General features: G+C 32.4%; 2 protein-coding genes and 2 long non-coding RNA genes across 5 annotated transcripts; 2 read left to right on the top strand and 2 right to left on the bottom strand.

Annotated features, from left to right (window-relative positions):
* Positions 1 to 24700: 24700 nt before the first annotated feature.
* LOC143054950 (uncharacterized) lies at positions 24701 to 31246 on the bottom strand. Its single transcript, XR_012971894.1, has 3 exons — positions 31069 to 31246; positions 28153 to 28490; positions 24701 to 26760 (listed from the first exon to the last, which is right to left on the bottom strand). It is a non-coding gene; the product is annotated as an uncharacterized LOC143054950 (long non-coding RNA).
* A 20855-nt stretch (positions 31247 to 52101) lies between these two features.
* On the top strand, positions 52102 to 99869 carry LOC143053585 (VWFA and cache domain-containing protein 1-like). Of its 2 annotated transcripts, XM_076226380.1 has the most exons (24): positions 52102 to 52221; positions 58203 to 58386; positions 59461 to 59523; positions 60390 to 60551; positions 60850 to 61058; positions 63189 to 63348; positions 63997 to 64219; positions 66415 to 66540; positions 70258 to 70337; positions 71136 to 71271; positions 73977 to 74253; positions 75784 to 75895; positions 76808 to 76973; positions 78283 to 78422; positions 79730 to 79902; positions 84662 to 84772; positions 86074 to 86193; positions 90365 to 90467; positions 91779 to 91874; positions 92296 to 92421; positions 93965 to 94074; positions 94918 to 95043; positions 95914 to 96056; positions 96804 to 99869. In XM_076226380.1, the coding sequence occupies exons 2-24, from the start codon at positions 58234 to 58236 to the stop codon at positions 97214 to 97216; spliced, it is 3528 nt and encodes a 1175-aa protein (XP_076082495.1). In that variant the 5' UTR covers positions 52102 to 52221; positions 58203 to 58233; the 3' UTR covers positions 97217 to 99869. The 2 variants fall into 2 exon arrangements, with proteins under 2 accessions (XP_076082495.1, XP_076082496.1); XM_076226381.1 differs by lacking the exon at positions 92296 to 92421.
* A 12296-nt stretch (positions 99870 to 112165) lies between these two features.
* LOC143053626 (putative methyltransferase-like protein 24) lies at positions 112166 to 113826 on the top strand. Its single transcript, XM_076226413.1, has 3 exons — positions 112166 to 112325; positions 112840 to 113020; positions 113488 to 113826. Exons 1-3 carry the CDS (start codon positions 112285 to 112287, stop codon positions 113566 to 113568), a joined length of 303 nt encoding a protein of 100 aa, XP_076082528.1. The 5' UTR covers positions 112166 to 112284; the 3' UTR covers positions 113569 to 113826.
* Positions 113827 to 136485: 22659 nt separating this feature from the next.
* Positions 136486 to 141043, bottom strand: LOC143054398 (uncharacterized). The gene is made up of 3 exons (XR_012971658.1): positions 140843 to 141043; positions 137642 to 137734; positions 136486 to 136625 (listed from the first exon to the last, which is right to left on the bottom strand). It is a non-coding gene; the product is annotated as an uncharacterized LOC143054398 (long non-coding RNA).
* Positions 141044 to 144179: the final 3136 nt, after the last annotated feature.

Genomic DNA, 144179 nt, shown 5'->3' with positions numbered 1-144179 from the left:
TAGACCTATATGCACGTGTAGTAAATTTGAAAAAAAAACTGTTATGAAACAGACACACATCTATCTATGATACTAGATATGAAATAAATATATAAAGGTCGACCTCTGATGAGGGTTTACCTGGGATTATTCTCCCGAAAAAACCCGAAACATTGCATATTAAATTCTAAAGAATTAAGCAATAAAAAGTACGTAGTGTCAGGTCAGAAATATTGATACCATACCATGAATAAGTGGGTTTATGGTCAATTTATAAAACTATATGAAACTAAAACTAAAAATCATACAAGACTAACAAAGACCAGAGGCTCCTGACAGGGGAAGGTCGCAAAATTGCGGCGGGGTTCACTTGTTATCGAGCAGTTATCAATAATTTATAAAGCAGGTTCAGTGTACGTCTGACAAGACAAACCGCACAGTTTGATTGAATAATTGATGTATTTATTTAGTCTATTTCTGTCTGCTTTATATAAATATGTATAATGGTTTACTTTTATAAATTGTTATTTGGATGGAGAGTTGTCTCATTGGCACTCACACCACATCTTCCTATATCTATGTTATTTTCACTTGTTATGATTTTAGACCTTACAGTAACGGATAAAATAGATCCAACGACAGACAAATCAACACTATCTGGTATGAATTGTACTAATGATTTATGTTTGGCTCACATTTATTATATTTTGAAAAAAAGGTCAACGTTATTCTAAACTGAATAATCATATCTAAATGCAATTTACACTTTATAAAAACTGTTCAGTTCCATATTTGTATGTCCTTTTACGATTAACTATTCACACTGGACTACCACCTTAAAATTACATGATATTTTGAGTTTATATAAATTGCGTTTATTAACAGGTTTATAGAAATTTTCTTTGCATTTCGGGACTCTATATAAGATGTTTAACTGGAACATACTTGACTTCCATAAAACATTTGATATACATCTATTAGACACATTTTCGTTGTGTTTTTTGTTATTTGGAACTCAAAGTATAGAGGATATTAATAATACTATATAAGAGTATGACGAATGGTTTACAGAATAGGTATTAATATATAAAGAAGGAATACAAATGGTCGAATATAAAGAATAGAGAATAATGGGCAAAATGTTAAAAAAAAAGAGAAATATCTGAAAATATAAAACAAATACAGAAATGAAGAACATTCATCAAGACTATCATTAAGAAAAAAGTAAAATAAAAAAGGGCCGAACTTCGAAGAAAATTCAAAATGGAAAGTCCAAAATCAAATGATAATACACATAAAACAACTGGACAACAATAGTCATATTCCTGCCTTGGTACAGGCATTCTCAAATGAAGAATATGGCGGATTGAATATGGTTTGGTAGCAGTAAAGTATGAGATACAATTGAAATATTTTCTGTTTTCCTTGAACATGTTGAACACAGATGATAAGATTTAGAAACTATATACATTCAAAATGAATATTATTTTTTTTTATATTGTATTCACAGACCAATATGTTTTTGGTGTATCAAGTAAGCCTATTATTTTCGTCGAGACTATACATTTTAAGGTGGTACCTAACACTACTTGGAGATACCGCTGTAAAATCAGCTGGACGTGTTAAATACGTTGTGTTGTAAAGGGAATATTCAGCTTCTCAATGATCAAAATTAGTGTTTGTCAAACTGCTATAATAATAGTGTAATTTTTCTGATAAATTGGTTAGTTCAAATTTTTTTATATTTTTGTCAAAGGTTCAAAGTAAATATTTTTATGAAAATTAAACGAGCCAAATTAATTTAAGTCAATGTGTTTGATAGACTTTAAAATATTTATTTTATCTAGTCCTCACAAATGAAGCGCCGGATGACGCAACAGATGTTATATCATCAATATCAGGTATAAGTAAATTAACATATTGTAATATTTACATATTTTTGAAACATATAGACAAAATTTTATATATTTAAGGGTATGTGTATCCATGCAGCTCTTCGTGTCTTATTCGTCTTGCTTCCCATGTAAATACGAACCACTACATTCGATGTCCCTTTGTTCTAATTATGTGACCAAAGAATGGAAACCATCGACTTTATGAACTACGTTTTTTTATCATCATTTCTTGTTTGCAAGCTATGCATTATATCCTTTATTCCAATTGAAAACCTAACATGTTCTTTCACATTTAGTTTTGTACTTATTAAAGATTAAGATATGTTTTATCTAAACATAACAACGAATAGAAAACAATCTTAAATTAAAAAAAAAGACCTACTGTTCAATGTAGAAATATATCGAGGTGACCTATCATTCAGTTTTCCATAGCATTTATCCAAATGAACTTGACGTTAAATATATTGTCCTAATTAAAAGGTGTGTCGAGAAAATGACATTATTATGTAAAACATTAACTTCGTTACCTATAACAATGTATAAGGGAGGGACCTGCAGTTCACTTTTATCATCACTGCTCTTCAACTTTATATTTGTTTGGTTTTCTAACTATTTTGAGTGCCACTGATTAGTCTTATGTGGACGAAACGCGCGTCTGGTGTATCAAATTATACGCCTGGTGCCTTTGATAACTATTATCAAATAGTTGTTTTCAATTTGTAATTTTCATATTTAGATGTTATGTATAGCTGATCAAAGGGAATGCTTGTTCCTAATAGCTAATTCTTTATGTAAAAAGACTCAGCCAATATACTTCCGGAGCTTGTTATTTAGTGGTCGTCATTTGTTTCTGTATTTTAACTTTGTATTTTGGTCATTGTGGCTATTTTAATCAGTCAGGCCTTTAGTTTTCTCGTTTGAATTGATTTACTATTTTCATTTAGTGGTCGTCTTTTATAGCTCAATTTGCGTTTAAGGTTTTGCTTATTGTTCAATGCCTTACGTTGACAAATAGTTGTAAACTTCTATGCCATTTTGTCTTTGGTGGAGAGTTGTCTTATTTACAATTTTACCACTTCCCAGTTCTTTGTTTTATATCTGGTAGTTGTATAATTATACATAATAGAAAAAAAGTAAAATCACAAAAATACTGAACTCCGAGGAAAATTAAAGAAGAGGAAGTTCCTAATCAAATGGCAAAATCAAAAGCCCAAACACATCAAACGCAAGGATAACAACTGTCATATTCCTGACTTGGTGCAGGCTATGTCTTATGTAGAAAATGGGGATTTCACCTGGTTTTATAGGTCGAACTTGTCATGCGTAAATGACAGTTGAATTCAATTCCATCACTTTGACAATGATGTGTGAATAAAATTAACATACACAATAGGTATAAATGTCAAAAAAAGGTACAGCAGTAAACATTGTGTTATCATCTTAGTCTCTATAAACACAAACATATAAATAAATAAACATTTATCATTGCACAATAAAGAGAAACTGAAAAATATCATAATTTCTATATTTAAAGGAATCATAGTAACTGTAATTCAAGCAGTAATCGGAGCCTTAAGTGGAGTAGTAGCTATAACCATAATTACGGTGAAAATGTTCAAAGTGTTTCAAATCAGTAGTAGAAAAAAAGAGATTGATTGTAACGACGTAGAAAACTTTTACGATACCGCCCAGGTAGGAAAAAAGCAATAACAGTATTTTCAATTGCAACCTAATTGGTTTTCACATGATATTCTATAGTGTTATTAACTGGCAGTTTCTGTATTTGCCCTTATATAGATTCAAGGTTTGTTGTATAGGCCTCGAGACAGCTGACCAAAAATCTATACCAGTGCTAAAACAGAAACAGCCAATTTATTAAAACTTTTATTAAATAATCCAACTTTTTCAATACAGATGTCTTCTGAATGCTGTACATGTATTAAATACATCAAATTTGAACAAAGGGCCAATATTTCCAATACAGACTAACAATGGATCCTGAATTATATATATGTCTACGTGTAATTCAGGATTCATTGCCAGTCCGTATTGGAAATATTGGCCCGGGCCGAAAAGCAATATAGATCACATGAGTTATATGACCAGGACGACGTCACCAGGATGACACATAACGTTTTGGTAGTATTAGGACTGTTTTAATCGTATTATTCAATAATATTATTTCGAAAGACTTGAGTAATGAAATAACAAATGTTGTCAGATTGGTTTATCCGTTCCTTTTTTATAATCTATTTAGTTTTGTCATGAATGAAATGAATAACTTTCTACGTCGATGCTATGGTTGAACGTCATATTTTATTGTTCTAAATAACATATATAATACTGCATTATTTTATATAGCCTTCCATTAAATAGCTTTCATTTTGTCCAGGCGTTTCTACCAAAATACCTGCTGTTCTGTCTTAAATCAGTTTTTACAGGAACTCACTTGTACCGTATAAATTCAGTCATGACGGTAAACTTAGACCTACAGTAACATTCTTCTGATATGATTTATGTAGGTTCAACAGACCCTCTGGCTACAATGTCACATCTCAAAATTTACTCTGAGTGTAACTACATGTATAGACAAAACTGTGCATTTTAAAACATTTTTAGGTTTATTATGCCCGAGATATATAAAATTCAGATAAAATTGATGCTTCAGAAATTAAAATCGTAACTAGATGTTGTTGTCCACTTTTTCTATGTAATTCTGAAGATGATGATATAAACAAACACCAGAGTGTAAAATTGGGAAAGGAAATGGGGAATGTGTCAAAGCGACAACAACCCGACTATAGAGCAGACAACATTGTATACGATCTACTAAGTTACAATTGTAAACTAAAGTTTTTCCTATATCTATAACCCCTTTAGTATCCATGTCAATGAATAAAGTTTGCCTTTATATGTACACAAGGGGGATTTCTCAAACATAAAATTTTGTTTATGATGGCACCTTTTGAGGGAATGAAGAAAAAAGTGCACAGCACTATTTCTTCAACTAATTTGTGAAATTTCTGAATTATAAAATTAGTTTCATATATAGGTCATGTTAAAGGAAAACTCCGCAAAAAAATCAAAAATTGATATTATGTCCATTCTGTATAAAAAAAAAAGTCAAATTCATAGTTAAACAGATTTTATTTTTTCCCAGAATTCAACACATCGGGCTTAAACGTCACAACCCACTCGAGAAATCAACTAACAAAATTACAAATACTTGATTATCTCCGTTATTAGAAGTAATATAAATTTAAAACTTTGCAAATGGGGTTTTTTTTTAAGTTTATGTGTTTAGTGTGACGTCTTTTTTCACTGAACTAGAACACAATTTAATTTAGGGGCATGGTGAGTACCACTTCAGAGTGCGTGATTTTTTTCGCTGCATGTATGGTGGCCTCATCCTATCTGCTCTATGGTCGGGTTGTTGTCTCTTTGACATACTAGTATTTCTCATTTCCATTTTCAATTGTATGTGTTACACGTACCTAAATATGTTCCAACGCTTAACTTAATAACAAAGATTTTCACAGAATTAGTAGTGAGCATTGGATGTATTTTTTATGATATTCTTTTGTAGGAAATAAGAGACGAAATGAAGTTCGGTGATGATGATGACGATGAAAATTTCCAGATCAATCTAATAGCAAACAATATCCCCCCATTGGATCATAAAATGTATTACATTCATTAATTGATATGTTAAAAACAATCAGTTATAGGAACAACATTTCATCTATGAAAATGTAAAAACAATCAGTTATATGAACATTTATCTGTTCAGCTTACAAAATCTTACAATCGTTCGATGTATATCATTTGATTTTGCCATTTGATTATGGACTTTTAGTCTTGAATTTCCTTTGAAGTTCAGTATTTTTGTGATTTTACTTTTTAAAAGATATGTATCGCCGCAAATGGTTAAACTGAAAGGCCTCTTGTGAAGTTGTTTAGCTTCACTTATATAAATATTGAAGCTGTTTTGAAATCCATTACAAACATTCCAATGTTAGCTTTTGCATGTTACATGTCTTTTACGTTTGTTAACATTAGATAAAAATGCTAAAAAAAGGTTATGCATCATGCAAATATATTATCTTCAACATCGAAACAAATAGACGACCTAAACTGAAATCAAAGACAAACATGATGCTTTAAACTTGAATTTAAACATAAGACATCTCAACAGTTACATACCCTATTCTCCATTGTAGGGTTTTTTTATACACTACGGTCGTGCATGATCATACACACACATTTACAGTAAACGGCAGAATGACTAACATCGACCCTGAAAAATATGTTGACCAATACCATGTGTCAGACATATTGCACAAGCGACACTAATTTTATATATCAGAACAAAAGCATAAGCAAAATACCGAATTTTATGGAAAATCTTAAAAAAAGGAAAGTCCATAAAATTGACAATTAATTTGTTCGATATTTCAACCAATGAGGTGAACGGAAAGTTAATGTCATACTTCTGACCTAATACTTGTATTTCCTGAAGGTTAAATGTCGTTGCATTATGTCGTGTACTACCTCAGATTGTAATTTGTTGTATGATTTCAAATGTTGGTGATATGTGCCTAGCTGGAGTTACTTTTCTAGTCAAAAGATGCAATCTCGATCCTTTTGACGTTAAAGCGATTCTCGTAGATTGTTTTATAAATAGTCTTGTTTTAATTGATTTATGATAATTAAACATCGATAAACTACTTTTGCCTTAATTTATATACGTGTGTCTATCTTCTTTATACATCAGTTTGAATTGCAGTTTCAATATTTTCATAATTTCTCCATATTTGTTGACAAGGTTAATTAATGTATTGTTAACGTGTCGGTAATTACGACGTCTTAATTTGTGTTCTACTTATCCATTTTTAAACATTCGTGGTATACTCAACCTCTTTATTTATCAATTGTATGTGATTTTTGATTTCCGATGTACGAGAACTATTAGTTAGTCAAAAAGCCATGACAAAACTTTTAAATGTTAACTAAATTTATCAGCCTTACCATGCCATCTGTACATGTCACATAAGGGCATGTTAACATACGGTTGCTCATGTTTACACTTAACGAACATTTCTAGTAGAGATGAGTTCTTAAAACAAAATTACTTCAACAAATTTTTTTTAAAAGAATGACAGAAATGAGACTACATTAACTTAAAAATAAACATTATGAATTCATTGACCGATACGACATTTCTGTTTTTACTTAGTATTTGGCTATCGTAGATCGTTAGATACAACAAAAAATTGTTCTGTAAAAGTAAAATAACAAAAAAAAAAAACTCAGAGGAAAAGTATAGAAAGGAAAGTCCTTATCACTAATTAAATGGCAAAATTAAAAGCCAAAACAAATCAAACAAATGGATAACAATTGTAATATTCCTGACTTGGAACAGGCATTTTGTGATGTAGAAAATGGTGGATTGAACCTGGTTTATAGCTAGCTAGACCTCTTACTTGTATGAAGGTCGCAACCAATACCATTATATTGACAACGGTGCTTATTTCGACTGGTTTTAGCAAACCACGTTTTGACGCAGTGCAGTTTAGCATAACCGTTGTTCTAATAATAGCAGGAGACAACTACCGTATCTCTTTATTTGTTCACAAAGTTTTACTCCTTTTGGAGTTCATTCAGATCATCTGGTTTTGATTTGTTACCTTGTTGTATCCCTTTTGGGAACCATTTACAATAGTTGCACCTCGGTAAAATACTGCTGGTTTGATTTATATATTTTATTCGCCGGATCAAAGTTTATTTTTAACAATTGACTGCAAGAATAATTAGTAAATTAGAAAGAATAAGCATCCGAGCATGCCCCTTGTTTATGACAAAAGACAACCAAAATACAAATCGCAACATCAGGTGCAAAGAATTTCCCGAATCTGCATACATAATTTACTGCGTTTAGTAAAACAAAACAATGTTTTATGCACGACAACCTAGATAAAAGGAAACATTTAAGTAGATAAAATGGGTCTACACCAACAATTAAAAACTGCATGCTGTATAAGTTGTGACGTAGACACTGGTTATTCATCAATTAAGACTTGTTACTTAACGATGAACACTTCGAGAAAAAGAACGAGATGCTTTTTTTTTGTTTCATGTTTTCTGACAAAACACTAACCATTTAATTACTCTGACATATACATTTGTGTATAACATTTAATAAAGTATGAGCAAGCTCTCAAATATTGGATGGGTTTTGAAGGTATACTCAAACGAGGGTAATTTTGAAAAATGCTGCTTAGGTGGGAAAATTTATAAAAACGCAATGGAAATCGTCTCGTTTGTCATAGATTATAGTACTGATATACGGCTGTAGTCAAATACAATGTTTAAAAAATGTATCTGTGGTTTTAAAAAATCTCTTATGAATTGTTATGAAAATCAAAACCTTTCCTTTGTCAAGAAAATCAATTAAAAGCTTTTAAAATACTTCAGTACTCTGTTCAAAAGTTTTGTTTTCAACCAACAGTTAAAATCAATTCACCATGGAATTTGGTATATCTTGGTATTTTCTAATAAGTAGAAATACGAGGCAATCTTGGTTTCCTTGTCACTGTTGTTTTATAGATAAATGAGTTACTGTTACAATTTTTACTCATTTTGTCATTGCGGATTTTGTATAGAAACATTGTCACGATGTGTTTACTCATTTGATTTTGCTGTTTGAGTACTTTCCGTTTTTGATTTTCAGTATTTTTGGGATTTAACTTTTTTCAATAGTATATTCATATAGTATGTTTGTTTTCCTTTGTTTTGTTATTAACATATTGCATAAATTATATTATAAGCTGACTACAATGTGAAAACGTACACATCATGTATGAAGAACTTAATGTGACTCAAATTGTATTTCTTCAAGATTTATTTTTATTTATTTATTGGAACAATCGTTTCAAAGTAAATTCCATTGACTTTAGACAGTACAAAGATGAAGCGCATGTTAGACGTCAAAAAGTTGAGAAAAGACATATCATATAATCACATTGTAATGCCTCTTGAAAACACTTATACGCTGAATTCTTATCTCCTTAAAAGTCCACACATACTCCAAGTATTGTTAAATCATCAGATGATCTGTAAAATTCATTATGGCAATCTTCTCTCACTCGCAAATGCAAAGCACGTAAAGCTTGTTGTCTATTGATGATGTCACCATGATGATTATAGCATAAAAATCGAAGGCAGTGACACATTGTGATAGGCAGAATACCAATATCACTATATTCAACCTCCAGTTGCAATTCACCTGGGATTAATGAGGAGTGTTTCGAGTAAAAAACACTATCTACAACAGTTATTTTCATCCTTTCAAGAAATGTCATTTTAGAATGAATATTTTGTGTAACTATTGATACGTTCTTCACAATAGATATATTCCATGTTCACCAAATCAGGTGAACATCTTGATAAAACATAATCTATCAGTGTGAGTGTTACGTTGTACTGTCCTATCACATAATAAAGCGACGCATAAAACAACCAAACGGACACGGCAGCTGTTTATATAGTCTTGTAAATGTCTATGATAAAAATTGAGTATGTTGAACTCTTTATAAATTACGGTTGGTGGTAGCAGTAGTTGTACTGCATATTTACTTATTCTGTTGTATTCATATTTACATACATCACTAATGAACGTGGAGATTTCTGACTTCCGTAAGGATTCAGTAAGTGTCTGTACATTTTAACACTCTGATGTGGCGTACAACCCTATTCACACTTATTCTGTAAAATAGAAGGTCTAGTTTAATGAACGAACATTCACTCTTCAAAATATTATGTCTGTTGGTGAGCGGAAATAAACTGCTAATCAATCTATCAACTCCGTCAACCAATAAGGTGTTCAATACACATAGTAGCATTGTATTGTTATCTGGTGTGATCTTTCGAGGAACATGTTATGTTCAGGTATGAAATAATTTGGACAGTAACATTTTTCCACCCATGATATCAATTTATTCAAACAGAGAAAAAAACAACGAAACAATTTAGGCAATTGAAATGTGTCAATATCTATTTCCTCTGAGACCCAGAATAAAGCCGTCTTCAGAAAATAGGAACACAATAAATCTTTGAGATCATCATGTGTGTTTATGATACGCTTTAATGTTAACTTGAGAAGACCGTAACACAAGAGTTGAGTAAAATTAAACGAATGTACAAGTTGTTTTTCCGCCATAGAGAAAGACACTCTCCATAATATATTAGAATCTGACTTATTCTTAGGTCCTATGGGTACTATCAAACATCCGTATTGTTCAATCTTGTCAATCACGAAATTAGAAGGCCATTGCCTTCGATAACGCATTGGCCATGAAGCTGCATTATAAGGTAAATATGTGCATCGGAAACAGAATGCAAAATCACGAACTTGATCTAAATATGTTAAACAAGGGCCGTGTGGTATTAGGTGCACGTGTTGAATTTGTTCCTTCGTACCCTTAAGAAAGCCATTTACTGATAAATATAAACCTTTCGTAGTCATTTCAATACTTTCGTGAGTTGCATCAACAGCATCTCCGGCGGCTGATAATCGCAGTTGTATAAATCCTGGATAATCATTATCTCTTTCCATAACAAGTATAGTTTGTTGCTTCTGTTGTTTATACTGCTTTACATATTTAGTATCCTGTATATTTCGTTTGACAACTATTTCATCGCATACTGACATTATATCTATGTCACTTCCAGGTAAATCTAGTCCCTCTGCCAAACTTCCACTCGATATTTGTGTATCACTATTTGTCGAATTGACGATCATATTCTGTACGATAAATAATCTCTGTCTAATACGTATATCTATTACAGTACCGACTGTCTTTACCAAAAGTTTGAATAAGTCTTTTTCTTTAAGTTCATTTTCAGACCAAGGAGTGATCTACAATGTATATAATGTATATGTGAGAGTGTTCTACATGTCTGCTCTATGGTCGGGTTGTTGTCTCTTTGACACATTCCCCATTTCCATTCTCAACTCTATATAAGAAAATATGTTTATGTCTTGATGTATCATAACACAGTTAACTAACGTCCGTTTATATATATATATATAATATCCAAAAAAATGATTCAAGTAGACGAACATTACGGTTAGAGTATAGTTAGAAACACTGTACATCGGCCTTACGTTCGTACTCAATGTAGATTACGTTCGTACTCAATGTTGATAAAAAAAAGTATCAGCCGGTCATTGTTTGTATATACCAAGTATATATTGGTTACCTTAGCAAGATATTGCAAAACGTTTTAGAATAGTAGATTTATATTGTAATTCAATTATACAAGTTTGTACACATGGGAACTATATTGATTCAAACTACTTAATAGATGTTTATTGATTTATATAGATTTGAGCGTTGTTTTACTCGTATGAATGGTTTTACACTAGTAATTGATGGGGTCCTTTATATCTTACTGTCCGTTGTAAGCATATGCTCCGTGTTGAAGACCGTACCTTGACCTTGGATAGAGCGTTGTCTCTTTGGCAGTTATACTTTATCTTCCTATATATATATACTCTCGTTTTTAATCTCATAAGTTTAGTGTCTTTGACGAAGTTTTGTATAAAATTGAGAAAGGAAATGGGGATTCAAAGCAACCCGAACAAAGATCAGACAACAGCCGAAGGCCACCAATGGGTCTTCAATGTAGCGAGAAACTCCCGTACCCGTAAGCGTCCTTCAGCTGGCCCCTTAAAAATTTGTATACTATTACAATGATAATGGACGTCATACTAAACTCCGAAGTATCCTTGCTGGTGATACGGTTGATCTTAATAATCATGAGTGTGGCAATTATGATTCTAAAGATTGGTGATAAATGTATACAAACGATAGTTGAATATACATTTTATGAATTAAACGACATTCGATTTGTCATTTCGTTCTCTCTGAAATGATATAGCTATGACAATAATGATCAATTTTAAAATACTATTCATAAAATTTGCTTTATGTTGTCATTTAGAAGATATGATATGAGGGTAAATTAGACAACCTCTCCGTTGCAGTTGCAATGTGTAAAAAGTAAACAATTATAGGTCAAAATAAGGCCTTCAACACTATGGATTTATATACTATTAATGAAAAAAAATAGTAACATGAAAATTGCATTAGAATTTTTTTGTTGTTGTGCTATGCTACAGTTTAGTACACAAATGTCGTGTGCAATTGTCTAATTGGTTGATCAAAGTATAACCTTAATTGATGTCTGAACAATTCTGTAAGTATTCCAGATATTCATTTGAGGATTTGTCAGGATATCTAAGGTTTAGTATCCATTGCTCGTGTGTTTTCCTTTTATGTAGACAATCTTTATACATTCGTTCAAATTGCTTGATTGTCAATTCAAAAATATCGTTTGAGATAACCATCCTTCCGTCTACTGACCGGTAAATTGATGGTGCGTATTTTCGCTTTCCACGGTAGGGAAAATGTTAAACACCATATTTTTCCAAGTATGTAATTTTTCTCATACCATACACATTTTCATCGTCGAAATTTTCTTGGTTTCTGTTAGTATTGTCCATGATGAATCTAGATACAGAAATAGTAAAATACAATGAATTTCAATTTTAAGTTATAAATCAATCTTTTTACGGAATAGTTCATTGAAATCATATCTGTGTTGGAAATTTAATATGGCCAGGACCGTGATTTTCGAATTTTATCCGGAGCGTTTTGTTAGGTTTTCTACTAAAAGATAATACATCCAGGTCGCTATAAGTATTGATTTCCGACACTTTGTCATTAATCTAGTTAAACATAATGGGAAACGGAAGCTGCAACAGAGAGAGTATACAAGGATTTTAAAGTACTTGTTCTGAGAAAATATTATTTTATTTGTATTATAGCAAAACAACGAGAGTAACTTATCATACGTTATAGAAAATTGTGTAATGCACTTAAACAGGTCGAGAACTCTAGATTTCCTGACTTCAGAATAAATTTGCATAGTAATTTTCAAAACACAAGGCCAAAAATGTCCTTGAAAAACTGACCAATCGACTCAATGAACTACAATGCATTGTGGGCTACTACGAGTTTACTAACACTCGAATACACGTGGAATTAGTGAAAAGACTGTCAACTAATATAGTGTCTGGGACTCTCAAAATAAATGTTTTTGTTCTGCGATCAAGTTCATTATAAAATATATAACATAAGCTTCAATTTGCATGCTCAGATTGAAAAAAGTATTGCTTACGAGCTTCACTGTTCGACTTTCTTTCTCGCCTTGAAAAAGTAGTTAAACAGGTTTTTTCCCATTGTTATGCATTGTACCTGTGCAATAATTTCACGTCGTGAAACCGTGAAATTTCGGATGAAGTGATCACTGTCAAGTATGGAAATTTTGTAATCTCTTTTAAACATATATAATGTCATTCCAAAATCATTTCTGCCTCGAAAAACACGAAAACTGGCACAGAAACACTTCGTTATGTACTGGATGTTTAAACTTTTATTTAGTAAAGTAAGCAATCATATTAAGTTCGTTGCCATTAAAAAAAACCATAAAAAAACGGCCTTATTTTATATACAAAAATATTTTTTTTTATATCTAATAATAAAAGAAATATAGTAGGTTTAGGTCCAACGCTGCGATTTTCACAAAACATATCAAAGTTCCAACGTTTTCGAACATAAACATGGATAACATCATTAATGATTTTATTACGATTGACAAATGTTCGAGTCCGAGTCCGTTAAAAATAAAAAAAAAATCTAATATCTCCATTTAAAAAAAATCCTAGCAAAGACGAAGACAATATGAAACTACAGTTGTTTGCCACTACCGTCAGAGCAAAGGGAAATGTTTGAAAGTCCCAAATACTGAAATATGTCAAAAATCAATACTTATAGATTTTGTAAACACTGTCATGTATGTAAATATTTCATAATGGAAACCCGAACTTCTTAGGGATGTTTATATATATAAATATATAATATTATAAACAAAAATAAGGAGATGGGATATGATTGCCAGATGGGACAACTATCCATTAAGCAAAAATGAAGTGGATGTAAGTAATGATAGGCAACTGTAATGCCTTCAACAATGAGAAAAACCCATACCGTATAGTCGGCTATTAATGGCCCCGATTGATGATTATACGCTGTTGTTTCTTAAAGACAAATATATAAACACATTTTTTTCATCGATTTAAATTACTTTTTTTTAACATAAAAGTAGGTACAATATAAAACAAAAAAAATGTGAAAACTTAAAAAGTTTAGTGACCCCATCAGATTCTTGACAAACTCTAAGTCTTCGTCTTTTGTATGAACACAAAATTCATGGATCACACATTTCTCTTTAACTATCTATACGAAAGTTGCTGCACTCAAAAGACATGCATATTAGTATCGGCTGTTATCGACGGCTAGCTTTACACTTGTATGTTTGTGTTATGGGTAATTGTGTTTTTCACTGTTGTTTCGTTGCTGTCTCACTCTGGTGGACGAATACATGAAATCTGCATGTCATCATCAAACATGTAAATAACAATATATCTGGTAGTTCAAACACTTGTTTCTTCGCATAGAAACAACTCTTCATTAATCTGAGCATGGAACGAATACTTTATATCACGAACTATAAATGTTGATACAAAAAATGAAAAACTAAGCGAAATTGTTAATCCCGCATTGCACGAAAAAATGTGTTGTATTTCAGTAAGTAGCATGTGTTCTTGGTTGATTGTATACACGTAGTAGTCCATAATGCATTGTTACTCATTAAGTGGATTGGTCAAAAACCCAGGTAACAATAGATTGCGTCACACGTAAATAAACAATTACACGTGCGATACAATAAGTATGCTAATTTATGCATTTCCATATAAGGTAGTGTTCCTGACCTGTTAAAAGGAAATCGAAACAAAATGTTATTGACTTCATTTTGAACAATGTCTTTATTTTAATTTTTGATAGAAAAATATCCCGGATGTAACATTTTAAAATATATCAAATGATTGAAGTATTTATTTTGTTTATATCTTTAATTTTTAGAAAAACGAAACTGACGCAAAGAAGAAAACGTCCATTGGGGAACATATACAAGGATTGCTCAGTACTTGTTTTGAAAACAATATTGAGTTCGTATAAAAACAAAAAGATCAAGAGTTTGTAATTGTAAATGTAAACATTTAGTATGTGTACTTATCCGGATATAGATACACGACGTTAGTCAGTCATAGTTTAAAATATAACGCTATTTCTATTTTTTACAGACGATTTGTCAAGTGGTCAATTTTTTACATGACAAATAAATCTACTGACAATTTGTTTTCGTTTCAAACTTTAAATTGATAACAATAATATATGCAAGGCATATTTTTTAAACTGCACAAACAAATTATATTGGGCCGATATATTTGTATTTTAAGAAGATAAAGTATCAATTGCGGTAACTGGTATATAAAAAACAAAAAAATATCCCCATTTAGTACCCCTTTTGGAGTTTGATAATAACAATGTATATGTGCAGTAATTTACTACACACAACATCAATATCATTGTACCGTCTTAACGCATATTTCAACAATTGATAATCTTCAGTGATGATTGAGTCCAAGAGTTAAAACAGCAACGTACAGACAAGTGATCTATGATCAATGATGATTATTAGGTTAAACATATTTTATTTGTTCAAATACAAACTGCATAAGACACAAGTCAAACAGACTTATGAAGTCTTCTCCATTTAACATTTATAGCAATATAATATAAAAATATATGTATGAGCATGCATGTATAGAATGGTATATCTATTTAGTATATATATATATAATTTGTTTGTGCAGTTTAAAAAATATGCCTGGCATATATTATTGTTATCAATTTAAAGTTTGAAACGAAAGCAAATTTACAGATCTAACATTGTTGGGTTGATGTTTAGACGAGTTTTATATACATAATGTACACAGCCATATATCACCATCATTGCTGGTGATCCGATGGATACATCTGAAGTAGAGTTGTCACTGACTCAGACGTACTTATAAATATAATTATTTTCTGTGACTGTATCTTGCATTAATTTGTAGGATCCTTTACTTTAGATAATTGAGCTGATCTGTAACAATAACATCTCCATGCCTTATATATCATGTTCTGTAGTACGACGTTAGATTAAAACTGACGAGGAAAGGTAACACACGGCCACTGAAAACTTTATTATTGTGAAGCCCAGGTGGTCGTGTGGTCTAGCGGGACGGCTACAGTGCAGGCGATTTGGTGTCACGATATCTCAGTAGCATGGGTTCGAATCCCGGCGAGGGAAGAACAAAAAATTTGCGAAAGGAAATTTACAGATCTAACATTGTTGGGTTGATGTTTAGACGAGTTGTATATACATAATGTACACAGCCATGTATCACCATCATTGCTGGTGATCCGATGGATACATCTGAAGTAGAGTTGTCACTGACTCAGACGTACTTATAAATATAATTATTTTCTGTGACTGTATCTTTCATTAATTTGTAGGATACTTTACTTTAGATAATTGAGCTGATCGGTAACAATAACATCTCCATGTCTTATATATCATGTACTGTAGTACGACGCTAGATTAAAACTGACGAGGAAAGATAACACACGGCCACTGAAAGCTTTATTATTATGAAGCCCAGGTGGTCGTGTGGTCTAGCGGGACGGCTACAGTGCAGGCGATTTGGTGTCACGATATCTCAGTACCATGGGTTCGAATCCCGGCGAGGGAAGAACATAAAATTTGCGAAAGCAAATTTACAGATCTAACATTGTCGGGTTGGTGTTTAGACGAGTCAATATATTGTATATATATATATAAATATGGATCAAGAGACGGAAAATTGAAGAAAAAAGAAAATAATAATTAAAAACCAATTGTTCAAAGAACAATTGAAGGTCTTTCAACCAATAAGGATCTTTTTTGATATGAAAATATTAAGATTCAGTTGAAAATGTCAGTTGCTATGTCTTTATGATATAAAAATATGAATTTGGAGCAAAGGTCAAAATCTAGAACGTCCAATTAACCTATGACCTTGACCTCAATTTCAAGGTCATAAACCAAGGATCCCAAAACAACAGACCCTAGGTTTGTATTATGTACGGTTCATGAGTAATATCACTTTACGCATAATTCTAAATATAAGAGGGGCAAAAACTCCCATTTATGGTCTACGCACCCTTCCAATCAAAATTTATAAGTTACGACATGTCGCAACTAACAATTTGGTAAAAATGATTTGTCGAAATCTTATAAAGTTAATGAAAATAAGTGAAAATTAGCCAAAATCAAAATTTAGAATTTGACCTTGACCTTTGACCTTGACCTAATTTTCATTTTTTTGGACCAAGGATCTTAAATCTAAAGACCCTAGGTCTCTATCACTTATGGTTTACCAGTTAGAAATGCATATCACTTATATCATATATAAAAGGGGGATAACTCTCATATGTAGTCTCCGGATAGCTTCGGTCAAAATAAAACAGATCATCCTGAGGATATAACGAGCAATTTGGAAAAATAAATTTGTCGGTTTCTTTTACGGTTGCGAATCCTTAGTGGCCACAAGAACAGTGTTCGGGGAGATAACTCTTACAAGGTAAAGGTTTTTGTTACGCGGTGTCAGTTTCAGAAGCGCATTAACTGTTCGATATCATATATCAAATATCTAAGCGACATCTTGTGAAACAAAAAAACAGCGAAGGAAAAAAAAGTTGGCGGAAGAAAAAAAATAAAAATAATAATAATAATAATAATAATTAAAAACCAATTGTTCAAAGAACAATTGAAGGTCTTTCAACCAATAAGGATCTATTTAGATATGAAAATATTAAAATTCAGTTGAAAATGTCAGTTCCTATGGCTTAATGATGTATAAATATGAATTTAAAGCAAAGGTCAAAATCTAGAACGTCCAATTAACCTATGACCTTGACCTCAATTTCAAGGTCATAGACTAAACATCTCAAATAAAAAGACACTAGTTCCTTAATATGTATGGTTCATTAGTAAAATCACTTTACGCATAATTCTTAATATAAGAGGGGCGAAAACTCCCTTTTATTGTTTACGCACCCTTGCAACCAAAATTTATAAGTTACGACATGTCGCAACTAACAATTTAGTAAAAAAAAATTGTCGATATCTTATAAGGTTAATGAAAAAAGGTGAAAATAAGCCAAAATCAAAATTAAGAATTTGACCTTGACCTTTGACCTTGACCTAATTTTCATTTTTTTGGACCAAGGATCTTAAATCAAAAGACCCTAGGTCTCAATCACTTATAGTTTACCAGTTAGAAATGCATATCACTGATATCATATATAAAAGGGGGGATAATTCTCATATGGAGTCTCCTGATAGCTTCCGTTGAAATAAAACAGAACATCCTAAGGATATAACGAGCAATTTGGAAAAATAAATTTGTCGGTTTCTTATACGGTTGCAAAGTAGTAGTGGCCACAAGAAAAACAGTGTTTGGGGAGATAACTCTTACAAGGTAAAGGTTTTTGTTACACGGTGTCAGTTTCAGAAGCGCATTAACTGTTCGATATCATATACCAAATATCTAAGCGACATCTTGTGAAACAAAAAAACAGCGAAGGAAAAAAAAGTTGGCGGAAGAAAAAAAAAAAAATTAAAAACCAATTGTTCAAAGAACAATTGAAGGTCTTTCAACCAAAAAGGATCTATTTTGATATGAAAATATAAAGATTCAGTTGAAAATGTCAGTTCCTATGGCTTAATGATGTAAAAATATGAATTTCAAGCAAAGGTCAAAATCTAGAACGTAAAATTAACCTATGACCTTGACCTCAATTTCAAGGTCATAAACCAAGGAACCTAAATCAAAAGACCCTAGGTCTGTATTATGTATGGTTCATGAGCAATATCACTTTACGCTAAACTCTAAATATAAGAGGGGCATAAACTCCCATTTATTGTCTACGCACCCTTCCAATCTAAATTTATAAGTTACGACATGTTGCAACTAACAATTTAGTAAAGATAATTTGTCGAAAACTTATAAAGTTAATGAAAATAAGTGAAAATAAGCCGAAATCAAAATTTAGAATTTGACCTTGACCTTTGATCTTGACCTAATTTTCATTTTTTTGGACCAAGGATCTCTAATCAAAAGACCCTAGGTCTCTATCCTTTATAGTTTACCAGTTAGAAATGCATTTCACTTATATCATATATAAAAGGGGGGATAACTCTCATATGGAGTCTCCTGATAGCTTCGGTCAAAATGAAACAGAACATCCTTAGGATGTAACGAGCAATTTGGTAAAATAAATTTGTCGTAATCTTTTACGGTTACGAAGGAGTAGTGGCCACAAGAAAAACAGTGTTCGGGGAGATAACTCTTACAGGGTAAAGTTTTTTGTTACGCGGTGTCAGTTTCAGAAGCGTATTAACTGTTCGATATCATATACCATATATCTTAGCGACATCTTACGAAACAAAAAAACAGCGAAGGAAATAAAAGTTGGCGGAAGAAAAAAAAAAAAATAATAATAATTAAAAACCAATTGTTCAGAGAACAATTGAAGGTCTTTCAACCAATAAGGATCTATTTAGATATGAAAATATTAAAATTCAGTTGAAAATGTCAGTTCCTATGGCTTAATGATGTATAAATATGAATTTTAAGCAAAGGTCAAAATCTAGAACGTCCAATTAACCTATGACCTTGACCTCAATTTCAAGGTCATAGACTAAACATCTCAAATAAAAAGACACTAGTTCCTTAATATGTATGGTTCATGAGTAAAATCACTTAACGCATAATTCTTAATATAAGAGGGGCGAAAACTCCCTTTTATTGTTTACGCACCCTCGCAACCAAAATTTATACATTACGACATGTCGCAACTAACAATTTAGTAAAAAAAAAAATTGTAGGTATCTTATAAGGTTAATGAAAAAAGGTGAAAAAAAGCCAAAATCAAAATTAAAAATTTGACCTTGACCTTTGACCTTGACCTAATTTTCATTTTTTTGGACCAAGGATCTTCAATCAAAAGACCCTAGGTCTCTATCACTTATAGTTTACCAGTTAGAAATGCATATCACTGATATCATATATAAAAGGGGGGATAACTCTCATATGGAGTCTCCGGATAGCTTCCGATGAAATGAAACAGAACATCCTAAGGATATAACGAGCAATTTGGAAAAATAAATTTGTCGGTTTCTTATACGGTTGCGAAGTAGTAGTGGCCACAAGAAAAACAGTGTTTGGGGAGATAACTCTTACAAGGTAAAGGTTTTTGTTACGCGGTGTCAGTTTCAGAAGCGCATTAACTGTTCGATATCATATACCAAATATCTAAGCAACATCTTGTGAAACAAAAAAACAGCGAAGGAAAAAAAAGTTGGCGGAAGAAAAAAAAAAAAAAAAATAATAATTAAAAACCAATTGTTCACAGAACAATTGAAGGTCTTTCAACCAATAAGGATCTATTTTGATATGAAAATATTAAAATTCAGTTGAAAATGTCAGTTGCTTTGGCTTTATGATATGAAAATATGAATTTGGAGCAAAGGTCAAAATCTAGAACGTCCAATTAACCTATGACCTTGACCTCAATTTCAAGGTCATAGACCAAGGATCCCAAATCAAAAGACCCTAGGTCAGTAGTATGTATGGTTCATGAGTAATATCACTTTACGCATAATTCTAAATATAAGAGGGGCAAAAACTCCCGTTGATTGTCTACGCACCCTTCCAATCAAAAATTTTAAGTTACGACATGTCGCAACTAACAATTTAGTAAAAAGAATTTGTCGAAATCTTATAAAGTTAATGAGAATAAGTGAAAATAAGCCAAACTCAAAATTTAGAATTTGACCTTGACCTTTGACCTTGACCTAATTTTCATTTTTTTGGACAAAGGATCTTAAATCAAAAGACCCTAGGTCTCTATTACTTATAGTTTACCAGTTAGAAATGCATATCACTGATATCATATATAAAAGGGGGGATAACTCTCATATGGAGTCTCCGGATAGCTTCGGTTGAAATGAAACAGAACATCCTAAGGATATAACGAGCAATTTGGATAAATAAATTTGTCGGTGTCTTATACGGTCGCGAAGGAGTAGTGGCCACAAGAAAAACAGTGTTCGGGGAGATAACTCTTACAAGGTAAAGTTTTTTGTTACACGGTGTCAGTTTCAGAAGCGTATTAACTGTTCACTATCATATACCATATATCTAAGCGACATCTTGCGAAACAAAAAAACAGTGAAGGAAAAAAAATTTGGCAGAAGAAAAAAAAAATAATAATCAGAACAAAAACAATAGGTCTTTCAACTGAAAGGTTGAAAGACCTAATAATAAAAATAATCAGAACGAATACAATAGGTCTTTCAACAGAAAGGTTGAAAGACCTAATAATAATAATAATCAGAACGAATTCAATAGGTCTTTCAACAGAAAGGTTGAAAGACCTAAAAATAATAATAATAATAATAATAATAATAATAATTAAAAACCAATTGTTCAGAGAACAATTGAAGGTCTTTCCACCAATAAGGATCTATTTTGATATGAAAATATTAAAATTCAGTTGAAAATGTCAGTTCCTATGGCTTAATGATGTATAAATATGAATTTTGAGCAAAGGTCAAAATCTAGAACGTCAAATTTACTGATGACCTTGACCTATATTTCAAGGTCATAAACCAGGGACCCCAAATAAAAAGACCCTAGGTCTGTAATATGTATAGTTAATGAGTTATATCACTTTACGTTTAATTCTTAATATAGGAGGGGCAAAAACTCCCATTTTATGTCTACACACCCTTTTAACCAAAATATATAAGTTACGACATGTCGCAACTAACAATTTAGTAAAAATAATTTGTCGGTATCTTATAAGGTTAATGAAAATTAGTGAAAATAGGCCAAAATCAAAATTTAGAATATGACCTTGACCTTTGACCTTGACCTCATTTTCATTTTTTGGGACCAAGGACCTCAAATCTGAAGACCCTAGGTCTCTATCACTTATGGTTTACCAGTTGGAAATGGATATCGCTTAATTAAATGGAAAAGGGGAAATTACTCTCATATGGAGTCTCCGTAAAGCTTCGGTCCAAATGAATATCCTAATCCTGAAGATATAACGAGCAATTTAGTAAAATAAATTTGTCGCAATCTTTAACGGTTGTGAAGGAGTAGTGGCCACAAGAAAAACAGTGTTTGGGGAGATAACTCTTACAACGTAAAGTATTTTGTTACACGGTTGTAAATTTTGAAAGCGTATAAACTATACGATATCATATTCCAAATATCTAAGCGACATCTTTTGAAACATCAATACTACGCAAGAAAAAAATTAGGCGGAAGAAAAAAAAAAATAATTAAAAACCAATTGTTCAGAGAACAATTGTAGGTCTTTCCACTAGTAAAGGTCTATTTTGATATTGTAATATGTAAAATCAGTTTAAAATGTTAGTTCCTATGGCTTTATGGTGTATTTATATGAATTTAAAGCAAAGGTCAAAATCTAGAACGTCATATTAACCTATGACCTTGACCTCAATTTCAAGTTCACAAACCAAGGACCTTAAATCAAAAGACCCTAGGTCTTTAATATGTTTGGTTTATGAGTAATATCACTTTACAGGTAATTCTAGATGTAAGATGGGCAAAAACTCCCATTTATTGTCTGCGAACCCTTTCAACCAAAATATACAAGTAAGGACATGTCGCAACTAACAATTTATGAAAAATTATTTGTCGATATGTCATAAGATATTTGAAAATAAAAGAAAACAAGCTAAAATTAAAATTTAGAATATGACCTTGACCTTTGACCTTGACCTTATTTTCATTTTTTTGGACCAAGGAACTTAAATCCAAAGACCCTAGGCCTATATCACTGATGGTTTACCAGTTAGAAACGCATATCACTTATATCAAATGCATAAGGGGAAATAACTCTCATATGGAGTCTCCGGATAGCTTCAGTCCAAATCAATATCCTAATCCTGAAGAAGTAACGAGCAATTTGGTAAAATAAATTTGTCGTAATCTTTTACGGTTGCGAAGGAGTAGTGGCCACAAGAAAAACAGTGTTTGGGGAGATAACTCTTACAACGTAAAGTATTTTGTTACGCAGTTGTGAATTTTTAAAGCGTATAAACTATAGGACACCATATTCCAAATACCTAAGCGACATCTTTTGAAACATCAATACTACGCAAGAAAAAAATTTAGGCGGAAGAAAAAAAAAAAAAAATAATAATAATCAGAACAAATTCAATAGGTCTTTCCACGGAAAAGTGGAAAGACCTAATAATAATCAGAACAAAACCTATAGGTCTTTCCACGGAAAAGTGGAAAGACCTAATAATAATAATCAGAACAAACCCTATAGGTCTTTCACCTGAAAGGTTGAAAGACCTAATAATAATAATCAGAACAAACCCTATAGGTCTTTCAACTGAAAGGTTGAAATACCTAATAATCAGAACGAATACAATAGGTCTTTCAACAGAAAAGTTGAAAGACCTAATAATTCAGAAAAAAATTAAATAAAATAAATGAATATTTAGAAAACAAACATAAAAAATAAAATACAAAATTTAAAAAAAAAACGAAAAATAAAAAGGATTATTCTTATTGTGTGTTGATAAAACTGTCAAAGGTGAAAACCTATTCGTATATCGTATATTCGTAAATTTGGTTTGATTTATTTATTGTATGCGCCGGATCGACGTTTATTTTTAACAATTGACTGCAAGAATGATTAGTAAATATGAAAGAATAAGCATCCTAGCATGTTGTTTAAGACAAAAGACAAACAAAATACAAAATGCAACATCAGGTGCAAAGAATTTCCCGAATCTACATACGTCATTTACTGCGTTAAGTAAAACAAAACAATGTTTTATGTACCACACTCGAGATAAAAGGAAACATTTAAGTAGATAAAATGGGTCTACACCAACAATTTCAAACTCCATGCTGTCTTAATTATGACGTAGACACTGGTTATTTATCAATTAAGTCTTGTTACTTTACGATGAACACTTCGAGAAAAAGAACGAGAAGTTTTTTTGTTTCATGTTTTCTGAAAAAACACTGACCTTTTAATTACTCTGGCATATAATTTGTGTATAACATTTTATAAAGTATGAGCAAGCTCTCAAATATTGGATGTGTTTAAAAGGTTTACTCAAACGCGGGTAATTTTGAAAAGTGCTGCTTAGGTGGGAAAATTTATAATAACACAATGGAAATCGTCTCGTTTGTCATAAATTACAGTACTGAGATACTGCTGTTTTCAAATGCAATGTTTAAAAATGTATCTGTGGTTTTAAAAAAAATATTTTATGAATTGTTAATGAAAATCAAAACCTTTCCTTTGACAAGAAAATCCTGAAAGGATAGCTAATATCCGGAAAACCGTATCAATTAAAAGCTTTTAAAATACTTTAGTACTCTGCTCAAAAGTTTTGTTCTCAACCGACTGTTAAAATCAATTTACCTTGGAATTTGGTATATCTTGGTATTTTCTAATAAGTGAAATATGAGGCAATCTTGGCTTCCTTATCACAGTTGTATTATGGATAAATGAGTTACTGTTGATGTTTGGGTACTTTCCATTTTGGATTTTCAGTATTTTTGTGATTTAACTTTTTTTCAATAGTATATTCATATAGTAGTTTGTTTTCCTTTCTTTTGTTATTAACATATTGCATAAATTATATTATAAGCTGACTACAATGTGGAAACGTACACATCATGTATGAAGAACTTAATGTGACTCAAATTGTATTTCTTCAAGATTTCATTTTATTTACTTATTGGAACAATCGTTTCAAAGTAAATTCCATTGAACTTAGACAGTACAAAGATGAAGCGTATATTAGACGTCAAAAAGTTGAGAAACTCGGATTTTTGCTGAAGGACATATTATATAATCACATTGTAATGCCTCATGAAAACAAATATACGCTGAATTCTTATCTCCTGATAAGTCCATACATACTCCAAGTATTGTTAATGCATCAGATGCTCTGCAATATTCATTATGATAATCTTCTCTCACTCGCAAATGCAAAGCACGTAAAGCTTGTTGTCTATTGATAATTTCACCAAGATGATTAAAGCATAAAAATCGAAGGCAGTGACACATTGTGATAGGCAGAATACCAATAGCACTATATTTAACCTCCAGTTGTAGTTCACCTGGGATTAATGAGGAGTGTTTCGCGTAAAACACACTATCTACAACGGCTATTTTTATCCTTTCGAGAAATGTCATTTTAGAATGTACATTTTGTGTGTAACTATTGATACGTTCTTCACAATAGGTATATTCCATGTTCACCATATCAGGTGAACATCTTGATAAAACATACTCTATCAGTTTGAGTGTTACGTTGTACTGTCCTGTCACATAATAAAACGACGCGTAAAACAACCAACCCGACACGGCATCTGTCTTGATATAGTCTTGTAAATGTCTATGATACATATTAAGTATGTTAAACTCTTTATTAATTACAGTTGGTGGTGGTAGTAGTTGTACTACAAATTTACTTATTCTGTTGTATTCATATTTACATACCTCACAAATGAACGTGGACATTTCTGACTTCCGTAAGGATTCAGTTAGTGTCTGTACATTATAACACTCTGTTATGTGGCGTACAACCCTTTCCCCACTTATTCTGTAAAATAGAAGGTCTAGTTTAATGAACGAACATTCACTCTTTAAACTATTATGTCTATTGGTGGGCGGAAATAAACCACTAATCAATCTATCAACTCCGTCAACCAGTAAGGTGTTCAATACACATAGTAGCATTGTATTGTTATCTGGTGTGATCTTTTCGAGGAACATGTTATGTTCAGGTATGAAATAATTTGGACAGTAACATTTTTCCACCCATGATATCAATTTATCCAAACAGAGAAAAAAACAACGAAACAATTTAGGCAATTGAAATGTGTCAATATCTACTTCCTCTGAGACCCAGAATAAAGCCGTCTTCAGAAAATAGGAACACAATAAATCTTTGAGATCATCATTTGTGTTTATGATACGCTTCAATGTTAATTTGAGAAGACCGTAACACAACAGTTGAGTAAAATTAAACGAATGGACAAGTTGTTTTTCTGCCATAGAGAACGACAATCTCCATAATATATTAGAATCTGACTTATTCTTAGGTCCTATGGGTACTATCAAACATCCGTATTGTTCAATCTTGTCAATCACGAAATTAGAGGGCCATTGCCTTCGATAACGCATTGGCCATGAAGCTGCATTATAAGGTAAATATGTACATCGAAAGCAGAATGCCATATCACGAGCTTGATCAGACAATGTTAGACAAGGGCCGTGTGGTATTAGGTGCACGTGTTGAAATTGTTCCTTCATACCCTTCAAAAATCCATTAACTGATAAATATAAACCTTGTGTAGTCATTTCAATACTTTCGTGAGTTGCATCCACAGTATCTCCGGCGGCTATTAATCGCAGTTTTGTAAATCCTGGATAATCATTATCTGTTTCCATAACAAATATAGCTCGTTGCTTCGGTTGTTTATACTGCTTTATATATTTAGTATCCCGTACATTTCGTTTGACAACTACGTCATTGCATACTGACATTATATCTATGTCACTTCCAGGTAAATCTAGTCCCTCTGCCAAACTTCCACTCGATATTTGTGTATTACTATTTGTCGAATTAGTGATCGTATCCTGTACGATAAATAATCTCTGTCTAATACGTATATCTATTTCAGTACCGACTGTCTTTACCAAAAGTTCGAATAAGTATTTTTCTTTTAGTTCATTTTCAGACCAAGGAGAGTGATCTACAATGTATATAATGTATATATGACAGTGTTCTACATGTCTGCTCTATGGTCGGATTGTTGTCTCTTTGACCATTCCCCATTTCCATTTTCAATTTTATATAAGAAAATATATTTATTTTTTGATGTATCATAACACAGTAAACTAACGTCCGTTTATATAAATAATATCCAAAAAAATGTTTTAAGTAGACGAACATTTCGGTTAGAGTATAGTTAGTAACACTGTACATCGGCCTTACGTTTGTACTTAATGTAGATAAAAACAAAGTGTCAGCCGGTCATTTCCATACAGTTCATTGTTTGTATATACCAAATATACATTGATTACCTTAGCAAGATATTGCAAACGTTTTAGAATAGTAGATTAATATTGTAATTAAATTATGCAAGTTTGTACACATGGGAACTATATTGATTCAAACTACTTAATAGAAGTATATTGATTTATATAGATTTGACCGTTGGTTTACTCGTTTGAATGGTTTTACACTAGTAATTGATGGGGCCCTTTATAACTTGCTGTTCGTTGTGAGCATGTGCTCCGTGTTGAAGACCGTACCTTGACCTATAATTGTTTACTTTTATATTTTTTTATAAATAATGACTTGGATGGAGAGTTGTCTCATTGGCACTTATACTTTATCTTTCTATATCAATATACTATCGTTGATGATCTCATAAGCTTAGTGTCTTTGACGAATTTTTGTATCCTTGCTGGTGTTACTATTGCTCTAAACAACGGTGAATGTGGCAATTATGATTTTAATGATTGGTGATACATGTACAAAAACGATTGTTGAACATACATTTGATAAATTAAACGACATTCGATTTGTCATTTCGTTCTCTCTGAAATGATATAGCTATGACAATAATGCTGAATTGTAAAATACTATTCTGAAAATTTGCTTTATGTTGTCATTTGGAATTGTATTTTTATCGATTAGAAATTAAAAGATGTGATATGAGGACAAATTAGACAAACTCTCCGCTTAAGTTGCAATGTGTAAAATGTAAACAATTATAGGTGAAAGTAAGGCCTTCAAGACTGTGAATTTATATAATTAAACAAAAATGTTACATGAAAATTGCATTAGAACTTTTTTTGGGGGGGTTGTGCTATACTAGAATTTAGTACACACATGTACATGTTTAATTGTCTAGTTTGTTGATCAAAGTATAAAATTGAGAATGGAAATGGGGAATGTGTCAAAGAGACAACAACCCGCCCAAATAAAAAACAACAGCAGAGGGTCACCAACAGGTCTTCAATGTAGCGAAAATTCCCGCACCCGGAGGCGTCCTTCAGCTGGCCCCTAAACAAATATATACTAGTCCAGTGATAATGAACGCCATACTAATTTCCAAATTGTACACAAGAATGATAACCTTTATTGAAGTCTGTACAATTCTGCAAGTATTCCAGATATTCATTTGAGGATTTGTCAGGATATCTAAGGTTTAGTATCCACTGCTCATGTGTTTTCCTTCTATGAAGACAATCTTTATACATGCGTTCAAATTGCCTGATTGTCAATCCAAAAATATCGTTTGAGATAACCATCCTTCCGTCTACTGACCGGTAAATTGATGGTGCGTACTTTCGCTTTCCACGGTAAGGAAAGTGTTTAATCCCATATTTTTCCAAGTATGTAATTTTTCTCATACCATACTCATTTTCATCGTCGTCCTTTTTTTGGTTTCTGATAGTATTGTCCATGATGAATCTAGATATAGAAATAGTAAAATACAATGCATTTCAACTTAAAGCTATGAATCGATCTATTTATGGAATAGTTCATTGAAGTCATATCTGTGTTGGAAATTAACATATGGCCAGGGCCGTGATTTTCGAGTTTTATCCTGAGCGTTTTGTTAGGTTTTCTACTAAAAGATAATACATCCGTCAAGGTCACTATAAGTATTGATTTCCTACACTTTGTCATTTATCTATTAAAACATTATGGGAAACGGAAGCTGCACCAGAGAGAGTATAAAGGATTTTAAAGTACTTGTTCTGAGAAAATTTTATTTTGTTGGTATGACAGCAAAACAACGAGAGTAACTTATCATACGTGTTAAACAATTGTGTAATGTATTTAAAAGGAAATCGAAACAAAATGTTATTGTCTTTATTTTGAAATTTTTCCTTATTTTTATTTTTGGTAGATATATATCCCGGTTGTAACATATTAAGATATCTCAAATGAATGAAGTAATTATTTTGTTTTTATATCTTTGATTTGTAGAAAAACGAAACTGACGCAAAGAAGAAAACCTCCATTATTGAACATATACAAGGATAGTTCAGTACTTGTTTTTGAAAACATTATTGAGTTCGAATAAATACAAAAACATCGAAAGTTTGTTATTGCCAATGTAAATATTTGGTATATGTACTTAGCAGGATATAGACAAACGACGTTAGTTAGTCATATAATTTTTATTTTTAAAAGACGATTTGTCAAGTGGTCAAATTTTTACATGTCAAATTAATCTACTGACGATTTGTTTTCGTTTTGAACTTTAAATTGATAACAATATTATATGCAAGACATTTTTTGAAAACTGAACAAACAAATTATATTGGGGCGATGTATTTTTTGTGTTGTAAGACTATAAGTATCAATTGCAGTAACTGGTATCTATTGATTCTCTTATAGGGTCTTTGAATCGGAAATAAACACATTTATTTAAAAACTAGTTGTTGGCATGACACGGGATATGTTCTTCTCATATATGTTATGATGGTATGATACTGAACCCCTAACGGGAAGGATTGTGCCTGATATTCATACATGTATGATGAAGACATAATCTGTCAATCAGTTTAATTGAAGTCTGGAGCTGGCATGTCAGTTAACTGCTAGAAGTCTGTTGTTATTTATGTATTATTGTTATTTTTTTGTTAATTTTCTTTGGTTACTTCTTCTGACATCAGACTCGGACTTCTCTTGAACTGAATTTTAATATGCGTTTACTTTTCTACATTGGCTAGAGGTATAGGGGTAGGGTGGAGATATCATAAACATGTTTAACCCCGCCGCATTTTTGCGCCTGTCCCAAGTCAGGAGCCTCTGGCCTTTGTTAGTCTTGTATTATTTTAATTTTAGTTTCTTGTATTGATTTTAATTTTAGTTTATTGTGTACAATTTAGTTTAGTATGACGTGCATTATCACTGAACTAGTATATATATTAATTTAGGGGCCAGCTGAAGGACGTCTCCCGGTGAGGGAATTTCTCGCTGCATTGAAGACCTGTTGGTGACCTTCTGCCGTTGTCTGATTTGTAGTCTGCTTGTTGTCTCTTTGACACATTCCCCATTTCTAGTCTCAATTTTATCTTAAAGAAACAAAAAATATCCCCATTTATTTATCTTTTTGGAGTTTGATAAAAACAATGTATATGTGCAGTAATTTACCACACACAACATCAATATCATTGTACCGGCTTAATGCATATTTCAACAATTGATATAGCTTCAGTGATGATTGAGGCCCAGAATTAAAACAGCAACGTACATACAAGTAATCTATTATTATTCCTATTGTGTGTTGATAAAATTGTCAAAGGTGAAAACCTATTCGTATACAGAACTGTATTGCTTAAGGAATTCTTTAATATTATTCCTGAATATTATGAAATAACACCAAAAATATAGTTATGTATCATTGTTATTTTGTTTATTTTCTTTGGTTACATCTTCTGACATCAGACTCGGACTTCACTTGAACTGAATTTTAATGTGTGTATTGTTATGCGTTTACTTTTCTACATTGGTTAGAGGTATAGGGGGAGGGTTGAGATCTCACAAACATGTCTAACCCCGCCGCATTTTTGCGCCTATCCCAAGTCAGGAGCCTCTGGCCTTTGTTAGTCTTGCATTATTTCAATTTTAGTTTCTTGTGTACAATTTGGAAATTAGTATGGCGTTCATTATCACTGGACTAGTATATATTTGTTTAGGGGCCAGCTGAAGGACACCTCCGGGTGCGGGAATTTCTAGCTACATTGAAGACCTTTGGTGACCCTCTGCTGTTGTTTTTTATTTGGTCGGGTTGTTGTCTCTTTGACACATTCCCCATTTCCATTCTCAATTTTACAAAAGATATTTTAGTCATTCCTTATAATGAAATTATAAATTCCAATGTGATTTAGTAAAATCATTAAAAAAAATGTTCACTTGATGATGTCACGGTCACATAAAACATCATGTCTAAAGGCTGATGGAACAAACGTGCAATTAGCAGATTAAAACGAATACGCGATACATCAAAAATTTAATTGTAGTAAAAGAAACATACCTTTCCTTTAATGGAGAAATATTGGAAGTTCCTACATTTTTTGACATTTCACTTCTATCTTTTTAAGCAGTAATTTAAATGACCTTTAAAAATACTGCCTGCGAGAATAACCACAATTCTTGACCTCGAGAAATTTTCTAGTTATACTTAATAGTAAGTCATGATAATACATATAAGTGTTGACACTTGTTTAGATATATATGGAGGTTATTATCTACATAAGTTTTCAACTTCCGCGATACATCATTTGACCTTTCATGGATCTAAATGATCGTTTGATTAAAAAAAGAAACATTTGATACGGGGAGCTATAAAAGTATGCCATTATAGGTAAATATGTCATAAACTGGGGTATATGAGTCAACATTGTAATATTATCTTAATCACTATAAACAAAATCACTTTTTACAACATGGAAACACAAAATGGCATATCGACACTCTAGGGACTAAGTGATTCGAAAGAAACACCGACGTAGCTAGATAATACAATCAATTATTCAATTTCTACCACAATTTTATATTAATTAGTCTTGTTATTTTCACTTTTATTGATAATTATTATATCAGTATTACAAATCTAATCTTGAAAACTATTCTAATATTATCCTATTTTTTTGTTGTTTTTTTTTTAAGAATTTCGATTGTGACGTCACTTTGTGCGTTGATGGCTTTGGCTAACTCGGCTGTGAATTTTTATGTGCTGGTTTAGGTTGTTTTATGTATCCGTTTTTATTCTGTAGTCAGTCACCACTCCGGTTTTAGTATGTATATATATATTATATAGTCATTTTATAAAAATTTACTGTTTGTAAAAATATGAATTCTTCTAAAATAAAGATGTTCTTGTCCCCGGCAGAAAACCCTATCCGTATTAGTCACAACTTGGAACCTTTTGTGCTAAATGCTTCGGCGTTGTACTTGTATTGGCTTTCAAGCTTTATTCATCTGAGCGTCACTGGTTAGTCTCGTGTGGACGAAACGCGCGTCTGGTGTATTAAATTTTAAACCTGCCACCTTTTGTTAGCTATTATTCGTGTGTTTCTCTGTCATGTATGTTCTCCCATTTATTTGTATTGAAGTCCTGTCATGTAATATTGTCATTTTAATGTTATATTTAACATTGCCATTAAGGCGGGAGTTTTGGCATGTCACGAAACCAGGTTCAACCCACCATGTTTTTCTTAAAATGTCCTGTACCAAGTCAGGAAAATGGCCATTGTTGTATTATAGATCGTTTCTGTGTGTGTTACATTTTCTTGTTGTGTTTCTGTTGTGTGTGTGTCGTAGTTCTCGTCTTAAATTTGATGTGTTTCCCTCAGTTTTAGTTTATAACCCGGATTTGTTTTTTTTTCTCAATCGATTTATAAATTTCAAACAGCGGTATACGACTGTTGCCTTTATTTATAAAACAATATGACACCAGGGTTTTTGATACCACAAACTAGTCATAACTTTTAATAAAATAGGAATAGATTACCTTAGCCGTATTTGGCACAACTTTTTTTAATTTTGAGTCCTCAATGTTATTCAACTTTGTACTTGTTTGGATTTATAACGATTTTGATCTAAGCGGCACTGATGAGTCTTTTGTAGACGAAACGCGTGTCTGACGTATTAAATTATGACCCTTGTACCTTTGATCACTATTTACTGAATTGTATCATCGGTACAAGGACATCCTTCGTAAATATTAATCAACATGAAGACATCTTATACGTTCAGGGAATTCACATCCAATCTGATATGATAATATACTTTACAACATGTACAAAACACAAAAATTTAATGGTATGATACTAAACCCCAAACAGGAGGGATTTTGTTTGGTATTCATATGATGAAGACATAATATTTCAATCAAATTAATTGACGTCTGCAGCTGGCATAGGAGTAACTGCTAGTAGTTCTTTGTTAATTTATGAATAAGTTTCTTTAGTTTGTTTTGTTACCTATTCTGAAATCGACCCCGAATTAATTTAATTGAATTTTACTGTGCGTATTGTTGGGTGTTTGTTTTTTCGACATTGGCTAGGTATAGGGGAGAGGGAATTCTAACAAAATATGTTTAACCTGGTCGCAATTTTGCACCTGTCCCTGTCAGGAACCTCTAAAAAGTAATTCTTGTATGATTTTTAATTTCAGTTTATTTATATATTTCGAAGTTTGGTATAACGTCACTTTTCACTAAACAAGTACACACGTCTTCTGGTGCGGGATTTTCGTGCTTTGTTATTCATTGGTTGCATTCGACGTTTTTCTGCAATTTGATCGGGTTGTTGCCTCTTTGACGCATTCCTCTTTTCCATACGCAATAAATTCAATAAGTATTATCAAAGTTTCAATGTGTATGACTTTGACATTTTTTGATTCTTGAGATTAATCCTGCGAAGTTGATGAGCATTAAAAATCAGAATTCCCAAACGTTTTGCCAAATAAAGCAAACGTTTCACATTTAATGTTGTAGAAACTAGACTGCAAGAAAGTATTTTTTCAAATAACTCTTTGTAGATATCCTACGTCTTTCGCACTTTCATTTGAAAAAATATCGGCAGCTGAAGTACTCCTCTCGCTGCATCGGAGACCCATTGGTAGTCTGTGGCTAATGTTTACAAAAGAACACAAAAGCATCTATCAAATTAAAAACACATTCATTGCTTCGCGTGTCGGACGTCAGAAAATTTATACGACACATAGAAAGAAATGTTGTCGTTCAATGTTTATACAGAACAATTTCATAATTGCACATGGGCAATGTTTGCATGAAAGGTTAAATACCGAACTAATTAGACTGAACATTTACCTTAAAGATTTATCGACTTTATACATATGTCTGGATCGACGTTTTTCAATAGAAAATCCTCCTTTTATTTTAACATGTTTAAATAGAATTAAGTATTTACTTTGTTTTGCTCAAGAATTGACAAGAATTTATGTACTTGAAAATCAAAATCACTTAAACATTGTTAAAGTGACAATAACTAAAAAACTTTTTGTATCGACATATTTAGGTTCTTTTGATATGTTCCAAATATCGTCACTACAATACCGTCGCTCTTTTTTCCCGAATGTGACCTACCGAATAAAGTTTATTACAGGGTTTGTAACAGGATCTGCAAACCCTTCCGGAACACTCGTGATCACTTCAAGTTTGTGGTTTGGTTTTTGGTGATCAGGTTTAGATATCTACTGTGTTCAGTTTACTACTAGTATTGTTTTTTTGTTATTTTTTTCCACGGAAAAAACTTACGTCATGTTATAAGCTCAACTTTCCAATGTCAATGCTAAACCTTCCCTTATTCTGTAACAGAGCAGTACAATCATATCATACGAATGAGAGGTAAAATTCAGTTTCAAAAGCATGGTAAATTTTATGTATGCCAAGTTATACCTTGTCAGATCATCTATACAAAACGGAAAGCGAGTTATCACTCCTTTTTGTTTCTCAATAGAAAACCCTAACGTGTATTTCATCAGCTTAATGATAATTATCTTAAACTAAAGGTGAAGATCACCCGCGACCTTTCTCTTATTTCCTTAGTCCTATGACCAAAGATCACATCATGATGTTTTCACCTTTAACAAATAATCAAACTGCAAAATAATGTTTGTTCTGTTTGTTAACCTTTTGAATTTATGTATCAATCTACTTCATCCATTTGAATTGTAAAGTAGTATTCATAATCAAGAAGATGAATCTAGCCCCTTTTAAGGGAAATACATTTTAGTAAAAACAAGAATACCGAAATCAGATGATAATTCAAACGGAAAGTCAGGAATGTGACAGTTATTATTCATTCGTTTTATGTGTTGGAGCTTTTGGTTTTGCGATTTGATTTTGACTTTCCGTTTTGAATTTTCCTCGGAGATCAGTATTTTGTGATTTTACTTTTCCCTCAGCAAATAGGAAAATCAAAAGCTCAAACACATCAAACGAATGGACAACAACAAATTTAATTTCATATTATAACATTCACCTATTTGCAGCTGTATAGAAAACATATTATCTTTCGATGAAAACTCTTACAAATGGAAATATGATTAAGTTTTTAATGAATTGTTTCTAACTGCGTTAAAATTTCATGGTATTTACTAGTCTTTTCGAATTCTGAATTATTAATTCTGAATACTTCATACATTATACCATGTGTATCGAGTTAGAACAATTTTAATATTTTGTGTTGATAATTGGTCGGAACTCATTCTGTCTGCATTCAACTGCATTCATTCCTTTAGAATTTTGTAATTCATTGAAATTTAAATTAGTAGTTCCTGTGTACCCACGAAATCCACGAAAATTGGTATCCAACGAATAATAATGAATTGACAGTAACTTTGAAGTTTATTAATTTCAGCCCTTTATTAAATGTATGATAACATATTGTTAAAATACTAATTTCTTAAACATGTATTTCAATTATTCTACCTCTTCTTTTTTGTTGTATGAATTAATGCATCAAAGAATGTATTAGTATATGAACAAATCTTTACGCAAATGTCGTCGTCAAACGAAATAAGATAAATAAAGTATAAAGTAAAAACATCAAAAACGCATCAAAGATAAAACGCTAAACATTGTACACACTTGATAAACATTTAAACAAAATAGATTCATATGCTGTAACATTAGTTCAGGTCAGTAGTTGTAGAAATTATCATAAGTTTTTTTTTTTTTATCCCGATGAGTCTTTTGAAGAACAAATGTTTATCAAGTGTGCAAAATGTTTAGCGTTTTATCTTTGATGAGATTGTTTTACTTTATACTTAATTTATTTAATTTGGTTTGAAAACAAACTTTGCGTAAAGATTCGTTCACATATGTATACATCCTTTGATGATGAAAATGCACTAATTCCTACGACAAAAAAGAAAAACAATTGAAATAAATGGTTAAGAAATTAACTTTTATACATACAGATTGCGCGAAATGTTGTTATACATTTTATGAAGATTCGAAATTTAGAAAATTAAGAGTTATATCATCAGTAGGTCCGAGTAAACAGTTATCGTCCTTTGATTTTTATTTACAAGAATATAATTCATAGTGTTTACAGTGTGTTACTTGTCAATTTTTTTTATAACCCTTCCACATTTATTTCTTCATGTATTTTGCCTCAAATAGCAAGAGGGGTCGAAAAACAAATTGGGTCATGAATTTGAAAGTCAAGTAGTGATTTGGTCCAACTAAATAAGGTTAAAATACGTTTTTGGGATGCTGTCAAAAGATTTCAAGACGCACTTGACATAAAATTGGCCATGCATACGTTTTCTATAGTTTTAATATGATTTGTCCAAAAGATGTCAAACACACTGAACAAATATAATCGGAAAGCTCAGGTGGGATTTTTTTTAATTTTCTTTTATTGTCTAAAGGAAATGCACCACGAAATAACTATGGTCTCGGACCAGTAGAGTTCCGACAAATAATCAACACAACATATTCAAATTATTCTTACTTAATACGCATCGTATAAGGTAGGTAGTATTCAGAATTCAAAAGACTAGTAAATACAATGGAATTTTAACGAAGTTAGATGAAACATATTGAAAACATGAATGATCATATTTCCATTTCGTATACTATAATTTAATACGCCAGACGCGCGCTCCGTCTACTTAAGACTCATCAGTCACGCTCAGATTAAGATATGTTTCATCGACAAATAATATTCTATACATCTCGTAAGAGGTACATGTTATAATATGAATTCAAATAACATTTTATTGTTGTTTTCCATTCGTTTGATGTGTTTGAGCTTTTGATTTTCATTGCTTAGGTAAATCTAAAATCACAACAATACTGATCTCTGAGGAAAATTCAAACAAGGAAGTTCTTATGAAAGTGCAAAACCAAAATCTCCAACACATAAAACGAATGAATAACAACATGAAAAACTGTGTTATATTCCTGACTTTCCGTTTGAAATTTCATCTCATTTCGGTATTCTAGTTATTTACTAAAATTTATTTCTCTTTAAAGAGGCTAGATTTATTTTCTATTTTATGACTACAACTTTACAATTCAAATTGATGAAGCTGACAAAACATTACTTTGCAGTTTTTGTTATTTGTTAAAGGTGAAAATACCATGAAGTGATCTTTGTGCATAAGACTTAAGAAATAAGAGCAAAGTCGCCTGTCATCTTCACATCTAGTTTAACATAATTATCATGTAGCCGATGAAATACACATTAGGGTTTTCTATTGAAAACAAAAAGGAGTAATAACTCAGTTTCCGTTTTGTATAGATTATCTGACAAGGTAGAACTTGGCAGATATGAAATTTTCAATGCTTATGAAACTGATTTGTACATTTTATTCCTATGCTATGATTTTACTGCTCTGTTATAGAATACGGCAGGGTAACAGAAAAACAATAGTAAACAAAACACTGTAGATATCTTAAGTCTGAGCAAATAAAACACAACCAAAAACTTTGGGTGATCCCAGGTGTTCCGAAAGGTTTCTCAGATCCTGCTCCAAACGTAGCGCCCATGCTAGTACTAGCCCGGTCATCAGCCTTATTCGGTAGATCACATTCGGGAAAAAAACGGACGGAATTGTATTGACGATATTTGGAACATATCAAAAGAAAACGCCTTTTTTAGTTTAAATATGTTGGAAAAAGTGTCTTTTTTAGTTTTTGTCACTTCAACAATGTTTAAGTGATTTTGATTTTCAAGTACATAATTTCTTGTCAATTCTTGAGCAAAACAAAGTAAATACTAAATTATATTTAAACATGTTAAAATAAAAGGAGTAATTTAAATTGCAAAACGTCGATCCAGACATATGTAACGTTGTGTTTCCGTTGTGTCGTTCGTTTTCTCTTATTTTTGAGTGTGAATTCACATTACTATAAGACGTGTCACGGTACTTAACTATCCCAAATTCATGTATTTGGTTTTGATGTTATATTTGTTATTCTCATAGGATTTTGTCTAATGCTTAGTCTGTTTCTGTATGTGTTACGTTTTAATGTTGTATCGTTGTTCTCCTCTTATATTTAATGCGTTTCCCTTAGTTTTAGTTTGCCATGTTTGTTACCCCGATTTTGTTTTTTGTCCATTGACTTATGAGTTTTGAACAGCGGTATAATACTGTTGCCTTTATGTATGACATGAAAAAATCTGTAATGTTAATGTTAAGTCTAATTAGATCCTGGTCGTATAAAAATGAATATTGGAACAGAAATAGAAAAAAATCTTTTTAACTGCCCCCTCTATGATATACATTTTCTTATGTTACTCTTTAAGTGATATGCTTTTTCTTTTTCTCTCAATTAATGATAATTTGAATAGTGACGTTAAACTGATCACAGTATACATAGGCGGTGTTTTATCCGAATAAGTTAGTGAATAACAATCGTTCAACACATCTTAGTTTTTTTTTTTTTTTGTCTTGTAAAAGTGTTTACGTCAAGTTGTGACAGCTCGTACGTTGGTGAACTATATAACTACAATGTTGATAGTAGCTTGACTATTCACTACTACAACATTACTAACCAGTATTGCGTTGGTGCGAAACAAGAGCAAAATGAATACACCATCAGTCTTAATACTTTGCACGTTGTTGTAGCTAATCACTCAGTTGAAGGTGAGAATTCTGATTATCATTATTTTTCTGCAACAATTGTTATTATAATTCAATGGCAATATCAATACTATACAAAACCATGTAAATGATGAAGTTTAAAACTCAACTCCGTTAACAGGTCTGTTACAAAGCAGTGTCCGTACTAAACTCTTGTAGGAAAATTTGACAAATGACATGAAATGTGTAAAAAATACATAACAAAATTGTCAGAGTAAAATTTCATCTTGTGGCCTCGTTTGGACGTACATATTTCTACGCATTTTTCTTCTGTGAATTTCAAATGCATTGGTTTGAGAGTTTACCTATGATAAATTAACAAAAATACTCAAAGGAAAATTCAAAACGTTTCATAATAAAATGTCAAAATTAAATGACCAAACAAATGAAACGAAAGGACAACAGTTGTCATATTCCTGACTTGGTGTACAGTCATTTTCATATGTAGAAAATGGTGGATTGAACCTGGTTTTATAGGCTCAACCTCAGTCTAGTATGCCAGTCGCATCAAATCCGATTATATTTACAATGATGCGTGAAGAAAACATAAATATAGGTGAAATTGTCAAAATTATATAGTGTCATTTTCAAAAAATACTTCATTGCAGTCTTGGTTTTCACAACCTGAAAATTGAATGGTTTGCATCGTTTACATTCATGTGTTCGATTATTTATCATAGTAGATATTTCTTTATTTCTGTTCGAATTTATAATTAATGTAATTTGGTTGATTTACTCCTTCAGAATCATAATCAGTACAATTTGCAAACAATAACATACCTTTAATTAACTATTTTTAGTCATTAAGACGCTGTTTGATAGACTTACATAGATATGTATTATGGCTATTTTGTTTGTTCACACATCGTTGTCAATATAATGTAATTTAATTCGACTACAGTGAGAGGTTTAGCTAGCTTTTAAACTAGGTTTAATCCACTTTTTTACATCAAAATATCGGTATCAAGTCAGGCATATGACAGTTATTTTCTATTCGCTTGATGTGTTTGAGCTTTTGATTTTCCATTTGAATAGGGGCTTCCCGTTTTGAATTTTCCTCGGAATTCAGTATTTTTGTGACTTTACTTTTCATTATTTTGAGTCAGTATTTCGCTGCCTAATTGATGTGTATCGCTTTTTTTCTCTTTGTCATTTGCTTTATCGTTTAATATATTGCATTTATAAAACGGCATTGAAATTGACAAATAATTGATTTAACGATTATTTGAAAGAATATCCAGTGTAGCAGTCCTGTGTAGTTTATACTTATATTTCTGAAATCTTAAAAAAAATTTTAGAAAAATATTAGAGATTGTCTTAATGATTGTGATTATTTCTTAGCCGTATTTATCACGTTTTTGAAGTTTGAGGTCATCAATCCTCTTCAATTTTATAAAAATATAAAATAAAAATATGTTTTAACCTGTTACCTATTGATGGCTATTATTCGTTTGTTTCTCTGTCCTTTATTTTCTCCCATTTATCTGTTTATTTATTGTAACCATGTCGTGTAATGTTGTCATTTTAATGTTATAGTTAACACTGCCATTGAAGCGGGAGGTTTGGCATGCAACAAAACGAAGTTCAACCCACTATTTTGTCATAAAATGCCCTGTACCAAATCAGGAAAATGGCCATTGTTACATTATAGTTCGTTATGTGTGTGTTTCGTTTCGGTGTGTGTCTCGGTTGTGTCGTAGTTCTCTTATATTTGATACGTTTCCCTAAGTTTTAGTTTGTAACCCGGATTTGTTTTTTTTTTCTATATCGATTTATGAATTTTGAACATACTATATACTTTGTATACTACGGTTGCCTTTAATTATACTTGTTTGTCTTTCTAACTATTTTGATACTAGTGTCACTAACAAGTCATATGTAGACAAAACGCGTATCAAATTATAAGCCTGGTACCTTTGATAACTAATTATGTTTATCAACATCTTTCAGGAAAATAAATGGTTTCATCATTCAAAATCCTGCTCTCGTGGAAGTCATTCTGGGACAGGTATGTAATAAAACTTTGTGAAAATATTACTGTCATCTTTATTGCTTCAGAAAATAGCGGTAATCCTTAATCGATGTCTTGGTTTTGTATATTTCGCTAAACTTTTATAAATATCTAATATACACGGTCATAAACAAGACATAAAGGAATAGGTCCGGTAAAGGCCCATTTTGGCCTCAAATTTCTGGTTCATCTAACGAAAGATTTTTAACACTTTTTAAACACTTAAATGTCTATTTCAATTGATTCAATTCGTTTATGTGAATTAGTCATCAAGTTTTAAAATGAAAAATCTATCAAACATGCCAAAAAACGTCATTTTTCATTTGGTTTTTGTAAAAAATGAAAGTGGCCGCATCCGTGTTCATCCTCAACCTTTATATATGTTATTTATTATCATCAAATACAACTTACATTTCAATATTATGAATGAACACGAATGCGGCCACTTTCATTTAAAACGGAAATCGTCTAAAATTTAACTAAAATGCTTAAATTGTGAAGATTTCAGGTATTTAGCATGACTTAATGATGCTTTTTTTGACCGTGTATATTAGATATTTATAAAAGTTTAGCGAAATATACAAAAACAAGACATCAATTAAGGATTACCGCTATTTGCTGAAGCAATAACGATGACAGTACCCCATATATGTGCATTGTATTGTCAAAAACAGCCCATATTTATGTAGCAGAAGCATTCTACTTTCCAGCAAATAGCTAAAAGATAACATTTTCACAATTTTGTAAAACTGCTTTATTTTGGGGCCAAAAAGGGGTCTTACTGAACCTACTCATTTACTTTTTGTAATCGAGTTGTAATTTTATATATAGCTATCTAGGGTACACTTGTTATATACACGACCTAGGGAAATATAATAAACTAACAAGCACGGGATATCACATTCAATCTCCTTTCCTTTTTATAAACTATATATTAAAGATGTCTTGCAAATATATATATAGATCCTTTATTCTTGAAGACAATGCAACGGAACTATTTTAAAGTATTCGTAACTAGTTTGACAAAAGTGTAAACCTACTAATGATATTTTTACCTATTATGTCTGTTTCTTTTGTACGCACATCGTAATCAATATAATGGACTTTTATTGAACTGTCATGCAAGTGAGAGTAAGCTATAAATCCACCATTTTCTACAGAACACATCGCTTGTATCAATTCAGGAATGTAATAGTTGTTTTCCATTCGTTTGATGTGTTTTAGCCTTTGATGATGGACTTTTCGTTTTAAATTTTTCTTGGACATGTTAGAGTTTACATTTTGTTTACATGGTTTTTAAAAGCCTTGCAAAATAAAATCTAATTTCTACACCTGTACATGTATACGTAAACTTGAGTGATGTAGATTTGTATCCGGCTTAGCTCAGATTTCCGGGTGCGGGAAGCTGGAATATTAAAAAAAAATATTATTTGTACGTTTTGAAAAATAAATGCGTGCGGGTGGGTTCGCCGAACAAGGAATTAAATTGGTGTGGCCTTATTATAAGTCTAAACAATCATGGATTTTATAACCGGTTTACTGGCGAATCACATATGTTTCCAATTTAACATTTTCCAATTTAACATTTTCCAATTTAACATTTTCCCATTTAACATTTTCCCATTTAACATTTTCCAATTTAACATTTTCGATACAATTAAATATTTTCTAATCGTACACATTTAACATTGTATATTAGTACAAAGGTTGTAAAATAATTTCTCATTAATCTCTCGTCTATAATTTATATGTTCCATGACATGTTTATGTTTTGAAAAAGAAAAATTAGAAATTAACAAATTGCTTACAAAACTGAAGTTTAAATACTGTATGTGCATCAAATTTAGTCAAAATAAGATTGACATCTTTGCACCCTGTACATTTGGCGTTATGATTATCATAATGAAGGTATGGGGATAAAAACGTATTCATACATCATCGTGTTTGAATGTGTTTTATGTCCTCCCAAAAATGAATTATTAGAAAATATATGGTTTTGAGTATAGTTAACCGGCTTTATTTATACATGTTTCATTTATATATCAGGTAGGAACAGTGTTACAGAATTACAAACTTAAAAATTCATGTTTGCTTGACCTTTATAAATGGTGGATTTCGTCTATGCAATCAACAAATTTAAACTTGGGTGTTTTGTTTTTTTTTTTTTGCTAAACAGGGGAAACTAATTGTGCACATAATGTACTGCTGATTCGAGTTTATTTAAAAGTGATGTGTGTCGAAGTACGCACAGTACAAATTAAGATTAAAGTGTACATTTTTTTACAAAGTAAGATTAATCTCAAGAATTAATTTTATCTTAACATCGTACACATTGAAACATTGTTGACATTATTAGATTAAAAATACGCATGGCAAAGAAAAATGCACCAAAGAGACAAGAACCTGATCAAATAGAGGAAACAGCTGAATACCACGAATTGGTCTTCAACACAGCACGAAAATCACACACAAGAAGTCGGGCTTCAGTTGGTCCCTGAACGTATGATTACAAGTTCAGTGAAAATTGACGTCATACCTAACTCCGAAATATACAAATGAAATAAAATTAAAAATTATACAAGACTTACAAATATTAGAAGTTCCTGACTTTAGACAGGCGAAAAATTGCGGCAGGGTTAAACATGTTCTGTGAGATTAACCTCTCGCCTATACCTCTAGCGAATGTCGATAACATACACCAAACATTACACACAGCAAAGCTCAGTTAAAAGATGTCGATGTCCGGTTCATAAATTAACAAAGAACTACTATCAGTTACTGACAGGCCTGCTCCAGACCTCAATTAAACTGATTGAAAAAATATTCCTTTCCAAAGGAATATCAAGTGAAATTCCTCTAGTTTGGATTTAATATTATATATTCATATACTTTTGTGGTTTCTACATGTTGTTAATTGTATGTCATATAAGATTGGATGTGAAATACCTGAACATATATGATGTTTTTATGGTAAAAATGTCCTTACTTTGTTTGGACAAAGACACATCGCACGAATCAACCAATTCGTGATAGTGTCCGTAAAATGGACGGAGTGTCATTTTTAATCTGTCCGTCTCATAATTTTATTGGAACAGTTTTTGCATTAAGAGCACACTCCTGTATAAAAAGGTCCCAGACTAAACAGGCGTATTTTAGTGATGGTTTGACTAACGATTTAAATGCTTGTCCCTTAATCGAGTTGGAGCTGGTATTAAGATTTTATCAGAGAAAACCAAGTGTTCTGCTAACCTTGTTACTGATGTTGTTTATGTAGCACTGTCAGTTTAGGTTTGATCGAATTGTCACGCAAAGGTCATGTAGGTATTTTGCCTTGTCAATATGTAAAGTGCTGTTGTATACGAATACGTATTTATTTCAGCTGATGGACGAAACTTACGCTTGTCAGGATTAAATGTCGATTTCCATGTCTGTTAAGTATTCTTAGTGTTGTAGGATTATTCGCTTCCTCTGTAAGATTTTATTACCAGATAAGAAATTATGTCGTCTACAAATAGGCGTATGGTGGAATTAATGTCAATTCGACGTCAAATAAAAATTGACTAGGACGAATGACAGATCCTTTAGGAACTCTGATCCTGACCTCAAGGTACATAACCTGAAGTATCACCCTCTAAGATGACTGTTTGGATATGACATGATACATGAAAGAAGCGCTGCATACATGCATTTGTTTTACCATGTATCACATAGCCATTTGTGCATGTGTATGCATGTGTTTTTTGTAAAGGTTATTTGCAAATATAGTTCGAAACAACATTACATGATACGTACATTTAGGGTTACCTTTTACATTGAAGAAATGTTTATCCTTGTCGTGGTTTCCATCCGCCATAAAATTTTCTGAAGAAAAATAACCCTCTGAATTTCAGATGAACGAAATATATATATAACTGGAAATAGATCCTATTCATGATTCATTGCATTGTGGCACTGTCTACAATAACCCTAAAAAAATAACAACAAGAAATACTAATAGTATAACTGTTACTTTCAAAACTAATTGCCGAAATATATTCCCGAAAAAGGGCACTATTTCATTCCGAATTTGACAAATTATTATAAAATCATTGTTTAGATATAATCTTTACATTTGCAAATTGGGTGTATAGTGATCAAGAAAAAGGCGCTTTCTTTCGACTTTAATGGATCGGCATACCTGCAGACTAAAAACTAATAATTTGCAAAGCCAATACCATAAGCTAACTTTTAAGCCCGGTCGTAGACATTTTATTCGGTGCAGTTTTTCATAAAATGGAAAGAAAAAAGACACTTGATTTTTTTCTCGAATTTCAAGATGGGGAAAAAAATTGTGAATTTTGTTACTTTTTTTTTTTTGGTCTTTTGACATATGATTTTGCAATTTTTACAGAGTTCAATTGTGTATTCATAATATTAAACTAGAATTACTTATTTCTTTTCTAAATTTTTTCCATTTTCACTCAGTCTAGCGAAAGCACATTCTGTATTATTTTAACTAAGTGGTTACAACATTTGTAAATTAAGATTACATTGATAATTTCATAATTTTCCGAATTAAAATGTTTTAAACTTCCTAATGTAAAGTTCGAAGCCATTCCAAGTCAGCATTTCTTATAAATTAACTTCAATGAGGATTTTTATTTTTGCATAATAGTTCAATGAATATGATATCAACCTCCTCGTTATTCTGATGCTCATTAAAAATTGTAGTAATGTTTTTAAACTTCCTGTCGACAAACTGTGAAAAGTCCTGGCAATAACAGAATGCATACTTGCTTTAAACATAAACCTGTTAACCCCATTTCATCTTGTTTTGGCATTACAATTACACCATGAGTTTGGCTCTAAAAAAATTATTGAAAATCCAAACTATCATGGTTTTTGTGCATCCTATTCTGAAGTACCTAGATATCGGATTAGTTTAGCTAATTTGGAAATAGACAGAATCCAAGACATGTCTTATGTACCTATTGGTATTGCTGTACAGGTGGTCTTATTATACAGACATGAGCAGAAGATATTGACTTAAATGCTGTAACAATCCATTGTAAAAATACATTTCAGTCCATGTCTAGAGTTGTATTTCAGTATCAAAACGAATCATCAAACGCCCACATGAGTTCCATAAAGGTTAAATGCAGACTAGAAAGATCTTTGACGTTGAATGTTCGAATACCAATCTTATGGCGTGTTTACCTTTCGACAAGCCTACCGAACATTATGGACCACCTCGTTATTCTAATGCTTATGGGAAGATTGTGTCTTGTTTCATCGAAAACCGAGATATATCTGTCCTGTTTTTGGTATTTCTGTAACTTCTTTCGAGAGAAAACTGAGATTCGATTCCCTCTTCTGCAGAAAGCACTGAACAAATTGTTCCATTTGGGACCGGTTCTTACAAAAGACTAAATCTGAAATTTCGTCTGTAGTCTATGCTCCAGTTATATATGCCAAGCATCGACATGACAATAGTATTAACAACTATGAAATAAAATTGAGAATGGAAATGGGGAATGTGCCAAAGAAACAACAACCCGACCATTGAGCAGACAATAGCAGAAGGTCACCAACAGGTCTTCAATGCAACGAGAAATTCCCGCACCCGGAGGTGTCCTTCAGCTGGCCCCTAAACAAATATATACTAGTTCAGTGATGATGAACACCATACTAAACAATGTTAAGATATGTCAAAACGCGCTGGTCAACAATAAATTGTATGCTTTTGTCCAAATGTAAAATGGTCTATTCCAGACGTGTTCGAGGATGAACTTTGGTATATGAAGCTAGCTCTCATTGCTCTTTTGCTTAATTCAAAAGCATTCAATTTGGTGTTAAGACGAAAACCGTTAATTAATATTGAACCAAATGTATGTCACAATTCATTTGCTGAAACACCTAAAAGTGCTGAAGGTGTTGCACAGTGTTTTGACTGCTTTTAAAGAACATATGTTGCCATTGTTTGAAGAATTCAGAATACACTCTTGTAAACTATCACCAACCTTCGCATTTTTGGATATGTTTCTTCGTGCAGTTGAGATATTGTTACAAAACATTAGGGCTGAACGAAATGGGTTGTGGCCTTTACATTTTAAAATGGTAGCTGCAATGTTGCGATGCTTTTTCATTACCAATCGGACGAACTATGCTAGGTGGACACCAGCCTACTTGGTGGATATGTTGAATCTGTCTGAAACGGTAAAATCAGTCTTTATGTCAGGTGAGTTTTCAAACATGGAGCCTTAAATAGTATCTAGAGTGATATGGCTACAGAGAAAACTAGTATGTATTAAAGATTCTAAAGGTTGTAGAGGCATCATAGGACTGACAAGGAAAATAACGCTGTACTTCGATAGATGCCAACGACAATGACACAAGACAAGAAGAATGTCTCTGATTTTATAGGGTATATGCATTCAAATATGACCGATCCATTTAACGTTGCCGATCATTCTTAGCCATTGATAAATACTAGTATTTCTACAGAAATAAAAGCCTCAATAAATGTTTATGATGCTCTTCATAAATGTTTTGAACGTGGCAACCAGATGGTAAAATCTTCTGAGGAAGGCTGCTCTAATGAGTCTGAAACCTATGTCTTCTACAGTTATATGTCGAGGTCTCCTCTCAATACTTTCGATGATACGACCAAGACCTCAAAACGCAAGTGTAAATCAGGTGACTTTGTTAAGGCACATATAAACCCAGTAAAAATAGTGTGTCGTGCTAGAGTTCTTGCTAATGCTCGTGAGCATGAGACTGTAGTCAGGATATTTAGATATCCTATTCGTCCCATACCTTTTTTGGAAGTGAATTTATCGTCTCATTGTATGATCCGAAGGGAAAGTTCAGGTACTTTGATGATGAGCTAAACCAGCGAAGGGTGGAGTTTGCCGCCACAAAGGATGCCAGTCTTGTGAAAATTCCTTTATGTGAAAACAAGTTTTTAAAGACATCCAACGTGCAATGCTTCAAACGCAAGTTTAGATAAACTCTCATATTGCTAAACCAGTTATCATACTTTCCAAAGACTCTGGTTGGTAAGAGGGTAAAAACAGTTTGTTCACGATTTTCTTTGACCCATGTCTGTAGATTTCCTTCAAAAACTTGTTTTACGTATACGGACAAGGAAAAAAACTTGCAATTACAACTGTGTATGCAACCAACAGAAATCCGCGTATACCAATATTTGGGCATGAGAAGGGTCTGATGGTTGTAGAAATTATTTAACTACCAAGCAATATTAGAAGAAGACGACGATGAAAACGATGACTGATGCCATGTTTTCGAAAGTTGTCATGTCCTTTGTTTGTTAAAATACCCCATACAAACACTCTTTATAAGGGATCCATGTGTGGTTTTGTTAGGCTAAGGCACATAAAACCTAAAAAGTTCAAAGAGTTAGAATATACGCTGAAACTTTAGTCCATCAATAAACTCATTTGATTTAATTGTCTTGTGAAATATTTGTGACTGTCAATAAATATACATCAAAGCAAAACCAAATTGACTTCGATTCTTTTTATAAACGCCGTAAAATCAGAAATATATCTTTAGAAGTACATGCAATGCAAAAAAAACAAATGAATTGAGATTCGGTTGTTCCATCTTCTATTTTGTTGCTATTCTGAATTCCCATTAAAATGTGCATTTGGTGGTTTCATTATTTTCAAATTAAGTTGCAAATGAAGTGTCACAGTTTTTTTTTTTCATTATAAATTTCTTGTTGAGTAACAATTCAGAAATTTTTTGGTGACTTTTTATAACCTCTTGTGAAATAAATTGACAATAGTGAAACACTCTAACCTTTGACCTTATTTTTTTTTAAATTGCACCATATTTCATTTCTACGACCAAGCGAAAATTTAAGAATAAACATTTCTCTTTCCAAAAAATCATAATTTAGCCTGCAGGTAGGGTGGTCCATTAAAGTTAAAATTGTTGGCTTGGTCACTCCACTAGTAGCAGATGGTTAGTTTGTACTGTCTCCGTGTTATTGCTCATAATACGTCGGTTAAATATTTCGAAACATGTATACAAATAAAAAAATATTTCATTAAAATAGCAAACAAATATTCAAACATTTATACATACTAAGAATTATTATAGCTTTGTGTATGCACATCCAGTACAATGTATGTAGGCTTATTTGACATTGAATCATATTTGTGATTGTACCACTACAGACCGTCGGGAACAATAGACCAATGGATTAGTACATATGGACGCCAATACAACACACTAAGGGAGCTACCATTTGATTTGTATACATACTGGGTGTGGCTAGGATGACAAATGTTGTCCTGAGTTTATTGTTTAGTTGAAATCTCTTTCCTGCTTTTTTTATTTTTGCCCTTTATTCGGTACTGCCGTTTTTTCTGATGAAAACAGCTCCCTCCTCTACTTGGAAATCCCCTTTACGGTAGTTGTCTGTAATCTAAATGTGTCGGAGTAAATAAAATCGACAACAGATTTATTTTGTCCTACCCTATTGCAAGCAAAATCAGTAAAATAAATGACGATCCAGCTCGCGAGTCTTCCCTGATCTATTCACTTTATCATTGGATCGGGTAAATTATTTAATTGTATGTGAGAATAATTTCTAGTATATGAGGGTGTGAAAAACACATAACAGTTTATGGGGTGTTTCGGATGATCAGGTTCATTATTCATTTTTATGCCCCATTTATGGGCGTTATGTTTTCTGGTCTGTGCGTCTGTTCGTTCGTCCGACTGTCCGTCCGTCCGTCCGTTCCTCAGGTTAAAGTTTTTGGTCGAGGTAGTTTTTTATGAAATTGAAGTCCAATCAACTTAAAACTTAGTATACATATTCTCTATGATATGATCTTTCCAATTTTAATGACAAATAAGAGTTTTGACCTCAATGTCATGGTCCACTGAACATAGAAAATGAAAGTGCAAGTTTCAGGTTAAAGTTTTTGGTCAAGTTAGTTTTTGATGAAGTTGAAGTCCAATCAACTTGAAACTTAGTACACATGTTCCCTATGATATGATCTTTCTAATTTTAATGCAAAATTAGAGTTTTACCACATTTCACGGTCCACTGAACATAGAAAATGATAGTGCGGATGGGTCATCCGTGTACTAGGGACACATTCTTGTTTTCAATTGTAATATATTCAGTGAGTCGGTTTGTAGTTTATACTTTGTCTAAATTTATCTGGATTTACCAGAGGTCTCACATAATTATCCGTTACTGTTATTTTTGGAAAGAACTTAACGTGAATCGTCAAAATCAGTCGATTTTTTTATCGTCATACAGAAAATGTACATTTTATCGTCACGAACCAAAAATTACCGTTAACGTCATTTGACAATATTATTTTACCGTTTTTCGTCATGAAGTGACCCCCCATCACAATCCTCATGATATCAACGAGCCTCTCATAGGGTTTCTGATTATGTGATTACTTTGCCATTTTAATTGTGATTATTTGAATACAAGACCAAACATTTGCGATTATGTGACTACTTGGACAGCCTCATTACAATCCATATCAATGGATTGCAATTTCACTAAGATAAAACAGTATTTTTCATCTAACTATAAAATATCAGTGTAAATGCTGTTTTATCCTTTGAATCAAATAAATTATAATTACAAATATTTTATTTTTTAAATGAGGACTCCTGGGGAGGATTATATGCATATATCAAATATGATATTTATAACATATAATATGTGACTACTTAGACACCCCCATTACGATCCTCATCAAAGGGTTGCAATTTCTCAAAGATAAAATGTCCATGGATCAGTAGTTTTCATCTTTCTATTAGATATTCAGTAGTATGCTACTTTATCCTATTGAATCAAATTAATCATAAACATGCACGATGTTTAGTGTATTATATACATTGTACCTGATTTATCCCATTGAATCAAATTAATTATAAACGATATTTTATTTGTCTGAATTAGGTAGAGGGAGGGCGCATATATCAAATATTATCGTTTACAACCTACAATATTTTTACCAAACAATAATATAATAAACCTAAATATTTTGATAGACCTATTATTCACACAGTCCTCTTTGTGTCTGACAGAGACAACAAATCCACACCATTATATTTATTAGATTTTAAAAAACGTACATATCTTATAATAAATGAGAAATATATAAACGGGGTTACGATTTTGGAATGATGTACATTTATGGCTCGTTGTGTGATTTTCAATTGGGAATGTGTTTTGTTTTTTTATCTAAGCTGCACATCTGTATCCTATATCCCATACTGCTGGATTACTACCCTCTTCCTAATATACTATGTGTAATTTTGTCGTCTACTACTGATTTGAAAATATTTTTAATGAAGATTAAGAACTATTAATTTTAGTTGCTACACTTTGTGGTTGTGTAATTTTAGTTCAATCTGCGTTTATGCTAGACTGTCCTTTTATGTCACAATTCAGTATTTGTTAAATATTATATGTCTTGTGTTGTTTTGTGTGTACGCTTTGTATACGATATGCTTGTTAGTAAGTCGGTTTAAAAGCAGCTCGTTCAAAAAACGTATGCAAACTTGCCGATTTAAAAATTAAACTTATTTGATTTAATTTGACTGAAGTTGAATTTTAAGTTTGAACTAGTTAAGTCAAAACATATGTACGTATGTATAGTGGATTGGGTAACAAATTATTACAACTTATACTAATTCCTTTCCACTTTTCGGGTGCGAGCCCTGCTTTGTAGCGGCATTAACCTGCTCTTTTTCGAAATCTACAAGGGTGTCTTTAACGTACATGAGATATGACCCTCTCTTAACACGGGGCAGCCATTATCCGTCCCTTTCCGACGGTCTATCGTCGTTTCTCAAAACCAAATTCGTAAATGGTGTCAAGGAAGAGCCGAAAATTCAGTCCCTGAAATATTCACCCCGGAACGGCCGGGGATCGAACCAGAAATCTTTGTGTTCGTAGTCCGACGCATTAACCACTACACCACGGCTCTCTAAATAGATTGAACCAGATTGAAGAAATGACAGCTCAGCCTCACAGACTGATTAACAAATTCTAGTTAGAAATCAATGTCATTTTTAGTTGTATACTAAATAATTAGAGACCATACATACACGTATTTATGTCTCTGATATATAAATCATAAACATAACGTGTTTTTTTTTATACAAATATACGGTACTATATATATTGGATTCATACGAGTTAACAGTATATCAGTACTTTGATTTATCAATCAGCTCGAATAAAACCTTAAATATACGTAAATTTGTTTTGTCTTCATACCGGCTAGAATATGCATGTAATATTTGCCACTGTACTTTATCATCATGTTTAAATTTTTCTATACCTGAGGTGTTCGCGTGACACGTATTGATTTTTAAAAGCAGATCCTTGATAGCTTGACTGAGTTATTTTCCATTAATGTCATTAATTAATGAAGCCTATCACGGAAAAATTTGTTTACAAATAATGTATATTACGTATCCGGGTTGTTCGTCAACATGGAAAAACCAAAACATTGGAAAAAACGTTCATTTATTGCGATATTACAACAAACATAGTCAAGGGTATGTACTTACATTGTTAAACAGTTTAATTTAGGGGGGGGGGATTCTCTTCCCACACTTTTTTTTAATTGAGCTATGCATGGGTAATTTGAATATGTTGAATTTCTGTACACTTCTGCTTAGATTTTAGTTTTCAATTGAAAATGCAGTTGTAATTATTTGAATAAAAGTTTGTAGTATTTATGAATCGGAACTTCAATGATACTATTAAGATCTATTAATATATTTAAGTTCGATTCATGCTTACTATGTGCTTATCTGGTCAGTGTAACATTTTATAAATGATATGTTTTACTACTTTCTGATTGCCTTGATACATGTATTTACAAAAAGAACTATTTTAGAACGTTGATAATAACTCTAACGAAATATCAAAGCTTTCTTAAGTAAACTTTCATCCTTTAGACATGTTAGAATTATTGTTATTAAAAGGTCTTAGATCTGAGGACAGGGGTCATATTTTAACATGGATATTGAATATTGTAATATTACAAATTTATCGCTTATGTTTTTGTGATTATTGGATTAACTTTCGTATATTTTTTTATACTTTTTTTTATTTCGTTGTTTTTGTTTGTTTAAATTTGTAATGCCACAAACATTGTAAATAAACTTATCATAGATACCAGGACTAAATTTTGTATATTCGCCAGACTCGCGTTTCGTCTACAAAAGACTCATCAGTGACGCTCGAATCCAAAAAAGTTAAAAAAGCCAAATAAAGTACGAAGGTGAAGAGCATTGAGGACCAAAATTCCTAAAAGTTTTGCCAAATCCAGCTAAGGTAATCTATGCCTGAGGTAGAAAAGCCTTAGTATTTCAAAAATTCAAAATTTTGTAAACAGTTTATTTATAAATATAACCATATCCATGATAATTCATGTCAGCACAAAAAGTGCTGACTACTGGGCTGGTGATACCCTCGGGGAAATAAATCTCCACCAGCAGTGGCATCGACCCAGTGGTTGTAAATAAACTCATCATAGATACCAGGGCTAAATTTTGTATATACGCCAGACGCGCGTTTCGTCTACAAAAGACTCATCAGTGACGCTCGAATCCAAAAAAGTTAAAAAGGCCAAATAAAGTACGAAGTTGAAGAGCATTGAGGACCAAAATTCCTAAAAATTTTGTTAAATGTTTAATCACAAGTAGTAAAATTATAATTATTATATGTAAGTTTTTATCTACAAACTAAATTCAATTGGCGTACATGAAATACATGTCTATCATGCTGCAGGGGCGGATCCAGACATTTTCAAAAGGGGGATCCCAACACATGATAAAAGGGGGTCTATCTATATGTCCCTATTCAAATGCATTGATCAGCCAAAAAAAGGGGGAACTAACCCCCGAACACACACCCCCCCCCCCCCACTTTTTTCCCCTGGATCCGCTAATGTGCTGACCCATGCTACTAGATGACTCGTGAATTTTTTCCTCCCAATAGATATAGAACTGTTAAGGGATGACTTAAAATGCACAAAGCATTATAAGTATATAGCACAGCACGTTTCTTGCATAAATAGTGTGGAGAAAAAAATTCAAGACATATAGTAAAAATAATTAGTGAGTACCCTTTTATCGTGTCTATGCTGTCACATGTACATGTTTAACCAGCAAATTTGTTGACCTTAGTCACATTATACTTGTAAATAGTGCAATTTAATAACTTGTTGGATACCAAAATCACAGCATAAAAAAACTTTATCGCTGCATCAAAGGTTACCGTAGTAGTTATATCAAAACAGCCTTCTTAAATGATAAAATGTGTCTATCATGTTACTGTGGTTACTGTAGTTACAGTAACAGGATAGACATTATTTGACTCAAACATCTTTAAACGTTTATAATTACATATGATTTGTAACATGATGGAATAGTTATGTATTTGAACTAATTTAAAGGTAACGTTTTTATCTCCTCATTTCAGCAAATACGTTCCACATGTTCCAGTTCCAAATTGTATTAATCAATTAATTATGAGCTCTTTTATTTGGGAATAAAACATCCTCTTTTAAACGCTTTGTCGATTACCACTGTGCCTGAAGTGAAATATTTATAAATAGATATCCGAACGCGGACGAGATAGAAAGCCTTATTTAGAACATTGTCTAGTCTAGAAGAAAGCCGGGAAGGAAATATAAGTTGAGTTAAAAGTGAATTTAATACTTAAGATTTGCATCATATGCGGCTTGCACATTCAATGCACGGAACTGCTCACGACAAACAAATGCTGGCCCCTCGTCATCCTTTGGAGATATGTTGATAGTGGGTCTTCCCATGGATAGAAACATGCAAGCGCCTGTGTATGAAACACTTTCTTAATCTTCCTTATTTTTTTTGTAATTCTTGAACAGGCAAATTCATCCAATGCCACTCCTCTTGACTTTGGAAGTGCTAAGGGATTTATTGCATTTACTGGCACTTGTCGCCCTATTAACGCCATGTAAGTCCGCCAGGAAGTTCTTATCAAATAGGAACCACATCCCCTTTTCGTAACTTGGTCTAGCCATAGTCCCCCAGCCAAGTACACAATAATATAGCAGAAGTAAGTTATGCCAGGATTTACCAATTATTCATGATCATTAATTACGACGGCTTTGTGAAACGGCTGTAAAACCTAAGATTTATTAACGATGGTTGTCACTATGGATCTAATGACACGTAGACTTCCGAAGGCTTTGTAAAACGGTGGCCAGGTGTTATGAACAAAAGGTTTCCTTTACGAATTAAAACGTTTAGAATGATGCGAAAATCGGAATATTGTCGATTAAATTTATAAGCTGGATTTTTTCAATCGACTCATAAATTTAGTCGATTTGGCGTTCACACGGTCCGATTCCAGTCAAAACGTCGAATGGAAATAGCGTACGTTTCGATTTCCAAACGACGTTTCGACTTGACATTCGACTTCAGATTTTAGTGTTCACACGATACGATTTTAGTCGAAAACAGGTGCACAGGTAAAAATCGAATGAAAATCGAATGGAAAATCGTATCGTGTGAATGCACCTTTAGATGCATGATTTTTTATTAGTTGTGAGTGGCTTTGAACTAGTTGTCATTAACTGCAAGTACTCTCAGGTCTGTACTAAGTGTATTTTTGCTGTACGGATGTACAAGTATCCGGCCACGTTCACTTGTATTTGTAGTATTTTTATTTTTATCCATCTAAAGCGTTTAAGCCTTTGTTCAACTGATTTGTATAGTTCATTCTTATGTTGCACTGTTATACCACTGTTCCAGGTAAGGGGAAGGTTGGGATCCCGCTAACATGTTTAACCCCGCCTCATTCTGTATGTTTTTACCTGTCTCAATTGAGGAGGCTGTAATTTCAGTGGTTGTCGTTTGTTTATGTGTTACATATTTGTTTTTCGTTCTTATTTTGTACATAAATAAGGCCGTTAGTTTTCTCGTTTAAATTGTTTACCATTTAATTTGTCATTTCGGGCCTTTAATAGCTGACTATGCGGTATGGGCTTTGTTCATTGTTAAAGGCCGTACGGTGACCTTTAGTTGTTAATTTCTGTGTCATGTGGTCTGTTGTGGAGAGTTGTCTCATTGGCAATCATACCACATCTTCACTTTGTATTCTATCAAAATTTGCCTTTTTGGAACATAGGATAACATAGGAATGATTTGATTTTTGGTATGCAGTTTTATATGTTGAGATGTAGTGAATAAGCAATTTTTACATCTCCCGTTAAACAACTTCCTGTTTTCGATAGTTTGAAATTGTACAACATTCATCGTTCAATGAAATTTTTCGTCAAAGTTTTCTTGGCTTTATGGAAAGGATATAACTGAATATTTGATCTGCATCTAAATAATGTTAATTTGTTACTAGTAACCATTTTTTTTACATCTGTCAGGCAATCATTCCTCAGCTTTACTTGGGAAAACTTTTAGGAATTTTTGGTCAATGTTCTTCAACTTCGTACTTTATTTGGTTTTTAACATTTTTGATTCGAGCGTTCCTGCCGAGTCTTTTGTAGACGAAACGCGCGTCTGGCGTGAATTAAAAATGTTCAATCCTGGTATCTATGACGAGTTTATTCATATTTGCCAATAGTTTGAAATTTTACAACACTTTTTGTACGAGGAAATAATTCGGCAAAGTTTTCTTGACTGCATGCTATTGAAGTGAATGACTTTAAAGTCTCGGTCACACCTTAACGGATAGCCCGAATGGATGCCTAACGGATAACTTTTTTTCAGTCCGTTCATGTCCGTTAGACGTCCGTTCTTATCCGTTAGACGTCCGTCCATATCCGTTTTATGTCCGTTAAGCGTACGTTTTATCCGTCGACGTCCGTTCTGTCCGGTGGAAAATTTTGAGCATGATCAAAACTTTGAACGGACGTCCAACGGATGAAGTGTCCGTTGGACGTCCGGTAGGGGTCCGTTTTGTACGGTACTCGTCCGTTTCGTTTCCGTTTTGTATCGTTTCTTGTCCGTTATACATCCGTTGGAGGTCTGGTAGACAAATTCACCAACGGACTTCTACCGGACGTTTAACGGATTAAACGGATGTTGAACGAATGTGAAACGGACTTCTACCAGACGTATAACGGTTGAAACGGATCTGAAACGGATAAATGCCAATTGAAAATTTCGCGTCAGGAATGTCAATTTTTGGTATGTCAGATTTCTTGAAGTTCGTGATTTTTTATTTTTCATAATCGATCTTAGAGTAAGGGCACGTCTTCACTATCAATCAGCTCTTATTCAGGCCAGACACTGCCCTTTGGCTGCATTTTGAAGAACAAACCAAAACCAGTTACACAGAAACATTTTGAATATTTATGAGATTTACATGTATTATTATTGTCGCCTTAAATTTTTCCGTATATCTTGTTCATCCGTTTTATCCGGTACGCTCCCGTTAGGTGTCCGTTTTATGCGGTACTCGTTCGTTGGATGTACGTTCGACATCCGTTCTGTTCGGTACGTTTCTGTTTCTCGTACGTTGCATATCCGGTGTGTGTCCGTTATGCATTCGTTACGCGTCCGTTTTATTTGGTCAATACATCAACGGACTCCCAACGAATAACAATTTTGTCAACGGACAACTTTTATTTTCATCCGTTAGGCGTCCGTTCGTGCTATCCGTTAGGTGTGACCGTGGCTTAACATTTAGTCTGGGAATGATAAGTTATGCTCCGATATACATGTTACATCAATCAATGCAATTGTAATGCTCGTCCTTAAAAGAGGGACGAAAGATACCAAAGGGACAGTCAAACTCATTAATCTAAAACAAACTGACAACGCCATGGCGTGAAATATTTGTCACTTGACGTTAATCAACCAACAATCAATCAATTGTAATGCAAGGTCATGTTTTTTCTCTGATTTTTAATGATATTTTTACACTTATTAATAATCAATTGTAATTACTGGATGTTGATATATTAGGCTTAGACGCTGGATTTTTTATTTATTGTTATTGGCTATGAACTAGTTTTCAGGTATCTAGGAGTACTCTTATGTTGTATGTTGTGTCTTTTGTACTCATGTTAGCGTTTTAATGTGCGTTTATTCGTTAAGTTAAGTCCATAAAACTCATGTGTATAGTTTGTTTGTTTGTCATACCGTTACACCACTGTCCCAGGTTAGGGGGAGGGTTTGTCACCAGCAAGCATGCTTAACCCGACACATTCTGTATGGACCTGTCCCAAGTTAGGATCCTGTAGTTCAGGGGTTGTTGTTTGTTGTTGTATATTATATTTGATCTTCCTTCTAATGAGTTGTACATAAATCAGACAGTTAGTTTTCTCGCTTGAATCATGGCTTCATATTTGTATTTTGGGGACTTTTATAGATTGCTATAGTTATTGCATTAAATGCATTGAGATCAGACATTTACATACATGTAGGTATCACAGAGAATACTAAATAGGTCACCCAAAGTTAGATATGTTTTTTTTTTATAAAAAAAAACCAAATTGAATTGAATGTTTTATTACTATTTTCAGATACATTAGTTAGCTACATACATGTATATACATGATGAAAATATATGGTTTATACATTACCAAACAATTGACTTTATTGGTGTGCATAAATAGTGTAAGCCATGCAGTAAATGTTGATGGAGGGAGATTTTCACAGGTTCTAACAGACATCGCTAATAATGCTTTAGGAGTTAATAAAATACAGGTATGTTGATTAATCTTTTGTATTGTTTACTGGGTGGATTGAGTTAGGTGCAGATGTGTGCATGATATATCCATATTTTAATAATCTTTGAGAAAGGAAATAGGGAATATGTCAGAGAGACAACAACCCGACCAAAGAGCAGATACCAGCCGAAGGCCACCAATGGGTCTTCAAAGCAGCGTGAAAATCCAACACCCACCAAGATGCGGGCCTCAGCTTTCCCCTTAACAAAAATGTGTACTTGTTCAGTGAAAATGCACGTCAAACCAAACTCCAAAACATATGATTCAATTAAAATTATTAAACATATAAGACTACTAAAGGCCAGAAACTTCTGACTTGGGACATGAGCAAAAATGCGGCGGGGTTAAACTTATTTATTGTAACATCTCAACCTTCCCCCTATCTATATACATTCTCTAATTTTGGTCACTTCCATCAAATAAAGTATGCAATGTATTTGGTCAAGACTGGGAATATGTAAATACTCAACCCTTGCAATGATATTATAGTACATCTTTTTTCTTTACTTAGTCGGAAGTTTGGCATTATATTCTTGAAAAATATAATTTTGAATTCTTTGATTTGAATACTATGAGACCAGTGTTCTTTGCATATAAATTTCAGAAATATGTTCAAAAAGAAGGTAGCCCGAGCAGATTTTCTCAGACCCTTAGCATTACAATGACGACTCATAAGAATGACTGTTGCATAACCCTGACCGAAAAATATGCCTTGTGGCAAGCATTTACAGCAAACTAGCTACAAACTTGCCGCAAACTAGCTGTAAAACCTACCGCAACCAATCTACCATGCAAATAAAGTTTAGCTTGCAGCAAACTAAAAACTTGCCGCAATTGTTTGCTGAAAGCTTGCGGCAATTGTTTCCTGCAAATTTGTGGCAAACTTGCAGGAACTACATATATGCCATGTGTGTTACCCTGTATTAGAGAGAAAAAACTAGGAGTCCGAAAATTGGATAAAAAATTCTAAATGTCACCTAAGTACATCCCTAAATTGTGTACAGGTTTGTTTTGTTTTTTTTAACTCCCATTATTTATTAATTATTTTCAGGAACATTATAACAGTTTACATTACACGAACTCTTTATTGGATGGAGAAGGACTGGTAACAGAGGTAATCTTCAGTGTTTAAGAAATCATTCAATGATTAAAGGATGTTCGCTTCTCTTGTATTTTTAATGTTTTCTAGGTATTCGGAATCCTCTGGTTTTATCGATGTAGTGCAATTAAAAAAACTTCCCCGCTACTGTTCTTTTCATATTTAAATGACAGATAGTTTTAAAAGCCATATTTGAAAATCCTATAAAATCCTTGTTTTTTCATATTTTGTTTAAAGAAAACGGGTGCCAATGTTATATTAAGAAAGAAAAGTTTCCATTAAAATGTTCAATGGCTTATATATATATCTCGAAAACAAACACACGGACCCTTACTTTTTTCTGCTTTTTTAGTTCCTTCTTTTATATAAAATCAATTCAAAACACTCTTTTAAACATCTTGTTATTTTGAAAAACAGTATCGAACATCCTTAAATACTGTCAACAATCTAATTTTTTAGTGTGAGCAATTTATTTTCCGCGACATTCACCTAAAGAATAATAACATGGACATAGTCATGTAAAACTGATTTCTTAGAATTACATCAGGAAAATCATAAAATAATGAAACATATTTCTGCGAAGAATCGAGAAAGCGTGAAAACATCCCTGAAAATAAGTTGGGTTACAGAATTAAACAAGATTTTTTAATATCAACACACACACAAAAATACACACAAATGTAGGTGTTTAGGAACAGATTTGATTTAAAGGCTTACCATTTATATCATTTTATCATGTTTTAAGTAAAAACTATAAACGATCCTCTTCAACTAAAGATATTGCTTTCTTAAGAAACCATACTATCATGATTATACTTCATTATAATTATACAAAATTTCAAAGTGATGTTAAGTGCAACTAAGTGGTTTATATTTTGCAGATCTCAGCTTCCTTAAGTACCAAGTTTGATGGACCGATTCAAGCTTTGATGAGAATTAAGCAAGCCGTTGAAGAGGACATAGACAGATTTCCAAGCTATACATCAATGCCTCAATGTTGTCATGCAACGGGACTTACTAACAGTAGTCAATTTAGAACAAAGGTTTGTGTGATATGGATGAAATATTGGGACTTTATTTGGGATTTACACTTATCTAGACTCGGGAATTAATGATAATTTTTTGGGGATCGGGAAAAGAAACTCAGTGTTTTTATTTTTTCTGGAATTCAGGATGAAACGCTTTCCTACTTTTATTTAGAAACAGAGAAGGGAACATCCTTAATTTCAAATGTAAAGAAAAAAACAGAACGGGAGTTCTAATCTGCTGAATTCCCGTCCCTATATATCTATGGATCTAACAATGATTTAATCAATTTTTTTTTTTATATTCTAATGACAGGTTAACATGAACCAAGCTTGTGTTACAATCTCATCCTTTTCCCCACCAGAACGGACATTTCCGACAACTAAAATACAAGATGTGATGAAAGATAACCACAATCGTAATCCGAACCTAAAATGGCAGTACTTTGGGAAGGAAGATGGAATATATTTAAACTATCCATCTTTAAAACTAAATGATTGCTCCAATTACGATCCACGATTCAGGTAATTATGTTTAGATATCATTATGTTAAGATATGGGTCTTGAATCAATGAGACAGCTACATTTTGTACCCAACAAAAAATTGAAAATAAGACGTACGTTAGTATATGGTTTTCTCGTGTACACACTAAAGATTACATTCTTTAAAGCATAAAAAGAAAATAGCTCCTCTTGTTTAGGTCTATTGCCACCAATTCAAAATCCTCTGTTTTTTAGCTCACCTGGCCCAATAAGGCCAATTGAGCTTTTCTCATCACTTGGCGTCCGTCGTCGCTGTAGTCCTTTAACTTTTACAAAAATCTTCTTCTCTTAAATTTCTAAGCCAAATAAACCCAAACTTGTTCTAAATCATCCATAGGGTATTTAGTTTATAAAATGTTTCCGATGACCCTGCCCATCAACCAAGCTAGCCGTCATGGCTAAAGATAGAACATGGGTTGTAAAATGCAGTTTTTGTCTTAATAATATATCTCTGAAACCAAAGCATTAAGAGCAAATCTGACCGGGGCAAAAATGTTCATCAGGTGAAGATATGTCTGTGGTGAAATTTTTACACGCACCAGACAACCCGTTATTGGGTTGCTGCCCCTGAATTGGTAATTTTAAGGAAATTATACAGATTTTGGTTATTATCATGAACAAAATAATAGATAGAGATAAACTGAAAACAGCAAAGTAAGAGCTATAAATAAGTTCAATATGACTAAAAATTTTGATTGACATCAGAAGGAGTTATTGCCCTTTAAAGTAAATTTTTCACAATTTTTTGTATTTCTTTTGTATTTTTTTTACGACAATCTTTTCCTCTGAAACTGCTGGACCAAATTAATCCAAATTTAGCCTAATTCATCCTTAGGGTATCTTATTTAAAAACTGTATCTGATAACCCTGTCCATCAACCAAGATGGCCGCCATGGCTAAAAATGGAACATGGGGTAAAATGCAGTTTAGCTTATATCTCTGAAACTAAAGCAGAAAATTATAATAGATAACGATACACTTTAAATCACAAAATGATGAGCAAGTCAAGATCTACTAACAATTCAAATTTTGCCGATATAGTTAAGTATACTGACTCTTTATAGGAGTGATTGCCCTTAAATGAGGATTTTGTTTATCCTCTTTTGTGTTTTGAGCAAAAACTAAAGAAGTCAGAGAGAAACTAAACAGGCTAAATGATAATCAATACAAGATCATCTAAACTGATTTTTGTCATACATTATATTCTTGTCTACAATATTGGAGAGTGTCCGTAGTTGAATATGCACATAGACCAAGGTGAGCGACACAGGCTCTTTAGAGCCTCTAGTTTCCATGTAGTGCCATTCAAAGAAATTCTCGCTTACCCCAACTTTTCTAGCATAGTTTTATTACACACAGCTTAAAAAGACATATTTTAAAATCCTTTATGATCTTTGGTTGTTTTTTTTTTCATTTTCTTTTTAAGTAAAAAAGGTGCCAATCTTAGCTTTATGAAAAGTCTAGAGAGAGTCATTACTCGCAAAATTTTCAATGGCTTATATCTCTAAAAGAAACACATAGACCCTTAATTTTTTGCTGCTTTTTTGGTTCCTGTATTTATTTACTATTAATTCATAATAATCTTTTAAAAAGATTGTTATTTTGAAACAGAGTAGCGAACATCACGTAATAGGGCATATGTAATTGAAATGAACTTTAATGCATTAAGTGAAATATTGAAAATAATAATTCACTGTAAGTAGCAAGTTTGTTCAATTTTGTCCTTGTATGTTAAGATGCATCACTAAAAAATAATTCACTTGCAAGTAAATAATTTTGACCTCATCATATCCGTATGCATGTAACCTTCAAATTAACCCATAAGCTAGAGATGGGAAATATTTTGATAAATAACGATCATCTTAAAACCGTGATAGACAAAGATAAACTTCAATATTGTCCAGTCTACAATATTGGAGAGTAGCCATTGTTGAAGATGCACGTACACATGTACACCAAGATGAGCGTCTGGTGGAATAATTTGTAGCTAGAAATAAAAACCGCATTTAGACCTTATCAAAACCTTCTACTTGATTATAAAGATGGACCTTTAACTTAAAAGGTTTATATAGATATAATATTTAGGATTTCATTTAATCATTTTAATTTAGACCATTTTATGTTTCCACGGCGACCCCTGTTCAGAAGGATGTTGTGGTTGTTATTGATAAATCTGGATCCATGAGTAGCAGGCATAATTCTAAGACGTTACTGCAGATAGCCAAAGAAGCTGCTATATCAGTCCTGGAAACGCTTAATCCAAATGATAGGGTAAAGTAGAAATAATTAGATCAATTAAGAGCTGAATAGAAATGGCTAGTAAGAGAAAGGGAAAGAGAAAGCTACTTGACCTCTTAACTAAAATATGTCCATGACCCCGCTGTAGACGGAGGCATTACATTTTACCCTGGTCCGTCTATACGAGCTAATGTACGTCCCTAAATTGGTTTCCATTCTAAAGTGTGAATTTGGATGGCATCACTCTTACCGTTCTACAGTTGTGTTTTTTTTTGTTCCCTTAAGGGTGTTTTTTCCTCTTGTGTTTGAGTTGTTGTAGAATATTCGGAATCCTTTGGTTTCGTCATTAAAAAGTTTGCCTGCTTACTCCTACTTGTTTCCCAATAATTTTATTACATAAAGGTTTAAAAGCCATATTTAGAAATCTTACAAAAATCCTTGTTATTTTTTCCTTGTTTTAAAGAAAAAAGGAGCTTATGCTAAATGTTATTATTTCCTGCCAACTTTTCAATGGCTTATATCTAAAAATAAAATAGCAATTATAACATCATTTTTTTTCCAGCTGTTTCAGTTCATTTATTTATATACTATCAATGTTTAACAGTCTTATTTATAAAGAACGCTAGTTATTTTGAAACAAAGTAGGGAACATCCTCAATTATGAACATTGCTTTTTTTCAGTTTGGGGTAGTAGCTTTCAGCTCAAATGCTTACATCCCAGGATCTAGCACAATTGGCAGAGAATGTCATGGAACAGAATTAGCAAAAGCCACACCCCTTAATATTAAATTCATGAAGAGCCAAGTGAGTGTTATCAGAAGTGGAGGATCTACTAATTATGAAGCGGCAATGAAAACAGCCTTCAAGTTTTTTGTAGACACGTTAGACATGTCTGGCGATAGAGGTAAACTATAATTTGACTATAACATGTATAAAGTTGAATATGTCATAAATTTTACTATAACATGTATAAAGTTGAATATGTCATTAAAAAAACCTTCTTGATATCCATATTATGAAGCACTATCAAATTGCTATTCTCTTTAGAGAAGTTTTCCTAATGCTTGTAAGTTAACGGTTTCTTTGGCTTTCTTGTTTTGTTAATATAAATGTTTGCTCACGCATTGTACCTAATATTGACATCTGCAATCAATAGATATGTGGGACTTCATTGCATTTTTAATTGCTATCGGATGTTAAGTATAATACAGAGTATAATATAACATCAGAAAATCAAAATTCTCCAAAACAAAAATACAAACACAAAGCTGTGACAATTCCTATTTTTTATACGACCGCAAAAATTGAAAATTTTTTAGTAATATATTGGTATCACGTTGGCGTCGTCGTCTTCCGTCGTCGGCGTCCGAAGACTTTTGGTTTTCGCACTATAACTTTAGTATAAGTAAATAGAAATCTATGAAATTTAAACACAAGGTTTATGACCATAAAAGGAAGGTTGGGATTGATTTTGGAAGTTTTGGTCCCAACAGTTTAGGAATAAGGGCCAAAAAGGGCCCAAATAAGCATTTTCTTGGTTTTCGCACTATAACTTTAGTTTAAGTAAATAGAAATCTATGAAATTTTGACACAAGGTTTATGACCACAAAAGGAAGGTTGGGGTTGATTTTGGGAGTTTTACTCCCAACAGTTTAGGAATTAGGGGCCAAAAAAGGGCCCAAATAAGCATTATTCTTGGTTTTCGCACCATAACTTTAGTATAAGTAAATAGAAATCTATGAAATTAAAACACAAGGTTTATGACCATAAAATGAAGGTTGGGATTGATTTTGGGAGTTTTGGTCCCAATAGTTTATGAATAAGGGGCCCAAAGGGTCCAAAATTAAACTTTGTTTGATTTCATCAAAAATTGAATAATAGGGGTTTTTTGATATGCCGAATCTAACTGTGTATGTAGATTCTTAATTTTTGGTCCCGTTTTCAAATTGGTCTACATTAAGGTCCAAAGGGTCCAAAATTAAACTAAGCTTGATTTTAACAAAAATTGAATTCTTGGGGTTCTTTGATATGCTGAATCTAAACATGTACTTAGATGTTTGATTATTTGGCCCAGTTTTCAAGTTGGTCCAAATTGAGGTCCAAAATTAAACTTTGTTTGATTTCAACAAAAATTAAATTTTTGGGGTTCTTTGATATGCTGAATCTAAACATGTACTTAGATTTTTGATTATTGGCCCAGTTTTCAAGTTGGTCCAAATCGTGGTCTAAAATTAAACTTTGTTTGATTTCAACAAAACTTGAATTCTTGGGGTTCTTTGATATGCTGAATCTAAACATGTACTTAGATTTTTGATTATTGACCCAGTTTTCAAGTTGGTCCAAATTGGGGTCCAAAATTAAACTTTGTTTGATTTCAACAAAAAATGTATATATGGGGTTCTTTGATATATGCTTAATCTAACCATGTATTTAGATTTTTGATGTTTGGGCCCGGTTATCAGATTGGTCCACATTGAGGTCTAAAGGGTCCAAAATTGAACTTTATTTGATTTCATCAAAAATTGAATTCTTGGGGTTCTTTGATATGCTGAATCTAACCATGTATTTAGAGTTTGGATAATGGACCATAATAGGTAATGTCCAATTTAAAATTTAAAGTTTTAATAAGTTCTTAGACCACATTCATTATGTGTCAGAAACCTGTGTTGTGTCAGCTATTTAATCACAATCCAAATTCAGAGCTGTATCAAGCTTGAATGTTGTGTCCATACTTGCCCCAATGTTCAGGGTTCAAACTCTGCGGTCGTATAATATTTATATTTGGTTAAAATCCATCCAGATATGACTCCGCGATCATCATTATATAATCATGATAATTGAAATCCTGTTCAGTTACTAAACTATTGGTTGGGAATGATTCATTCTTTACCAATTGTTTGGCAATATTGGTAGTTTGAGATACCTCAGAAAATTGTCTTTCTTTATGAGGATACATTTTTATTAAATATGTATTGGAAAAATGTAAGCTTAGCATGACATCAATATAGCATTTAATACCATATAAAAATGTGTTGTCGAGTAGTTAAGCTTATCATTGAAAAATGAAAGTAAATTTTTCCTATACAAATACTTTTACAGGAAAAGTTATTCTGTTTTTAACTGATGGCGACCAAACTGCTGGTGGAGAACCACTTGAAGTTATAAAGGAAGAAAATAAAAAAATGAACAACCGCGTTGTGATATTGACATATGGTCTAGGTCAACGTAAGTATCGGCCCAATTTTTCAATTACCCTTTTTTTTATGATTTATGCTAAAGTTTACCAGAAGTGTTTTTATAATTTTAAAATGAAATTCAGAAGCGAAGAGAAGAGAAGTATCAATATCTTATGCTTTTGGAAACATTAAGATTGACAACACTTTAGTTCCATTTACTTTGACCTTTAATTTTTGAATTTACAGAATACAAACGTATCTCAGACTTGTTCCTAGGATAGTAGAATACAGTGAGATTTAATACACGCGATTCATCGGCAATACAAAATTCGTGGAAATTTCTTGTACAGTATATAAAAAGAAAGCCTGAAAACAAAAATTTCAAAATGTAATTGTCTCAATGAATTTCACAGCAAAAAATAAAATGCATGTAAGCGGGATATTAGTCAAGCTGTGTAAACATTGATTTATATAAAACAAGGACATCCGAAGCCTTTTCATGTTCCAAAGTAAATTTTGAAATATATTTGTTTTTCTTTGTTTTTCTGTACATTTCTGACTTAGTGTTTTCACGGTCGGTATAGTGTCCGCTTAGGATCGTGATTTTTCGAGTGATTCTGTCCATTTTTTTCGAGTGTAGTTCGGGCTTTTTCGAGTGATTAAACATGCGATAAGTTCAATTACCTGCTATTTTGTAATTATACTAATTTTTCAACTTACTACCCATCTTACATTGAAAACTATACATGTTTCGATCAACAAACAAGCACAACTTCCCTGTATTTAACCAAAGAATTCAGTGTTTGTTATTGTCCGTGTTTTTTGAGAGCAACTGTGAAAATGTCCGGGTTTTTTAACAAATGATCCGGGTTTTTTACAGAAAATTTGAATAGGAAAAAAGTATTCTATACTTTAAAAACTGACATTTTCTAGTTTATAAATGTAATTAAGTGAAGGACAATGTCATATATTTCCAATAAATCATCAAAAACATATTACTACGGTTATCAAATGAAGCTTTTTTCAATTTAATGCAAATTTTCTGTTCGGAGAGCTACTTTCCAGTGCTCATTAAGAAATTACTTGATCTTTAACAAAACGGTGTTTAGAACATAGTGCAGGAAACTCATATTCATTTTATCTTCCTTTCATGCTACTTTTGATTTTACAGTTCATAGTATTTATTGTGGTGAACCCCAGATATTGAAAAAAGGAGTAAGAAACCTAATAGACAGCAGCGAAGAATCAGAAAAATGTTATGTAATAAAAGATATTCTACTAAAAGAGGCCTGTCCCCACCCCCATAAAAAAATCCATTAATAAAAAGAATAAAAAAACAAATTTGTATTGCCATTGAAAACAAAATTTGAATAAAATTTATTTATAATCAACAATGAAATGAAAAGTTCATGATTAGCCTAAATATGATCATCTAGAAATGATAGAAAAATACAAAATGTGTACATTATATGCTTTTACCAGCTTGATTGTCCAGCGCTTCGAACGACATCAAGAACAACAGTGAACGATTTTCCGTGGTCTTGGTTGCATTCTCTAGTTTACTTATTTATGATTACATGGCAAAGTTATTGTAATTCTGTACCAGCTTGGTGGTTATATTTTCTCGTTCACTGGTTTATGATTACCTGGCAAAGTTATAGAAAAGTGCCTAAAAGAATAGGGAAAATATGGATATCAATCGAGACATTACAATTGCCTTACAATAACAAAGACCTGCCAGTTAGCTAAACCGGAACAGACAACAGAGTTTAAATATAAAAATCTACACAGACGAGAAGAGTTACCATCACGCTCACATAGAATTACAATTATTTTTATTTAAGGTATGTAGGGTGTCTTCCTCCATCTTGGATTTGGAAATACAATAAAAAAAAGGTATAGATCTTTAAAAGAATGTGCAAATTTTGAAAGTAGTAGGACATTCATGTGTAAGAACTTTCATTTCAATATAAAAAATGATATGTTTTATCATATTTTTGGTTGAATTTTACAAAAAAAAACAGAAATACTTTGATTGATTAACTTTTTTCAAACTTTGCCTCATAAGCGGAGGCAGCTCAAATGCAAGGACAGATAGTCCAGATAAAGGTACTTGTACAAAAGAATGTGTTAGGAATTTACCCATTTTATTATGTAGCAAGAAAACGGGTCCGGTGACCCCATTTTTTTTTCTTTTCTTAAGTGAAAGCCTACTATTAAAGCTATCATATGTTATTTCAAAATTCAATGGTGTAGTTTACGCTTTATTGCAGAAAATATGGTATTCCATGCATAATCTATACACAATCTGTCAACTTTGAACACTGTGTAGCGTGAAAATAAGCCCCGTGACCCATTTTTTATTACTTTGTTTTTTAAAAAGCATGATATAAACTACATTTTGGCAAATTATTAATAAAATCTATGGATTACAATTAAGACACCTTATCTACCTTAAAGGAAGTTCTCATGGTGTTTAGTTGCTGTATGACCTATTATTACATATGCGTAATCAGACTCTTCCTCACAGTAGTAGCATTTTACATTTTCGGTTTCCATTTCTCAAACAATAAGATATAAATAATACAAGATACAAGACAAATAGATAATGAAATTTTTCGGATGTACACCTTTTAAAAAATAAACATATATCTCACATTATACAATATATGTATGTACGTCTCAATCCGAATTGTCTATGCTTACATAAGATAGTTGACATCACGAATATAAATTATACTGAACATCGATTTATAAGATTTGAAAAAAGAACATATACAAATGAACGATACTTGTTTATAAAATGCAAGAGTTAATACACCATGTACCTTAAAGTAGTTTATTTTAACCTTTATTTTATAGTTTTCAAACGTAACTACACCAACACATAACTTTTCAGCTATAATAAATGTTTATAATCACTGGATAAAAAAGGACACACTCGAAAAAGCCCGGACATGAAGATATGAATTTCGTCTCAAAATCTCGTTTTCAATGCAATAACAATATTTTGTTTAAAAGTATTTGTATATCTAAGGATATACAGATTCCATGTTTGCATTTCCGTCGACATTTGCATGGGTTTATGTATGAAAATGACTTTATTCGATATTTTGGAATAAAAGCATTGTAAGGCTAAATTTAACTTTTGTAACGAAAAGCAATGTCAGAATGATAAAATCTTTTTATTTCAAATGATAACATACCATGTATAACCTTGTATATTAAGCTCAAGCTTCTATGTCACGTCTTGTTAGAAAAGAAGTCTGTTTGTTTACATTTTTAATCATATTCACTCGAAAAAACGTGGTCACACTCGAAAAACCACGATCCTAGCCGGACACTATACCTACCGTGGTTTTTGGTAGTTTACAGTTAATAAACTCATCATAGATACCAGGATTGAAATTTTATATATGTGCTAGACGCGCGTTTCGTCTACAAAAGACTTATCAGTTACGCTCTAATCATAAAAGTTAGAAAAGCCAAATGAAGTACGAAGTTGAAAAGCATTGGGGACCTTAAAACAGTATGTGGTTAAAGTTTTCTAGACTTTTATAACTTTATCAATGCGTCATGGAATTCTTAGAAACTTGGCCAAATGCCTTTAAAGATAAAAAAAACAAAAAAAAAAAAAAAAAAACAATAGCCAAACAAAAAATTTTGAAAATTTGCACAGCCGATATTATTATGTTCGGTTTAGCAAAAACACTACAAACATCTCATACAACAATATATTCTATTGCATTGCTTATAATTATTTCAGAATTAAGTACAAATGCCATACAGAAGTTGAAAGATATGGCCGCTCAGACAAGGACTGATGTTAGTTATGGTGAAATACAGGTATTATGTAAACCCACTGCATTTTTTGCACTTGTCATAAGTCAGGAACCTGCTATTCAGCAGTTTTTGATTGTTGACGTGGTTCATAAGTGTTTTTCGCTTTTCGTCACAGTACGACCTTTAAAAACATAAAATAAAAAACCATACCATATACATGATATAGTCAGCTACGAAAGACCCCAAATTGAAAAAAAAAAATGATACAATTTAGTCAGGGAAATCAAACAGCCAATGTTTTAACAGTGTATTCAAACTACTGATTTTTTATACAAAGCATACAATGTTAGTATCATGGGATACATAGTTGAATTAGCCAAAAAGCATTTTATGAGAAAAGAAGTTAAATCACTAAAATACTGAACTCTGAGAAAAATTCAAAACGGAAAGTCCCTAATCAAATGGCAAAATCAAAAACACAAACACTTCAAACGAATGTACAACAAATGTTATATTCCTGACTTGCCAAAGGCCTGAAAGGGGTTCTTTTGACATACATTTTAGGCTGCATCAGCTTTTTTTATTTTCTGTCCCAATTTCAGATCTGGATAAATATATCAGTCTAAAAGAATTTAATGTGTTAGTAACTATATGACAGATTTACATGATAAGAGTTAACAGCTATGAAGCCAGATAACATCCTTCAACCAGATATTAAATCTTTTATCTTTGACAGAACGTTGAACAAATGGATACATCGCACAAAATAAATTACTTGCTAACATTGAATTGAATAGCTTAAATTGAGTGCACATGTAATGGCAATTCTAACAGCTTTACGTTCTTTTCACATGCTTAAAGATTGGTGAATTCAAGCACATTTCAAATCCTGACTTCCTTAGATCTTCAATGGCATCATATTACAATCGTTTCAGTAGCAGTGAAGAAATTCAGAACCCAATTTTTTCTGTACCATACCAGGATTTGTTTGGGATAGGTATGTTTAGGTTTTAGAGAATATTTGCCATGTTCAATGTAAGCTTTAAAAGATTTTAGTGTTTATCTTTCAGTTGAACATTTTTCGCAGCAACGTACAGTACTTATAATCGGTATATACATTGTACATGTAACATGAGATGTTTGAACAAGCTATTCAAAAAACTCAATTATCAAGACTTAATGCTTTTTATATGGTATTCAGGGGAGAAAAAGTAAAAACATAATAATGTTTATTCAATTTGAAAAACAAAAGGTAAACTCACAAAAATAATGAACACCGAGGAAAAATCAAAACGGAAAGTCCTTAATCAAATGATAAAACACATCAAACGAATGAACAACAGCTGTCATATTCCGGACTTGGTACAGGCATTTTCAAATGTAGAAAATGGTGGATTGAACCTGGTTTTATAGTGCTTAACCTCACACTTGTATGACAGTCAATTCAATTATAGTCGCAGCATTTTCTATTATATCGACAAGGATGCGTGAACAAACTGTCACAAATAGGGGTACAAAAACAACACGGACCCACCAAAACTGTGAGTCCATGTGCTCCGGAAGGGACATCAGATCTTGATCCACATGTGGCAACCGTCGTGTTGCTCATGTTGTTACAAAGCCGATAAATAGTCTAATTCGGAAGGTCACATTCGTGAAAATGGAAGGGAATTGTAATTACGACATAAGGAACATATCCGATATCATCTGTATAACGAATATTCAATAACGGTCAACCAACTCGTAATGGCATCCATAACATTTACGAAGTGTTGATTACAACTTCACTATTTGGATCTCTAGGTTTAAAAACGAAAAGGTCATAATAGGGAAGCTGAAATCATTTCTGTTGTCGTAAAGTTTTGTTTTCAACCGACCCCAATAGTCAATTTCTAGATATAAGTCCTAATCAAATGGCAAAATCAAAAGCTCTAACACATCAAACGAAAGGATAACAACTGTCATATTCCTGACTTGATACAGGCATTTTTTTATGTAGAAAAGGGTGGAAAGAACCTGGTTTTTTAGCGCTGAACCTCTCACTTGTATGATACTCGCTTCAAATTCAATTATATTTACAATGATGCGTGAACAAAACAGACATGATAAATAAAATTGTCAAAATATTGGTACATTCATTGCTTCGCGTGTTTGACGTCAGAAAATATAAATGTCACATAGGAAGATATGTAAAATAATTTTGTCGTTTTAATTTAAAAAAAAATATATATATATAGTTTCACATGGGAAATAGAGGTATGCAGTAAATAATCGAAAGTTTTGTTAGATCTAATTTCAGAAAAAGACCGAGATTTAAAATTATCCAGAACTTCTATATAATATTAAGAATCCACATACGATTAATATTATAATTCCATAGAAAGATGTTCTAAGTATACAAATACATGTATCGTTTAGCATTAGCCTCTTGTCACTTAAATCCCTCATGGAGAAAAGTTCGCAGGTTGGTGCATTGGAACAGAATTACAGATCTGACACTTTTTTTACAACCTGTTTGTTGGAAACTGTTGAATGTTCATGGCATTGTTACACATATCATAAGTTTTCATTTTATCCTGCAATTGGGTGTATTATGATATAGTAACAGCCAAACATGTTATTCTATACTATACGGATATCGATTTAAACATCCACCAACTGCCGGACATTTTTGTAAACTGCTGTTGACGAGTGTTGAATGAAGTTTCGTGACATCAGAATGTGTATTGCAATCGCATTCCAATGACGTATTGCTCGGTCTGTGACTATTCCAGTCTCTGGTCCGCAACCCACTTTCTACTCGCAGGATTAACTTCATTTCTACGGCGAAAATATTCAATTCAAAATCAATACTGCAACAGTGTAAATACATGATTACACAAGCAGTCGAATTTCGGACATTGTTTTTTTACTATTGAAATTAGTTGTAATATAATAATGATAACTTACTAACTCTGAGCGATGTATTAGTGTTGACCAGGCGAGATTCTTTTCGAATTATCAGTCATCAGCTCATTGTGTGATTTAAATATTAACACGCTGGCCTCAAAGGATTTTATATCGAAAATAAATGCAATAAATGTGACTTTTACTGTATTTCAAAGCAAACACAATGGATAGAGACAAGTACTGTTGGATGTCTTTAAATATCAACTGTATTTGGACTCCGCTAAAAACAGGATTAACAGTTTTATATGTTATATCCTGTTTAAAGTCCTAGCTTGCTTACTGAAGGGATAAAATGCATACATTTGGCAGCATGTACAAATAATCTTGATAATACAAATTCCAACAGTAAATAATAATGGTTACTCATTTAGTTTAAGGCAAATACTGATTGGTTGAAAACACAACCCAAATTGCTAACCTTTAATTATATACATTGTAATGAAACCTCATTTTACGAGCAATTTATTGTTGTGACTTTTGCATGTTTTACAAGTTGAAAAATATAGTGAATTTAATTTATGATCATTTATTGTGAATATGTAAAACTTGGATCTTACCTTATTTAAATACATTTATAAACTTGTAAATTGTGCAATTGAATCGCTGAAAAGTTTGCTTGATAGAGATAAACGCAACGTAGAATAGACGCGAAAAGAGTTGGATTAAGACTCACTAAAGATTAGAGTAATAACAATGATAACCTTCCTATTGTATAATTATAATTTTCTATTTCTAATTATAATTAAATTATAGGTTTGATTTCCTCTATATGCCTGCCTATCTATAGACCTGGTGGAGAGTTGGTGGGCGTGGCTTGTTCTGATGCGACTGTCAGTGACATTATGTCGGACATTTCATACTTTAGACAAGGAGAGTTATCATATGCATTCATTATTGATGGAACAGGAAGAACTCTCATTCATCCATTATTACCATTGCCGGATAGTGTAAAGGATGACCCAATATATGTGAACATTGAACATTTAGAACGCTCGTCATCAGCTACTATGGTTATAGAGTCAATGAAAATGTAAGTAAAGGCTTCTGTTGCTGCAAGTCATATTGGTTTTTGTTCATTGTTTTTACATTGATTTCTCGTTTGGGTTCTTTTGCATTGGTTTTTTTCGGGCCTTTTGTAGCTGGCTGTGGTGTGGGTTGTTATATTTATTGTTGCGAGCGTTGCTGTGATCTAGGGTTGGTGGATTATGTGTCCTGTGGTCTCCGGTTGAGAGTTGTCTCATTGTCAATTTCTCTACATATTCTTATTTTTATAGCTCATTTTAATGTGATGAGAAATACTATCCTGAGTCAGATACTGTCCGGTGTCAGATACTTTCATGTGTCAGATACGATCCTTTGTCAGAAACTATCTTGTTTTAGATACTAAGCCTTGTAAGATACTATCTTGTGTCTGATACTATCCGTTGTCTTATACTATTCAGTGTCATGTACTACTACTAGCCTGTTGCTGATACTCACCTGAGTCAAATACTATACTTAGGCAGATATTGTATTTACAGAAATTATTGCGACGTTTTTATTAATGCAAAAAAAATGTTATAGGTGGAGTATCGCAATACTGAGAACTCGCATTCTTAAATCTGATACAAATTACTTGAAATCACAATCATGATTAAATTTTTTGTTCATCCCTTCAAAATCGCATTTTTAGATGCAAACAACAATTTCTGAAATTTTAAAAGTACTATCCTGTGGCAGATAATACCCTTTGTCAGAAAGTATCTGTTGTCAGAAAGTCTCCATTGTCAATGCGTTACAGGTATGGGATTTTCTTGGTCCTTCAGCTCACGGTACAGGAACATAGAAATAGAAGGCTTCAACGTGTCTGTCCATCTGTTTTGTAGTTGATTTCACATTTTCAATTCTTCCCAGACTTTTGATGTGTCATATTGTTAAATTTTAGACGAGGTTTTAAATCAGTGCTGATAAACATTTTTTAAAAGACTTGTGCTTATGTGCTCATTTGAAAAGTTAATTAGTGTTATACGCAATTTCAAACTTGACTGAATCAAGTGAAAAATCAGTGCTGATCAATTGTTTGTATGCCCTTTTGAATGTAAATACGAAAGGAAACTGTATTGCATTAGCATACTGTAAACAAACTTAATTTCGCAACTCATTTGTTTTCGCGACTTTCGCGAGTAGAAAATTAACGCGAATATAAATCGTCGCTTATATGTAACACTTGAATCTTTCCTTCATAAACTTCATCGAGTTAATTAAAAATCGCGAAATTAAGTAGCAGCGTAGAGGACTGGAAAGGGTTAAACGCAAAATTAAGCAGTCGCGAAAATAAGTTTGTTTACAATATTCAGTGTGAGATTTTCGTGAATTTAAGTGAGCTCATATTTGTAAATTTTTGGCAAGTTGAATAACCAGTCCTGATTAGCAATTTTTACAGAAGTTGATAAGGAGAGTTAACGAAAATTCCATTATTAATGAAAACCTACATATCTTGTAGGGCATTATTGACAGATACAATATGTCCATTGAACTGGCTAATTAAAATGCTATTGCTTTATTATAACTATTCTTGTAGTGGAAATACAGGAAATGAAACATTTTATTCGGAGAGGACAGTCCCACGGGGTAACATGCTGTATGAGGGAATTGAAACTGAAAACATACTGTCACATTATTATTGGAAACCAGTAAGTAATATCCTTGAATATGTTTCGGTTGGAATTTAATATTGCGAATATATTGAAATGAGCAAATAATTATCACATGATTATGCAGCAGAATGTTTTGTAAGGATGAATTTAAGAAATTCTAGAACAAGGATTCAAATTTTGTCTTAACAGTGGTTTTAATACACAAGGCGATGTGTTTTGGTACCGATATCCCGCAGTCAACACTTTGTTCAAAATCTAAAATTTGCTTTAATCAATTCTCATTTGATTTTTCTTTTAAGTATGAGGATTGACAGAAGAAAGCTCCGTTTTTTTTATTTTTTCAATTTATGGGCTTTTCCAATATCGTTCTAAAAAGTAAAATCACATAAATACTGAACTCAGAGGAAAATCAATTCGGAAAGTCCATAATCACATGGCAAAATCAAATAACAAAACGCATCAAAAACGAATGGACAAGAACTGTCATATTCCTGACTTGGTACAGGCATTTTCAAATGTAGCAAATGGTGGATTGAACCTGGTTTTATAGCTAGGAAAGTATTCCTGGAATGATTGTCCTGCAAACAATACCTTATTTTTAAGATTGTTAGATTGAGGCTCCCTTTTGAACTTTTATATTTTCTGGTTTGTGGTTCCAGAGTTATGGGATCTTAATTGTGAGATTTAAGTTCATTTTTCACATTTTGTAACATAAATTGAGTTTGTTTGGGTTGATTTTCTAGAAACGTTAAATAATTGTTGCAATTGGTAATCATCACAAACTGTTTGATTTAAAACTAAATTCTAGTATGACATTTTAGAGTTGGACGGTCTAATAAATAACAGTCTCACCTGTTTTGTCATTTACATTATTTAACTCATATAACCTTTTGATGAAAAAAAACCTACAGCTTCAGACTTTCTGTTTAACGGTTTATAGTTTTGTAGGTAATCCAGAGTAATTTTTCTGTGTGTATTGTTGTTGGTGATAATGATAAACAGCCTATACTAGATCATCAGACTGTTACACAAGACAGCTTTGTTTATCATCGATTGGACTATACCACAACAGAAGGGTCAAACTGTCGACATTTTACACGGTTTGGTACAAAAGGTACTGTTTGATAATAAGAACTAACAAACCATTATATAATCGTTATTAACGACTGCCGTATTCAGGCTTGTAAAGTTTGCATTGGTACATTGTCCCCCATTTTCGTCACGAGAATTCAGGAAACAACTTTCTGTAAATGCTTGAAAACGTCTTATGTAACTACGGTACATTCAAATAAAGTGTGATTATATTATTTTTGCATACGGTACTCTATAATCCGTACCCCTGCCTTGTGATATCAATTTTCGAGAGAGAAAAAACACGGACATACACATGTGATACACAATATAGAATATGTAGAAGAAAATGTAACAAAAAATCAAGAATCTAAATTAATTAATATTAAAATTTTCAGTTATTTGCTAAAAACAATTTAAGAAAGCATAACTGAGCCTAACCTACAAAAATATCTAGTGGGTAATTAATTACCATGATTTTAATATTTAACAGTATAAGGTATTTGTGCAGGTACATGTAAAATGGAATACAGGAAATGTATTTCTTTTTACATTTTCTTGATGAAGAATGACCACCATTTATTTCATTAATACTGTATACGTTGTTGCTGTTGTTAAAATGTACATTTTTAATGCATGTTTCTGAAAATTCTTTTATCTAGATCAAAATAAATAAATTCAAATCATTTAGAAAGCAGATGTGCAAATTCAGTGCACTTTTGAATGTCCATTAATATTGAGAAATTCTTCATCTTTGCCAAAATCACTTATCAAAAGTTCTGATGGTGCTCTTGAAATGTTTTTCATTATTTGGTATAATGAAAAAAATATATTGAAATTGGGATCAGAAAACATTATCTGGTAAGCGGAAATTTGACTCAATCACAGTAATGACAATGCTTTAATTGTATCCACTTTAGCGAAAAGGGAAATGAGCAATGCCCATTTAAGCGACATAAGTTTATTCATACATTTTGTATTAAAATAAAACTTTTAATAGTTTTAAGACAGCACAGCATAAAAAAAATATCATGTCCAAAACAATACAGCACCAAAAGGAAAAAAAAAGGGAACTAAAAATGTAATTGTCAATTCATGTTCCATTTAACGTATGTTATTTGTGAAGACCCTCAATTTTACTGATAACGAATTTGTCCTGTTGTTTTAAATTACACAAGATCCGTTCGATTCTGAAGGTAAATTACAGATAACTTAAATGTCAGTCGGTGGATAAATGATTCTATAAATGCAAATTGTTCTGGCTGATTATCATTTCGTATTCATCTAAAATAGCTGATTTATATGTTGTGGAGAAGTAATGAAATACTAATTGAATCAGTTTTATTTTACAGATAAATCTGTTGTTATGTTGACTCCTGGTGCATTTCTAGAGCCATTTAATTACTTAGATGTAGATGAAACTAAAGCAATGATTACCAAATATGAAGATTTTTTAACAGGGAAAAATGTCCTAAATAATCCAGGGTTAAAGGTCAGTATATGTCAAGTCATTTGTGCTTAGATTAAACCAAATGTTTTGGTGGAAACCCCGAAACTATTTGAAAGAAACAGACGAAGGTGGGCTGGCAGGTCTTCAGATCAATTCCATTCAATAGTATTTGAACCTCTCAAATAAACTCATCATAAATACAAGGATTGAAAGTTTGTATTTGTGCCAGACGTGCGTCTCGTCTACTAAAGACTTATCGGTGACGATGATATAAAAATAAGGTATTAAAAAAATGCAAAATAAATTACGAAGAGCATTGAGGACAACAAATTCCTAAAACATTTATTAAATTTTTTTAAATTAAGTATTTTTCTTCCAATGTGAAAAAAATGGCGTCAATATAAAAAAGAAGATGTGGTATGATTGCCAATGAGACAACTCTCCACAAGAGACCAAAATGACACATAAATTAACAACTATAGGTCTTCCTACGGCCTTCAACAATGAACAAAACCCATACCGTAAAGTCAGCTATAAAAGGCCCCGAAATGACACCGTAAAACAGTTGAAACGAAAATCTAAGGCCTTATTTATATACAAAAATATGAACGAAAAACAAATATGTAACACATAAACAAACGACAACCACTGAATTACAGTCTCCTTACTTGTGACAGGCACATACATATGTAATGTGGCGGGGTTAAACCTGTCAGCGGGATCCAAACCCTCCCCATAACCATTGCTAACCTGAGACACTGGTTTATCAGTATAACATAAGAAAGAACTATACAAATCAGTTGAAAAAAGCTTAACTCATCAGATGGACAAAAATACAAGTTGACGTGGCCGGATACTTGTACATCTTAACAACAAAAAAACACTAGGTACAGATCTGAGAGTAATTGCAGTTTACTGACAGCTAGTTCAAAGCCACTAACAACTAATAAAACATCATGCATCTAGTTTGATATTATAAAGCTTTTCACATTTGCTATCTTTTTTTGGCGCCGCTGCCTCAGTCATTGTCTATTGACTTAGAAACTTTTGCTTAGTCAACAGGTATTAGTTTGTGATTACATTTAGTTTAGTTATTTGGAATCCACTTGCGGTAGTTCAATGATATTTGATATTAGTTGTATAAGCCTTGGTACATGTCATGGTTCATTGACTTTCAATATTTGCATTACTTACATGATAAATTATTGCAATTTTGATTTCAACATTAGCAATTTACAATCAAAATAACAAAAAAGCGAGACATATCTCTTTGTTAACAGTTTATATGAAAAGTTAAATCTTCTTGTTCTTTAATGTGAATTATACTTAAGGCATTCGTTATTTTGCAGGAATCCATATTAAATTCGGTTTCCTCGACTTACCCTGCTGAAAGTATCTGGAAGTCTAGTGAAGAGTTATCTGAATTTGTTGTATGGAGATATATCGGTACAGCAGATGGCGTAATGAGGCTATATCCTGGTGTTGAACTACCTAAAAACTATGACCATACAAGAAGGGCATGGTTAGTTGGTATCATTTTAGTTATCATTACATTATATATGTTGTACCTTAGCCGTATTTGACACAACTTTTTGGAATTTCGGATCCTCAATGTTCTTCAACTTTGTACTTGTTTGGCTTTTACATTATTTCGATTTGAGCATCACTGATGAGTCTTATGTAGACAAAACGCGCGTCTGGCGTACTAAAGTATAATCCTGGTACCTCTGATAACAATAAACCTTCCTCTACCTGCCTTTTCCTTTCAATTCATTTGATACCTCAAATTTAACAAAAAAAAAGTCGAATATCTGTTGTATACATTTACATGAATGACTAAGTTTACAATAACACATGTGAAATTTCTTTAAAAAACTGCTTTGTTTTATCCACGTCTACACAAAAAAGTACTGCTATTGAATTATTGTCCCCATTTCTACTTCCCCGACAGCTTTTCTGTATGAAATGACCTTAATTTGACCATTTCGATCGAAATTCAGCAACCACAGAGTACAAATTCGAAGGGAACAACCGTATTCAGATAAGTTAAACAAACATTGAGTATTGTTGATTCTGAAAGATATATTGAAGCACCAAATCAGTTAACAACTGCATGAAGTGGCAAGGTGTTATCAACAATTTGGAACTCAAAAACTAAATTTAAAAAAAACGAATAGACTTCTCTTTTTTTTACCTCACTTATTTTTCAACTTTTTCATGAATCTCTGCTGATTGTTTTTCAAGACCACAATTGGCTATCACGTGTAAATAAAGTTTCGCTTGGTTACCGGAGGTAACCAACAGGTTAAATAAAGGCAACAGTAGTATACCGCTGTTCAAAACTCATAAATCCATGGACAAAAAACAAAATCGGGATAGCTAAAACCGAGGGAAACGCATTAAATATAAGAGGAGAACAACGACATAACACTAAAATGTAACACATATAGACAAAATCCCACGAGAATAACAAATATAACATATATATATAACATCAAAACCAAATACATGAATTTGGGATAGACAAGTACCGTGACACGTCTTATCGCAATGTGAATTTACACTCAAAAATAAGAGAAAACAAACGACACAACGTTATAATGTAATACACACAGAAACGAACTATAATATAACAATGACCATATTCCTGACTTGGTACAGGGCATTTTTAAAGGAAAAAATGGTGGGTTGAACCTGGTTTTGTGGCATGCCAAACCTCGCACTTTTATGGCCATGTGAAATATAACATCAAAATGACAACACAGGACTACAATATAAATAAATTGGAGAACACAATTGACAAAGAATCACACGAACAACAGCCAACAAAAGGCAACAAGTTCAAAATTTTAATACGCCAGAAGTGTATTTTGTCCACACAAGACCTATGTGTGACGCACAGATACAAAAGTTTGAAAGCCGAAACGAGTACAAAGTTGAACAGCATCGAGGACCAAAAGATCAAAAAGGTTGTGCCAAAAACGGCAAGGATTTTCTGTTAAGTTACCAGAAAATCCCTACAATTTAGAGTAATATATACTTTTGCAAACAGTAAATTTAATAAAATGAATATTCAAAAGATGTACATGATAAAGCTGAAGTATTAACTAATTACAGGAAACAACTGAAATACATTTACATAACCAGACATTTGAAACACAAAAGTAGACACATCCGAATACGTTTAAACCTCTACGCCAAGTGACGTCCTATTTGAAACTGAAAAATGACGAAAAAATGACGTCATTTGAATTAGTAAAACAGAGCATCAAAAAATGAAAAATGACGTCACATAAGAATGAATAAGATAGAATTAGGATTAATTTAAGATTATATATTTGAACTAAATACTGATATTGCATTTAATAACAAAGCACATTTTAATTCTTATTAATATAAAACTGAGGTAGCAATTAACTATATTATAAACCTATGTCAGGTTTGTTATGAATCTAACTTCAAACGTAAAATATCGTACTGATTACTTTGAACGAAATCAAATCTGATAAATAAAGGGGGTGATTAATTTTCTTTACCATAACACATAAATATAATAGAAAAGACGTCAACACATTTGACAAAATCCGATGAGAATTACAAATATAACATTAAACATTTAAACTAAATACATGAATTTGGGATGGATAAGTACCGTACCACGTCTTATAGTAATGCGAGTTCACACTCGGCAAAACAGTCACAATCGGGAATAAGTCACGTTTGGTAATTAAAAGATTAGACGACATTATGACAAAACACAATCTACCATGTGGTAAAAATGTCCTTAGCTAGTTTGGTCAACGAAACATCGTATGGATCCAACAAATCGTGATGGTGTCCATAAAATTTACGGAGTGTCAATTTTAATCTGTCCTCCTCATAACTTTGTTGGAGCAGTTTCTGCGTAAGGAGCACACTCCTGTATATGAAGTCCGTATAGTGTGAACAAGCACGTGAATAACGTATCAATTGTGATATGTAAACACCATACGAAGGGGCAGAGGGTATGTTACTGCTGAGAAATGGGAAATTGATAATTGGGAAGTTGAAATCGTCCCGTTTATCATAGATTTTCGTGTGAAGTCGTCCATCTACGTCAATATTGAGGAAAAGATCAAGGTATGAAGCAGTCCTTCTAGTATCAGTGGTATCCTTAATTTCAAGTTCACTTGGATATATGAGATGTAAGTATTGGCTGAAATATGGGTTATTCAATGATAGAACATCATCAATATATCGGAAAGTAAAATTAAAGAATTTCGCAAGGTGCTTTTTCTTTTTGTCTTTTAGAAGGTTCTGAATGAATTCTGCTTCATACGAGTACAAAAACAAATCAGCCAGCAGGGGTGCACAATTAGTACCCATTGGAATACCGACTGTCTGTTGAAATATAAATCCTCCAAACTCAACAAATATATTGTCGATCAAAAAGTCCAGCATTTTGATAATATCATCTTCTGTATATTTTCTGGGAGATTCAGTGTGATTTTTCACAAAATATGAATTATTGTAACCCAAAACAAGAAATTTGTATCTACGATTTCCATTTTTATAGAAAAAGCTCTGTTTTATGAGATGGTGTAGTCGATCTTTCAACTGAGCATGGGGAATAGTAGTATATAGCGTAGAAAAATCAAAAGTTTTTATGTTGCTGCAAAATTGCAAAGATTGTGATTGAAGGTTAAGCAGTAGATCTTTCGAATTTTTGAGAATCCACATCTGGTTAACACCACTGGTAGAATATATCTCCTCACAATATTTTTGAAGCCCATCTTTAACTGTCGAAAGAATAGTAGTCAGTACTTTAGAAAGATGTTTGGTTGAACATTTTGAAGACCCAGCTATGTATCGTTCTTTATATGGAGTTTTGTGTAATTTGGGTATCCAGTATAATGAAGGCAAGTTTTCTTCGTTTTCTTTGATGTTGATACCAAAAGAAAGAAGGACAGATTTATGATTTTGTAAAATTTCGTCCTTGGTAAATGATGTTAAAGAATATGTAGGATTACCAGTAGTTTTATCAATTCCAAGCTCTGTAGTGAGACATTGCAAATAATGTTTTTTACATATGAAGACAATATTATTGGAGGCTTTATCTGCTGGAACAACGACATATGTATGTTAAAATTTAATGATTGAATTTTCTTTGATTATATGTAATAAATTTGACATTAAAATGTACAGAGTGGACATAGTTAAGTATAAATACAGCAGTGGTTCGATAATTTCCATAACATTATACTCACAAAAACTTGATTTATTTGACTTCAATTGAGAAATTGAACTAAGGTTCTAACTTGCGTAGGCTTCCCGAATCTGAAATTTCCATGGCGATGAAGCAACATTCCAGCATCGCCTGTATACGAAAGATATATATCGCAGTTCATACGATAGTTCACGGCTTTTGTTTCCGATCATGATATCCTTGATCGAGGGTTACAGCTCACAAGGAATATATTAAACCAAGAGTTCTAATTGGTGAAGTTAAAATCGTCCCTACGTTAATTTTATAGACCTCATCACATATTGGTTAACTGTTATGGAATATCCGTTGCACAGATGACAACGGATATGTTCCAATTGTCGAAACTACAATCCCAGCACCTTTTCCGCGAATGTGACTACCAAATTATACTTATCAACGAGTTTGTACTTACATGAGCAAATCGACGGGTGCCACATATGGGGCAGGGTCTCCTTACCCTCTTCAAAGTTCTTGATATCACCCCCAGTTTTTGGTGGGGTTCTTGATGCTGAGTTTTTTTTTTTTTTTTTTTTATGATGTGCTTTTTGTGTACTGCTACTTGTCTGTCTGTCTGTTTGGTTTTGTTTTTTTTAATCCATGGCGTTTTCAGTTTACATACGACTTAATATGAACTTGAATGACACTTTTGTATCTTTCGCCTCTCTTTGACCTCATATTACTCAAGTTATTATTTTATATCCTTTTCGAGCATATAACTCGTTACGCGTTTAAGTAGCTGTTCATCTATGATTTCTATTTTTTTAACGTTTTGATAAAGGTAAATGCAGACATTTCTATAAACACTACCAACTATATAGGGTTATTTTGATTTTGTTATTTCACTAGTATGATTTGTTTAATAGTTACATATAAAGTAAACCTTCATTTTAATAGTGTTATATTGAATATTGAATTGACATTGTCCCTCTCTCTGTGCATTCACCCAACACGTATTTTTGTCACACTTATCTCTTAAACCTCTGCATGCATGAACAGATCAACATCATGTCCACAGCTTATAATTATCTTATTATAGGTATAAAAGAACTTTAGCTCTTAAAGGACAGATTGTGTTGTCTGCTCCATACCTGGATCTTTGGGGATCTGGTTACCTGATAACCCTCAGTAAAACTATTACAGAAGGGAGGTAAGTCAGTGTAGCTTATAATACCTAACCATAGGTATAAAAGAACTATAGCTCTGAAAAGAAAGAATGTGATGAGAAGAGAAGGGAGAAGAGTCATTGTATATGTACTAAACCACATATTTAAAAGAAGTATGCATCTGAAGGGAAGGGATAAGGTGTCTGCTTCCTATTTGAATCTTTTGAAATCTCGGTATCTGATTACGCTAAGTAAAACTATAATAAAATGGTAAGTCATTGAATCTGTACCAAACCACATGTAAAAACAACAACTGCAGATCTAAAAGAAAGGATTAGGTGTCTGCTACCTACCTGGATCTTTGGATATCTGGTTACCTGATAACACTAAGTAATACTGTTACAGAATGGAGGAAAGTCATTGAATATGTACCAACCACTGGTAAAAAAAACCTGCAGCACTAAAAGGCAAGGATTTGTTGACTGCATCATAATTGGATCTTTGGGGATCTGTGTAAAAGTATTACAGAATGGGTACCCGATTATACTTAGTAAAAATATTACAAAATAGAGATAAGTCATTTTGTCTTTACCATACCACAGGTGAAAATAACTTCAAAATGTGGCAGATAATCCTAATAAAAGGAATTTATCAATTATGTTTAGCAGTTTTTATATTGGATGATTTGATTTTGTTATCTAAAATAAATATTAATATAAAAAAGATATAAGGGGTTGATTTGACAGCAACCCAATGACACAAATAACTATAAGATATCTGGAAATAGTCTTTTAAACCAAGTATGAATCCGGTAATCAGCAGCCATCTTCTACGTTCATTACACATATCATTTTATCACATGCTAAACACAACCAGTTTTTCTCTCAAAACTGTCTAATACGTATTTATAAAAAGAGCTGAAGTGTTATTCATCAATGAAGCAGCAGCCAAACATAATAAATCCAGTCAATACATCTATATGATAACAGTCTCAAACAGATGTTCACGGACGACTCACACCATCGCATACTTGGACATATGTTTGTATTAGAACCCAAGAAAGTACACATTGTGTCTGTAAATTGAACATTAGCATTTCAACATGGGTCACACAAATAACATGAAGAATGCATTATAAAGATAGAATTGTTTGTACTATTTTAGTTTTGATATTTTTCATTGAGCATTGTAGAGGACAGATTATAACTCTTGAGCTAATGTTGCTAAGATCGGAACATACCTTTAAGAATGAAGTCACAAAATAATAGATTTCTTGCTAACATGTTTGAAATAGTTGTTACTGCGCGTATTAGAATGTGAAATTTACATTTACACTTTTTTTTAGTGGAAGTGGGGTAGGATCGGGTCAGACTGTAGCAGTGATTGGGACAGATTTTACAATCAACTATTTTTATCAGATGATGCAAAACACTTACTCAGATTGTCAAAATACACAACAGTTCAGGTAAGTCAAAATATACAACAGTTCAGGTAAGGCAAAGTACACAAATATACAGGTAAGGCAAACTACAAAACAGTTACAGGTAAATCGGCCTCATATCTTGACTTACATCTAGAAATTGACAATGAGGGTCGGTTGAAAACAAAACTTTACGATAAAAGAGATGATTTCAGATTTCCAATTGTGAACTTTCCATTTCTAAATAGCAACATTCCAGCAGCACCTGCATACGGTGTATATATCTCCCAATTGATACGATATTCCCGTGCTTGCATTTCCTATCATGATTTCCTTGATAGAGGTTTGCTGCTCACAAGGAAGTTATTAAACCAAGAGTTCCAAATGGTGAATTTGAAATCATCACTTCGTAAATTTTACGGACGCCATCACGAGTTGGTTGACCGTTATGGAATAACCGTTTCACAAATGCTATCGGATATGTTCCTCACGACGTAACTACAAACCCCTTCCCTTTCATGAATGTGACCTACCGGATTTGTAATCACATAAGAAACACGACGGATGCCACATGTCGAGCAGGATCTGCTTACCCTCCCGGAGCACCTGAGATCACCCCTAGTTTTTGGTGGGGTTCGTGTTGTTTATTCTTTAGTTTTCTATTTTATGTCATGTGTACTATTGTGTGTCGGTTCGACTTTTTCATGTTAGCCATGGCGTTGTCAGTTTAATTTCGATTTATGAGTTTGACTGTCCCTTTGGTATCTTTCGTCCCTCTTTCAAATATAAAACAGTACATGTAAGTCAAATATACAATAATACAGGTTAGTCAAATATACAACAGTACAGGTAAGTCAAATATACAATTATACAGGTTAGTCAAATATACAACAGTACAGGTAAGTCAAAAAGCACAACAGTTCATGTAAGTTAAATATACAACAGTATAGGTGAGTGAACATTGAAAAATAAAATGAAAACATGAAAGGGTCTACTTCAGGTCTTTTTCGAATATTGTTTTCGACGGCGGCCTTGGCAGTTTGTGATTAGTTCAGTTTATTGGGAACCATAAGTGATAGGTCAATGATAGTTGGTATGCACTTGTATTACATTAGTGCATCTCACCTCAGTGAAGACCATATCGAAGTCAAAGTTTGTGATTAGGTAACCAGTTATAAGAAGTTGATGGTATTTGGTATACAGTTTTTTTATACGTCCGTCTAAGACGGGACGTATTATGGTATACAGTTGGCCTTCCGTCCATCCGTCCTTCCGTCGTCCACACTTTGGACAATTTAAAAAAAAACGCTTCCACCAACATTTATGAAACTTCGTTGAATTGTTTATATCTATTGACGTAAGCTCCCTTTCGATTTTTATAAATTTCAGATTTTTAGTTTCCATGTTAATAAGCTTTTTCCTTAAAAACAAAATGGTGATTTTTCAGTTTTTGGACAATAACTCAAAAATGCTTCCTTCAACGTTTGAAACTTTAATGAATTGTTTATATCTATTGACGTATGCTCCCTTTCGATTTTTATAAATTTCAGATTTTCGTTTCCATTTTATAAAGTTTTATCCTTTAAAAAGGGGGATTTTCTAGTTTTTGGACAATACCTCAAAAATGCTTCCATCTACTTTAATGATACTTTGGTGAATTGTTTATATCTATTGATTTATGCTCCCTTTCGATTTTTATAAATTTCAGATTTTTACGTTTCCGTGTTATGAATTTGTATGCTTAAAAAAGGTTCGATTTTTCAGTTTTCGAACAATCACTCTAAACACTTTCTCAAAATTTTATGAAACTTAGGTGAAATGTTTATATCTGTTGACTTAAGCTACCTTTTACAAATTAAAAGAAAATGAACAAATAGAGGTCACCGTATGGCCTTAAACAATGAGCAAAGTCCGTACCACAATGTCAGCTATAAAAGACACTAAAATGACAAATGTAAAACAATTCAAATGAGAAAACTAACAGCCTAACTAATGTGCAAAAAAAATAATCATTTAAAGCATAAAGACAAGCGAAAAGGGCAACGGACATATCATGCGCTTATAGCGCAGCTCTTCATTAAGCATTGACATTTATCATTTCCAATAACTTTATTAGATTCTGCACCTGAGATCATAGTTCATGGACTTTGAGTAGTTTGCGTGGTTTATATGTTTAAATATTGACATTTTGATTCAATATTTGCATTTATGCATTGAAAATTACAAAAGGCGAGACATATTTCTTTGTTAACAGTTTATATTTCTTTTTCTTAACTGTTAAGATTCGTAAAATGATTTGAATTTTTCAAACTTTCACTAATAGCATGCATGCACTTTTAGACGGGATACGACTCTTTTATCGACAAAATTTGAAATCTCCTGTATGAACCAGTTACCTGGGAGACAGTCAAAATATCCCTTTTTTGACAAAAAAATCACCTTATTTCCACCCTTTTTATCACTAGATAATACTTTCAATGTATTGCAAAATATCTCATCATGGTTACAATAATTTAAATTTTGTAAGTCAGACACGTATTTCCTCTACAATAGACTCACCAGTGACGCTCGAATTTAAAATGTTAAAAGGGCCAAATAAAGTGCAAGTTGAAGAGCATTGAGGACCCAAAACTCCAAAACGTCTTGCCATATACAGCTAAGGTCATCCAATCATGCTATTCCCGGGGATAGACAATCTTGAGTATTTTGAAAATCAAAATATTTGTTTACAGTTAATTTATAATTATGACCATTATGAATGAAAATTTATGTCTTCACAGAAGTGCAGGCTACTGGGCTGGTGATACTCATGCGCAGAAAATATTCACCATTAGTGGTATCGACCTAGTGAGTGTAAATAAACTCATCATTAATACTATGATCAAAATTGTGATATATTCTAGGTCATCAAATTCTACTATAAAAAATGAAATTTTATCCTTTTTTGCTGGAATGTCAAAATGCTTTGCCTCTTGGTTCATTTTGTATGAAAAAAGGAAAAAAAGAGTAATATACCGCTCTTCGACATTCATAAATCGATTGACAAAAAACAAATCCGGGTTACAAACTAAACCGGCCATTTTCCTGACTTGCTACAGGACATTTTAAGAAAAAAAAAATGGTAGGTTGAACCTGGTTTTGTGGCTAGCAATACCTCCCACTTGTATGGCAATGTTAAATATAAAATTAAACTGACAACATTACACGACAGGACTACAATACAAGTGCATGGGAGATCAGATAGGACAGAGAAACACAAGAGTAATAGCTATCAAAACGTACCAGGTTTATAATTTAATACGCCAGACACGCGTTTCGTCTACATAAGACTCATCAGTGAAAATGAGATCAAAATAGCCAAACAAGTACAAAGTTTTTAGCTCACCTGGTCCAAAAATTTTACAAAACCACCCCTCTGTAACTACTGGGCCAAATTGAACCAAACTTGACCACAATCATTATTGGTGTATCTTGTGTTAACATATGTCCGAGGAACGGGCCCATCCACCAAGATGTCCACCAGAAAATAGAACACAGGGGTAAAATGTAGGTTTTGGCTTTTATCTCTGAAACTAAAGCATTTACAGTAAGTCTGACATGGACTAAATTGTTCATAAGGTCATGTGTTATCTGCCCTAAAATTTTCACACAAATCAGACAACCCGTTGTTGGGTTGCTGCTTCTGAACTCGTAATTTAAAGGAAATTCTGCAGTTTTTGGTTATTTTCATGAATATTATCATAGATACAGATAGAATGTAAACAGCAATTATGTTCAGCAAAGTAGGATCTACAAATAAGTTAACATAATTAAATTGGCAATAGACCCCTTAAGGAGTTATTGCCCTTTATAGTAATTTTTTTAACAATTTTTCGTAAATTTTTGTAATCTTTTACAAAATTCTTCTCCTCTTTAACTACTAAAACGAATTTAACGAAACTTAGACACAACCATCATCAGGGTGTTAAGTGTACAAAATGTGTTCGATGGCGCAGTCCGCCAACCAAGATGGCCGACAAGGCTAAAAATAGAACATAGCGGTAAAATGCAGTTTTAGGTTTATTTCTCTGAAACTAAAGGATTTAGAGCAAATCTGACTGGGTAAAAAGTCACAATCAGCAGTATAGAAAATTATGTCTATAATGTGTGTCCTTTGTCCTTTTGCAAAAGATAGCTGTGGTTATCCAAATTATATCCTGATCTTATTACTTTTCAGTTGTTTTGTATTAGACAGCAGTGGTTACATAGTTATACATGAAGACTTTGCTAATCCTGATTCTACCTCACCCGAAATAGAAAATGTCCATGTTATTTATAAGGTAAGCTAATAGGTATAGAACGACTAATTTGGACACAGTCAGAAAAATATTATAAGGATTCGTACATTTGTTAGACTTAATACATGTAATAGGTCTGCAACTTTGTAAAAAAGTCAACTATTTTGGTAATTTGTATATCAAACTAAACCATAGTCTTGAGTTCACTATAGAAACCTTTTTGAAAGTTTCATTTAAAAAATTAATAAAAAAATAATATGAAATTAAAAAATGTATACATGTGTGTAGAGGGCACATGCTGTCTGTTACTTATATTATAATTACAAGTGTTTGTTCTAGGAAACATCTGGGAACCAGTGCCCTCTTATATTGAATATAATACTCCTAAAATTACAATCATCTTGGCAGTCTAACCATTTGTCAGTTCATTTGTTCAAAAAACATTTATGTTTCGTCACACTTTTCTCAGAAATTACTAATGAGAATTACAGTGCAAACTGCCTGATCCGACACCTGAGTATTCAAACATCCTGCTTTAACCGACACATGTTCGTGGTCCCAAAATATGCCTATACTTGCAGAAAAAACCGGAGTATTCCGACACCCTGCTTAATCCGAAATTTTTTTCAGGTCCCCCAGTTTGTCGGATTACACATGTTACACTGGACGTTGTATTTGACCAGCAGCTTAAGTTGTAACATTTGAGATCTTGTCACATCTGTCAGATACTACGATACCTATTGTGTATGCCCCAACTCCGATAGAAGGGGGCGTTATGTTTTCTGTTCTGTGCGTCCGTTCGTTCATCTGTCCCGCTGCAGAGTTAAAGTTTTTGGTCAAGTTAGCTTTTGATGAGTTGAAGTCCAATCATCTTGACACTTAGTACACATGTTCCCTATCATATGATCTTTCTAATTTGAATGCCAAATTAGAGTTTTTATCCCAATTTCACTGTCCACTGAACAAAGAAAATGATAGTGCGAATGAGACATCCCTGTACAGGGACACATTCTTGTTATGAAATCAAACTAGTCCTACACTAATTATCAGTAGCATGCCAACACCGAAGTTGTGAGTTCAAATTCCAAATGTGAAAGTTGTATGAGACTCTAATTTTTAATGACAAGGATTATAAGTTTCCCGAAAGGTCGGTGGTTCTGGCTGGACACTCCCGCTTCCTCCACTAATAAACATGGGATGCCACTAAATAGAAGTAAGTGCTGAAAGTTTTGTTTATCATTAATTATCAATCAATAAATTTTGATTTTATTAAAAAGCAGTTAATCTACCTGGCATTTAAGTTTATATTTTGAATACAAATGCATAAATCATTTGTTTGTTGTTCTATTGTAGGAAAGTGCAATAGCTGAAGACCTTATTAACAACAATATGATGAATAAAGCATCATGTATAGATTTTGAAACTATCAAGGAGCAGTTTACATATAGGGTAAATCTTGATTTTCGCCGACCAATATGTTTGCTGAAATGTTCTTTGTATATACAATATAACTTCTCAACAGGAATTCAATGGGAAGGAGACGCGCCACTTATAGAATAATGAAAAGTAGTTGAAAAAAATGACAAATATCTTTAAAATGGACGAAAGTGAATTATACTCCTTTTTCAGGCAATTGCTATAATAGCCTGTCAACAATGAGGTTTTCAGTTCGTTCCATCAACTACTGGGGTAGGTGCATTTGACTCTAATTTTAATTGACTATAATTACTAGATTACTATGGTCGGTAGTTCCGGCCTCCATTTATAAAACTTGGATTCCACAAAATAGCAAATATTGCTGAAAGTGAAACCTACTCACAAAAAATAAAACAATCAAGTGTATTACTTTTATACCTATTGTCTTTTTCAGGTTGTAACAAATGATATTGATAGAATGAATTCATATGCTAAATACAAGATAAGTCCAGTTCCTAACAGCAATATATTTATTGTCATAAAACAGAGAGTCTACACAACTGCTACAAGGTGCTGCAGTGTAAGTCATTATAAACACATCTATAGGTCTCCGTACAGCCTCCAACAAAGAGTAATACCTATACAGTCGCACCTTGATCTCTTGAAATTGGAGGGACCTGACATATCTATTTATTAATCCGAGGTCAAAGTCATACGAGTTTGGGAGTTCGTCATTTTCTTCCATTTCAATAGTTTACCTTGTGTTGCAAGAAAGCGAATTTAAAATACCAATCTTTATTCAGTGGTATTACATGCAGTTTAAAAAATAAAGCACTTCATAGAAAATAAAACAGAATAGACAATTCACATCAAAATCAAGTACAATCCTTCCCGTTATATTAGGGGTTTAAAATTATACCATCATAAAATATATGAGAAGAACATAATACGTATCATGCCAACAACAGTTTTTGGAATACATGTGTTTATTTCCGATGCAAAGACCCTTAGAGTGAATCAATATTATTGAATGTAGGATAGCTATGTCTGGTATTTGCGATTAAAGTCGCAGGCTCGACAAAAATGATGGAAGAAATGCTATATGAGATTTACGCTTTAAAATTCAAATGTAGATAAAAAAAAGACATATATAAAAATTGAAAAAGTGTTTGAGACAATTATCAACTGAAGGCAAATGATTATACATAACTAAATGAAGCTAGTAAATTAATTCCTCCTTTATGTCTAGTGGCAAATATGGCATGCAAATTCACGACGAGATGAAAAGTAGGTCAACCTGAAGCAAATGATTATAATTTTAGAGTGGCATTTTTTACAATAAGGCAGAGAGTTTGCTAGAAGTAAAACGTATATATATATGCCGTTATAAAAAAAATTGAACCATGATCTTAAGTCAAAAGTTTAGCAATTAGCCCCCCGTTCCTCTTTTTTCTCCATGGTAGACGAATGCTAATATCAAAAGACATTAGTTTACAATCATTAACGGCCACTAAAAATAGATGAGATATGGACTTCTTTAGTAAAACTCCCGGTTCGGGACAGGTTAGTATTTCCTCTAAAATACCGTTTGATTATTGACCGTAGATTTTCAAGCAACCAAAGCACTTTGAATAAACAAAATTGTAAATTATGGTATCTGGCTGGGTGTCAAGATCCTATTTCGGACTCCCTTAGTTTTTGGGGGCTTATCTAATAAGTCATGCCTTATGAACTTTTAGTAAATTGAATCTCAACTTAAAGACCTACACTGGGTTAACTTCGAGGTACAATAAGTAGACAAAAGAAATCATTTGTGAAATGAGTTCGTCCCAGGTATCTGAGATAATTATTTTGAGTTAACAGAATAACAATAAAAAATGCACGAGCAGGTTGATAAACTTCATATGATGTCACCAGCTCAAGATTGGTAAGTCGTAGCATGTGTGCGCTTTTCAGACCGTTATGTTTATCACACATAGTTTCTTATTTCTTACAATTTGAATTCCATGGCAGTCTATGCTTGGTACAAAAACAGATGCATTCTTGTTTCTGTAGCTATATATCTATTATTTAAGCAAATAGATATATCATGTTGTTATCATGATCGTATTTAAATTTTATAGATTTACGGAATATCACCTGATTCCCATAAATGCAGCTCCAGATCATGTGACTGTTTGTGTTACAAAGATGCCGATTTTGATTATTGCAATAATGCATATACTCTGTTAGGGTAAGTATACACTAGATCATATCTAACCAGTGATAACATTGCTTGTAATTGCAGATAGACTCAAAAGGAATTCAATTAAGGGAAACAACTGAAAATTCCAAGAGGTAAAACCAGTATTGTGTTTCCTGCTGATCGACCCTTTAACGTACTAGACACCAAGCTAAACCTCTTTTTTTTATTTGAAAAAGTTTTTTTTTTTACTGAATATTTTCATTCGAATTAAGAAATAATTGCAATCAATTAAAAAAATGTTCAAATATTTTATTGTCTTGTTATTCTCATTTTATTTAAAACAAATTCTTATCCAGAGGCATTCGAAAGGACTGATTGAAAATAACATTGCATCATTTTTTATAAAGCAAAGAAATTTATTTTTAAACAACACAGCCGACATTTAAGTATATAGCCTCTCTCTGATGTTCATTATAATATTAAGAATAAGCCATTCTGAAGTACCATTTGAATAGATACACAATTGATTTCCTTTTCAACCAAGTATTTTGCTCCTTATTCTATTAAAATTATTAGTAAATAACTTATCTTGAGTCATTTGACAGACTGATTAAAAATAACATTGCAAACTTTTTGATAAAACGAAGAAATTTAGGTGATTTTAAACAATTCGAAGAAATGTTTTATCTTTTTTTCTGCTTTCAAATACTTCTGACAGAGCAAAACTAATAATCAAATGATGTGTTGTTTGTTCGCTTGTTGAATATGTGTTCCGTATTTCAATTAGTTTTTGAACAGTTATTATTTTTTTTAAACAATGATTGACAATACATATGTTTTTATATTTAGCAACTCTGATATATAAATTCGTTTTCTACTGCTTTTTTGCAGTGATGCTGCACAAACATGTAGTCCTAGAGACCCAGAACTACAGACAGAAAATCTGAATGACGAAGAAAAGATTAAAAATCTTCAATTTTGCTTTGATCCTAAATGCTCCACAAGAACACAAAAATCGTAAGTTTTCTTTTACAAATGACTTATCTTTTACAGTTTTCCTGTACTCTTTTGTGATTCCAATAACTTTGCTTGTTAAATTAACAATTTGGATATGATAATAAAATTTATTTGTTCATTTGTTATTTTACATCGCTGAAATGTATTAGGTGTTTATATTCAATATGCAAAATGAGAAAAGAAACAGAATAAGGTTTTTTTAAAAGGCACTTTTTTATATTTTGATAGAATTCTTTTCCTCTTAATTTTTAATAATCTCTCATTTTTGTCAATTGTATGTAAATCTCAAAAATGCTGGTTAAATGTTGGAATTTACCGAAATAACACTCTGAAATATATTTAAACTGAAACCAATGTAAAGCAGTCATCGGGTTTTTTTTCTCTTGAATTCAAGTATTTAAGGTCAATCGTCTGTACATATTTCCTCAGATAGAATATTTTTAATATTTTGCAGAATTGAATATTTTGCCATGTGTTTATATAATTTCATAAAAAAAAATACTTATTTTTACATTGATTATTAATGGAAAAAAAATTATTTGAAGTTAATGTGATAGAATTTCACATCAAAAAGTTGCGGATCCATATATTTTCGTGGATTATAAACAACTACGGAAGAAAATTCTTTTTTAATCAAACTATTGGTGAAAAAATATCGCTTTTTTATTTAAAAATTAGTAGGCTTTCAACTAAACATGTTCAATGATCAAACTAATTTAAAAATTTGAAAGATATACCTCTTTGCAGTGGACACCACTGTTGTCTTCCTGTGTTTTGGTAGAGAGTCCTTGCAAACACACTTTGGAACAGAGTACACAATAACTTTAAGTGTTTTTAACATTGGATGTTTGTTTATTATATGTATTCTAGGGATTGTTTTGGTGTGGCAGGGTGCAGTTGGTGTGTTAGAGGTTCTAAAGACCAGGATCTAGAGCAGCCATATTGTGCCTTACAGAGTGTCTGTTACTTTGGACAAGTTGGATCTGAAGACCCATATGGAAATAATGTTGGAGGTAATATTGTCTGTTGTGTCGAAGTTGTTTATTGTTATTAAAAACGGCGACTATGACATGTATGATTTACAGGTATTATAACACGCTAATTGACATTGCATGTATGACACTTATAAAAGGGAAAACATGTTTTAATAAATATGGAAAGGTTGTTGGGATTAAAGTGATTGTCCTATTTATCTTGTCATGTAAGGTGACGAAAAGTCATGTGCATTATGTGCATTATGTTTAGCTTGGATAACTTAAAAACGATGAATGTTCAAACAAACAAAGTATTTGCCACATTAAAAAAGTTATCAAATTCATCAAACTGTTTTATTTCATAAATTTACACAGCAACAATGTTGACCAATATACAGAAGTTATAATAAAATTCATGAACCAACTGAAAGATCATCAAACTTCCTTTTACTTCGTACTTTGCATGACCTTTTTAACTTTTTTTATTCGAGCAGCACTGATGAGTCTTTTATAGACAAAAGACATGTCGCGCGCAAACACAAAATTCAATCCTGGTATATATGTGGAATTTATTTATGTATAATTAAAAAAGTTAACAAAAATGCTAAAACAGTATATGAACATCTGTTTCGTCAGTATTTAGTAAACCAGAGTTGTCTGTGTAAGTAATATCACCATTATATGTAATAATACAATAACATACATGAACTTAACTCTAACATACATGTATAAATTAATTTCTACAGTAAAAGCAGGGCCTTATATTCTTGTAATATTTGTTTTAAGATAACAGTAACACGGATGAAGCTGGAGGCATAAAAGTTGGAGCGATAGCTGGTATTGTCATCGGTGTACTGATTGTTGTCATTATTGCCGGTTGTGTCTATAGTCATATCAGAACCAAGTCCAGTATATCATCATCCAATGGAAGTCCAGCTTTCAACACAGAATCAACACAACAGACAAATGCTCATGACAACCAAGCATTTAGATCACAAAATCAAAGTTCATCAGAAAGACCCTCATTTCAGCACCAATCGTCAATAAACAATCGGGGAAATCTCATGTTTCACCCTCAAAATCAAAGTGCTGAGTACACTTTTCCCACAGCTCCTGTAGAAAACCCTCCACCGTATTCTGCAGTGGTTTCTTACGGTAGTCAGACAAAGCATGGTTATCCAAATAAATCCTATTTGTAAATGGATAAAAAAGATCATACATGTAATAAATCTAGAATTTGTATCACAACATAAATTATGTATCAACTATTTTTTTTTATATTTGAATGGACAAATATTTGAATTATGTACAATTATTTACCTACATGGAGTTATTTTCTTTCAGAACGAAAGGTCATTCTTTCGAAGAACCAACCCGGACGATACCATGTTTCAATGAAATATGCTTCAAGGCATAAAATAATCAGCATACGTTCGTTCTTTTGTTTGAACAATCCTGACACCCCTCTGTGTGCTTTACGATAAGAAAAACCCTAAATATGCGTTATCTATAACTTATTGGCTTTTGATTTTAGGTTATGTAATTGACACTTCTCTAATAATTCCGAACAGGAGTGTACATTGATTCCACTGTACACTTGCCGCTATTAGGGGATGGGGTGCTTCAATTACCGTAGGAATCTCAGTTCATTTATGCAATTGCATGGTGATCGTTATTTTCATTTGAATTAACTCATCATAGATACCAGCTGGATTAAATTTTGTATTTACGTCAATCGCATGTTTTGTCTACAAAGGACTCATTAGTGACGCTCGAATCCCTAAAAGTTCAAAAGGCCAAATAAAGTACAAAGAGGAAGAGCATTGAGGACCAAATAAAGTAGTTCAAATTGTGATAGTACTCTGAATACAGCTTTACACTGTGCATGATTTTTGTCTCGCCTTAACGGGGTCAAAAAGCGAGACATAGGTTTTCTGTTTAATGTGTCGTTGGGCATATGTGGTGGTGGTGGCGGCGGTGTCGTAAACAATGTATTAGTTTTTGATTAGGTCAGTTTATAGGTTAATGGTATTTGGTATGCCATTGTATTAGCATTAGCACATCTCATATTTTGAGAGATGTTTTGTCCCTGTCCCCTCAGTCATGGTTTATTGAATTTGAATATTTTGCATGTTTAAAGGTTTATGTGAATTGCTATTTTAATTTCAACATTTGCATTTTACTATTGATAAAAAAGGCGATGTATATCTCTGTGTTAGTAATTAATTATCAAAAGCACCAGGATTATAATTTAGTACGTCAGACGCGCGTTTCGTCTACACATGACTAATCAGTGACACTCATATCAAAATATTTATAAAGCACAAGTAAAAAGTTGAAGAGCATTGAGGACCCAAAATTCCAAAAAGTGGTGCCAAATACGGCTAAGGTAATCAATGCCTGGGATAGGAAAATCCGTAGTTTTTTTGAAAAATTCAAAGTTTGGTTAACCAGAAATTTATAGAAATGACCACATTATTGATATTCATGTCAACACCGGAGTGTTAGCAGTTTACTATTGTATTTGTAGACAAGTAATTTATATGATTTGATATATATTGTTGTGATGCAAAGTTAAATAAAATACGTGATATTCACATATTCTTTAAAAATAGTTATTATAAGTTGATATTATTATATTTATTGTTAATATTATCTAAATTAAAAAGTTCAACTTCAAGTTCAAGTTTCATAGATATGTTTTTTGGTTTTTTTTTTACAGTTGTACGTATGTGCTGTCATTTAGGCGACTTTTTATAATATTAACTTCGTCATAACTGTGGGTACATATCATTTTTGTGGGTTCCAATTTTTCTTGTATTGAGTAAAAGTTGTATGTTCGTGGGTATATGTTTTTGTTTTTGTTTAATCAAAGTCTGTATTCAAACCTACACATGATTGGCAGATTGGCACTTGTTGAACATTTACATTCCTGGTTGACCAATACCCCAAAAAATCCATAAAAATTGGTATTACAAGAATATTAATAAATCCAAAATATACAGCCTTGTGACACAACTGTGGTTACACTTGTATATTTAAGGTAGATAGGGTGTCTTCCTCCATGTGTGATTTTGAAATACCAGAAAACATCGGTCTAGTTCTTTGATAGAATGTGCAAATTTTGAGAGTACATGTGTAAGAATTTTGAGAGTACATGTGTAAGAATTTTGAGAGTACATGTGTAAGAATTTTGAGAGTACATGTGTAAAATTTTGAGAGTACATGTGTAAGAATTTTCATTTTAATACATTTTAATATGTAAAATGAGATGTTTTATCATATTTATGGTTGTATTTTACAAAAAATAAGAAACTTTTGTTTTATTCATTTTTTTTCAAACTTTGACATATAAGGGAAGGCAACTCAAATGTAAGGGCAGATAATTCAGACAAAGGTACTTTTACAATAGAGTGTGTAAGGAATTTCTCTATATTATTATTTAGCAAGAAAACAGGTCTAGTAACCTCATTTTTTTCTTTTTCTTATCTGAAAGCATATTATTAAAGCTATCTTCTCATATTTTATCTCAAAACTATAGGGTGCAGTTTTCGTTTTATAGCATATATTTATATACATAATCTATACAAAATCTGGCTTATTTTTTGTATGAAAATAAGCCCAGTGACTCATTATTTTTATTTTTATTTTTTAAAAAGCATGATATAAACTACATTTTGGCAAATTATTAAAATATTCTATGAATTATAATTTAGACAACCCATCTACCTTAAATGTTATTTAATTTTATATATTAATTGATATGGGGTTTTCCATTTTTAATTTATGATAATAGTTGTTAATGCATAATTGATCACATGACCTGCTTCATACATTAAATCTTGAATTATTCATCTTTGTACCAAAGAAAGCCCATTAATCATATTCTAATTTAAAATTTTAAATGTTCCTTAGGTTTGACTGAAATTCAATACTTATTTAAGAATCAGAACTGGATGGCGAGTTATCCATTTGAAAGATTTCTATATAAAAAAGAAGATGAGGTATGATTGCCGATGAGACAACTGTACATGTCCACAAGAGACCAAAATGACACAGACATTAACAACTAAAGGTCACCGTACGTATATTTTACATATGTGTTTGTCTCTGCTGTCATATGTTTCTCATACAAGTTTAGTACCATATTAATATTATCTTGAAGGTAAACAGATTGGCCATAAAACGTACATGTATTTGTTAGAAAGAAAAAAACGTGTGTGCCATATTATTTTAGTTGGATCATTCATTTTGCAAACATGACAATGTTTATGGATTGATGTTTACCTACTGTTCAAGACAACTTCTCTCAGTTTACCAATACTGGTTTGTTTATGCATTCAGTCCTCGACCAGTTCCTAAACCGGAGTGTAGATAATGTGATATGTGTATCTTATTAATGAGGGGCCTGATTGGGGGGGGGGGGGGGTGTCTCATCACGATTCACGAGTTGATTTTTTTGTCAATTCACAGAAAATATATTTCTATGATCACGGATCACAGTTATGACAGGACAGATCATGTGGGATGAACGATTCCCGGAAGAGGTTTGCAACGAGTGGGAATCTTGGAGAACGTGACTCTTTGATTTGGAAAAAGTAAAATTCAAAAGGATGTTTGTATCTACTTCATTTAGTTCAGCGAAAACAAGGAAGATTCACATTTATCCCGACTCATCAGAGAAGGCAATAGCCGCAGTTGGTTACATACAACTAGATGACGATAAGAATTTTTTTTGTTTGTTATGGGGAAGGCAAAGGTTGCACCCAATCACGGTCACACACTTCCACGCTTAGAACTATGTGGAGTATTGCTAGCAACAGAAATAGGACATACAATATCCGACCAGTTAGATATACCTTTGTCTGATATTCAGTATTATACCGATAGTAAAGTTGTACATCTTCAATTCATCAAGAAGATTTTACAATTATCACTAGTAACCCGAATTTAGCTTGAACGGACAAAAACGTGTTAACGCTCTTTTAATGAGATTGATTGTCATTTGATAAAGATTGACAAAAATTAAAAAATAATTTCAATTCATTTCAATTCATTTCAATTCATTTTAACGCCAGTCAAATAGATTTCTTTGCGGTGAATCAATTGAAATCAAGTTAGTGGTAATGTACGTCAAACTAATAGGCCACGCCCCCGTTAAACTATTTCAAACTGGCATCAATTCGTTTTAAACATCGTTGAGACCAGAGCTTTGTACAGGTAAATCACTCAAGCAAAACAACTTTGATTGATGTCGTTTATTTTTTTCAAATTTTATCGAATTTAGTTAAATGCGTATATTATAAGTAAAGTCGCATGTTTCACAATTTTTAACAAATGAATGAACAAAACACGTGACATTTAAGAAATTTATATAAAACATTAAAATATTGATGCACGGTTTAAGAAATGTGAAGCGTAGCTTTTACTTGAAAAATCAGAACGTTACGAGATCTACAATTTAATCAACACCAAGTTTTACGATCGAAAATAAGTTTGGTTAAATGTGATCAACTATTAAAAACTCCTATCTGTATGATATCATTCTCAAAAATTCCAAAAAAATAAAGATTTAGAAAATTCTATTAAAAATCATTGTTTTAAACTTTTCCAAATGATTAGCTATTGAGGCGAAACTAGGGAAACCTCTATAATAAAATTAAGACCGTTATTGTGTGTTATCGCGTAAATTTAATTGTCATGCATGTGGAATCAAACAATCGAATTTTTGTTAATATTAGTTTGACAAATGATTTTTAAAAATACGATTGACAGCCTTTGTATAAAAAGAGATCCCGTATGTGGTCCCCTCCTGTTGGGCATACAGTAATCACGTGGTATAGGAACAAGCGCCATATTTGATATTTTCATCTTCAGCATCCGTTCGTACAAAAATTAATTTCTCATATTTATTAGACCATCGATATAAATTGGATATATCAGTAACCTTTAAAGACAGAGAAACTTATGACTTTCTACAGGTAAGATTTATTAAGTTTATGAAAGCATTATATTGCATGAATCATTATGTTTTGTATCGCCTACTTGCACTGCAGCGATATCAGGTCCGTTCGCCCCTACATGGTATAGAGTCACCGTTCGCCCTACATTTAAAAACATAAAAATATATATGAATATTCACGAAATTGAAGTAGAATGAACTTATTCAGAGTTTTATATGGTGTATATTCTTCAAACGAATTTGAAACATTTTAAAGTTGAAGGCTTGTTACAGCAAATAATCTTCAGATAATGATGGACTTCTGATACCCTAAAGAAGAAGAAGTATAGAGTACTATAATTCTCATTGATTACTGACTGTTGTGATACTTGTTTTTTGTGGTTTGATATTGAAAACTTTCTTTTTGTTTTTGTTTTTATAAACAAGTCAGCTTGGCCTTGAAATTAAATAAAAGCAATGATGTACATTGTACAAACTGTAAATTGTAAAAAAGTATATGCCAAAAAAAATAAAAAATAGAAATTGTGAATCCTGGAATATGAAGTGGTGGATCCAGAACTTTTCATAAGGGAGGGGGCGCTGACTGCCATAAGGTGGGCCTCTTCAGTCATGCTTCACTCTACAGTGATTTGACCCTATATACATGTATATAAATCATCCATTGTTTTTCCATGAAAGAGTGGCCAGAGTGTCCATGGATCAGCCCATAATATGTCAAAGAGAACAGCAGAAGGTCACCAATAGGTTTCTAATGCAGCAATAATATCCCCACCCGAAGGCGTCCTTCAGCGCGTCCTAAACAAATATATATACTAGCTAGTTGAGTAACTTCACTGATAATGGACGTCATATATGTATACATACTAAACTCCAAATTACAAAACTGTATACCAGTCAGAAGACTTACTGAAATGAGTGATTTTCTAAATCACTAATTCAAGAAACACTTTTTCCATAAAGGTTGTTAAGAGACATAAAAAAAGATGCATTGTACATTTTGAATTCCAGAATTCTAGTACATGTAGATCTATGCAAATCTAGGGTAAAATATTAAATAAATTGGTTGTGGCAAAACAAATATTCAGTAAATTTTTCTCAAAAGTCAAAACCAAAATATTTTCTGTTCAAATAATAAACATAATGCACCTGTACAACATGAAGAATAAAAATAAAAATCAAGGCCAATTGACCCTGGGTGTGAACAGGTACTAGAGCGAATAGACTCAGATTTGTCTGCAGCCTCGGTCTGGTAAAAGTTCCTTTGGTCCTGTCAAAAATATTAATGTTGATCTTTACCAGACCAGCATGACCAATCATGTCCTGGGAAAACTGAAAAACTTTTGATAAACTTGTAATTTACAAATATTAGGTCCAATGAAATGTTTTGTTTGTGGGGTTGAATAAATTTATCTATACTTTTGATGTTTTGTATTTTAAGTTATATACTTTATTCCAGTCAGTGTATCCCAAACTATGGCCGTGTTCACACCAAACTCCATGTACAGTAAACATGTTTACAATTAGTTTAATGTACTGGACATTGGTTTCACATTAAATTTGTTCACATCTATACACCTTGTTTAATTACCTGTACATAAGATTTGTTCACACTTGTAAACTCTATGTCATTTAAATGTTCATTACGTATAATCGAATGAAAAGTTTTCGGACAACTTTTCTAGCAGTAAGGGAACGACCATTTGACTCTGAATAGGGGGATGGAAATATTCCAAACCGTAATTGGATAAAGAAAACAATTCTGGTTCTATAGATGATAAAAAATCTTCTGAATCAAGAGTTTCCCCATACATTATATTGTTAAATGTTGAAGAAAAAAAATTTGATTACCAGCATCAAAAAAACAACCCGTAAAACGTTTGCGCGGAAATAATTCTGACTCAGATAAATAAAACAAATACCCCCCTTTTTTTGAAGTTAAGTGGTTGCTTCTTTATGAAAGCCATTTTGATGATTTGCAGTAGTTTAAAGATACTAAAGATGTCTCGATTACGCATTAGAAAACGTAGGCTGCAACAGCGTGCTTACAGACGAAGAAGAAGGATTGATATATTAGGGATCACTAGATTGATATCTTTTCTGTTTGTTCAAATGGTACTCTTCTCCAAGAAGTATTTGGCAAAAGGGGGGGGGGGGAGGTAATGTTTGTTTTTTTTTACTTTTTAAGTGTAATTTCACGGATCCGAGATACTGCACAAACAATACATTTACCTCACACTTTTTTAGTAATGCATTTATGAGTGAATCGTTGTTTGAGTAAAGACCAGTGGCAAATATTTCTGTGTAAGTCGAGTTTATTCGGAAATACCTTAATTTTCAAATGAATTATGTGTTCGGCATTGATGCTGCTTTGAGTCTTGATAAGGGCTTAATAAAGCTACGTTAAATTTTATTTCTAAACAAAACAAATAAATATATCAAGTTTAGACAAATATTTCTGTAAAGAACTTTTATTATAATAATTGCTATAAATATCAATTTTATTCAAAAATCGTTTCTTCTTTAAATATGCAAGCTGAAACTAATGTTTTAAATGCCTAGTTTTATGTACACTGAATCTACACAAGGCCTACATCGAGTATCGACTGCATGTAGACAAAACATGATTTACACTACATGTAAACATTAAGTTTTATCAATGGGAACGTAATTTTGTTTAGTTTACGTGTGAGTTACACTTACACAACACCGAGTTTAGGTCAATGGTAACACGGCCTATGTCTGACTGATCAAATGTCTGACAAACCCTAAAACAATTCCGCACAGACTTTCACAATTATCTTGTACCTCATTATAAAAAATACAAGGATTAATACGTTTGCTGATTTTATACGAACACCACTTTTTAATATTTTTCATACTGACATTAGTTCAATGTCCTTACAACATGTACAATATTAAAGGTACTTATATAAGGTTCTAATTATTAACATGTAACAAAAGAAGATGTGGCATGATGGCCAATGAGACAAATGTCCAGAGACCAAAATGACACAGACATTAACAACTATAAGTTATGGTACAGCCTTCAACAACGAGCAAAGCCCATACCACATAGTCTGCTTTAAAAGGCCCTGATAAAACAATGTAAAATAATATAAACAAGAAATTAACGGCCGTATTTATAACGAAAAACAAATATGTAACACATACAGTTAAACATATGACAACGCCTGAATTACAGGCTCCTGGCACATACATAAAATGTACCAGGGTTAAACATTCATGGTCAATTACAATAATTACATTGTAAATAATGAGTTTCACATCATTTCTATTTTGTTTTTCTGCTGTTAAGTTTGTTTGACTGATTACTACCTTTCGCCAAGCCAGTTAGGTGTGTCCTTTTGTGAAGTTTCAACATACACATGATACATTGTACATGTATCAATTGATGGCATGATAATATAAAAAATGTATGTTTTAACCGCATGAACATGATGAATATACATGTATTGTGTTAAAGATTGCATATTTTGGCGTTAATATTGAGTCACTGATAAGGTCTTTGCGTTGGAACTAAACACATGCATTCTAAAAACAGTATGGCATGACGCGGTTATGTTCTTCTCATATATGTTATGATGGTATGATACTAAACCCCTAACGGGAAGAATTGTGCCTGATGTTCATATGATGAAATCATAATCTTCAGTCAGTTTAATTGAAGTCTGGAGCTGGCATGTCAGTTAACTGCTAGTACTCTGTTGTTATTTATGTATTATTGTCATTTTGTTTATTTTCTTTGGTTACATCTTCTGACATCAGACTCGGACTTCTCTTGAACTGAATTTTAATGTGTGTATTGTTATGCGTTTACTTTTCTACATTGGTTACTGGTTAGAGGTATAGGAGGAGGGTTGAGATCTCACAAACATGTCTAACCCCACCACATTTTTGCGCCTGTCCCAAGTCAAGAGCCTCTGGCCTTTGTTAGTCTTGTATTATTTTAACTTTAGTTTCTTGTGAACAATTTGGAAATTAGTATGGCGTTCATTATGATCACTGAAATAGTATATATTTGTTGAGGGGCCAGCTGAAGGACGCCTCCGGGTGCGGGAATTTTTCGCTACATTGAAGACCTGTTGGTGACCTTCTGCTGTTGTTTTTTTATTTGGTCGGGTTGTTGTCTCTTTGACACATTCTCCATTTCCATTCTCAATTTTATTGTACATATATATACATACTACTCTGAATGATTATGACATCTTGCAAGGCTATAAAAATTTCTTTCTTTCTACAAAATATAGATATAGGTCAGATTTCAAGCTTGTTAATCTTAGGTATCAATTAAAAAAACCATATAGTTAGTTTCTACACATTTATGATTGAAAGAGGACGTTCCTTTAAAAATTTTATTTTCTAAAGGTTTTTTTCAGACAATAAGCACTGTTTCACATGTTTACATGTAAGTCAAAATGTCCCTCTCATTGACTAAACAATTTGTAAACTAAGTAAATATTTGTCTTGGCCATTTACATACACAATTGAATAAAATAGCGTAGCATTTATAAAGTTAGCCTACAGGTTGTCCTGGTAAAATATGTCCAGGCAGACATAGGTTACTAGTAGAAAAAGTCCCTAGAGTGTTTAAATTTTCGTGTGTACCTACGTTTCCAATAAAAAATGCTACAAGACATAAAACTCAATTGTCACATATTTTACATTGCATTTATAAATGATCTGTATGGAAAACTTGGTTGATTTTACTGCCAAATATTCTCCATTTTACAGGCTTTTGTCATCTTTGGTTCATGTCAGATATAAATAATATATAGCAATGCTGGTTGAAGGCATTGTTAATATAATCATCCTGATCAACGGATCACAAAATGAATATGATATAGAATACAACGTCCGTTTATAAAATAGTTTATACACACGTTGATAATTTTGTATGAAACAAACTTTTTTGTAAATGAACCCTGCTCTTCAAGTATAAAGAAACAGAGTAAAGTACGTCGTATAATGATTTCAAAGCGTTCAACATTGATTTTAAACAAATGCTTTGAAACTCTAAATGCAAGTGTTCATGTCAAACGCTCATGTGATACCAAACAGACTAGACCTTATACGGTAAAGATAAACCCGAGGATTCCGGTAAAAAAAAGTTTTGTGCAGGAAATACAAATATAACAATGTAAAAGATTTTTGGTAGGAACGAAAAAATAAAATAAAATAAAATTTTGCTGGTAAATACAAATAAAAGATTTGACATTGTTTTTATAGCTGATTAATAGGCAAAAACTCGCGTCCGGCACTTTCATTATGGCTTGCATATTTATTACGTAATACATGTCATGTTTTGATTATACAAAGGGGTACGCACAATAATTACGCAATTTCTGACAAATGAAAATTTTCATCGAATGCAGAACAAACACTCTTATAAACTTTAAATTAGTCAGAGAACGATTCTTAGAATATTTTAATTAGTTCAATGCATTTTTATGACTTCTTAGTTCTTCATTTGACAAGCGTTGTTTTGGTGTACAAATTAAGTATTGAAAACAGAAAATAGTTTTTAATCATGGGGTTAAGTTGTGCTTTCTGGATCTAGATTTACTATTTTATAAATATCAGTGTTCTAATAAAAAGTTTTAAATATGCAAGCTCATCTTATTATAATATACATCATTAAAATTAGGTCTATAATAAGAATGTTCACAAAGAGAACTGATTATTTTATTATATTTCTGCAGTTCTTTTATACATTTGCCTCGTTAAAAATACTACTACAATGCGGCGCATATGTCCATTGCCGATAAGGTTTCTTTAAATAGATTTTCAATTGATCTTCCAAAAATAAATTAGAGGAAGTCATTAAAATGAAATGTTTTATATATTTTTTTATATGTAAAATCAGAGACATATTGTATTATATGTCTCTGGTAAAATAGATGCATGCCTTCTTATAAAGATCGTGAAAATACTGTCAATTTAATTATGATGTATGCCACGACAAATTGAATTTAAGAATTAAAATTTGAATTATAATATTGATATGGATAAATAGTCGATATCAATAGTTTCAGTACATTTCGAAAAATAAAATGTTATGTTACAATTTTGTCTTTGGCAATTCATAATCGTACTTAACATTAATATCACATGCATTTGTGATATTTCTAAGCATTAAAACATTAAATATAACTAAATTCGCTCCTTGTTAAAGTCCGTACGATGACCCATAGTAGTTAACTTTATATGTCATCAGAGCTGTATCATTGGAAATCATATCTTTTTTTAATTAATGCTTATTGATAAAATGATGTCCCTAATGAATATCATTAACGAAAACTAGTTGTAAAACCAATACTTATATCCAATCGAAATAGCTAACAACATGATAAACGGTTAATCCATTTTTTGTTTTATTAGATCAACTAGTCTTAAGCTTACTTATGATAGGTTGTGTGACATAAATTCGGTCGTAAGAACTTAAGCTTGTCCTTGAAATTTCAATGACCACAATCTTATAATTATTAAAAGAAAATCCTACAGCTAAAAAGTGACAATTACTGGTGATATACAATACAAAGACAAGACGTCACAATTTTATTTCCTCAAACACAAATGTGTGCAAACTTAAGGTATTTACACATGATAAAGTATACATATCAGCTTAGGGGGACGTCTAAACACCACCTCGGCAGCCGTAGTGTACTCAGCGCCAGAAACTGGACGAAGACCATGATGGGAGGGTGTTACCAATTAAAAACAAATATATCGCCGGATGTAGTTTTTCCTCTATATGATTTATGGAATTTTTGTCAGTACACACACATATATATATATATATATATATATTATGAAGTTTTATCGTAATTTTATTTTTAAGTCGACAGCAGAGAAGCATACAATAGCACGTGATGTTCATAACATTGAGATATAGAGTCTGGGACTATCATACTGTTAGTTATAAATGGTACAAGGATATACATATATATTACCTATTACATATATACACTATACTAGTATAGTATTATTAAACATTTTAATACACCGAAATATGAAGCAACAAATGGTGATTTTTATGTCCCCGAACCAATATACAGCATTACAAGAAATGGAATAGTAGAGAATTGTAGACTAGTTACCTCTCTTAATTGTGTTTGTATTAAGAAATATTCTTATGTAATATCATGAAAAAGATATTAAAACAGAAAACAAGAAGCAGGGGCCGCGACATTGATTTAGAGATTATGTATGCGAGTGGAGGTGGTTACTGGGGTGGGTGGCAGATTATAGTTTCAAGAGTTCTATGACATAAAAAAATCACCATCTCACGCTATTCTTTATTATTATGCCTATCTTATTCCTCCTAGACGTGCATAACATATTTGTCACTGAGCGTTATGCAACTATCAATACATTAATCTATTCTTTATATTTCCTCTTTTTATTCTGTTGTCTAAAGTGTTATCCCATTATTCTCTTTATTCTGTAAATACCATTTATGTTCACCCTTTCGTAGCCTCATATACGCATATTCACATTGTATTGTGAAGAGGGGGAAATAAATTCACAAAAGAGACAGTTTCGAAATATAAAACTGCAAGAACTGGTAATGAGAGAATTGTATTATGTAGACATCCATATCGTTCCTACTTGTCACTGAACATTTATTTGTACATATTCATTTCAAGCAGATTTCAGTTTTTAATTTTCTTTCCTGATCAGATGATCCATAATTATAATTGTATATAACAGTCTCTCATAGTTCTATTAAGAATGGCACATGCATTCTAAATTTTATATTGTGTACATGATAATATATTGTGTTTAAACTTGTATGTATGTGGTGAGACTTTAATAAACTATTGAATCTACATATACACACAGGTGTCAGTATTACTAACACATCAACCGATTATTATACGTTGTCATTGGCGGATCCTTTTTTTGGACGATCAAGTGAAGGGGGTACCTCCTCTTTTGGACGATCGAATGGGATCGTAAAGTTGGACATCCTTTACTCTGGGATGAACCCACTACCCCCCCCCCCCCCTGTTTGAAATGCTAGATCCGCCCAATGGTTGTCATAAACATAACTACTTATAAACCGTATTACAGAATAAGAATAAGAATAAGAATATTTTATTTCCAATTAAAGGGCCCTATAAAGAGCTTTCATGACATTACATACAAGAACATATGATTAGACATAAATTAAAGACATATAATATAAGAAAACAACATTGTTTATTACATATTTTAAAAGTCATATTGAACTTTCATATTACGTATCGAATCGAAACATGAACGCGGACCTCGATGAGAACACCTGGATCGAAAGCTTGCAGACCAATGAAATTCATTTTTACATGTAACGCGAACTTCAACGAGAGCACCTAGATGTAATATTACTTTTATTCGGAAATTACCGCTAACATAACTGCAAACATGAACACTTACTTATTATTACACACAAATATGTCACAACAATACAAATATGTTTTGACTGTACCTAAAGATATGTTACGGTAGGTTATACGTTTATCGGCGACATTGGTTTAATGGGTAAATCAAAGTGTATATTATAACTTTTGATTCTAAAATATTTTTGTGGATAAAAATCAATATAGTGTCAAATAAAAAAAGCAAATCTAATCATGATTTAGATGAAATAAAGTATTTTAATTCACACCGATATTTGGAGTTTTTCTTGGCGACATTCGGAATTCGTGTGATTTCCGTATATTGAATAGAAAATCACACAAATATATTAACGATATACATCACAAAAGACTATAATTTTATTTTAGTATACATATTAATCACTTAGAACACGAAAAAGATTATCTGTGACATATGTTAAGCTTGCATTTTGTGGTTATTTGCCGGCGACACTGAAATTTTGTAATTGTACCCATTTTTTGGGAATGACTGATTATAGATTCTAATTAAACATACACAGTAATATATATATTGTTTTTCTTCTCATGCAGAGAACGTAAGTTTAAAATTCTCTTATAAGTGAGAGTGCTATCATTAAGTCAAATTCAATACTTAGAGAATCACAATTTACCAAGAACGTACGAGCCGCGATATAATTGTATAATGTATATACCATGTACGGGAATATGTCAGACCCCTTCTAGGATTCGCATATTTGTAAATATTTGGGGACAGTTGTAGCCCGATGACAAAAAAAAATTAAAAAAAAAAAACAAAAACATCTTGATGTACATACAGCCTTCGACAGACAGATGACTACACACATGAAACATGTCTCGCTCTTAATTGTCTCGATTTCATGAGAGGGACATATATATTAAACAGAAAAAAATCAAAAATCTGCTATTAACACGCAATTCTCCAATTAAGAAAAAAACAGGGACATTACGATATAACATGCAATAACTGACGGTTGTCGTTCCTGACTGCTGGTGATCCTTGTAGAACACATATTGACTGACGATTCGGAATAATACATAAATGCATGTATGAATGAATTCTAACTCTGAGTGCATTTTTACCTGTTTCCCAGAGACTCAGCTAGTACCTGGTTTGGTGTATCAAACAATGTTCCGGTAACCAGTATGTTTAAATAACGTTTTATTGATCCCGCCCCATTAAATGTTTGTAAGTAAGCATAATAAGCTGGATAGGAGTGACCGCCTTTTGTCTAGTAAAAGGAAAAAAAAACATTACCCCCTCCCTTTGCCAAATACACATTGGAGGAGAAATACCACTTGAACAAAAAGAAAAGATAAAAATATCGTGATCCCTAATATATCCCTCTTCTTCATCTATAAGCACGCTCCTGCAACCTATACGTTTTCTAATGCCTAATCGAGACATCTTTCGTATCTTTAAACTACTGCAAATCATTAAAATGGCTTTCATAAAAAAGCAACCACTTAACTTCAAAAAATTGGGAGGGGGGGTATTTTGCTTATTTATCTGAGTCAGAAGTTTTTCCGCGCAAACTTTTTATTCCGGTCTTTTTTTTTTCGATGCTGGTATTTATTTATTTTTTCCAACATTTAACACTATAATGTATGGGGAAACTCTTGATTCAGAATTTTTTTTATCATGCATCTGTAGAATCAGATTAATTTTCCAATTGAGGTTCGGAATATAAACTAGTTTAGTGTACATGGATTTTGGTGTGAACACGGCCTAACACAGAAATAAATAGTTTTACTACTACATGTATGGAAATATATCCTATAGTGTATAAATTGTGTGCACATACATGTAATTTGTGTGCAACTAAATGTGTTTTTGATTTTGTTTTAACTTTCCAGAATTAACAACCAGTGGAGTTTTGATGATGCAATGGCTAACTTAGGATGTGATGTCTTTGCTTTCGATCCTAGGTATGTTAAAACATTTAATTGATGTAAGAAAATGTAGTATGATTCCAAGTAAGACAACTATCTCATCCAAATCACAATTTCATTTTATATAAGTATACCATGATTTGTCGACTGCAAGCTAAAAAGGGTCCTTAAATAACATGTGGAAACCCATTCAAATGGGAAAACCAATAGTCTTATCAAAAACAAAAAAACTAAAATAACTTATGAAGCACATTAACAAACGACAACTACTGAACATCAGATTGCTGACTTAGGACAGGTAAAAACAAACGCAGTGGGTTGAAACGTTTTAATAGGTTCACATCTTCGCCCTTATCTGAAACAATAGTGTAACATCACAACATTAAAAAAGACTGAATTTAGTTTTGATTGTTTAACCGCCAGTGGCAAATATATCAAGAATATTCAGGAAGAAAAAGGTATCGTACTTTTTTCCGCCAACATTACGGAATTTTATGAATTTATGAAATGAATGTTGGGGACGTACTACTTATATCAGTTTTGCTTTCAGTATGGGAAATACTGGTGAGCACGTGAGACCATCTGGGGTCCATTTCTACCCAATTGGATTGGGTTCAAAGTCCATGGATGACTTTACTCCACGCATAGATAACTACGTCAAAAAAAATTCTGGTCAGAAATGGAAAATAAGAACACTAGGAGACCTCGTGAAGGAGCTACACCACAGCGAGGTATGAACTAATTGAAATATAGTGTTTTCCTTTTGAAATATTTACCTCCATCTCGATTCGGTTTTTTTAATGGATAAGCAAATACATGTTTTTATTATTTTACGTTTAAAAACCTTAAATGGCTCATGAGATATTTGAATTTGACCAATAAACGAAAAAGACGTCAATGAGACAAAATACATATTAGTTGTCTGTATGTGGTTGTTCATTTCTGTATTTTAAAAATATTTATGCCATTTTTCACTGTTCCTTCATATTGGCCCATAAGTCTATTGTTTTATTTAAGCACACACGTATTCTCTTTTCTTTATTTTTTTGGTCTATTTTTCAAACCTCGCTTAAAGAGACAAAAAATTGCTATCGAAAATTTTCGAAGAAATATATACGGTGAGAACCATCTGTTATTATAGTAGAGGGGTAGGATGTATTTGAATATATGAAAACATTGCATTTTTTTTATATTTCAGAGGCCTATTGATATGCTGAAAATTGATGTAGAATCATATGAATGGGAAATCATTCCAAATATATATTACAAAGTGGTTTAGTTCCCCGTATAAAACAAATGAACATGGAGTTTCAAATTTTTGAGGACACGCCACCGGAAGGAATTCCGCATTTTCTAAATGTGTACAAAGCGATGAAGAAAGCTGGTTTCAAACAGTTTCATTGTAGGCCATCTGTTACTCTCAAGAAAAACGATTTGAAAAACAAGCGCCTTGTTTCTGAATGTGCTTATGTAAATGTTAATTATGCGTTTAGAAAATGAATACAGTTGTTCATTAAAAATAGTTTTTGGAAAAAAATGCAAGTGTACAGAAGATTTTAACTGAATACTAATTTATTGATGCAAACTTAAATGTTAAGAAACAATATCAAACTGTTAATATACAGTTAAACATTTGTGACCTCTGAAAAGGTTTATGAATATTTCCAACACTTTTTTAAACAACAGCAATAGTTTTATTTTTCAACCAAGACGCCCAGATGAGCAGAACAATTGCAGTTTGATTGATTAAAATGTACACATAATTGTGATGATTTTTTTTTATTGAAACATGACAATAAAACTACATAGGAAAAGGGAGACAACAAACACAGTGTGTTCCCTCAGATTATTAGTGAGTCAATACAATCAGTAGAGTTGTATTACTGAAGGAAGAACTTTACATGTTCAACATACGACCATAAAAATCATACAAGTTTCTAAATTATTTGACTATATATTAAACGATCATAGTTAAATATAAACACACATATGCTCTGTGTTGAAGGCCGTACATTGACTGTAATGACTCCCATCTATTCTTTGCTGGGCATTAAATAATGGAATTCATTAAGATAACCGTTTTATTTATTGTCATATAATCCACTCTATTAACACAATGTAGCATGAATAACAAAGGTATGCTGGTGTTCAATGAATGATTACAAATGATGACAGGTAAGTTTAACTCCAAAGTGAACGGTAAAAAGCTGAAAGAACAAATAAAAACACAATGTAAAACCTATCAATCAAAAAGATTTGCCAAAACATACAAAAATACAAAGTTGGCTTATGACACTAATAGTGTCCCATACATTCACATAAAAAATAAAAGCAATAATAATATATCAAGTTTGGTTACATAACTGTGAGTCAAAATTGGTGTGTACAGCTTTTCATGTGTTGAAAACTCGACAAGTATCAAAAATTACAGTAAGGTCTAGATCACTCACCTGCTGATTGAGCACCTGCTGATATAGCACCATCAGCTGGCGATACGGCACCTTTTTGGGAAAATTTGATTTGCCTCCCTTTGCACAGTGTCTTAATTTTTCAGAGAAAAACCATTATTGATATAATTTAACAAATTGCCAAAAAAAAACATTGTGTTCTTCCACAACCATTTTTATATATATCCACAAATGTGTATTTTCACATACAGATCTAATTTACAATTATTTTCTTCTCATATTAAGATAATTTAAATTGTTTTGTCGGGATTTGTTTGAATAAATACTTTGAAAATGTATTTTTTTTTAAATTGGCTTTGTAGTATCTCCTTTAGATTAAAATAATATGTAAACTATAAGCTAAAAGAATAAGATTTAATTTTCGTTCTTAATATTTTTTATATAAATTACCAATAACGATGTCTGACCTGTCATATATATAAATGAAGTTCTGGATGGGATGTTTATATATATTAGAGAATAATAGACAAAGACAACAGAATGGAAACAAAAAAGGGAATAAAAAAATAGGTAATAATATATGTAAACAACAAGTTAAAGACAAAAATGTAAACCTCGTTCTAATTAGAAAAACAATGGTGCCTGTCATACACATGCATAAAGGTCTGGGTGCGTTGTTGATATAACAGAAAATAATGGAAATAAAAGACAGAATGGACAAAAATGAATAGATAATAATATTAAGGGAAAAGAAGATAATAACTTAATGAACATATAGATAGAGCAGGATGAAATAGCTGCCTCTAAAGCTAGATTGATCAACAAATACACACTTGGATATCCACAAATAGTCTGATAAGTAGGCAATCGAAAATAAATCAAGACCACTTAGAAATAACACTTGTAAGGTTTTTTTTCACGGTATCTTATACAATTTTACTAACTGGGTGATAAGTTCTATTCAGACAAAAACTACAGTTACCATCATCCGCTTGTCAACAGTGAAACTGTAGACGCATTTTTCGCGAATTTATAGTTTGTCAAAGTTTATGCAAACTTTGCAAACGTATGTTAGAAACAAAGGATATAAACGTGTGCTCGCTGAACCGTTTTTGTTAGAAAGAAATGCACTCTAAATACGGAACAATTTCAGTTTTTTGTGGGGTTCGTGTTGATCAGTCTTAAGTTTTATATGTGTGTGCTTTGTGTACTTTTGTTTGTTGGTCATTTTTTCTTTTCTCCATGTTGTTGTCAGTTTATTTTCGATTTGTTAGTTTGAATATCCCTATGATATCTTTTGCATCTTATTTGTTTTCAATTATAGTAAAACAGCTTGCTGAATGAGTGACGATACTTTCGGTTCTTTCTATTATAGAAATAATAATCCACGACTAAAGGATTGAATTTTCAGAGAAGAATTAAGCGCGTTACATTCAAAGCTCTGTGGACAATTTAATTTTGAGAAACCGTAGGATTTGACTACAGCTAACTTTAAAAGAGCATTGTTAGAATCGTATATCCATGTAGGCTCCAGATTTTCCGCCAGTTTTATCACATCAACTTTGAATTTGTATTTATTATTATCAAAGTCTAGTAGAGCATATATGATAATACTTTTCTGACGTTAATACCAACAATGTTCGTCATGATTGTAATCAGACGAGAAAGACTTTGTAAAGTGTGGGATTTGGTCATTTTTTACATAAAAATAAAGTGTATCCAAGTTTCTATGTATCGTTCCAATGGTTTTTTATTGGTTGTTGTCGATACTTTTTTTCCCATCGGGATTTTTTTACGTTTTCTTTTCATTAAGCAAGAAAAATCACCAATTCAGAAAAACACAAGATACACCACTTCACTAATCATAATTAGAAGCATTAAAAAAAAAGAAACACTGATATGATAACAAAAAACATTTCCCCCAAAATGAATTACTCCACAACCTAACTAGAATCGAGGCGAATTTCAATCTTTTTAGGCCGTATGTAGATTTGTTTGTGTTGTTGGATTATTGTCTAATCAGAGACATATTATATGTCTCAGGTTATTGACGTTTATCAAACATATTTAAAATTTGTTTTAATAAGAAAAGTCGAACAGACTATAGTGAATCGCATGATCGACGAACGTTAATGGTCCCAAGTAAAAATCGGGGATTCACAAGAAGCTCTCAAGAGCCTGAATCGCTCATGTTATTTTTTGGCTTAAATCTTTCACTAATGAATATTTTTGCTTTTCAATATATATTAATGAGAGGCTTAAAAATGTCATTTAAATGTTCATTGCATCTATCATATTTTCTTCAAAAGCAAATTAATAAATGCATTGCACCCATATGTTCCATTTTAGCCATAGTGTCTATGTTTCTTGACGTACAAGGAAATAAAATACAAAATTTATACCAGATTCATTTGAGAAGGTTTAAAAAACATATACAACTTGTGAAAAACTGTCCTTAAAGTACAATAACTCCTTACAAACTTTTTTGTAGATCTTATTTTGCTGAACATTTTTGCTGTTTACAGTTTATCTTTATCTTCAATAATATTCACGATAATAACCAAAAACTGCAAAATTTCCTTAAAATAACCAATTAAGTGGCAGCAACCTAACAATGAGTGTTCGGTTTGTCTGAAATTTCAGGGCTGATAAATCTTGACGTACAAAACACCCCATGTCAGATTTGTTCTAGATGCTTTAGTTTCTGAGATATAAGCCAAAACTGCATATTTGACCCGTATGTTCTATTTTTAGCCCTGGTGGCCATGTTTGTTGATGGATCTAATTATCAGACACAATTCATAAACTAAATTACTACAGTAACATTCTTTCCACGTCCACTTATATTTTTTCCCATCTGATGAGTTAAGCCTTTTTCAACTGATTTTTATAGTTCGTTCTTATGTTGTACTGTTATACCACTGTCCCAGGTTAGGGGAGGGTTGGGATCCGGGTCCCGCTAACATGTTAAACCCCGCCACATTCATGATTTATGTATCTGTCTGTCCCAAGTCAGGAGCCTGTAATTCAGTGGTTGTTGTTTGTTTATGTGTTATATGTTTGTTTTTCGTTCATTTTTTATATAAAAAAAAGGCCGTTAGTTTTCTCGTTTGAATTGTTTTACATTGTCATATTAGACCTTTTATAGCTGACTATGCGGTATGGGCTTTGCTCATTGTTGAAGGCCGTATGGTGACCCATAGTTGTTAATTTCTGTGTTTTTTGGTCTCTTGTGGACAGTTGTCTCATTCATTGGCAATCGTACCACATCTTCTTTTTTATATTTGAAAGTTAAGAAGTATTAGGCACAATAGTTTCAGAGCAGAAGATTTTTAGATGTTAGCAAACCCGATGAACAAATTTTGTAAACTTGTCTTTAAAGGACAATAAGTCCTTAAGGGGTCAATTGAAAATATTGGTCATTTAACTTTTTTGTAGATTTTACTTTACTGAACATTATTGCTGTTTACAGTTAATATATATCTATAATAATAGTAAAAAAAACAACAACAAAGAACAGCAAAATTTCATTAAAGGGTTGTTCGATTCGTCTGAAAATTTATGGGCTGATAGATCTTAACCAATTTAACAATTCTACCCTTGTCAGATGTGCTCTAAAAGCTTTATTTTTTGAGATATAAGCCAACAACTGCATTTCACCTTATGTTATATTTTTAGCCATTGTGGCCATGTTTGTCGATTGATCAAAACTTCGGATAAACTTTATAAACAAGATACCCTAAGGAACATTTTAGTTAAAGTTTGAAAGTATTTGACCCAGTAGTTTTAGAGGAGATGATTTTTTAATAGTTTACGACGACGGATCCCGGATGCAACGTAATGAAATAAGCTCACATTGGGCCCTTTGGGGCCCGAAGGGCCCCGGTGAGTTAACAAAATGCGCTTGGAGGCAAATACATTTATAACGTGTTGTTATAATTTTTACATTGGATAACCGTGATGGCATTCCAGTGTATTGATGTCGCCTAGATTTCCATTACGTAACTTTCGTGCTGGGATTGTAACCGATCTATTAAACTTGAAAAATACGCGGACATTATCAAGTGCAAAATAACATTCCCTATCGCTTGTTATAATTTCATTTTTTAAGGGATACTCCAAAAAATACTTTTTTAGAACATAAATTAAGAATATGAAAATGTTGTGTCGTTAGAAACATATATACAAGTAACAAATCTTTAATATCTATGCACACGCACAGAAAAAGTGTGTTAACGCATGCGGAAGAATATCTTATGAACGTTTGCAATCTCCCATGCAGAGTTATCGGTCCTTGCTCTCTCTCAAAGATAACTCTGCATGGGACATTGAACGTTTTGCGGAAAAATATGAATGCTTACTCAAATCCAATCTATTAGAAAATCGAATTATTACAGAAGTGTCCACCATGCACTTGCACTGCACTATGATTAGTATATAGTAGAATAGAAGGGTATACAAATGGATGAAAATTTTATTTACATGATAATAACTATGTCAGATATACAAATATTAATTTAATATATAACAACAAACCAGAGTATACTGATTTGTATCACTACAATATAATACTTATTACGATGAGGTTGAATTCCCTGTCACGCTTAATTATTTCTTGCGTCAGAAGCGCTTTTCTGGATTTACCTTCACCAGGAACGCTCAAAGCCAAACATTTGAAAACCGAAGATGTATAAGTACCGAAACCGTTGTCTTGAAGAGCTATATGTCAAAAATACCAAAAATAAATAGCCAAATTCATCTAAAGCCAACTTTGCCTGAGGGAGTTGAAACCTTAGTTTCTTAATAATTTCAAAATTTATAAACGGACAATTTTAGTAAAGTTTGTTAAATCATGTCAGTACCGAAATACTGACTGACTACTGAACTGATGATACCCTCAGGGACTGATAGTCCACCAGCAGAGGTATCGACCTTGTTATGTATAACCTTGTTATGCTTGGACATTTTTCAGACCGTTTACAAAAATACCTTTTTTCGGATAACGGTTTCAGTGATATTGATTTTGCTTTAATTCGCGAATAACTATAACAATAGCAATATTCTTATGAAGTTTTACGATGATCGGAGGAAAAATACCATAGGGAAAACGGAACTCTGATCTTTTGCACACAAAATGAAACGTTGGACATAACGTTTTTGCGTAAAAACGGGATAATTAAGAGTTATAATTCCTGGTAATTTAAATTTCGGTCCCTTTGTTGTCCTCACTTAGGAAAATGCCTGTGATATATTCTAGGTTGCGACACGTTTGATGAGTTCTACGATGGCCTTCGGACATATCATAGTCATAAGACTGCTTCGATAAACAGGCATTAGTAATATAACTTCATACTATATTCTTATATGACGTGCTTCTTTCGCTTTGTGAACAAACCAATACTCTAAATCCAATAAAATTTGTTTGCACATGCGTATATTGATCTCTTCGGAATAACGAATTTATCAAATTATCATGCACTTAAATTTCCTTAACTTTTAAACACTTTCAAACTCTTAAATGGTGCACATGATGTTACTAATTCATTTATTATGAACGTAATGTGTTGCATTCCGAAAATGACATATTTGACTGCCAACCATTCACGCTGGTTGTTCAAACTCCTCCCTCTAAAAAATCACAGTGCCAGCCGTTTGCTTCTTTACAAACAAAAAAGGGAGGTTCATGGAAGAGCCTACACGAACGATTTTACACTTATACTTATCGGACATAGAAATTACCTTAATTGTCCTATTCAGAATCGAAATAATTGATGCAAGCTATACTTTATTGTAGTTATAACATGGGTAGGCATTATTAAAAAAAAGAGGGACGAAAGATACCAAAGGGACAGTCAAACTCATAAATCGAAAATAAACTGACAACGCCATGGCTAAAAATGAAAAAGACAAACAGACAAACAATAATACACTTGACACAACATAGAAAACTAAAGAACAAACAACACATATTCGTGTTATTTTAGCCCCCACTATCGCATGGGCAAAAGAATCACGAATCTAAGGGCGATATCTTCTTGCGCCAAAAAGTAACTCATTTGCAACACAACTTAATTGCGCCAATACTTCTTTTGCGCTACCTAATTTTCAAAACTATAGGTATCATTTGCGCCAATAAAGTAATCATCCTCATAAAATTATCCCGCTTTCTGGCTCGTTACACAATACAAAGTCATCATCTTTGTTTGTAACAACACCAATATCATCCAATATTCTGTGAAATTCTGCTTGACTTTTAGGTTGAGCCCGATGCAATTTTATTCTCTCCATATACATTGACTGACGCACATATCTTAAATCTTTCTTTTCTAAATTTTCTTCTTCAATTTTGAAGAGCTCTGATTTTTTTATTTTAAAAGGTCGCTCTGGCAACATATCGGTTGCTTTTCTTTTGCACGCAGTTCTCAAAATTTGACGTTCTTGTTTCTAGACTTTTGTTTCATGACATACATGTAAGTAGTGAGGGCTAAAATAACACGAATATATGTTGTTTGTTCTTAAGTATTCTATTTTGTGTCATGTGTATTATTGTTTGTCTGTTTGTCTTTTTTCATTTTTAGCCATGGCGTTGTCAGTTTATTTTCGATTTATGAGTTTGACTGTCCCTTTGGTATCTTTCGTCCCTCTTTTTTTTTTAATAATGCCTACCCATGTTAAAACTACAATAACGGATTGAAAGAAATTAATAGTCAGGTTGCTGTTGCTGCTAAATCTATATTGCGTTATATTTGTCATCCTGCCGAGCACCTCTTTATATGCCAAAAATTAGTAGATCAAATTGAGAAAAAGTGTCATGATAATACTAGTGTGAATACTAATGATTTAAGCATAAAAGAGAGATATAAACTAGTGGTAAAAACAGAATACCGAAATTTAAATATTGAAAAATACATACTTCACACTTTATCATTTCAAGAGTCTGAAATAGAGACCTTATTTGTTGACTATAAGAATGACTTTTCTGAAGGTGATTGGAAAAAAATATGCTTATTTGAGCATCATTTTAGCAAAAGTTCATTTTTCAAGGCAGAAGGAACTTATGAAAATATTGTTGAACAGAGACGAAATTTCCTCAGCACACTACAAAATTGTCACGAAATTCAAAGTATGCTTTTAAAGTCCTCAAAAGATGCAATAATTGAAAGAACAAAAAGGAAACAAATTGATGAGACCAAGAGGCAATATCTGCAATTGGAAGAAAACGCCACTATCCCGAACTTTTAGAAACTTTGATACCAGAAATTTTCCCAGATATTTCGAAGATTCATAAACTTATTTGTCTTGATTGTACAAGTGTTTGTCAATATTCAAAGGCTTTACACATTTATATCGAAATTGAAGAGGATGTTATTTTTGAAGACTACATTATTCTTATATCTTCGTATTTGTTAAAAGATCATGAAGAAAAATGTGGTGAAATTGTTTTCCTTCAGCCAGGAACTTTAGACGATTACACAGACAAGTATGACAAGCCAGCCCGGTTTGAATTTAGAGACGATCTACTCTTGAAAAAAGTTAGTAACCGCGTCATTTTTGTTTGGAATATTAATGTCAAGATGAAGTAGACGTTGAAAGTGAGTCTGCTGTTAGAAATTGTCAAACCTGTTACAGTGATTCAATTACAAAGCCATTGAATATGAAAACCTTTGATAATATTACAGAATGAAGTTTAAATGTTCCTATATTTGGTCAACTTTTTTTTAGAAACATTCATAAATGAAAAAAGTTTCAGAAGATCAGAAAATTTAGACAAATTTGCTTCATCCAAATTGAAAAAAAATGTATGGCTGTTTTGACACTCTCCTTAACCTGCTGAATAAAAACTACATTGGACTTCTCCAGGACATTAATTCTCAAGAACTTGCCATGAATTACCGATCTATTAGTACAGTTTTTTCTTTCACATCAACATCTTGGGCAACTTTGAGTTTAAATGAATCAGAACAAAGGTTAAAAGAAAAGGCCAGGAGCGACTTGTGCTATTACAACACATACCTTAAAAAGCATGCAATAGCATACGAAACTGTTGCCGGATTGATAAAGAAGGAACTTAGTATCAGGGACTGTATTCTAATCTTGATGATGGACAATTTGGTAAGATTAAAATACCATAATGACCCAGACCCAGGAGAAAGTCGTTCCATGCAAATTTGCACTTTACCAATAACAGTCAAAGGGATGCCTAAAGATGCTCTTATCGTTGAAAGTTGGCACGATGAGCAGGTTTGCGATGGTACTGATACGTGTGTATGTAAGGAAGACGAGCAGCTGAACAAAGAAGATTTGGAAGACTTGGTTCTTACTCTGAGTCCAGTTGAAGTCGAAGTAAAGAACCGATTTCAGCAACTGATGACCTGGGGTTATGCAAAATTTCTTACAGAAGCTTTTGATAGTAAGTGGTATTTTTAACATAACATAAAAAGATGTTAGTAACTTATAAATACTGTAAGCAGAAAATTTTCTTCTGTAAATGACCATAAATGAGTATAATAAGATTCATATCTACATGTGACATATATAAATGTTTTTTAATATGGTCGAATAGCTATGATTGATCTTGAAAGTTAAACAAAATTGTAAAATAAAACAGGACTCAGGGTGGGATATGTAGCTATTCTGGAGCAGCCTTCGTGGACATCTAGTCTAATCTTTGGAAATATTTTTATTGAAATATTTTTATAGATGGCATTTAGAACACACTTGCAGTTCAAACTGTTGAAAACCCAGACACAACATTGGAGACATCATTTGCTTCCTTAAAGGTGGTCGATGAAGATGACACTCTGCCTCTGTATGTAGATGAAATGGCCATAAGCAACGATTTGGACCAGCTAAATGAGATGGAAAATGAAAACTTTCTTGGTGCATCTTCTTTAGAAAAGCCTGCTAGTGAATTACATGTGAGTACTTTAATGATCTTTTATTCTATTTTCTCGATAACTAAGAAATATCACTTAAGATACCCAAAGTATGCACTAGTATGCAACCTATTGTTTTTTTTTCTGTGTTTGTTTTTAAGAGGTGTTTTGATTAACCTATATTCAAAGGTTGCAAACTTAATTCCTAAAATGTTTGCCCATTATCATACAATAAATTATATACATATACATGTTCATAAATTGACACAAAAATACCATACACTCTTTCAAGAATGTGTGTTTCAGGTCTATACAATTTTTTTTATATATAAGGCACCCATTTTCAGGCCGGTTCGCTACCTGGTGTTATAGTTTTTCAATTTTGAAGCTCATCAACCTGGTCATAAAAATATAGATATGCAAGAAGACACTTGTCTTCAGACTCACATATAAGGTCATTTTTATACAAAAGAGTCTTTTTACTGTCACCATAATATTATAAATTGAAAAATTCCAAACACATGCATTTATACTGTTTTGATTTGCTTATCAACTGTCTTACTCATCTTTTTTTCTCGATTGATGAAAAAGAAGAGACATTTGAACAGATTTTTGAGTCGCGAAACGTAAATGTTGACGATCTAATATGTCTTTAGATGATTCCTTCAATTTTACCAGTCTAAATTTTGAAGAAGATGACGAAAGTCACACTGAAGGAATTCTAAACACACTTCAATTCACAATTTTCAACCGCCACCCCTTTTGGCACGACATCCACCACCAGCTACAGGGAAAGATGATGATATTTTAAAGTTGATGGAAATTCTTGACATCTTAGTGAAAACAGACCATATCAACATGCAAAAAAAATCATGAAAAAATCTTATTTGGACCAGACAACAAAATAGGAAGTAATCTATTAAAACTAAGAGAAACAAACAAAAAATACCAGCATTTTTTACCAGAATTTCCTTTACTTCATTTGAGAAAATCGAAAATAAATAACCTCTGCAGCGCATACCAGCATGCTGGAATAGTACATATATTCAAGTACATGAGGGACGACAATGTTAAGGAATGGAAGAAGCTGATCAACCCTGACAACATTGACAAGGCTACTAGATATATAAGACGACTGTCATTATCCCTACATTTGGCCTTCATTTGCAAATTTATACAAACATTGTCAATAGAAGATGCTGAAGTTATGTAGGAACACATCACAAACAAAACCATCTTTGGGACAAAATGGGAAACAGACTTTGGGTTGTTTATGGAGAAGGGAAAAGCAGATAATGCCACTTTTGCATTGCATGTTGACATGATGGACCACTCTGACGAGGTGTGTGCTATCGCCTTTGCAGAAAGGCTTGGAGGGGATCCTGGCTATAACTTACTATTATCAGCTGTAAAGACATCACTCCCATTTTCTTTTCTCAATGGAGCATCATCTTATGCAGCATATTGCTCAAAACTCCTCCATGAACACTTCAAATCGGGACCATTTTATAGACGTATGAAAACAACTCTGTTCACAACGCCACATAAAGGAAGCAATGTCAACTTTGCGTTGGATTCTCAGAGAGAAATGGACCATCAAGATGTAATCAAAGCATTCAGATCCGGTGCAACAGTAACATCAGTGATACCAAGAATGTCCTTGATAGACACTTTAAATGAGGTCCATGATTTGACCGTTAAAAATACATCAGGGCATAATATTTCAACTCAGGAGAAATCACAGGAAGAGCTGCTTGGCATTGTTATGTCTGAAACTGATATAAAGTATATTTTACGGATGACATCTCTTATTTTGAGGCGTGATGGAATTTCAACAGAAAAAAATCTAACAGTTTTCAATGTTTATGAACTGTTTCCTGAAATTCTTCCTGAAAGTGTTCTTGATGAAACAACCAAAGAAGTAGGAAGATATCTCATTAAAAAGTTTGTTGCAGAGAACAATCTATTTGGCTACACAAAGTCTGATATACCACCAAAGGCTGAAGTTAAAGGACCAAGTGTGTTGATACAACGGCTTAAACAATCGAAAGGTGTGACAATAAGGCGGGTGCCAGTAAAGAAGAAACAGAGCATGAAATCAGAGAGGGATATGAAGGAAGACAAGAGGAAAAAGGAAGTTACAAGAAAATCAAAACAGATCGATCGTTTATCATCTGCAATGAACACCTGTCAAGCAATTGTAAAGCCGGACTGCTCTAAACCAAAGGTACAAAAAGCAACAGGAATACAAAAAGCCTTGATGCAGCTCTTGGTGAAAAGTATGACACAATTGTCGGACAAAACCGTGAGATTTGGATTTAAACGATGGAAAGCTGACATTGGAAAACAACAATTTGATCACTCTTAGTAGCCCTCATATACCTGTTGATGTACAAAGAACAGTCAAGTTCGCAACATTGGAGTTTGCAGGATTCAAGTTTTTATCACTGATGATTTGCTCACACTGGTACAGAGTACTTGCATCACATCAAACAAAATATAATCAAGATTAAGCATCAATTACCATGTTTAAAGCATTTAGTTATTTGTGAGAAGTACAAATTTACACCAGATGATTTTAAAGCAGCAACTCGTGCACAGCGCAAGGTTACTTCAAATTACTCCATTTCACACTTGAAAACATCGGAAGAATTTCTAAGCTCTGATAAGTTTGATAAACCATCATTGGTTGGTACATCTGAGGGGAAAAGTTTAGCCAGTACATATTTAACTAAAATGTTGAAGATCTATGCATAAAGGAAAATTTAACTATTGATGTAGACAGTGAACTGCACATTACAACCTGCTATTGTAAAGATAAACCATGCAAATGCTCTCCATTTTGCACCCCTGTTAGGGCATATTTTGATGCAAGAGATGGTTTTACAATAAAAGAACTGCTGCATGATATTAAACAATGTAAAGGAGAGGCAGAAATGTCGCAACTTGATTGGCTTATCAACTGTCCAACTCAACTTTTACAAGGCGATTCATGTGCAAGTATAGTGTCCTCCGGTGATATTGATGCTGTAGTTCTACATTTATTTACACTATCACATTTATGGCCAAAAAATGAAAATGCATCCTACAAGAATACAGTTTACGTTATTTTAAAGAAGGCAAATCATATGTTTGACATCTATAATATTACAGCAATTTTGGAAACACTTGAGAAAAAAACTTTGGACAAGCATATTGGTATAAAAGTTGCTATTGCACTAAGTCTAGGAGGAAATGATTTTCTGCCTAAATTTCATTCTATCTCTCATTCTACAAAATTGGACACCTATATGAACATTGAAAGCATTAATCGACTTTTAATACAAATCACTGAAGAAAACAACAAGGTTGCATGTATACTATTTGACACAAGAGTCTACAAAGAATACCTAAAACACATCTACTTCCCAAAGAACTATTCCCCTGTCAGTTTAACATACCAGGAAGTCAGACAGATATCCATCCAACTACTTAGCAAAAAACAAAAAGACGGAACAAGAAATCCACAGTTATGGTTGCCACCAGAGTCAGTTGTAGAAAGACTAGCTCGAAATGTATCTTGCCTTATTAAATACTATTTGTCAGCAGGCAACCATTCTGCACAACTTCCTGACTTTTTAACTGAGGGATGTCTTGTTAAAACAAGTACAGGAGAAATTGAGTACGACTTTGGTGACGATGCTTACGTCAAAGATATTCATTCTGTAATTACAATTCCACAAGAAGACATAATGCTGAAGATAAGCGGTAAGAAGAAAACGACTAAACGGAAGATGTTAGCTACACCTCAGAAAGGAAGGAATAGGAAAATGAAACCAAAAGCTTCAACACCAAAGTAAGTTGAATTTTCTAACTTTAATTCTTATCCCTACCTATTTATGTATTTCATTAATAATTTGATAAATAAAAAAAAATAGAATTGATTGATTGTTGGTTACTTAAATTCCAGTGGCAAATATGTCATACATGTTCATGACGGATAAAAAAACATGATATAAATGCAAGCGCTATTCTGAAGTTAACTTCATAAGAAATGCTGAATATTTGAAAGCCCAGGATGTAATATTTTGTTAATGAAGTTTACATCAATTTACAAGTTTGTAAACCAATGCAGAAGTGTGGTATACTTTTCAAAATTTTAAAAGTCAAATTAAAATACTGCAAAAAAATAAAAGAAAAAAAGTAGTATTTAAAGGACAGGCGACATTATATAAGAAATACACTTTTGTGAATTAATACATTCATTTATTTCAATTTTATTATGGAATTTTGCTTTTTATTAATGTTTATTGTGAAATAATTAAAAAATGTAGCCCATTTTATAAAGAAAGTAATGTACCACGAACATAATACTTTTAAATTACCAGAACTTTCTCTATAGATCCTGTTAAAATTGTATAAAACAAATAATTTTCTGCTTTTATGCATAATTAGCTAATTCAAATGTTAAATAAAACCTTTTTAAAATTCATTAAGAACAAAGTATTAAACAATTTATTATATATATTTATATATTATTTACTCAATTTGAAAAAAATAATTGTTTTTTTTTAGATTGCTTCTTTTTCAGAAAATCATCAGCAGAATCTGGAACATCTGTTAACAATAACTAGATTAGAACACTTGTCTGTAATTTATGTGTAAATATTATATGTCATGGAAAGTGTGCCTAGTTATATATAATTGACTTCTTATCTGATGACATGCTGTGATAAGATTTCTCAGATTTTGAGGAAAATGACCCTTGTGTGTTTGACTGATAAAGTAAAGCCTGCATCAATCATTTCTCAATTTTATGTTCTAATCAGTGTATAATACAGAAAATTCTTAAATTTTACAACTGCTAAATCAGTTAATTCAAAAAATGTGAACAATCTCAAATTTGCAGTTATTATCCATGTTTTCATTCAGTAAAAGTGTTCTATTTCTATTGATCGTTTGTTTAATGTAATTTATTATATCATATCTGTAGATTTACGTACTTTGTTATGATACTTTCATTGTGTCAAAATTATTTTTAGCGTGTTTTTTTACACCAAAACATTAACACAAATCGCAAGTTTCCGTAGAAATACATGTACATATGTATGACCGGACCATTTGGACTGTGCAGACGTGTGACATTAGTTTTTAACAACATTTTATTAATTCAATTGTTGTTAATGTGTATTTCGGTTTTGCATTTATTTTATTATTCTAGACATTGTCGTAAATTTAGGCAAAAGCGTTTTACACGGATTATGTGTCATAATCTTGGACGAAGGTCTTAAATGCATTTACTCTATTCAGTTGAGGCAGCAACCATTTGATTTTCCGGGGGGGGGGGAGGGCTATGGATTTTTTTTCTGGACAGACTTTTTTTTCGCGACAAGTCGAAAACAATTTTTTTCTTTCAATTTTAGCATTACATATAGTGGCAGCTGAGGGGGGAAACAAACTTTTTTTTTTCTCAGAATCAAAAACAAATTATTTTTTTCTCCAAAAACTGGAAACAAACTTTTTTTTCCAAAAAAAATCCATAGAAATATAAAAACTGAATTCTTTATGTTTACGATGGTGAACAATTATAATTGGAAAATTCATATATGTCTTTTTTTAAATGGGAAAGTGCTGCATATAGCATAGAATTTAATATTATCTATTCATTTTTATTTTTGTCATTCTTTGACTAACATCTCAAATATCGTTTGACATGTCTGGTTGAGACATTAATTTAAAAAAAAATATTAAACTGAATAGATTATCAGTTGGTGTCTCAACTATTTTGGATTTTTTCTATTTCTTTACAAAAACGTTTTGTATGAATAAACGGTCATACTTCATTATTATTGAACATCATATCAAAATAATACGCGCATGGACTATTATTTAATTTTTCACCCTGATGTATGGATTGGATATAGACGTTTTATAAACAGTTATTTTATTAGAGGGAAAACTATTGGCGAATAAGCGTAATATATTGTCTTTAACATGATGGGACAACGTTAACTTCACTGAGGGTTAATCATCTATTAAGTTTCTCAATAATAAAGCAATCAAATGTAAATAAAATGCAATCAAATGTAAATAAAATGCAATCTAATGTCCAATATTATGCATATCAAGACACAGATGTAATAAAGATGTCATTGAAGGAATTAATAATGTCTTCATTAGCTTACAACTGAAACAGGTGCTTATCTCTGACCGCTATGATAAGCACCATGTATGTAACCGAATACAAAATAATCAAACTTGTTTCCATTGCATATAATTAGGGTCTGATTTAGATTTTGTAGAATTTTTGGCTGTTATCAAAGAAGCTACGTGATTGTGCAACAGATATATATATATAAAAAAAGAAGCGATATGATTTCTAATAAGACAACTGTCCACAAGAGACCAAATGACACAGAAATGAAAAGTCTACATAGATTATAATTTTATATTTAACCTTAAACTTTAAACGAGAACTCGTGCAGTTAAACCTACAAAGTTATATGGTAATTACGTGTGTTTAACCCGCTTTCAAACCCAAATTTAGGAATGCTTGTTGTCCTTTTACCGAATTTATGACAAATGTCCTCCTGAAAAATACTGCATTTGAAATTTTGTAAATATATTCTTGTTCCTCTCAAAAGCAACATACCGTATAGCGGGTTATTTTCACGGATGTAAAATTTCGCGATTTCCATAAATAATGTATACGAAATATTTTGGCGGTTATTATTTTGGCGGATTCAAAACTTTTATCAATACCTTTGCATGTACACTTTTAAATTGGCGGAATTTATTTTGGCGGATTCAAAACTTTTATCAATACTTTTGCATGTACACTTTTAAATTGGCGGAATTTATTTTGGCGATTTTGTTCTATATGCGTAAATAAGCGAAAATGCACACCCCGCGAAAATAACCCGCTATACGGTATACATGTATAGCTATTTAAATAAATTGGTGGAAAATTGCTGTATATTTCAATATTGTGAAAGATATGAGTATACTGTACATCATTTGAGATGAAAATCAATTTAATTTTTTTCTCCAATAACTGGATATAGCCTATCCTTTCCTTACTTATAATATCACCTGCTGATATGATCCCTCCCTATAGACAACATGTTAATTTACAATATATGTACATTTTCCGACAATGTACATATATTGTTTTTATCCTGAAATTTAAACCCAACACTCGAAACTTTCGTTGTCGAATGTAAATCATATCTCTAATGTTTCAAAGAGATCGACAGTTTAAACGCGGACCGCGATGAGAACACCCAAAATGAACTGGTTCAGAAAAAGAAAAATCCCAATTACCCCCTGCTCACCATAGAAATAAAGCAAAAAATTATTTGTATACCTGTTAACTTATATGTACAAAAAAAGGCTGAGTTGATTGCAGGATAAAGTGTCTCTATCGACTCTTTCTTCAATCATTATATCACTTGCTGTTCGGATTACTCCATCAAGGCACACATAAAGCGTCTCTATTGATCGTTCCTGTATTTATAACACCACCTCCTGATATTACACTCTCTTATAGACACCATAGAAAGTGTCCCTGTTGACCCTTTTTTTACTTATAACATCACCTGCTGATATGACCCCTCGATATAGACATCGTAGAAAGTGTCCCTATTGATCCTTTCTTTACTTATAACATCACCTGATGATATGACCCCTTCCTATAGACATCATAGAAAGTGTCTCTATTGATCCTTTCTTTACTTATAACATCACCTGCTGATATGACCCCTTCCTATAGACACCATAGAAAGTGTCTCTATTGATCCTTTCTTTACTTATAACATCACCTGCTGATATGACCCCTTCCTATAGACACCATAGAAAGTGTCTCTATTGATCCTTTCTTTACTTATAACATCACCTGCTGATATGACTCCTTCCTATAAACACCATAGAAAGTGTACCTGTTGACCCTTTCTTTACTTATAAAATCACCTGCTGATATAACCCCTTCCTATAGACATCATAGAAAGTGTCTCTATTGATCCTTTCTTTACTTATAACATCAACTGCTAATATGACCCCTTCCTATAGACATTATAAAAAGAATCTGCATTGATCCTTTCTGGACCTATTCTATTACCTGCTGATATAACCCCTTCCTATAGACACCATAGAGCGTGTCTCTATTGATCCTTTCTTTACTTATAACATCACCTGCTAATATGAACCCTTCATATAGACATTATAGAAAGAGTCTCTATTGATCCTTCCTTTACTTATGACATCACCTGCTGATATGACCCCTTCCTATAGACATCATAGAAAGTGTCTCTATTGATCCTTTCTTTACTTATAAAATCACCTTCTAATATGACCCCTTCCTATAGACATTATAAAAAGTTTCTCTATTGATCCTTTCTGGACCTATTCTATCACCTGCTGATATAACCCCTTCCTATAGACACCATAGAAAGTGTCTCTATTGATCCTTTCTTTACTTATAACATCACCTGCTAATATGACCCCTTCTTATAGACATTATAGAAAGTGTCTCTTTTGATCCTTCCTTTACTTATGACATCACCTGCTGATATGACCCCTTCCTATAGACACCATAGAATGTGTCTCTATTGATCCTTTCTTTACCTATTCTATCATCTGCTGATATAAAAAAGGATCAATAGAGACACTTTCTATGATGTCTATAGGAAGGGGTCATATGAGCAGGTGATGTTATAAGTAAAGAAAGGATCAATAGAGACACTTTCTATAATGTCTTTAGGAAGGGGTCATATTAGCAGGTGATGTTATAAGTAGGGATGTCAAAAGATCTGAAATTTAATACTCGGATACTCGGTCATAATACTCGAGTACTCGCGAGTACTCGGATGAATCTTAAACGTCTATTGAAAAGTTTAGATTTTACGTGGGTTTTTGTTATCACCTTTCTTAAACATGTTAACGAAAGACAAACGTATTACAAACATAGCTTGCTCCTCTGGTTTTTGTTGTGTCAATTAAACAATGAATTAACGACCGCCGTTTTTACAATAACCTATCATAATAGCAATTTTTGTTTGTGTACGTGTTCAAGAACAAAATTCCGATTAAATCAAGAATATTTGCATGAAAAGTCCGACAATATATGTATCATCTGTTCCTGAGGAGTTGGTAATTGTTATAATACGACTAGTCCATAAATTTGTTAACATCAATATTAGACTTCAAATTACTTGTACCTGTACTTTTTCTGTGTTTTTTTTTTTTTTTGCACTATCGTTGTCCGATTTTCTTTTTTTGTCAATTATTTTCAACTTTTGGGTTTGAATTATAGGTTAGACAATACTTGGTCATGTTTTATGAAGATTTAAGCCCAAGGCGAAGCCGAGGGCTTAAATCTTCATAAAACATGATCAAGTATTGTCTGACCAATTTAGAACATATTCACACTTTCGAGTGACCTTACAAAATTTTCCTTTCCCATTGTAATATTCAAACCTAAATAAGAGTTCACTTTTTATAATGAACTAAATATAAAACATAGGTAATGATCATTTCAATGAATGAAATGAAATAGCACGGACATAGTTGGTGAAGGATAAATTGTGATTCTTCTGCTTCAGGTAAATTTTAATACTCATACATCTTTACATTTTTTTTTATTTTAAAAAGCAACACAATGTTATATAAATCCCCTTTTTGGAATTTGATTTTTTTTATAGATATAAAACTCTCTGTATGAATATTTGAATTCAGACCATTAAACATTAAATGCTTACTTTTTATTGATAAATTTAAATGTATTGCGTTTCTCCGACAACCCTTTGCTTTATATATCAGCAGTCTGGCATTGTGTTTTTTTGAAGGAAAGAAAAATAATCCCTCAAATGTAAGGTATATAAATTAAAGAAATGTCATTTTATTTATCCTTACCATATTTGTTTTGTGTATTCTATTATGTGTACCATTAGAAAATGCATGAAATTTTGCAAAATTCAAAAGGTTTTTATTTCAATCTTTTCTCATTCATCTGTAATCAGTAGGCTATTTTCCCAAGGAAAATGCCTTAGGGGATTGTACACTTCGTTAGTGCAGCTATTAAGAGTTCACTTTCATAATTAATTAACTGACAATGAAAAGTCATTCATGTATAGCATTTCATAGTACATGGAAAACCATGTACTATGAAAATTAGAGGGCAAAAAACTGACTTTTAATTGGACGAGAAGGGGTGAGTATGTTCTAATGTCACTCTCGTATTTTCGCCGATATTTAAATTGTAAATTAAACAATTATAGTTAAGTTTCAAATACAGAGTAATTAAATTAATTTAAATGTACATCTCATACCAATTACAATTACATAAAAGTCTTGATTAACAAACAAAGGTAAGTTTTTACGGCTTGTGTCAGAAAGTGTTAATCCGTGTACAAACACCGTTAGAAATGTCTCTAATCAGTTGCGTAGGGTTCACCGCAGGTCACTTTGTTCTTGTTTAGAAATATGATCTGGTCAACAATTTCAGACGAATGACTGCTTGCCTTTCTATTTTTTGTTACAAGTTGTTCACATGAAAACATTCTCTCGTAAGGAAAGGACGTTGCTGGTACTACTAGTCATCTCAAGATAAAGTTAAACATAAATTATGTTTGTTGTTAATAAATCTTATTTAGTATTACGAAGGGGACAATTCAACAGAACTTAAGTTTGAAGAGAACTACATGTATCTGAAAATGTATAACAAACAAACGAGTATCCGAGTACTAAAACTGTACTCGAGTACTCGGCCTTCCGATCGAGTACCCGAGTACTCCGGTACTCGTTGCCATCCCTAGTTATAAGTAAAGAAAGGATCAATAAAGACACTTTCTATGCTGTCTATATTGAGGGGTCATATCAGCAGATGATGTTATAAGTAAAGAAAGGATCAATAGGGACACTTTCTATGGTGTCTATAGGAAGGGGTCATATCTGCAGGTGATGTTATTAGTAAAGAAAAGATCAATAGGGACACTTTCTATGGTGTCTATATGAAGGGGTCATATTAGCAGGTGATGTTATAAGTAAAGAAGGGACCAATAGAGACACTTTCTATGGTGTCTATAGTAAGGGGTCATATCTGCAGGTGATGTTATTAGTAAAGAAAAGATCAATAGGGACACTTTCTATGGTGTCTATATGAAGGGGTCATATTAGCAGGTGATGTTATAAGTAAAGAAGGGACCAATAGAGACACTTTCTATGGTGTCTATAGGAAGGGGTCATATCTGCAGGTGATGTTATTAGTAAAGAAAAGATCAATAGGGACACTTTCTATGGTGTCTATATGAAGGGGTCATATTAGCAGGTGATGTTATAAGTAAAGAAAAGATCAATAGAGACACTTTCTATGGTGTCTATATCCAGGTGTCATATCAGCAGGTGATGTCATAAGTAAAGAAAGGATCAATAGAGACACTTTCTATGCTGTCTATATCGAGGGGTCATATCAGCAGGTGATGCCATAAGTAAAGAAAGGATCAATAGAGACACTTTCGATGCTGTCTATATCGAGGGGTCATATCGGCAGATGATGTTATAAGTAAAGAAAGGATCAATAGGGACACTTTCTATGCTGTCTCAAGGAAGGGATCATATCAGCAGGTGATGTTATAAGCAAAAAAGGATCAATAGAGTCCCTTTCATATCAGCAGGTGATGTTATAAGTAAAGAAAGAACAGTCTCCGGGACAAGTTTGCAATTCCGCTGAGTGCAAAAGTTGTCACCTTAATTTTTGGAGTTAAGTCAAAATAAAGTTGATAACTTGGTTGGTATTAGTTCCCTGATATTTGTCCTAATTTTTTTTGGATCTAGCACCACTGTTGAAAAAGTTATGCCCCTTTTTTCAACAATTTCCTCAGAGGAAAAGTACTTTTCCTCAAGGGAAATCAAATTTCCCTGAAGGAAAAAGATTTTTCCTCAAGGGAAATTGTTTTTTCCTCAAGGGAAAAAGATTTCCCTCAGGGAATTTGCTGCATAATTATTTCCTTTGAGGAAATTCTATTTCCTTAGAGGAAATTCTTTTTCCTTAAAGGAAATTCTTTTTCCTTTGAGGAAATTTGCAGTTTCAAGTTTTCCTTGGAGGAAATACTTTTTCCTGTGAGGAAATTTGTAGCTTCAAATTTTCCTTGGAGGAAATACTTTTTCCTGTGAGGAAATTTTTGACAAACACTTTTCCTTGGAGGAAAATTCAAGACAACAAATTTCCTCTAAGGAAATCATTGATCTTCAAATTTCCTCTAGGGAAATTTCTGAACATCAAATTTCCCTTAAGGAAATTTTTTTCCTCTATGGAAATTTCATAACAGTACAAACAGTATTAATATATTTTCTCCTAGACTGAATTATTGATACAAAAGATAATTAAAACTTTAATACTGTAATACAAATTTTCATGGTGAGTATTAAACATACAAAAACAAAAGGCTGACTGTTTAGCATGTTTAAGACAATACAATAATAAGCAAAACGCTATGAATATCATACCATTTGTGATGTTATTAATATTGTGCTCATATTTGCATATTAAATCAAATAAACACTTTTCATGTCAAATTAAGTTGTCTTCTGTTTCAGCTGCTGTGTATTCGACCCCCTACATAACTGTTCAGTGCATAAATAATTCAATCCACAAGACATCTTCCTTCAATTGATTGAAAAAATTTTGGCAACATATGTTCTTCAAACATCTTCTTTGTATATTTGATATGATGGAGCCATGTACATGAATGGATAAAGCAGGTGTTTATTTCGACAACAAACATGACAAAGATACTATTTTTTTTCTTAATTTCTCCATAATCCATCAGTTAATATGAATGTAGGTCATGTAGGTTGTTACATTTTACAGAATTGTGTTCTTTGATAGTACTCCATTTTGTTTATAGCAATTTTGTAGGATTTTTTCTATTTCTTTTTCCAGAAAAACACACAGTTAAGTTCATTTCACATTAATAATCCAATTAGCACATTATGTAGAAAAGTATTAACAATTAAGTTTCCTCTTCAGTATAGACCTGCAGGACCTGTTGATGATCATAAAAACCAAGATATCTGACCTATAAATACACAAAATAAAAAAAAAATGTTATAAATGGAGAAAAAAACAGCAATATAAATAAGCTTATTTTATCATGTTTTAATGAACATTTTGAGAAACTTTCATTTGATATTCTTACTTGTCATGCTTATGAGTTCTCTTATTTCAGTGCTTTGTGTCCAAGATTTAATATTCGTTGTTTAGTGCCTTGCAGTGATATTTAAAGTTGAGCCACTTGCAATAGTTGTTATAGAATGTTCATATGTTGTGTTAATATTTGAACCACTGTCCTATATTATGGTCAGGTTGAGTGCTCACAGACATGAGGCCTAAAATAATATATTGTTTTTTTCCCTAATCCCTATTCTGACAAGCCAGGTGTGGGTAGTTAGGTAGGTAAATAATTTTATTTTTCCCAAAAGCCTGAATATTATCCGATGATCCGGCAAGCCCGAAAATCAGAAATGAATAAAATAATATTTGGCTTAGTTTTGACAATAAAATTATATGAGTAGGGCCATTTTTGCAGGGTCGGTCAGGATTGGAGAAACAAACAATATTTTATATTAGGCATGATTTTTTTTTATTAATTGTTATTGACTTTGAACATGTTGAACTAAATTGGATTGTTTAAATCTTTATATGTTGAGATCTTTAATGGATGACCTATAAAGGAAGTGTTTTCTCATTATTGAAGGCAGGCCCATGATTGGCCTTTAATTTCTTGCATCGGCTTCATTGAACTCTGGTGGATAAGTCACTCATTTACCATACCACATTTTCTTATTTTTATATGAGTCATCATTCAAAAGCAATTTCTTTTATTACTGTAATTCAGAAATTATCGAAACTTTTTAGTAATGCGAATAATGTGACTGGGTGAGTATCGCAAAAACAGAAACATATATATATATATATATATATATATATATATCATGTAACTATATAGATCTTTATGCAGATTTTTTTTGTAATCACAATAAGTTGTCCATTCCCTGAAAAATCTGAATTTACAGTATATAGAAGTGGTCTTACCATTTAGGCCTTGTTGTATTCTGTTTATCTTGTTTTGCGCTCATTTCTATTGTAACTGTTTATATTTTTCATTATTTTTCTATATTTCTTGTCCTATAAAACATAAAAAGGGTAAAAACTATTATAAAACATCAGTTTGTGTTTTTCTTTATATTTAGTTATATTTAAAAAGAATGGAATATTTGTGCTATTTCATTTCACAAACTTTTTGCCAGTCATGACTTTCAAAGACTTTCACCCTGGTCAATAGTTTAAAAAACAAACATTCCCATACTTTTTCTTTGTGTTCGTACTAATTTTTCATTTGACAACAAAGACATGATTCAACTATTCTTCTAAAATTTGTTTCGCTTGACTACGTTAAACTCTGAAATATTGTTAACAGTATAATCTGTATGTGTCTCACTTGTCAAAATTTCAAATTAATATATAAATAACCAATAAAAATGCTATGCATGGCTCAGCTTGATACAAACGTACAGGTTGAACCCAGAACAGTTGGGGCAAGTATGGACACAACATTCAAGCTCGATAAACTCTGAATTTTAAATTTGGATTGTGATTCAATAGTTGATGCAGCATAGGTTTCTGACACAGAATGAATGCGGTCCAAGTACTTAAAAATTTTAAATTGACAATTAACCTCTAAAATGGTCCAATATTCAAAATCTCAATACATGGTTAGATGCAGCATATCAACATGATCAAAGAACCCCAATAATTCATTTTTTGGTGAAATCAAATAAAGTTAAATTTTGGACCTTTTAGAACTCAATGTGGACCAATTTGATAACGGGCCAAAATATCAAAAATCTTAATGAATGGTTAGATTCAGCATATCAAAAAGCCTCATATAATCAATTTTTGTTGAAATCAAACAAAGTAAAATTTTGGACCCCGATTTGGACCAACTTGAAATTTGGGCCCATAATAAAAAAATCTAAGTAAATATTCAGATTCAGCATATTAATCTGAACACCAAAAATTTAAATATTGTTAAAATCAAAATAAGTTTAATTTTGGACCCTTTGGACCTTAAGGTAGACCAATTTAAACAGGACCAAAAAACTAGGAATCTAAATACACAGTTAGATTTGGCATATCAAAGAACTCCAATAATTCAATTTTCTATAAAATCAAACAAAGTTTACTATTGGCCCCTATTGGCCCCTAATTCATGTAATTCCTAAACTCTGAACAAAAACTCTGGTCACAAACCTTGTGTTTGAATTTCATAGATTTCTATTACTTGTACTAAAGTAATTAAGCGAAAACTAAATGTCCTGGGACAACGACGACTACATGATAAAATTGAGAATGGAAAAAGGGAATGTGTCAAAGAGACAACAACCTGACCATAGATTCGAGGGTTGGAATCCTTTTCTTTTACCGAGCAATGCATTTGAATGAGATATAGTTGGAACCCCTCTTTGCTCTTGGTTGGGACCCCCCTTTTAAAATGGCTGGATCCGCCCCTGAGAAGCATTATAGAAAAATCTATAAGCTTTAACTCAAAATAAGGATAATTTTATTTTTAAAGGGCAGGCACAGATCCAGAGAGGGGTTCAAGGGATTGGAACCCCCCTTTTTTCGGATTATCAATGCATTTAAATAGGGACATGTAATTGGACCCCCCCCCCCTTTCCCCTTTTGTCCTGGGTTAGAATCCCACCCCCACCCCTTTTTAAAATGACTGGATCCGCCCCTTAAGGGTCTATAATTAAGTTTGACAACATCAGACATACTACTTTATCAACAAAAAAAAATGCCACATTTCATCCAATTTAATTTCATCCCTTACTTGCTACATGTATTTCATCCATAATATTTAAAGAAATAAATTTGGGAGGAGTATGATTTTAATTTGCAAGTTATCAACTATCCAAACTAGAGACCTAATAGCAATGAATAGAGTAGATATATATTTGACTAATTTAAATCAAACTTGGGGTGACTGGGAACAAAGATTTAAGGGAATAGATGACAGTTTACCTACAATGACCTAGTTTCATAGCAATAGCATACATTAATAAAGACTACATGGTCATTCTTATGTTTAAACGTGGTTTAAACTTTGGGTGTTCATTTTTTAATGTTTAACATGTTTAAAGCTAACAGTTTCAACTACATACATGTATCAAGATTTGATCCTACATTATTTAAATATTGAAAAAAATAGCTTTTTAAATTTGGATCTATATATAATTGTGAATGTCACATGGATGTATTTTAATGTAAAGCATCTGAAAAATCATTAGCCGTCTCATATTTATTTCAGTTCTTCAAAAGGCAAAGGAGTAGGTTCAGTAAGACCCCTTTTTGGCCCCAAAATTAAGCAGTTTTGCAAAATTGTGAAAATGTAATCTTTTAGCTATTTTTTGGAAAGTAGAATGCTTCTGCTACATAAATGTGTGCTGTTTTTGACAATACAATGCACATATATCGTGTACTAGCATCATAAAGTCATGCTAAATTACTGAAATCTTCACAATTGTAGCATTTTAGTTAAATTTTAGACAGTTTCTGTCTTAAATGAAAGTGGCCGCATTCGTGTTCATTCATAATATTGAAATGCAAGTTGTATTTGATGATAATACATAACATATATAAAGGTTGAGGATGAACACGGATGCGGTCACTTTCATTTTTGACGAAAACCATCTGAAAAGTGACGTTTTTTGGCATATTTGATAGATTTTTCATATTTAAGCTTCAATCGGAGCGTTTTTAATGACTGAATCAGTTAAAATCTTTAACATAAACTAATCGAATCGATTGAAATAGACCCTTAAGTGTTTAAAAAGTGTCCTAAATATCTCGTTAGATGAAACTGAAATTTGGGGCCAAAATCGGCCCTTACCGGACCTACTCCTTTATATGAGCTTATGCTGAAAATAGAGATTTCTTATTAAGGAGAAATCCCTGCCCCCCTTTTTGTGTGAAAAATTTTGTTGATTATATAGGGAATCACAGAAACATGACTTGAGGCAACCATCCCCCATCTGAACCCCCCCCCCCCCCCCAATGAAAAGTTCTGGATCCCCCCGTCAACCTTTCACTCAGGTCATTGGTGAAGAGTTGTCACATGTTTGTTTAGCTTGTGTAGGTGTAAGTCAGTAAGGAGGCAACCATTTGATGTGTAGGCCGGGTGAAAAATGTGATTAATCTTGCTTTGTAAACTTGTGCTTTAAATAAAATTACCAATCCATTAAAAAATCTGTGAGCCCAATCTCATCCAGTGAAATAGATTATAGTCTGTTTTCGAAGTTATATGGAAGTAAGTTAGTAGTCCAGATAATTATGACGCATTGCAAGGCATTTTTTCTAAGGAGAAGTGTAGAATGGGGGAATGGAACCAATAAATTGATCGGATCCGAAATGTTCTTCCCAGTAAAGGAGCACCTATTATTTTGCATGCACATTGAAATTAGCAGAGAAGAGACAATTATCAACTTGTGTATTATTCATTTTCTCGCAGTTATTTACGGTAAATCAGCTATATAGACATAGGAAGATGTGGTGTATGTATATATATCCCAAAATTCTAGTACTATATAGTGGCTATAGTATATGACTTTTAAATAACAATTATCAATTATATCTGTATTCTGTGGCGGGTCGAAGGGGATGGAATCCGGGGTTGGCCTCCCCTAGCATTTTGTGAGCAAGCATTGCATAAATGATAATCTCGGGAATCCTCTCAAGTTCCTATATACAAGGTGATAGGACGTTCCGTTGGAATAGGTTACCTGTGCATCAGGAAAAGTTTTAATGCATAGCGTGAAAAGGTAACCTATTCCAACGGAACCGAACGTCCTATCACCTTGTATATAGGAACCTTAAAAATATGTGAATAGGTCGGGAAAAACTCTCTTTTGACACTTAGGTATGCTTAGACACCCCTTATTTAATGGAGACATGTAGTTGGAACCCCCTTCATTATGGCTGGATCCGCCCATGATTTTACATGTAAATCAAGCACCGGGTATTTGTTGGCATAACGGTAACCACGAAAGGGGGGGGGGGGGGCTAATTAAAAGCACGAGGAATTATAAATATACAATTCATCAGGGGTAGAGTGCATCGAGGAATGGGAATTAAAATTGTCTCTTCACGATGATCGAAAAAAGTATCTTGCACGTTATTTTCATCATCTTGTCTGAAACACTCTGAATAATGAGCTCCAAGGCGAAAACAAGGCATGTGAAATACTAATAACATACACTTCTTTTTTTATACGTTGTATGGACAAACCCATAAATCCCTCAACAAAAATTGCTTGATTCATGTCATATCAAATAAATTACAGCGCGGAAAGGTAACTTTAATTTAATATCAAAACTAAATTTTTGTTATATTTTTCAATAAATTTATAAATCTTAATTAGGCATGCGTTGCGTGAGTTCCATTTCATGAGACCTACACAGATTTCTATAAAACAAATCAAAAATTATAAATACAGTTTTTCAATTCTTTCCGGCATAGATAAAAAAAAAATATGTATATAATCAAGGATTTGTATAGTAAGAAAATCCTTGATATAATCTATATACGATTTGGTTGAATTATTTCACTTCATTATAATGATAAATCCTTTAGTTCTTAAATTTTTAATTAAAATGAATTAATCATTTTGATATCTAACGATAAACTTTTTAAATTGAAGTGACATGGTCAGTAACCTAATTAGTTGCATGGCTGATTACCATCTTACAGGTGACCCAGTAATTTTCCATATGACAGTAGCGTGTACCCTCGGGGTTATATCGGGGTGTGTATAACTTATTTTCTGGGGAACATCCTGTCCACGTGTAGTACTTAGCATATATTGCAACAGATGACATTAAACAAATTTTCTTTGTAGCATCGGAGGCAATTTCATGTTCGACCACACAAAATATTTCACAAAAAAGATATGATAAAATCAAAAGAAAAAGATAAAGTTAATTAACAAATAAAGGTGGAATTGAGTAAACGGGGATTCGTGTTTTTATGAGCTTATTTTCAGTGGACAACAACAAATGGAAGTTTTTAACGACCTTGTGTGACCTATAGTTGTTAATGTTTGTGTCATTTTGGTCTTTTGTGGATAGTTGTCTCATTGGCAATCATACCACATCTTTTTGACTGGCTATATACATGATATAATATATATAGCACTTGCACGGTCGGTCCAGTGGACATATTTCATACTAGATAACTTATACAGTAATTCTTTTTATATATATGAAAATTATTGTCCGATCTGATACACGTACCTATAATGTACAGAATTTTGAACAGCTTCAAATATATGGGGTCCGTAGAAACACCGCAAAGGACCTCCTTAGTGCACTAAGAACAAAAATGTGCACTAAGGACCTGATGGAATGATACAACTGTCACAAAGGATATGGCATATAGAAATAGACTTTGTAAAAGGAGAAGGTCCGGTAAGACACCTTTTTGGCCCCAAAATATAGCAGTTTTACAAAATTGTTAAAAGTAAACTTTTAGTTCTGCTACATAAATATGGGCTGTTTTTGACAATACATGGCACATATATCGGGTACAAGCACCATAAAGTCATGCTAAATTGCAAAAACCATCTGAAAAGTGACATTTTCCGGCATATTTGGTGGATTTTTCATATTTAATTGAGCTTTTAATGACAAAATCAGTGAAAATCTTCCACATATACACTAATAGAATCAAATAAAATAGACACTTAAGTGTTTCAAAAGTGGTCAAAATCTTTCGTCAGATGAACCTGAAATTTGAGGCCAAAATCGGTCCTTACCGGACCTACTCCTTTCATAATTTTAAATTATATTTTTTCTAATCTTTTCTCGACACGTGCCTCAAAAAGTTGATTGTCACCTTTAGTATAATCGATAGCAATTCATGTTCGCTCAACCTTGGCCCGTGATCTACTAGTATACTGATTAAACATGTATATGGTATTTCAAATTGTTCTCTATTTTTTTTTTTCATTTGTTTGTTTTTGCCGTCTTTATTCTGTCTGCTATATTTTTTACTTCTAAATTAATAGCGTATTTTCAACTCTTTTCAGTTTGGGAATTTTTCACCCTTTTAATTGTTAAAAGACAAATAATTGTGAACACTTCACGGAAAAGTGAGGATTGATATTTGGTTGCTTAACGTCCAGTTGCCAATACTTCATTCATTTTTCTAATGTTAAGAACTATGCCATTTATCAATATTTCGATTTGAGCGTTACTGATGAGTCTTGTGTAGACGAAACGCGCGTCTGGCGTACTAAATTATAATCATGGTACTTTTGATAACTATCACAGCAATGTTTTTAAACATGTTTAGGAAAGGAACATATTTCTGATTCGATGTTTATATACAAATGCATTACAAGTATAAATATGTATAGGTTGATGTTTAGTCCCTTCGATGTTTTAGACTGTAAATAAATTATGACCAATTTATTTCTGACATCTTCTTCATTTTTAACTTTTGTGGATAGGTGTTTCATTGACAGCCGTACCACATCTCCTTTCGCTTATTTTTGTTGTATATATTTTTTAAT

Source organism: Mytilus galloprovincialis, chromosome 12 (assembly GCF_965363235.1).
Source record: "Mytilus galloprovincialis chromosome 12, xbMytGall1.hap1.1, whole genome shotgun sequence".
NCBI lineage: Eukaryota > Metazoa > Mollusca > Bivalvia > Mytilida > Mytilidae > Mytilus > Mytilus galloprovincialis.
The sequence above is the reverse complement of the archived record's forward strand: the minus strand, read 5'-3'. Positions and strand labels throughout refer to the sequence as shown.

Bases quoted from the DNA above. Each gene is read 5' to 3' on its own strand.
- LOC143053585 (XM_076226380.1), top strand. From the start codon at position 58,234: ATGATGAAAATATATGGTTTATACATTACCAAACAATTGACTTTATTG. The intron at 84,773-86,073 runs GTAAGTCAGTGT...ACTTTTTTTTAG, and splicing joins AAAACTATTACAGAAGGGAG to TGGAAGTGGGGTAGGATCGG. The intron at 91,875-92,295 runs GTAAATCTTGAT...TGTCTTTTTCAG, and splicing joins AGGAGCAGTTTACATATAGG to GTTGTAACAAATGATATTGA.
- LOC143053626 (XM_076226413.1), top strand. From the start codon at position 112,285: ATGGCTAACTTAGGATGTGATGTCTTTGCTTTCGATCCTAG. The intron at 112,326-112,839 runs GTATGTTAAAAC...TTTTGCTTTCAG, and splicing joins GTCTTTGCTTTCGATCCTAG to TATGGGAAATACTGGTGAGC. The intron at 113,021-113,487 runs GTATGAACTAAT...TTTATATTTCAG, and splicing joins AGGAGCTACACCACAGCGAG to AGGCCTATTGATATGCTGAA.